This window comes from Nothobranchius furzeri, chromosome 7, assembly GCF_043380555.1.
Source record: "Nothobranchius furzeri strain GRZ-AD chromosome 7, NfurGRZ-RIMD1, whole genome shotgun sequence".
In the NCBI taxonomy this organism is placed as follows: Eukaryota; Metazoa; Chordata; class Actinopteri; order Cyprinodontiformes; family Nothobranchiidae; genus Nothobranchius; species Nothobranchius furzeri.
Window position 1 is genome coordinate 58,707,747 of NC_091747.1, and position 144,179 is coordinate 58,851,925.

The 144,179-nt window shown below is 42.7% G+C and overlaps 5 protein-coding genes across 7 annotated transcripts in view; 2 read left to right on the top strand and 3 right to left on the bottom strand.

Moving 5' to 3' along the window:
• Positions 1–22,721: 22,721 nt before the first annotated feature.
• gpr158a (G protein-coupled receptor 158a) lies at positions 22,722–105,097 on the bottom strand. 2 transcript variants are annotated; one of them, XM_015955461.3, is made up of 12 exons: positions 101,760–105,097; positions 83,259–83,364; positions 58,463–58,565; positions 55,009–55,235; positions 54,563–54,631; positions 36,378–36,487; positions 34,451–34,689; positions 33,247–33,385; positions 31,005–31,110; positions 29,397–29,543; positions 29,212–29,295; positions 22,722–28,754 (listed from the first exon to the last, which is right to left on the bottom strand). In XM_015955461.3, exons 1-12 carry the CDS (start codon positions 102,620–102,622, stop codon positions 26,931–26,933), a joined length of 4,017 nt encoding a protein of 1,338 aa, XP_015810947.3. In that variant the 5' UTR covers positions 102,623–105,097; the 3' UTR covers positions 22,722–26,930. The 2 variants fall into 2 exon arrangements, with proteins under 2 accessions (XP_015810947.3, XP_015810948.3); XM_015955462.3 differs by lacking the exon at positions 29,212–29,295.
• A 147-nt stretch (positions 105,098–105,244) lies between these two features.
• Positions 105,245–109,618, bottom strand: ptchd3a (patched domain containing 3a). The gene is made up of 4 exons (XM_015955463.3): positions 108,764–109,618; positions 108,232–108,353; positions 107,259–107,404; positions 105,245–107,183 (listed from the first exon to the last, which is right to left on the bottom strand). Exons 1-4 carry the CDS (start codon positions 109,472–109,474, stop codon positions 105,607–105,609), a joined length of 2,556 nt encoding a protein of 851 aa, XP_015810949.3. The 5' UTR covers positions 109,475–109,618; the 3' UTR covers positions 105,245–105,606.
• Positions 109,619–125,565: 15,947 nt separating this feature from the next.
• On the bottom strand, positions 125,566–132,821 carry LOC107383051 (threonine synthase-like 1). Its single transcript, XM_015955465.3, is given in 4 exon segments — positions 125,566–126,529; positions 130,629–130,649; positions 130,651–132,033; positions 132,705–132,821. Coding segments are annotated over 3 exon segments (2,181 nt in total). The 5' UTR covers positions 132,007–132,033; positions 132,705–132,821; the 3' UTR covers positions 125,566–125,725.
• A 395-nt stretch (positions 132,822–133,216) lies between these two features.
• Positions 133,217–134,958, top strand: enkur (enkurin, TRPC channel interacting protein). The gene is made up of 5 exons (XM_015955467.3): positions 133,217–133,403; positions 133,839–133,984; positions 134,058–134,287; positions 134,370–134,516; positions 134,609–134,958. Exons 1-5 carry the CDS (start codon positions 133,324–133,326, stop codon positions 134,780–134,782), a joined length of 777 nt encoding a protein of 258 aa, XP_015810953.1. The 5' UTR covers positions 133,217–133,323; the 3' UTR covers positions 134,783–134,958.
• A 256-nt stretch (positions 134,959–135,214) lies between these two features.
• The window catches only part of prtfdc1a (phosphoribosyl transferase domain containing 1a), a 14,388-nt gene continuing 5,423 nt past the window's right edge, over positions 135,215–144,179 (top strand). The window contains exons 1-6 of one of the 2 annotated variants that reach the window (XM_015955468.3): positions 135,215–135,534; positions 135,884–135,990; positions 136,062–136,245; positions 139,380–139,445; positions 143,484–143,501; positions 143,953–144,035. In XM_015955468.3, the coding sequence (XP_015810954.1) occupies positions 135,490–135,534; positions 135,884–135,990; positions 136,062–136,245; positions 139,380–139,445; positions 143,484–143,501; positions 143,953–144,035 (503 nt within the window). In that variant the 5' untranslated portion in view covers positions 135,215–135,489. The remainder of the gene's footprint in view (positions 135,535–135,883; positions 135,991–136,061; positions 136,246–139,379; positions 139,446–143,483; positions 143,502–143,952; positions 144,036–144,179) is intronic. The other variant, XM_054751047.2, reaches the window with a different exon arrangement.

Genomic DNA, 144,179 nt, shown 5'->3' on the forward strand with positions numbered 1-144,179 from the left:
ATTTACATCTTTTATTTTATTTTATTATTATTTTTTATTTAGCGCCAAATCACGACATGAGTCGTCTCAAGGCACTTCATATAATAAATATTCCAATACAGGTCAATTCATTAAGCCAATCAGAAAAACGTGTCCTATATAAGGAACACAGCAAATTGCATTGAGTCACTGACACTAGACGTTGACTTTACAGCAATCCTCATACTAAGCAAGCGTGCAGCGACAGTGGAGAGTAAAACTCCCTTTTAACAGGAAGAAACCTCCAGAGGATCCTGGCTCAGTATAAGCAGCCATCCAATTCGCTGAGGATCAAGAAGACAGAGTGCGCGCACGCACACACACACACACACACACACACACACACACACACACACACACACACACACACACACACACACACACACACACACACACACACACACACACACACACCAAGTAACGTTTCTATTTGGTGAGAGATAAACTTTATTGTATTTATCCTAGTGAATCTATAATTAAACGGGTAAACTAGTAGTAGCACATTCAATGTCAAAGAAAGTAAAGTGTTATCAGGAGAGGGAGAATGATTAAGTGGTTAGCAACAGTGTTCAAGATGATAGCCCCCTCCATGAGGCCACCACAGCTCAGCAGAACATCATTGTAGCTTCTTCTGGGGAGAAAAACACTTAGAGAAAAATAAAGTTAACAGCTGAAATTGCAGGAAATAATACAGTTAAAGAGCAGATAGTAGAAGAAAGCAGTCGAATGTGGAAAGTGGTCAGTATGTCCTCCAGCAGTGTAAGCCTATATCAACATAACTACAGAGATAACTCTGGATAACCTAGCCTGTTAGATGGAGGCATGTTGGAGGCAGGGCAAGGGAGAGTCATCTTTACTGACTGTACACTCCACCTCCCTCTACTCCCCCACTTTTCCAGATCTGGGCTAACATCAGACTTTAACCATAGGCCCTATCAAATAAAAATGTTTTAAGCCTAGTCTTAAAAGTAGACAAGGTGTCTGTCTCATGGACTAAAGCTGGGAGTTGGTTCCACAGGAGAGGAGCCTGATAACTAAAAGATCTGCCTCCCATCCTATTTTTAATTATTCTGGGAACCACCAGTAAACCTGCAGTCTGAGAGCAAAGTGCTCGGTTAGGAGCATACGTATGTAACAATATGTGAGAAGGAGGGTCTTAAAATCTATTCTGAATTTAACAGGCAGCAAATGTAGGGAAGCCAAGACAGGAGAGATATGATCTTTCTTTTTAATTCTCATCAGAACTCTAGTTGCAGAATTTTGGACAAGCTGAAGACTTTTAACTACATTCTGTGGACTTCCTGAGAGTAATGAGTTACAGTAATCTAGTCTTGATGTAATAAATGCATGAACTAGTTTTTCAGCATCACTCCTGGAAAGGATGCTTCTAATCTTAGCAATATTCCGAAGGTGGAAAAAGGAAATCCTACAAACTTGTGAAACCTGGGATTTGAATGACATGCCCTGATCAAAGATAACACCAAGGCTCCTTACTTTGTTCTCGGAGATGAATGTAATGCCATTCAGGTCAGGTGATTGACTAAGCAATTTCCTTTTCTGGATTTCTGGTCCAAAGATGAGAACTTCAATCTTGTCTTGATTTAGTGTCGGGCTGATCAGACTGGATGAAGGAGACGAACAAGGTGAGACGTTTAACAGTTTTATTATTTCTCTGGTCGTATCTCTGTGAGGAAGAAACGATGACTGAGATGAGAAGCTGGTCACGGCGTCTTCCATATATAGCCTTGCTTGGCTGTGACGTGGAGGGACTCCCCGCGAGGAGCACGCTGGGAGCTCCCCACGAGGAGCATGTCGGGAGTTGTGGTCCGAAGGTCAGCCGGGAGATACCTGAGTCCTGACATTTAGAAGCAAAAAGCTTGGAGTCATCCAATTTTTTATGTCTTCAAGACAAGCCTGTAATCTACCCAACTGATTAGGTTAATCAGGATTAATGGATAGATATAACTGAGTATCTTCAGCATAACCGTGGAAGATTATCCCACGCTGTCTAATGATTTTACCAATTGGGAGCACATATATAGTAAAAATAATTGGTCCAAGCACTGAATCCTGTGGTACTCTGCAAGTAACCCTGGAGTATGAAGAAGATTTGTCATGTACATTTACAAAATGAAATCTGTCAGACAGGTAGGATTTAAACTAGCCTAGCGCTGTTCCTTTGATCCCTACAACATGTTCAAGTCTTCCTAAAAGAACATTGTGAACAACTGTGTCAAAGGCAGCACTGAGATCTAACAAGACTAGAACAGACGCAAGATTCTTATCTGAGGCCATGAGAATATCATTTGTAACTCTCACTAATGCAGTTTCAGTGCTGTGATACTCTCTAAAACCAGACTGAAGTTCCTCAAACAGATCATTAGTGTTTAAATGCTCACATACTTGGATGGCCACTATTTTCTCCAGGACTTTGGATAAAAATGGAAGTTTAGATATTGGTCTATAATTCATTGGGTCATCTGAATCCAGAGAAGGCTTCTTAAGTGAAGGTTTGATTACTGCAACCTTAAAATCCTGTGGTACATACCCATTTACTAAGGATAGATTGATTACATCTAGAATGGGGGCAGCAACCAAAGGAAATGCTTCTTTAAGTAATTTGGTTTGGATTGGATCTAAAATGCAAGTTGAAGGTTTAGATGAAGCTAATATTTTTGATAACTCTGAAAGTTCAACTGGATCAAAACGGTTCAAACACAGATGAGGTTCTACAGTTACCTCAGATGCTGCCTCACTTACTGAGGAAGAAGAAATCGCATTAGGGAGGATGCTAAAGATTTTGTTTCTAATAGAATGAACTTTACTTGTGAAAAATCCCATAAAGTCGTTACTGCTGAGGGCTAAGGGAATAGATGGTTCAGAGCCATGATTCTGTGTAAGTTTGGCAACTGTACTGAAAAGAAAATTTGGATTATTCTTATTCTCCTCAATTAGCGATGAAACATAAGCAGTTCTAGCTTGTTGAAGCTTATTTTTATAAAGCACAAGACTATTTTTCCAGGATAGGACTCCTCCCGGTGTGTAGAGCACCATGTTCTCTCCAATCTTCTAGAATTTGGTTTTAAAGTTTGTAAATGAGAATTAAACCAGGGAGCCAACTTCCTGTCCCTAATTACCTTCTTTTAAAGGGGCAACATCATCTAATGCCACATGTAAAGAGGAAGTAACATTATGAACTAAATCGTGAATTTATTGAAGGGCTAGAAATAAAAATATTGCCCTCTGCTACGTTCCTCTGAGATGCTTTTGCAATGTTTTTGGCTGAAGGACAAATTATTTCACTGCCTCCTGCTAGAGAGGGCTCCTTTTAACTTCCAGAAAAATAAATCAATAAGACTGTTTTGCAACGCAGACAGTCGCCTCCACCGGCAGAAAAGAAAGAGCCACGATGATCCTGTTAGTAGAAAAGCCTGGTCACAATAAGTCCTTCCTATCATGCTGCCTCAGATTGCCTTTGAGGACAGCAAACACGGTTCTCTGCTTTAGACTTCAGAAATGTTAATGATCAAAAGTCCAAGAATCCACTAAACTGATCATTTGGCAGCCAATTACTGCTTTTCAATCCTTGGACCACAGTCACTGCAGAACAAAGATGTCCCTAAAGATCTCCAGTAGCTCAGTAATGTACAGGAGTTAAAGCCAACTCTACTGTCTTTATAATTTGCTTCAGAGGATCCAGATTTTCTTGTAATCTTTAAAATCGTTTGGATCAATAGTTTGTCAGACTTGCTGAGGATCTCGAAGTTTCTCTTGTACCTGACCAAGACAGCACTTTGTTGTGTTAAAAAAGACAAGTTTATTCCTAAATTTCATAGATAATCAATCAATCAATCAATCAATCAATCAATCAATCAATCAATCAATCAATCAATCAAAGCTTTATTTATAAAGTGCCTTCAACGAAAGCCGAAGGCGCTGAGCACGGTAAATGAGAAATGTGAAACACGATGAATAAATAGATAATAAAAGCAATTCAAATAGTGCAAAAAAGGTAAAACATTCTAGTAGAAGACAAATGGGTAAAGCAAGGGATAGAGAGACCAATGAAAACAGGGAAATAAAATCAACATAATAGAGAGCCCAACTCAAACACGTTCAGGGAACGCCAAGCGGAGGAGGTGTGTTTTTAGGCAACTCTTAAAGACGGGCAGAGATGGAGACAGCCTAACTGAGGGTGGCAACTGGTTCCAGAGTGACGGTGCTAGGACTGAGAAAGCCCGGTCCCCGCGAGTACGACACCTAGAACGAGGGACAGCGAGCAGGCCTTGGTCAGAGGAGCGCGGGATGGGGAGTGTCTGTTCAGGAGTGTGGCTAGATAGGGGGGAGCACCACCCTGGAAGAACCTGTAAATAAAGACGAGGAGTTTAAAGTGTGAACGATAACAGACCGGAAGCCAGTGCAGGTAGGCCAGAACCGGACTGATGTGGTCCCGTTTCCTGATCCCAGTCAGGAACCTGGCTGCGCTGTTCTGCACAACCTGTAGGCGACGCAGTGATGATTGACCCAGTCCTGCATATAGAGAGTTGCCGTAATCAAGCCTAGAAATTACAAAAGCATGCAGTACCCGCTCCAGGTGGGCTCTCGACAGCATAAGCTCGATTTTTGCAAGGCGTCTCAGGTGAAAGAAACTGGACCAGATCACAGAGTTGATGTGAGCATCAAACTTAAGTCCAGCGTCAATTTTCACCCCCAAACTGGTGACAACTGGTTTTGAGTAGGGAGAAAGAGGGCCAAGATCAACATAACGACCCACAGCCCTCATTCAGATGCAGATAGTTGGCCATTAGCCAAGACTTCACCTCGTTAGGAAAGAACATTCGTATTAAAAATTGTCAAAGTCCTGTTTAATGTTTAATGTCCACACTAAGAAAAATTAGAGGAACTTTTGTAATGTTTGGTGACATAAAGATTTATGTATAAGGTTTGGTAAGAATTCTAATTCCATTTTTATTTTTTTTTTGTCAGAATATTTTGTTTTTAAGTAACTAAACTTGATTTTAATTTAGATGCCATATTCTGACAAAAATAGTGGAGTTAAACAATCCCTGCATAATTATTCTGGCTGGTTTTTGTCACGACGCGCTGGTGAGTGGAGCGGAGGTGAGGATCCAAACGCTGGGGAGGGACCAGGCAGGCAGACAAACTGGAAAACTTAAAAGGTTTTTAATGATCACAGGACATGGAAACAATGAGGCGACAAGAGACACAGAACTGGAGGGGTTTAAATACAGGAGGGCTGGGAGCTTGGGTGATTGGGAAATGAGAGTCAGGTGGGAGCAATTAACAGAACTGGCTGAACCAAATGGGGAGACAGGACAGGGTGTGACAGTTTTCACCACCCGAGTCTGAGGCCTAGTCCACACGTAGCCGGGGTTTTTTACAAACGAATATCCGCCCCTCCAAAAACTTGCATCCACACCACCGCGTTTTAAAAACAAACTCTGTCCACACGTACCCGGATAAATACGTTGTTAAGGACATGCCAGACCTGTAGGCGGCAGTATTTCCCCCGTTCTTAACCTCGTCCTTCGTCTGTGGTCTTCCGCAAGGAGCAGTAATTCCGCTCGCAAAAACAAACAAGCAGAAAGCGCTTGGACAATTGATGGATCGGGTAGTGACAGAGCGCAGCTCTGAAGTTTTCCATGATGTCGGCTAGTGTAAACACAGGTCGCACATGTGATGTCAGCATTTTTTGTCGCGGAAAGTGACGTTGCGGACCTTAAAACTCCGATTTTGTCTGTCCACACGCAGACACCCAAAACGGATAAAACGCAGATCTTCACGTTGGCCGGAGTTTTTAAAAAGATCCGTTTTCGTGTGAAAAAACTCTGTTTTCGTGTGGATGACAGGCCAAAACGTAGAAAAATATCTACGTTTTGGCAGAGCCCCGGCTACGTGTGGACATGGCCTGAGGCCTAGTCCACACGTAGCCTGGGTTTTTTGAAAACGAATATCCGCCCCTCCAAAAACTTGCATCCACACCACCGCGTTTTAAAAACAAACTCTGTCCACACGTACCCGGATAAATACGTTGTTAAGGACATGCCAGACCTGTAGGCGGCAGTACTTCCCCTGTTCTTAACCTCGTCCTTCGTCTGTGGTCTTCCGCAAGGAGCAGTAATTCCGCTTGCAAAAACAAACAAGCAAAAAGCGCTTGGACAATTGATAAAGCAAGGGCAGCTCTGAGGGCATCCATGCTGTCGGCTAGTGTAAACACGGGTCGCACACGTGATGTCAGCATTTTTTGTCGCGGAAAGTGACGTTGCGGACCTTAAAACTCCGGTTTTGTCCGTCCACACGCAGACACCCAAAACGGAGAAAACGCAGATCTTCACTTTGGCCGGAGTTTTTAAAAAGATCCGTTTTCGTGTGAAAAAACTCCGTTTTCGTGTGGATGACAGGCCAAAACGTAGAAACATATCTACATTTTGGCAGATCCCCGGCTACGTGTGGACAGGGCCTGATAAGCTTCCTGCAGATCAACGGAAATTACATTAAATCATTAAAGGTGTAATAAGTAAGAATTTAACAGTGAAATAAACACGAAACAGCCGAATGTTTCACTCATGTTGGAAACAGATTTCCTTCTCAGCCGCTAGGGGGTTCTCAGGAGGTTCTCTGAGGTGGAAGAGGGATGCAGTCATTGGCCCAATCCCAATACTCGCACTGCACCATACGTCCTTCTAGGAAGTGCACTTAGAGGCGGTAAGGTAAGGCTTCGAGTGCGTAGTACACAAGTGGGCTGAATTGACCGCGACGCATGCCGAGATGCCGGTCGCAGTTTGACCTACTTATCAAAAATCTTTATTAACAACTGTCAAACAAACAATGATTAGACTAAATTAAAATTAATTGCTGTCTACATTAAAACTTGCATGAATAAATATCATTAATCACCATAAAATTAGCTTCTTTCATTTGGAAATACATATTTTCAGATAAGGCACTTGAGCCATTGCTCCACCTTCTTCTCAGCCTGTGGCTGTTGTTGTCCCATAACACCACAGGTTAAGGTCAGAGATGAGCATGTCCATTTTCCTTATATAGCTATCTCAGGAATGCTTAACTGTTTCTGACTCCATGTTTAATTTATTTTCTCCTGAGGCCTCTTTTCCTAAGCAGAGTTAATTTAAGACTGATTTTTCCTTCTTATTTCAGCAGTATTGTGAATATGTAACGATACTGGCAGTATGATTCAGATGTTTCCAGCACAAATGACTCTGCCTGAATGACTAAGAGTGTGTGAATGATCTAACATTGGTCCCTGAGAGCAGCCGCCTCGTCGACATCAATCAGCTATCTGCATGCTACCTGGAGGCAGAAACAGCCAAGATAAAGCAGACTTACCTTCTGGAAATTGCTGTAATTGAGTAATTAAGAGCAGTGACGTCAAACGAAAGGCTTTTTTACAAAACTGAAAGAACTTGACATGTTGGTATGGCTGTGACTCACCAGCACCCTGGCCTTGGGCTTTGTGTTTGTCATCTGTGCTGCAGTGGTAACCGCTAAAAGACAAAACAAAGGGTAAAAATGGAAGTTTTCTTTTCCTTTCACACCTGGTGTACACACAAGATTTCATGAGTAAACCTGCCTTTGCCTCTTCAACGCTGGATGCCATCGTCTTTTGCGTAAATGACACTGAGGCGTAGACTGCTGACATCCTCATATTGATTTGTGATGATGAACACTGAAATAACACAACAATATCGAAGTTTATTTGGCCATTTAAAATGTTACATTTAACAAGTGAAAAGAAAAAAAATCCCAAACACACACACACACACACACACACACACACACACACACACACACACACACACACACACACACACACACACAACCCAGATATAATACAGAAACAGATAATAAAATATGGATTGCATGTAAACACCATATCATACCAATTATATTTATAAAGCACATTTTAAAACGGCATGGCAGCCAACCAAAGTGCTGTACATATGAAAAGTAAAACACAACAAAAAACACAGTCAGTTATAATAAATGAAATATTAAAAGGCAATAATGTGAGCTAAGCTTTTTATCAGCTCCTTCTTCACTTTATCCATTCAGTGTTTGGTTTAGGCAGTTTTAGCAGCATGGGAATGTGTGATAAATGATAATGATAAATGACCCACAGGTCCTTCTCAAAAAATGTGCATATTGTGATAAAGTTCATTATTGTCTGTAATGCACTGATAAACATTAGACTTTCATATATTTTAGATTCATTACACACAATTGAAGTAGTTTAAGCCTTTTATTGTTCCTAATATTGATGATTTTGGCGTACAGCTCATGAAAACCCCAAATTCCTATCTAAAAAAATTAGCATATTTCATCTGACCAATAAAAGAAAAGTGTTTTTAATACAAAAAAGTCAACCTTCAAATAATTATGTTCAGTTATGCACTCAATACTTGACCGGGAATCCTTTTGCAGAAATGACTGCTTCAATGCGGCGTGGCATGGAGGCAATCAGCCTGTGGCACTGCTGAGGTGTTATGGAGGCCCAGGATGCTTCGATAGCGGCCTTAAGCTCATCCCGAGTGTTGGGTCTTGCGTCTCTCAAGTTTCTCTTCAATCTTCGTCTCCATAGAGCTTTTCAGCAGATGGAAGCATGAAGTTCTCCAAAATCTCCTGATGGCTAGCTGCATTGACCCTGCCCTTGATAAAACACAGTGGACCAACACCAGCAGCTGACATGGCACCCCAGACCATCACTCACTGTGGGTACTTGACACTGGACTTCAGGCATTTTGGCATTTCCCTCTGCCCAGTCTTCCTCCAGACTCTGGCACCTCTGTTTAGAGTTAATTAGTTGATCAGATGATTAGGTAAATAGCTCGTTTAGAGAACCTTTTCATGATATGTTAATTTTTTTAGATAGGACTTTTGGGTTTTCATGAGCTGTATGCCAAAATCAACAATATTCAATCAATCAATCAAAGCTTTATTTATAAAGCGCCTTCCGCAACCCTGTCAGGAAGCCCAAAGCACTGAACATGGTACAGTTGTAGGTAAATATATTGAATAAATCAACAATAAAAGCAATTCAAATTACAAAATACAAATTACAAGATAGATGAAACATTCTGGTACAGGACAAATGTGTGAAACACATTTGGATTGAGTGGATGGATTGAGTGAACCAATGAAAACTGTGAAATAAATTCAACATAAAAGAGGGCCAAAATTAAACATGTTCTGGAAATTGTTCTGGAATTATATTCTATTCTCGTCGTCGTCGTCTTCCTCCGCTTATCCGGGTCCGGGTCGCGGGGGCAGCATCCTAACTAGGGAGCTCCAGACCGTCCTCTCCCCGGCCTTGTCCACCAGCTCCTCCGGCAGGACCCCAAGGCGTTCCCGGACCAGATTGGAGATGTAACCTCTCCAACGTGTCCTGGGTCGCCCCGGGGGCCTTCTGCCGGCAGGACATGCCCGAAACACCTCCCCGGGGAGGCGTCCAGGAGCCATCCTGACCAGATGCCCAAACCACCTCAACTGGCTCCTTTCGATCCGGAGGAGCAGCGGTTCTACTCCGAGTCCCTCCCGAATGTCCGAGCTCCTCACCCTATCTCTAAGGCTGAGCCCGGCCACCCTACAGAGGAAACTCATTTCGGCCGCTTGTATCCACGATCTCGTTCTTTCGGTCATTACCCAAAGCTCATGACCATAGGTGAGGATTGGGACGTAGATCGACCGGTAGATCGAGAGCCTGGCTTTCTGGCTCAGCTCCCTCTTCCCCACGACAGATCGGCTCAGCGTCCGCATCACTGCAGACGCCGAACCAATCCGCCTGTCGATCTCCCGATCCCTCCTACCCTCACTCGTGAACAAGACCCCGAGATACTTAAACTCCTCCACTTGAGGTAGGACCACTCCCCCGACCCGGAGTTGGCAAGCCACCCTTTCCCGGTCGAGAACCATGGTCTCAGATTTGGAGGTGCTGATCCTCATCCCAGCCGCGAACCTACCCAGCAAGAGCTGAAGGTCGGAGCTGGATGAAGCTAGGAGGACCACATCATCCGCAAAAAGCAGAGACGAGATTCTCCTGCCACCAAACTCGACACACTCCACACCACGGCTGCGTCTAGAAATTCTGTCCATAAAACTGATGAACAGAACCGGTGACAAAGGGCAGCCCTGGCGGAGTCCAACCCTCACTGGGAACAGGTCCGACTTACTACCGGCTATGCGGACCAAACTCACGCTCCTCTGGTAAAGGGACTGAATGGCCCTTAACAGAAAGCCACCCACCCCATACTCCTGGAGCGTCCCCCACAGGGTGCCCCTGGGGACACGGTCATAAGCCTTCTCCAAATCCACAAAGCACATGTGGATTGGTTGGGCAAACTCCCATGCCCCCTCCATCACCCTTGCAAGGGTATAGAGCTGGTCCACAGTTCCACGGCCAGGACGAAAACCACATTGCTCCTCCTCTATCTGAGATTCAACTATCGATCGGACCCTCCTCTCCAGTACCTTGGAGTAGACCTTTCCAGGGAGGCTGAGGAGTGTGATCCCCCTATAGTTGGAACACACCCTCAGGTCACCCTTCTTAAAGATGGGTACCACCACCCCGGTCTGCCACTCCCTAGGAACTGCCCCCGATGACCACGCAATGTTGTAGAGACGTGTCAACCATGACAGCCCTACAACATCCATAGCCTTGAGATACCCAGGACGAACCTCATCCGCCCCCGGGGCTCCGCCGCTGTGTAGTTGTTTGACTACCTCAGCAACTTCTGCCCCCGAGATCGGACAGTCCATCCCCAGGCCTCCCAGCTCTGGTTCCTCCTCGGAATGCGCATTGGTGGGATTGAGGAGCTCCTCAAAATATTCCTTCCACCGTCCGACTATAGCCTCAGTTGACGTCAGCAGCTCCCCATCCCCACTGTAAACAGTGTGAGCGAGTTGCTGCCTTCCTCTCCTGAGGCGCCGGACAGTTTGCCAGAACCTCTTTGGAGCCGATCGATAGTCTTTCTCCATGGCCTCACCAAACTCCTCCCACGCCCGAGATTTTGCCTCGGCAACTGCCACTGCTGCACCCCGCTTGGCTATCCGGTACCTGTCTGCTGCCTCCGGAGACCCACAGACCAGCCACGCCCTGTAGGCCTCCTTCTTCAGCCTGACGGCTCCCCGAACCTCTGATGTCTACCAGCGGGTACGGGGGTTGCCACCACGACTGGCACCGGCCACCTTACGACCACAGCTAGCAACAGCCGCCTCGACAATCGCAGAGTGGAACAAGGCCCACTCGGACTCAATGTCCCCCACTGCTCTCGGGACGTGGTCAAAGCTCTGCCGGAGGTGGGAGTTGAAGACCGTCTTGACAGGTTCTTCTGACAGGCGTTCCCAGCAGACCCTCACTATGCGTTTGGGTCTGCCAGGTCTACGCGGCATGTTCCCTTGCCATCTGATCCAACTCACCACCAGGTGGTGATCAGTTGACAGCTCCGCCCCTCTCTTCACTCGGGTGTCCAAAACATACGGCCGCAGGTCAGATGATACGACTACAAAATCTATCATCGACCTGTGACCTAGGCTGCCCTGGTACCAAGTGTACCGGTGGGCATCCTTATGTTCGAACATGGTGTTCGTTATGGCCAAACTGCGGCTTGCACAGAAGTCCAATAACAAAACACCGCTCGAGTTCAGATTAGGTGGGCCGTTCCTCCCAATCACACCCCTCCAGGTCAAGCTGTCATTGCCCACGTGAGCATTGAAGTCCCCCAGCAGGACAATGGAGTCCCCTGATGGAGCACTATCTAGCACTCGTCCCAGGGACTCCAAAAAGGGTGGGTACTCTGAACTGATATTTGGCCCATAAGCACAAACAACAGTCAGGACCCGTTCCCCGACCCGAAGGCGCAAGGAAGCTACCCTCTTGTCCCCCGGGGTAAACCCCAACACACAGGCAGAGAGTCTCGGGGCTAACAAAATGCCAACCCCAGCCCTCCGCCTCTCACCCGGAGCAACTCCAGCAAAGTAGAGTGTCCAACCCCTCTCCAGGTCTTGGGTTCCAGAGCCAATGCAATGTGTCGAGGTGAGTCTGACTATATCTAGCCGGTACCGCTCAACCTCTGCCACAAGCTCCGGCTCCTTCCCCGCCAGCGAGGTGACGTTCCATGTCCCAAAAACTAGTTTTCTTGTCCGGGGATTGGACCGCCAAGGCTCCCGCCTTGGTCTGCCACCCGATTCGCATTGCACCGGACCCTTCATGTTCCTCCTGCGGGTGGTGGGTCCACAGTTGGACGATCCCATGTATTCGGTTCGGGCTGGGCCCGGCCGGGCCCCAAGGGCGAAAGCCCGGCCACCAGGCGCTCGCTCATGGGCCCCAACCCCAGGCCTGGCTCCAGGGTGGGACCCCGGTAACCCTCCGGGCCGGGTACTTCGACTCTTCGTTTTCACCTCCATGAAAGATCCTTCGAACCGTTCTTTGTCTCACCCTTCACCTAAGACCAATTTGTCATGGGAGACCCTACTAGGGGCACTAAGTGCCCCAGACAACATAGCTCCTAGGATCATTAGGGCACTCAAACTCCTCCACCACGATAAGGTGACGGTTCAAGGAGGAGTAACGGTTCAAGGAGGAGTGACGGTTCTGTTCTGTTCTGTTTATATTAGAAACAATAAAAGGCTTGAACTACTTCAGTTGTGTGTAATGAATGTAATATATATGAAAGTCTAATGTTTATCAGTACATTACAGACAATAATAAACTTTATCACAATATGCTAATTTTTTTTAGAAGGACCTGAATAGTGCCTTTCGGAGGACTCCAAAGAGCTTTACATTACAGAGTACCGTTCATCCATTCACACAACCATGAGTGCATGGGTAATGGAAAGCACTTAGAAAAGCGTTAAATAAATCAAATTCGTTGTTATTATTATTATCATGTTTAAACCCTTCCTATGCAGGGGTTATCTCTGCAGACTGGAAGACCAGAGGCTGTACTCCCAGATACCAGAGCTTCTCAGCTCATAGCAGCCTGACTGGCGATTGGTCATGGCCTATAAGTTACTGCTTGTGTGACAGAGCCCTGAAACTGCTTCAGGTACTGAAAAAGTGAAGAGATAAACTGCTGAAATTGCTTCATGTGGCAGGGATTTTGTGCAAAGAGCACATGTTCTATTATACCTTTTTTTAAGTCATAACATGTCGACTTGAATGGTTTTAGTTGCTGCTTCTGAGCCAAAATAAATAAACTAATAAAAAAAATCTAGAAGCTTGTAGTTTCTGAGGAATTCTAACAAAAGAGGAAGTTTTTTATGATGACCTATGTGAGAAAGAAGAGTCGTGAGCAAAACTTTAAGATGTAGAACAGAACTACTAACAGACTAAAATGAAACACAGCGGCTCACATAACCAACAGAGTGAACGGGAGACTCAGCACAAGTTCAAAGTCATGCTTTAACGGCTGTGGTGTGTTTGTGAGCCAGAAGAGCAGCCTGACAGACGAAACAAGAGAAGCATTTCTCAGAGAAGGGGCTTCCTTAACGCACATCGAACTGAAGATCTCCCCTAATTGGGAGGAAAAAGTGTCATCAGGCCCCAGCAGTTAAGCACAAGAGTGTGAGGAGACACCTGCAGCCAGCCAAGAGTCATCACTTCACCAAACGACACGAGCTTTCACACATCGTGACGAAGAAATTCACAGCTCAAGATTGGTCGCAGACTGATTTCTTGCTATCAGCGGCGACATAATTACAGAGGAATCTGTTCTTTATCTGTGCATCTTCAAACGTGAGCGAGCAGCACAGACCCAATTATACTCATAGATGTCTTATAAACCCCAGCGGAGAAGGAGGAGTTCAGTGATTGACACCTTGGGTTTTCAGTAATATTAATGCGTAATATTTTAATGTTCATCTTTGAAATACCGCATCTCATTTAGGGCCAAATTTGTTATCGCAGTCAGCCAACATCACAGAAGAGCCAGAGAAGGCCTCATCCTGTCAGCCAGGGAGGTAAACTGCCTATCAGCCCTTTGGATTTATGATAATTGTGTGCAATCAATCACAGAGTGAATAGATGACAAACAGAGGCTTGTCTCATTTAAAATGATAAAAGCTTGGATTCACACAGACCGTTTTTGTTCCTAAAACCACAACGTTGTCATGTAGTGCACAAAAACACAACACACGGGCTGAACTGCATTTCCATGGTAACGTGCAACACTCACTGATCATCAAATTAGAACAAAGAGGAAGACTTTTGGTCTGTGTTTTACTACAATACATGCATGCAGGAATTCAGAGGGTCAAAGTTCACGTGACCAACTGCATTTAAAGCCTGTTGGGTGATTTTGAGTGAAAAATAATTGAATATTTTTACTCCTGTTTATTTTTGTCAACATTTTCGAGACAGTGTTAACTAGTTATTTATTGATTTCTTATTCCATTTTCTTTTTTCACAAATTTGTTAAAACTGCAACGCCCATCCATCATCATCCAGGGCCAGGTGATGGTGGGGCTAGGCAGAGAAGCCCAAGCATCCCTCTCCCCAGCCACTTGGCCAGCTCCTCCGGGGGAGTCACAAGGCATTCCCTGACCAGAAGAAGAAGAAGAAGAAGAAGAAGAAGAAGAAGAAGAAGAAGAAGAAGAAGAAGAAGAAGAAAGTATTATTTCTATAGCACCTCTCAAGATAAAAATCACGAGGCGCTTCACAAAAACAAAAAATGTAAAAATATATAAAAGCATTTAGAAAATGTTTAAAAATATATTTTAAATTAGCAAAAATAGACAATTGTGATTCAAAAGAAAAACTGTTAAGAAAGAGAGAGAGTGAAAAGGAAAGAGGGAAATCAGTGGATCCTGAGGAAGGTGGAATAGGTGGGGAGAGCAGAATAAAGAGAGAGAGGTGAAGAAGGTCATACAAAAGCCAGCTTGAACAAGTGAGTCTTCAGCTGCTTTTTGAAGGAGACCACTGAGTCCACTGATCTCAGGCTCAGGGGGAGAGAGTTCCAGAGTCTGGGGGCCACAGCAGCAAATGATCTGTCACCTTTGGTCTTTAGCCTGGTGCTGCACAACCAGTAGGCCTTGATCACTGGACCTCAGGGACCTGCTGGGGGTGTAGGGACTAAGAAGATCACCAATGTAAGATGGTGCTTGTCCATGTAAGGCCCTATAGACCAGAACCAGGATCTTGAAATGAACCCTGAAGTTGACTGGCAGCCAGTGAAGCTGGAGGAGAAGCGGGGTGATGTCGGTGTGTTTGGAGGACTTGGTCAGAAGCCAAGCACAGGCGTTCTGAACCACCTGTAGACGGTTCAGGGAGGTTCTGCTCAGACACGTGAGAGACAATGTCCTCCAGCGCATCCTGGCTCTTTGGGCCTTCTCCCAGTTGGACGTGCCCGGAAAACCTCACCAGGGAGGCGTCCAGGAGGCATCCTGACCAGATGCCCGAGCCACTTCAACTGGCTCCTCTCGGTGTGGAGAAGCAGCGGATCTACTTCGAGCCCCTCCCAGATTATCAACCTTCTCACCCTATCTCTAAGGAAGAGCCCAGCCACCCTGCAGAGAAAACTCATTTTGGAAGCTTGTATTCGTGATCTCGTTCTTTCAGTCACAACCCAAAGCTCATGACCATGGGTGAGGGTAGGAACGAAGATCGAATTGAGAGCTTTGCCCTCTGGATCGGCTCTTTCTTCACCACGACAGAACGGTACAACGCCCCCATCACTGCAGATGCAGCACCAATCCACCTACTGATCTTGCGCTCCATCTTTTCCTTACTTAAACTCCTCCACTTGACCTGAAGAAGACATTCTACCCTTTACCGATTCAAAAATGCTAAATTTCAATGAAATTAATGAAGGAATTTTTTTTTCAAAGCTTCTTGTGTACTATTGTCCCATACACACATTAAACCACAGGTGGAGTGTTAGGGTTAGTGCCTTCATCAAAAACCGCCCATATCCTTTCTCAGCTGCAACCCAGTATTCAGTCAACACTTTCAGATGAACACCGGGTTGGCAGGAGAGATTATGGATTCAAACTTTGACCTGAAATTGACTTTACATCCTACCATAGGCCACTGTACATCCCAGAAATAACGTTTTAGTGTTTAGTTGTCTTTGCTGTTGTGATTTTAACACTTTCAGTGTTTTTTATTACCTTACTGTGTGCTCGTTTGTAGCCTTTTATGACTGCTGACTGCATAAAACCCGCTTTTATCTTCCTGTCAGTTTTGGCTCTGCTCAACAAAGAACTGTTTCAGAAAGTGTTTAGCCTACAGTCTGTCACATTCCTCCTCCTCATTGCGGTTTCAGAGCTATCTTTGCCTTCCTGGTTTTTAGAGCTAAATCATACAGATCAGGAGAAAACTTCAGAACGTGGTCTACACCTGAGTGGAATAACTCTTTGTGTTAGACAGTTGATGTTTGCTGATAGTTTTTATTACCGGATTTATAGATCATAATCTCAACCTGTTTATTTTCCCTTGATATATCTCAAAGTTTACAGCTGAGCCCCTAAGGGGAAATAGACATAAATCAGTTCCTTGCATTCATCAAATAGTATCTTGTGCAAACTTTATAATATATCTTGAGCATCAGATAGTATCTTATGTGTACAGAGTAAAATCTCTTCCAAAGTCAATCACATTTAATGCTAACCAGATAGTTTAGTGCAAACAAAACAGCATCTCATGCAAAACTGATAGAGTTATCTGCAAACAGTGGTGCCCCCAAGGGGTGGCCAGTGGTGGCCCTGGCCACCCCTGGAAACTTGTAATACAGTATATCACCACATGATGGCAATGCTCATCAACACGATATTGAAACACGTAAGTATTATACGCATGACTGAAGATATCTTATGCAAACCCGATACTATCTGGTTCCAACCTGCTACTGTCTTAAGCCTGGTTCATGCTTCTCCGTCAGCTCCGCAAGGGACAGACACGCACGGACTGACGGAAGCGTTTTGCTTTCATACTTCTCCGTCTCCTGGAGAGTGTTGCAAAGCAATTCCCCGGCAGGACAACAGAGGGCGTAGCGCTGTTCTGTGGTATCCTGTCATGTATCGGTCCAAGATCGTGTGTTTATATTGTGTTTTTTGTGTATATAAGAGACTTTTAACACGGACATATTTGTCTCTTTCTCCCACCTCTTCATGCGCTCCCCACCTCTAAACCCACGTTTCCTGTCATTTCCGTCCACAAATAAAACGCTTGCTGTGCATCTTTTCACTTTTCCAGTCACGGGAGAATTAAACGTTCATATTTTTAGAGTTTTGTCGCGAGGTATTCTTCAAGCTTCTCCGTGTCTGCCGCTAGTTAAACTCGGCTCTCTTTGCAATGGCGGCGCTGTAAACAACAGCGGCGTCCTGACCAATCACAAGCTTGCATAATCCGTCTCGTTCGACGGATGTTTAAAAAAGTGGGCTTGACTCCGTACGTACATACATGCCTGCTGGAGCCCTACGCGAGGACGTATAATGGCGTTGCGTGTCTCCGCACTGACGCAGATGGAGAAGCACAAATCAGGCTTTATACGCAGCAGATTCTGTCAAGTGAATTCCTGAAATTAATTTTCAACTCATATTTTTTTTCTTAGTGGTCGAAAAACATGTCACCTTTGTAAGTTGCATTTTATTCTCCCCAGACTGAGTTCATCCAGCATTTACGTCAACACATTTATTTGCAGCAACTTTCAAACCTGTCCTTCAGTCTCATTCGCAGATGGCTTGATTCGTGAGTTCAAATAAAAGTTCAGTTTTGAGTTTTTAAAGCATATTTCTGTGGGCTTTTGGACAACATCAACACTAGCAGAACATCATAAAGAGACAGTCTAGGTTTCGGCAAGCTTTATTATCCAGTTGGCTGACTCATGGATGCATTTAGTGAGTAACCTGTTCATTATTTTACAAATGCACAAGTGAGTGAGCTATTGGAGGGTGAATGGAGAACGTACTGCAGAACTGGAGAACAGGAGAGCTCTGAGTCATGGTTGCTCCCACCAGCAAGGTCTCCTCCAGTCATTAAATCTCCACTGTGGCTGGAAACACCAAATCCAGCAGCTTTTGAGTTTGCACACAGGCTGCTAGGCTTTTATAGAAATGCCAGCTGTGCATAAGTGATAAGTTAAAGAGGTGCTTCACAGAAGTGATGACGGGTCAGAAATGCTGGTGGGGCTGGGGATGTGTGTAGAAAGCTGAGCGAATCCAGGATTTTCACTTGGAACATCACATGCATGCAGTGCGAGTGTTACAAAACATAATAAATAAAGTGCATCCCCTCTCTTTAAAGCTGTGTTAGGAACAGTGATTGGGAAGAAGCTCTAGAAGCTGGGACTAAATGTTCTGTTGCAGTGACTGTTCAGATCTTTGAAGTGGTGCTCTGTGGAAAAGCTTTGGGTCTTGGATGGCTTGTTCAAGGACTCCAGTTTGGGGAAGTAGAGATCAATCCTGTCCTGACTGACGAGCTAACAGTTTAGCGCCACGTCTCAAATATTTTACAGCAAATGCTGTTTAAAATAGATTATCTTTGAAGTCAATTCAGCATCACCAACATTTACATCCCGGTGGCAGACAGCCGCAGCAGACTGGGGTTCCTTCAGCAACAATGATAGCTTCAGGATTTTGGTTTCCAAGCTTTGTTTATGTTTCCTTCTCTTTGGTTCACTTATCCTCATCGATGTACTAGATAGTCAAATTTGCACTTCACAATAAAGGTCCTTTTATTAGCATCACTTTTGCATTATTAAGCATAAATGCCCATTTAAATGTAATGCATTTTATTGTGATGAAAATATATTAAAGAACCATATATGGATGGTATGGTCCAATAGAGTGTCAGAAAAACTATAATCCAATTAATAACCAATTTAACTCTATCCAGATTAACATAGTTTCTTTCAACGACAAGTTCAAATCAAATGGAAACAACGAGGCTATTTTTAAACCACAAGGAACAGAAAGCACAGAGAAATTTGTGAAAATGTGAGGAGTAGAAGTTAAAAGTCAGCTACTAAGTGAAGTATACCAAAATTTCTACTGAAGTAAGGGAACAGAATATTTGTACTCAATTACTTGATGGTGGTTCTATCAGACTATCCAAGGAAATGAACCCCAGTCCTTCTGAAGCAGACCATAATGCTTTGGTGCCCCTAACCCTTCGCCCCAGATCTCAACACGACTCTTTGCCTAAAGCCTGCAGTTTGCTGTGTGCCTGTCAATAGAAGTCCTTGCAAAAGTGGGACTCCAAGTGAAAATTTACACATTCTCTCTCATTTTTGGTTTCTCTAAATAAATACTAACAGTTATGAGTCTCAGAACCAGGGTGAGACATTCTTCAGGAGCCAGCTGAGTTGGTTTAAGTGAGAGTGCCTCTTTTTGGATGCGTCTGCTCTGGGAATGCCCTGTAATTCCCCAGGAGGAGCTGGAGAGTATGTATCTCCCTCCATGTTCAAATCTCAATCAAGCAGAAAAAAGCACGAATAAAACAACAGAATACATTTTATTTTTCTGGATTTGAAGTGAAAACACCCAAAAGCATCACTTTCAGGAACAGTTGACAATAAATAAAACAGCTCTTACTACCCCATTGTGTTTCGACGTGTGCATCCATCACTCACCCCCCCATGGTTCACCACGCACATGCACCCCCATATGAGTCATGAATCAACACTACTGAACATAAGATGTCCTCAAAATCATCCCCCTCCTCCCACATCCCTCCCTCAGCCGTGCACGTACCTGAGGGACGGATGAGTCAGCGTTGGAGCACGCCAGCCTAAGCCAAGCCATCAGCCTCCTCTTATTTCCAGTCCCTCATTTTCAGCTGCTGTCCATCTCCACCCACGCCTCTGTGGCTCAAAAGGCTGTGATTCATGCACCAATCACTGTCTGATGCTTTAAAATAAGTCCTGCAATGCTGGACCCTGTTCCCCGCTGTCCTGCAAAATCAACAAAGAGGCAGCACGGCAGCATCCAGCTGTGATTTTCTCACACACAATGGGAGATCCAGATAGCTCAGTTTGCTGCATAGTGTTGAGTCTTTTTCAGCCAGCACTCTTCATTGTCTTTTATGTTAAACTGTGAGGATATTTCTATAAAAAGCCTGGTAATTTGGTTGTATACATAAAATAAAAGGAAACTGACTTCAGAAGGATGAATCTAACAGAAGCAGGGATAAAGAGAGAGTAGAACTGGAGACTTCAGCTCTCAGTAATCCTGGTTGATAAGCTAACGGCTAGCTCCTAGAGGGGAAAATAGCAAAAGTGGGTTACTGTCATCTTGACTGTTAACTTGTCAGTCTGATCAGAAAGGACATCCATGTCCTTAACCTGAGATCATTAGAAAGGTCATTTTTGTGTTCATTAACTTTCACGGTATGATTTAGTGTTATGGATGCCTATCAGGTACAGATTACCAGACTAATAAGGGTTAGGGGGCCAACGTTCAGGGCCGGTTCTGGGGAGTGGCACTGGCCACCCCTCCAGAAAATACTCTGGTCCCCAACTCTGCCCACATCCAACATTAACTCATTCACTGCCAGCCGTTTCCTGATCACTAACGGCCTTCGCTGCCAGCGTTTCTCACCGTTTTTACTGTTTTTTAAGAGTCACAGAACGTTGCGCGCTAGCATGATGTCGATGCCAAAACAACCAAAACAAAGAGGAGACTCACCTCTTACATCAGGAAGAAGCCGCGTGTTTCGAGCGTTATCCGTTCTTTCATAATCCATTGTCGAATTGTGATCGGCAGGCACTTTTCCGGTTCGCGCCTCACTTTTTTTACAGGAACGTCCCAAAACGATCTCCAAACACATGGATGTGTTGCTTCCTGATCATGTGATCTGAGACGTATGCGGATGAAGATCGGCTTCAGGGCTGAGATGTTTGTTCTCTCAGCGCGGGGGCTCGTTCCGATGCTCAAACAATAAAAAAAATGCACGGTTGGATCTAAAATGACGACTTTAGTCGTCAATGGCAGTGAATGAGTTAACGTCTTAGAAGAGACCCTTGGAAATACGACATCACTCAAATTTGTGCAACTTTCAGCATGGAGAAGTACTTCACCATCAGTGAAGTGTGAATGAGCCTTATGATTTTAATTTTACATATTAGCCAAACTGAGGGAATAAATACTTAATATAGTCTTTCTTTGATTATGGAGGCAATTATAAGAGTGACACATACATTAAAGGTGTGGTTGACAGAAAAAACATTTGTTAATGATTATTTCTGATTATAATTGGTCACTCAGGGCTGCCATCAGAGGTGCAAAACTCATACCTAAAGCTGAAGGTAAAGTAGCTTTCAGGGTCAGGGACAAACATCTGCGAACCTAATGGTGCATTAGAAATAGTTGAGAGTGCAATCATAGGGATCATCAATATCATGTGTCACAGATTATTTATTAGTTTTTGACTCTAATGCATCTCTATTTCTGTCCCCTGCTGCAGCTTATTGATCTTTTATTTTATCAGAGAGGTTTTAAAGTGCTCTGTAAACTTGGATCAATGCTAACATGTTTGCTTCACACAATTCCCTTCATCCCTGCCTCTGCCTATGTTTAGGGAGATTTAACAGCCTGTGACGGCGTAGATGTGATGCCTTAAATTAACGGGGCTGAGTAAGTAATGATTATCCTTTAGGCACAGGAAATAAAAAAGTTCACTTAGGGCCATAATTACGTTGAAATAAGAAAATAACAGTATTTAATATTTCTGCATGAAGTCAGTTTGGTGTCATGTTCCATCGTCTTATTGCTGCGCATCCATTGATCTCAGCACAATGAGCCATAAAAGCCTTTCAGGACAGTCGCCAAGTTGTACATTCTCTAAGGAGGTTATCATGCTCAAGGCTGCTCATGGCAATGCGTTTTCTAAATGAAAAAGATGAAGCACAAATGCATTATGGGAGCATCTTGTATCAGCAGTTTCTGGGATTAAAGACATTGTAGAAGAAACAGAGCAGAGAATGTCCCAAAGAGCACATTTCCTTAGATGCAAATCAGTTTTTATTTTTGTTTTAAAGAGGAGGTTCACAGAAAACTATATTTTTACTCATTTGCTTTAGAAAAACTCTAAATGTCACATGAAAGTTGTCTTCTACCACAAGTGTTAGCCACTGAAAGACAATAGAGGGAGGAAACGCTGGGGTCAGAAAAGGCCACATAGATGTATCATGCTACAAATTAGCATTTATGGCCTCAGTGTTAGCTCGTGTCCAGCTGAGGTGATTTTTGCAGCCCATAGATAGCAGAGCTTGTCTCGGCTACTAGGAGCTAACCGTTAGCATTAACAACTCCTCAACAACAACTCATACAGGGTTGTGTCATTGTTGCAAAGCTGAAAAAGGGGCGCCAGAGAGATCAGCAGTCATTTATAGACTTTATTGCCGTGGCTCGCTTTTGCTCAATGTGTTGCTAAACTTGTAGGAACAAATGCTACAAGCTAAGCCTACTAGCCAACTTGCGGCTAATGTTTACAACGACGTTGACTAAAAACAAGGTTATATATGGAAATCGTGCTAATGTTGATTCATAACATTATATTATAGAAATGACATACCCAGCCATGCAGGTGCAGCTCATGTGGTTGTTTTTGTTTACAATGACCCAGACTTTGTATATGTCGATCTTCTTCGCTTGTCTTTGACTCGTCACAACAAATGTCCTGGGAAAAAGCAAATGCATAACAACAGACAAACACCACTAAACACACGGTCGTTTTTATATAAATATTTATTGCAGAGGAGGTATCTTTTATGTACATGCTGTCACAATATAACACAATATAAATCTACCAAATATTCCCATATATTGATGCTATAAGCTTGTCATAGAGCAATAGTCATAACAAGCACAGGATACAGTGGGTTAGGGACAGTACCACTCACTATACAACTTGTAACAGTCCATAAAATATAAAGTTTTTCCTTTTTAGTTCTATCAAGGGCAGTGAAACATCGGTCCTAGTAATTTCTTGAATTCATGCAGAAGCCACAAGAGCAAGATTTACGACGTTACAGCATTGAGGAGTAGTAGTAGTAGTAGTAATAGTAGTAGCAGTACTAGTAGTTGTATTTGCCATAGTGTGACTTTGTTTGACCACGAAAATAAGAAGTCTGGTTTAAATGAAAAGCAGCTAGCCAACAGAAATGCACCATGGTAAAGATCAGTGGAAAACTACAAGACAACAGCGTTGTTTATGATGGCACAAGGACGACGGTCTGGACTTGTACACCCGAGCTAGGGTTCAAAACTTGCACCGATTCAGTGATGCTGAAGATAAATTACAGTGACGGACACCAGTTATGAATCACAGTTTAATACAGACATCTATGAAATGACTGAAGTCATATGACAATCAGAAAATAAATTACAGTGTGAATTCACCACAATGCAGAATAAGAGGAGAGCTTTAGCTCAATGGTGGGATATTGCACTCATGGCATTTTCTCATTTGCCTTACTTTATATCTGGACGTGTGCAAAAAAATAGCATAATTAATAAAAACTCATTTCATCATCTTTGAAATTGCCATTAAATATTGCTTGTTTTGGTTATTCTTCACGTATGGTTTGACCAAAATCTTAAAGAGCTTCAAATTAGCTAATAGTACGATCGTTTAAAAAATAGTTCCCATTCAGACAAACACATCTACACGTTTCTAGCTTTCTTCAAAAAGCACAACGAAGAGGCACCATGTTACTCATCACGCGGGGCGGTAAATCTGACATGGCAGTGACTCTAAAGTCGAGTCACTGTCGGAAAACGTTTCTGTTGTCCTATCACAATGCTCACTTTTCTCTTCAAACTGATAATGTAGTTCTTAACATTCTCCTTTTAGATTATTACAATCGATCTGTGCACAATCACAATGACACATTTCTCATCAGAGGTTGAATAATCCAAATTTCAGACATGTTCCATGTTTGAATCTATAAAAGCGACATTAGCTATATTTGTTTGGAAGAAACCTGGTTTGGCAAGAGTTGTTGTTTTTGTAGAAACCCTTACAGAGCTGAGCCGTCTTGCTTTGAGGAACCTGAATGCAATCACAGCTACAATCGGTGACAACACTGAATAACTCTCAAAAGAGGAGTATTTTAGATGCTACACTGATACAAAATTGAACATGACTGCAAACATTGTTACAGTTGGGGATTCAACAACACTTTTAAACACGACTTTTTTTAACCTTGGGTTCTAGATTGAAGAATGCATGATGAATATTGAGATATTTTGATACAAAACATGGAACAAGAAACCTTCAACAGGTTTGGTCAGATTCTTGATCGATAAGCACCACGCTAAGTCTACTTTGGGTTTATTTATCTTGATTATTTAATAGCTTGATAGCAATGACCCCCCCCCCAAAAAAAACAAAGTCATAAATCAATTTTATTTTAAAATAAGGTTTAGTTAAAATTATGAACAATGACTATCATACCTGGTAGCTCCTTAAATATCCTCATTTCTGAAAGGTTGATAAGCTAACAGCTAGTCAGAGTGATGCTAACTTCCATTCTCTCTGACTTTCTGTGGCTTCAAGCAAATGCATTAATTCTAATCTTTTGGTAAACTTTGATCGAAATGGTTATTAATAGTAACACTTATCTCTTGTTTCACTTGGACTAGCCGTTAGCTTATCGATCTTTTCAGAATGCAAACACTTGTCTCCAAACAGAGATTGGTCACAAAGCTACATGTCTATAGCAGGTAAGATATAAGGACATCACTGAAGTCTGAATTATCACTTTTAGGCATTCGTACTAAAACCAAAAGCACGGAACTCAGTCTTACGGTACTTTTCGGATAACTGCATCACATCTTTCCTGTAAATTCCTATTTTTGCATCCACAGACACACATTTAGTGCAACACGAAGACCCATGCTGGATTCATAAACAAAGCTGGTGCAAAATCCCTCCTTCTGTATATTTCTTTCCTTAATGTTTACATGCATGAACATACAAGCAATTAAGAGTCGAATTCAGACCGAACCGGCTTCTTTTTCCTTGTTCACGACCTTTAGCTTTAAGGGTTATTAAAAAAAAAGGTAACATAAATATCTAGTACTGAATATATGTTGTCTAGAAACACCAGCGCTGATCTTTGGACAACCAGTAGGGTCCAGCTACTCAATATCTGGCTGCGCATGCCGTTTATGTGGACCACTGTCACAAAATCCCAGTGAGGAAGCCACCTGCTTCCTTTCAAACAAATACAAGACAATTCTAGTTAGTTAGGCACAAATATAGTACATCTCTGCAGAACCGGAAGCATTTTAATCTGTAGAGAACTACAATTAAATAGATCTAAAAACACAAATGACCTTGGTCTGTGTGGGATGGTCCATGAGAGAATATGTTATGAGTTTGAAAATTAAACTAAATGTTCACGAAGGACAGAATCCATCCTTCCATTTAAGTTTATGAAATTAGCTAAAGTGCTCTAGACAGATTTTCCTCTTTTTGTGACCAAAACACAAACTACCGTAAATCCTCTAATACAGGCCGGTATTCAATTAAAGGCCTGTTCTCCAATTATGGCCGGCGTCGGAGTCGGCGGAGGTGAATAAAGGCCGGTCTCTTATTGTTGGCCGAGTGAAATGTGGTAACAAGCTAGTACGGGGGGCGGTTGTGTCATCGTCTCACTTTTGATTTGCCAGTGATAGACCGCGAGGGTAACTTTAACCGTGCAGAAACAAGAGGAGGCTGTGCCAGAGCGTCGGTACTGACACGCGATCGTTCATGTGGGTTCATTTCCTTTAAAGATTTCTGTTTTTTATTTGCGCCTGATGTGTTTCGCTGCATGCTGTGGAGCGGGGCACATCAGCTTGTCCTCCGGTGACGCACCGATCACGCGGCCACCAAGCAGCGAGCACTCCGCTGTTTTTGCGGTCGGTAGATCTTTTAGAACTGCAGTTCAAAGGTAACTCATAAGGTGAATATATATGAACCCAGGTAGCAGTTTCTCTTTAGGACTGAGAGGAGATGCAGGAAGATAATAAACAGGCAGGACAGAAAAATAGTCAAATAAAAACAAGTTAGTTTTTGTACCTGCTGGTTGCAACAAACAGACACCATTGAAGGTAATCAGAAGTGAGGAACAGAAAATGAAATAATTATTTTAATGTTTAGAGCAGCAGGAACTCTGAGAGGCTGCAGGCGCATCAGTGAGTTTGCGGCTGCTGCGCAGGGGGAGGGGGGAGAGGGCTGAAGCAGAAACTACCGTTGTTAAAAGAAATGTGTTTAACTTTGAAAATGTGGGCGCAATTTTAATTGTCAAAAACTCCAGCGAACCATTAGTTCATTTTGCTCAAATAGAAATAGAGACCTGCCTCTAATTCTAGCCCTCCTTCCAATAAAGGCCTGGAGCTTGATGAGCTTCAGTCAAATACAGGCCCGGGCCTGTATTAGAGGATTTACGGTAATTCTTGAACCTACAGGCTGTAGACCGGAGTCCTTCTTTGCCATTGCTCTCTTTTTCTTTGACGTTCACCTTTGCTGTTTTGTTCTTTAAATTTAATGTAAAAGTTGGAGTCATACGCGACGTTACTTCTCTATGTCTTTGCAGTCGTGTCATATCTCAGTCCAATAAAGTACCAGGCAAAAGAAGGCGAGAACAGATTGCCGACGTTGCTCATGAAATGAAAAGGTTGGATAAGAAGTTGCATAATTGGTCTGATTTACTTTCAGGGATTTCCTGTAATAATCTGGAATGTTCTTCTTGACTTTGTTTTGTTTTCTTGTACATATTTCAAAATATGTAAAACAGGAACAAAATCTTGGAAGGGAAGGCAACTTGTGGATCAACTTTGCTTCCAAGTTACCGTACAGGTAGTAAAAGGTAACATTTAACAATTTCCAAGTGGAAAAAATGGTATACACTGATAACTATCATTTCAGTGGTATGGTTAGGTCGAGTGTCATGCCTTCTTGCTTGATGTGCCCTCTTCAAAGTCCCAGGGGCAAACATCTGCCTTCACAGCAGAAACTGAAGCTCCACCTTTAGAATTCGGATTGCTCTGCTTTACTAAAGGGGCACTTTTATCGGTGCCCTTTTTATTGGACGAATCCTCAAAATCCCACGGACAGATGTCTGCCTGCTTGGATTTCGCCGCTCCAACGTTTGCGCTTTTCCTCTTTTCTACCAACGGCACCTCCTGTGGACCCTCTAGATCCCACGGGCAGACCTCGGCCATTTTCTGCAGGCTCATATGTTTCTCAGAAGATTTAGTCTTCTCCTGAACTTTTGTTCTACTTTTCTCATCGAGGTCTTTCTCAGCTGTCCTCGTGAAAGGGGCGCCTTTCTTTTTGGAGGGTGACTCTTTAGTTTTGGGTGCTTGTGTTGGATTAGATGTCCTATCCAGATTTGGGGAAACTGCAGTGTTGTCATAGTCCCAGGGACATATGTCCGCTTTTGATGTTGGTGGTTGAAGTGATGCTCCCACCTTTGGAGCATCTGATACGGTGCTTTTCCCCCTCCCGTCCACTGGAGAGGGGCTCTTTCTCTGCTTTGCTGAATCTGGCGATCGGGCTGATTCTGTTGTCTTCTGTGGCTCGTCGAAGTCCCACGGGCAAACCTCTGGTCGGTTTGCTGTAATCTGCTTGGCCTTAGACTGACTAGATACTTGTAACTTGGATCCTTCCGTTTGGCTGACTTGTGTCTCTCCTTCCTCCCATGGACATATCTCAGCTCGAACAGCTGTTGTCCTCGGACTCTCCTTCGAGTGCCTGCCTCCCGATGGCGACTGATCAGAAGCTTTCTGTTTCTGAGATTTGCTTCCTTTAGTGCTGCCTCCATGAATCGTAGTGGTTTCACTTGGTGCTATCGAAACATGTTTCTGGATCTTGTTCTCGGACGGAGTTGGAAGATCTTCCAGCTCCCAGGGACACACTTCTGAGACGTCATAGAGGTCTTTTCCCTTGATTGGATCAGAAAAGATTGTGGGCTGGCTGCCACTCGTTGGCTGTTTCATAATCCTGCCTTTAGCTGTGCTTTGTTTGTACTCAACCGACTGGCTGATATTCATCTTGAGCTGTAATTCATTTTCTGCCTCTGAATTTGCCTTTGTGTCTTTGCTCTTTGGCTGATTCTTCCTGTTGCTGTCGTCTGTGCTTTGGGTCTTTCCAGTCAAGCCCAAAGTCTTCTCTTTGGCGCTTGCGATGACACTCAGGGACTTCTGTAGCATGGAGGCTCGAGGATGAAGTGGTTTCTTGTCAGCGGTGAGGTTGTGGGCACTGGCTGACTTGCAGACTAAAGGAACTGACTCTGTAGACTCACTGGGGACATTCACATTCTCACTAGACTGCTTCTTGACCAGCTTTTTGCCCATGAGTGTCTCCAACATGGACCCGTCAGGAGTGGTCACCTCCATCTTGTCTGCCGCAGCGCTGTTGGAGTCTTCGTTTTGGTCCCGGACATGGTCGTAGCTACTGTGGGACTTCTTCAGGGAGAAAACCTTGTTCTTTAAAGTCTCTTCCTTTACCGATTTGATTTGATGACTTGTATCTACGGGGTTCTTCCTCAACATGCAGATGCTGTTGCGATTGCTCCCATGGTCCCCTCCCTCTTTGTCTTCGCGGCTGCACTGTCGGTGCACAGACTCTGGAATCTCGGTGATGCGCCTCATCAGCGATCGGCCCAGCCCTTTCTTAGAGCTCCTCTTCTTTTGCAGATGGGGGTTATTTGCCAGCATCTTCTTCCTCTTGTAAATCTCCAGCTGGGAGTAAAGCTTCTTCAACTCCTCCTGAAAAAAGAACAAAAACACAAACGCAAAGTACTGAGTTGTGTTTAGCTGCCTGGAAAGAACATTTGGAAACTGTTACAAGACACTTGTACAAAAAAGCGGGCCGTCTACTTCACAGAGAACATGCAGTACAACTTCATGACAGATGACTACAAACAGCTGTTTAATGACGCACTACTGAAGACCACATGCTTGCTGAAATCAAAACAAAAACAGGACTGTTTTGAACAGTTTCAACTGAGGAAACCACGTGTGTGTTAGTGTTAGGTCTGAAACAGCCTCTGATCCCGGGTCCTGAATTAGTCCCATCTGTTTCTTCATCCGAGACAGAAGATGCTTGCAAGCACCAGGATGTAATCATAAAACAACTTCCTCTGGACAATAGGCGCAAGGCACCCAAATCTTTTGGTAGAGAGACTTCTTCAGCTCTAACAGACAAACAAATATCTCAGCTCACGTTGGTACGTTTTTCCCAATGGCTGTCGCGAGATCTTACGCCACAGCCATTAATAGAACTGTGATGGCCCGTTTCTTCTGGCGTCTGCAATAAAAAACTGCCATGGCTCAGTATTTGTATAGGATGCAAAAGTAACGCCAGGTTATTCAAACGAAAAGGGGAGGTTACACAGAAGCAGCACCTACCCTGATGTCCTCTGGGTCCAGGCTGTGCTCACTCCACGCTGAGGTTATGCTGCTGTTAAGGTACGACCCGGAGCGACCCATGTCCAGCTCATCTTCATAGGCCTCGGACGCTATGTCGTCTCTCATGTGGGTGCCAGCAAACAGGAACTGATTGGGGGATATGGAACGGGTCAAAACTGTTGGTTGTTTTTTTTTAACAACAATGTGATATTAGCTGGTTCCGATTATAGAGCTCCGGACGTCACGTGACTCCCAGAGAGTAGACGCCATGTTGGCAGGCAACAAAGGTAAACAAAATGAACGGGGTCGGCTTGGGTTTTACCCCGTCGGAGTTTACTTCACACTTTAAAACTGAAGAAATCGTTTTATATAGTCAGAAATTAAATAGACTAAACATCTCCGGCCCTTACCGTGCCCCTGGGATACTTTCTAAAAACGCCAGAAGCTGTCGGAGCGGACTTCTTACCGGACCTGGCCGGGGAACGCCATGGGATTCCCCCGGAGGAGCTTACCCAAGTGGCTGGGGAGAGGAAAGTCTGGGCCTCTCGACGCTACTGCCCCCACAACCCGACTCCGGATAAGCGGATGAGAATGGATGGATGGACAAATTACATAGATTTACATGTAAGTAGATTAAATAGTGCTGTTTGAATGTATAAACTGAACTCCAAGAGAAATCACTTGTTAGATTTTTTTCCGTGAATAAAATAAATGTGTCAGGCAGGAACATCTCAGGATCTGTCTGAGATCCGTCTCGGTGAGACAGATAATAGCAATCCAAAGTGCATTTTATGTGTGATCTGACAATTGATCAACCAATGCTTAAAAATGAAATACAGCTTAGCCGGTTAATTGCTGTGATCATAAAACACGTAAACGGCAGCACGCAGAACTCACGAGGTAACGTTTTACGTGATGTTTACTTGCTGCTATGAGTAATAAGACAGAAAAAGCCACGCCAAAATAAGTTTAGGAAGCCCAATAAGAATCGTAATAAAAGCATTTAAAATAAACACTATACACAGTTGAGGAAACGTTGGTTTAAGTACCTGATATGAAGTAGTCGCTGCATAAGCGAAAACCTTTACTCTCGGGATCCCACAGTTTCATTTTAGCCCGGTCACTAGTGCGTTTTATTACAATGATCCAACGTTTGCGGCGCTCCGGATCTTGGGGAATCCTGTAGATGGCTCATTCCTTATGTCTTCCGTGTCTGTTCTGCATCCTGGGGCACAACAGGAATCTACCATATTTCCTGTTTAGTTTTCTGACAATAACAAATAGTCCAGCTGCGGGCTTCTGCCTGCCAAGATGGCGCCGTTTCGATTTGAAATGTCGCATGCCGGGAGAAGTGACGTCAACTCCCGGAGCTCTATTGCATGGAAATAAATATTAGGATGTTTGTGCACATATGTTGGAAGGAGATCCTGATTCATACAATGAACTTGATACAAACGTGGACAAATGTTTTGGCACCTTTCCACACTACTTGTAACAAAAATACCATCATGGTGGGAACTAAACAGCCTTAAATAAAACACCAGTCGGTAAATCAACATCTTGATTTGCTAAATATAGTCGTTAATAACTCACGAGTTTCATGCCTACCTTGGGAATGAGCAGCAGTCCCAAAGCAACGGTGACAGTCAAGTGGGTGTGGGTGAAGAACAGCAGCAGCATCCAGTCTGGATGGAGCTCAGAGGCGAGAGTGAACCTGTGAGAATGTGAAGGTAAGACAAGAAGGAAGAGCAAATAATAAAACAAAAGATTCCAGGAAAGTCCATAAATATGTTCAGACGATCTCTATACCTCCTGCAAATGGCATACACAGAGAAAATATTTCAGCACGTTGGCTTAGCAACACATTTTTTTGCTCATCAAGTTCCAAATGTACAGTTACTGCAGAGAAGTTGAACTAAATTGGTACTTTCATACATAAACGCTGTGTCTGCTATAAAACTTCTTAAAGAGGAGCCGAGCTGTCAGAGTCAACTGTCTCCTTGTCAGTTCCACTGTCTCATAAAATGTTCTGCTTGGGTGAATCTTTGCCAGCAAGGACAGAATATTCCCTTCTGCAAAAACAAGTGTGGGTGACCCTTATCCGGTCACAAGATTTGGTCTATTTTGACGTCAAACAGTGAAAATAATTGTGGCACAGCAGTTGAGAAATGAGATAATTACAGCAGAAAACAGTGGTGTGAGGAGAAACTCGTATTTAACAGGCTTTCAGGACAGTGTGCACTGAGGACATGAAGGCTCGTCCCTCTCTGAAGCTAATTCAAGCTCCGAAGGGCCCCGATGCAAGCAAATGTCATACAGCAGTCTCATTACGGTGTTGAAGTCGACAAATGGCTAATTAATGAACAGTTACTGTGATAATCGCTCTGAGGCATGAATGAAGGTTCAGAATGTCCTAAAGCTTTGAAGTCTTTCCCACTCGTGATGAGTTTCAGAACAGATGAGGATTTAATGACCTTTTCTTCTTGCCCGCAACATCTCACTGAGTCGCCATCGCTCATGCAACAACCCCCACTTCTTCTTTCTTCTGCACCCCGTTTGCACCTGACTGAAACCTGAAGACCATCAGAAACCCACAGTGAAGCTTGAGCACTAACTGGTCACTGTGGGATCAAGCAGTCAGTGCTGCTAGTATCACAAATGGATGTTTCTAACAAGCTGTAGAGTGGACTGCGGCCCCAGATGGCACCCGTCTCATTTATTAGGCATCTCTGTTGGCCATTTTTCTGCGGAGGAAAGCCTCACAGCAAGGCTGAAGAGGACCATTAAAAGTTAGGAAAACATCCAAAATCATCAAAACCGTAAAAAAAAAAAAAATCCTTTGACAAGTTTGTGGTAAAGAATTTTTTAGCAATGGATAGCTGTGCATAAATTACAATCCCATGACAAATAATTAGGACATCGTTGATTAGAAAATTATTTTAATAAGCTTATTTATAAAAAATTATTGATGCAGCCCCTAAAGACCATAGAGGATTCTGTCAGGTTGCATGTTGAAGGCTAAAAAACAGATGGTTTAAAACATAGCATACAATCATACCACTTTTGTTATATCTGGAGATATTAAGACCTTTTCAAAATGTAAATGACAACATTTGAGCTCTGAACATCGTGCACTTTTTATTAGTGATTCTTTTTTTTGGGTACACTAAAAAAGATGTATGTAAAACTCTCAATGTGCCATACCCGGTGGGATATATTTTGGATTCCTGGAAGGAGTGGAAGATCATATGCCTCTCCCAGCTGTCCATTGAGGATATCGAAGGCGTGTGGATATTCGGCCTGATGATCACTGGATTTCTCCTGATTGGAGTGGGAGGATATCTGGTTTTCTGGAAATTTGGGAAGACGGGAGCGATTGGAGGGTGACCCGCACCCACGGAAAGCACCGTCCGTGTGGAGACTTCACAGACTGGGACGTTACTCGAGGTGAATCGTAAGCTGGACAATGTTCTAGCTGCGATACCGGTATTAGTGCGCAAAATGGATGTTATCTCGGAGGACAAGTTTAAAAACCCAAAATTGGCTTCACTGAAGGACTGGAATGATCAGTAAAGACTGAAGGTAGAGAGGAAAATTATCTCAACCTGACCCAAACAAAGTCTTGTTACCCGAATCTGACGCCCTGGTAGCCTTGAGCGGCAACAAACCCCCCACGAAGGAATGTAGACAGATGCTGTGAAAACCCTTGAGAGTAATTTCAACATATAAATAAAAAAAGAAATATATATATATATATATATATATATATATATATACACACACACACACACACACACACACACACACACACACACACACACACACTCAGGAAGCCAGATGTTTGGATTACCTGATGACATGAAATATAGCTGACAGGACAAGCTCATTGTGGACGGCGATGGCCATGTATCGAGGCTCGTGAAACGCTGACGGCACCGTCCTCACGGCATAACAAAGATACACCGACCACAGCAGGAAAAGGAACTCCGCTGGAAAGGAAATCACCATCATTAACTGCACTAATCAACCATTTACTCACATCTCAACATGGATGCATATGTTAGGTGTGCAGAGTCACACTCAGCTCCGTGAACCATTCATAACAGCTGTGGAGGATTCTCATGACAGGAAACAGGTCCCTCGGTGCACCTCCATGGTGAGGTTTCTATCCAGCTCGACAGCGGAAAACAACCTGCCTGAACTCTGCAGCTGAACCAAAAGCTTCACAAACCACCAGCAACAGTCACCAATTACTGAACTTCACTGAGCTTTTTCTGTGAGCAGCCACTGGCTTTTAAAACAAAATTTGTGAAACGTTAGCGGAGTAAATATCAGCCATTACTGTAATGAAACTAATCCTTGATTTACACCATAGAACCAAGAACAAACCAAAAAAGCTAAACCATTATTTGTATCTCAGAGAGAAGTTTGAAATTATTTATGATGCTAAATGCACATTTTCTAAATCAAGCTAGCAGCTTCTGGTTGGTCAGCAGGTTTATTTTATTCCTAATTAATATTATTGTCTTGGTAGATGGGAGGAAATGAACTGTACTGCAGTGGAATTAGAGCGCTCACTGGGAGCCAAAGCAGGTTTATTTTTCAGAATCTGGGAGATTGATTGCATCAATGTGTGTCTAAATTATGGTCTGCATTCACGCAGAGACAGAGCTGACTTGTGTAATCTATTTTTACCTCCTAATGAGCAGAATGAGACTGCATCCTCGATATACGGCCACGCAGCATGGCGGCTCTGCGTGAGTTCCATCTGTTTGCTCAGAAGTCAAAAAGTACTTTTTATCTCTCATCAACAACGCTTGAGCTGGCAGGCATAAAGCAGATAGCAGCGAAAGATGCTTCTCCCCCTCTGAGAATCTTTGCTCTCTCATCTGCTTTCCTCTGATGCCCTTTGGTTATATGAAGAGTCCCAAAAGTTGCATCAGGAAGACAATTGTTGTCAAAATGAATGGTGATCATCAAGCTTCACCAGCACACACACACACACACACACACAAGCACACACAACATCCTGTGCAGACAGACTCGGAGCTCACCGACTGCCATCATGTAGTCCCAGCGATCAAGGAGACACATGCTGAACTGGCTCCCTTCGGGCGTGTAGCCCACATCGATGAGAGCCAACTTCCTGTCCGGGTTCTGACAGACGGCAGATGTCCACGCCACCAGGAACCAGCAGACGATGAGCAAGATGATGGCCAGCAGGCGCAGCACTCGCCAGCTGGTCATATAGGGGATCCTCTGAGCTGTACGGGACAGGAATACCTTCAGCACCCTGTGGAGGGAGAAACTCGCTGTAAGAATCCTGCTTTGTATTTATTCTTTTGTCTCGTTACATTTTTGCAGAGTTCATGCAATTGCTTTGTCACAATCAAGCTGAAGGGGCAATTGTCTGGACCAATTTCAGGAACCAACAGAGTTCCTGAGCTTTGGTAGCTCCTTGGAAAGGCTTGGCAGAGTTGCTGAGCTGAGCTTTTGGTTAACTCACTCTGAGTGGTGATGACAATTGATCACCGTACCAATCTATCTACTACCTATCTAGATATTAGTCAATCGCAGTCATGTCCTTGGACTAAAATAGTTTTGATTTGGCTACGTTTATGTGTCTACAAAGTACGATTCATTATTTAGTTTTTCCCTTGATGATGCCTTTATCAGAGTCGTGTCACTTAACAAGCAACAAAATGCTCTTCAGAACGAATCGCCTCCTAGAACCGAGTACAAAAAGCAGCAAAAGTTCATCCATTTCAGAAACCACGTAGCCTGGCAAGCCAGACTAAATAAATGTATTATTTAGTCTGGCCACGCTCCATTGACGGCTCTCGGTTGTGGGGCAGGTTCTACCGTTGTCTTTCAAATGATCTCCACATTCCACTGGACAATGAATGTGACATACTCTTGTTTCACTCTGTTGCATCATCCCACCCACCAGGCATATAGAGTGCCCTGATTGGCCCACAAAGCGGATAAAGCTCTGTGATTTGTTCACTAAGCAGATAGAGCACTATGATTGGCCCACCATTATGGACCAATCACAGCTCTTTATGTATTTGAAACCCCTTTAGAGAGCTGTGATTGGCTAGCCAGAGTCCTGGTAGGAGCTGCTGAGGTTCCAATGGAGCATGCCTAGACCATTCTTTGCAAAGCAAGAATTTGGTCTAGTTCACTAGGCTAGAAACCACCAGAAAGCCTGAGGATTGTGAGAAAGTGCAAATTCCTAGAAGGAAAATATGAAGAAATACAAAATGACTCGGTATTTTGCATAGTACTTTACTCTAAATTGTACTGCCATCAACTTTAACATTTAGAGTTTTGTAGAGACTACACCTCTGGTCCATACAGAAGAGTTTGCAGCAGCAGAAAAAGCGTAATAAGCATTAAATTCTCCTGAAATACACGAGGAGTTGCTGCTATTCTTGGGTTCTGCCCTTCACGCAGATTGATGAAATTTCCTCTGCGCTCCCAGCTGATGAGCCCCCATGAAAAATTGATCTGTGCACTACATTAATGTCCAGTTCTGAGGCTTCGCTCATCCCCGTCTCCATCAGAGTCCTCACTTTTGACAGACTCACCTGCCAAAAAGGCCCACAGGTTAAAAAACATCACATAAACCAGATTAAACTCAGCTCAGCACCCCGTCATTAACAGATAAACACTGCCGGGTGAAGTCTCCTGCTGCTCAGCCTCACTGCTGACCCGTCATCATTCAGTTGTCTGAAACATGTGGAGGTCAGCTGGGGCCAAACCATTCTGTGTTTACTTAATTACTTCAACTTGGCAGGGAAACAGCTTCTAAACGTGTAAAGCAGTGAAGTCTGGTGATAAAGTAGCTGAGAGACACGGGCTTGACACTCTTGACTTTTACTTTTATAAGGAATTAAAACATAAAATTAAGTGGTTGCATTTAAAAAGCCAACGAGTGCTTCCGGTGATGCAGAGCCCAGTAGGACAGATGCTCAGTACCTGTACAGTTTAAGGGTCAGGGTCCCGTAGACGGTGGCGAAGCCCAGCAGTCGAACCCATCGCAACAAAATACAGCGGAAAACGCTCGGCTGGAAATAGAGAATCCCAACCTGGAAAAAAGAAAAGAATTCGATTTTAAAAAGCTGCAAGAAGAAACCAATGTGAGCAGCCCCGCAGTGAGGTTTTCTTTTCCATCTATGTGATAATGGGAGTGCTATTCTTAGGAAATCAAATTTACAGTCATGGAAAGTTGCTGCCTCAGTAGACGGCTAATGTTTGTTCTGTTCTTATCTAGGCTGGCAGGGTTTGCCGTGTGGCATTAACACTCAATATGCTCTTCCTTTACTTTTGCTTGTTTCATATTTCCCCAGCAATGATCCCTAACACTTCGCATTAACTTTTCCTTTCTCTAATTTGTCAGTGGGAATGTGTTCAACTGTTAGATTTAGCACTGGTGTGCATTTCTGGGGGGCCTATGATGCACTTGTTTCAGGAACTAGCAAAATACCACATCAGAGGGGAGCTTAACACGACAGGGCTTGGCGTCTTATTTCCTAATGTTTAAACATCTCGCCTAAGATTGGATAACAACAACGCAAATCTAACAACGACTCTGTTTGCTCTTCAGAGTTGATGTCTTATCTCGACAAGTAACACGAGCCTGGATGTGTTCTGCTGTGTGGTGGAGTCGCTAATGCTAATGATTAGCTTCTACTAGCAGAGACGTTCTCTGCTGTTTCCCGGAGGCTAAACCAACAACAGCCTTCCCCGTCGTGAGTGAAGATGGGTGAGTCCATGGATGTTAAGTGACAGTTTGATGTAGATCTGTCAGGATTTTCTAATCCTAGAGTTTCACCGTCTGTTTTCTATCAGAAGCTAATGCAGGAGATAGGTGTAGGAGACTATTTTCATGTTCAGCCTGCGTGAAACACTCAGAGTGACCGATTATAATCAGAAATAAAATGTAAAAGATGTTTTTTCAGTGCTCCACACCTTTAAAGAAAAATAAACTGCATGTAACTCTCATAGGATAAAATTTCAATTTAATATTTGTTTACTTACTGTCATGAGCTGGGGTGTGTACTCGTCTCATGTTCTCACTATTTCTGAGTGCTTGGTTTCAGAAGAGGGAGCAACAGCTGTTCCTAATCAGCTGATCAGCGGGCCGGCTTATAAGGAGGAAGGTGGACATGACTCGACGCCGGATGATTACTACTGACTGGTAGTCTCTAGCCTTCGTTTGCTCTCTAGTTTAAGATCTCTCGTGTGTTTTCTCTTGTGACCTCGCTTAATTAGAATTTTTGGATTTACTCATCTCAGGTTGGATTCTCATCAGGATTCACCCAACGCTGTTTTGGATTTTTTCCGGTTCGCCTCCTGGTTCACCATCCTCCTAAGTGCCGACCCGATCTCCTCCACATCTCGCTCCCTCTCCCGAACCACACCGGTCCGGATCCAACTCCACTATTCACCTCTACCGCTCTTCATTCATTCCCTGGACTTTACCCCGGCCCACCCCTCCCACACACTATTCCTCTTCCCAAGCTGTAAGTCCCTCCGTCAGTATTTCCCCCGCCATACTACAACTCCCATACTCACCTCTGCTACTCTTCCCTCTAGACGCTGCTTCCCGTTTCCTCACCCACTGGATTTCCAGTGCGCCTTTAGTTCATCGTTTTAATAAAAGTATTATTTTTTCGTTCAATCCGACTCTGTCGCCTGATTCTACATGTCCTGGGTTAGACTCTTGCCTCAGATCATGACACTTACTAGACTTTTATTTACTTTTTTAAAGAACATGACCTAACCAGTGCTCAAATATTACCTGAATGTGATGATTCAAGTTCCTGGCTTGTTTTCTTGCCTCTCTTCAAACACCGAACCTGGCTTATCTGTTTCTATCCATTTACCACCACCTGTGCTCCCCATGGCTTAAGCTCCCTGCAGCCACAGCTCCAGTGCCAGATCATCCGTAAGTGTGATGCAACCCACAACCTGTTCCAGTCAAGTCAGCTAATTAGGGCCTGGTCCATGTGGAGGATAACTGTGCAAATTTTTGAGACAATTCCCTGTTTTTGGCTATCTTAAGGATGAGCACGATTACCATAATAGTTATAAAGATAATCTTATCAAGATATTTCTGCCATGCAATGTGTTAAAGAGTGCTCTGGTCTGCTTGGAAGGACATCATTCTGATCATAAAATAGGGAGCGTAAACGTTTTGGACCATCTTGGTCCGATTTTCAGGACAAACAAGTGCTGCTTGTTGAATTTGACATGTAGCCAATCAGAATGCAGGGTGACAGAAGCATGCTTCATGCTTCTCCTCCGCCATGTTTGTTTACTCTGAAGTCATTTTGGATTATGCAAGATTTCCTGTCTCACTGGAGAATGCTTGCGTGTGAAATTGGTTTGTGTGTATTGTGTGGTTTTTGCCATGTGGCCAGATAGCACACACACACACACTGGGGCCAAAGCAGGCTTATTCATGATTTCTTTGATCTCCAAGTAATTAAAGTCAAGTTAAATCATTCAAGTCAAGTTAAGTATTCTGTGCTGAGTCAAGCCAGCTTATGCCGAGTCCAGTCATGCAGGCCGATCCATCCTGCTTTTCCTGCTCAATAAATTAACAAATATTCCTTACTCAATTCTGTGTTTTGACTCAGTTTTTGGCACTAAATCTCTTATAACATGACACTGTATCATGATTCCAGCATAGAGTCATAAAAAACTATTCCTTCATTTTTGAGAAAAAAAATCAGAAACTTCAGTCAGAATTAGTCGTGATGTTTTGTAACCATACTTGGCATTCCTCAAACAAACCACAGAAACCTGCCCTTGAGGTACAGAAGAGAGCATCCACCCATGCTTGACTCACTGAAATGCTAAAGCAAAACACGAATGGTCTTCCAATGACATAAAAAAGCCAGAACATGCATGCAAAAAAGAGAACGAGAGAAACAAACATCTGAGGCGACATAATTATCTGTCCATTGCAGACGTGCCGTGATTTCCCCTGTGGGATTGTTAATGGTAATCAGATTAGCTGAGGCATTAATACGCTCCCTCTGGCTGCGGTGAAGACGCAGGCATGTGGATATTAGCGCTCGCCGTGTTTGAGTCAGTCAAGGGATGCAGGAGAACTGAGAGAGGAACGGAAGCCCAGGTCCTCGTCTGCTAGCCAACCAAACAGAAACTTCTGACTCAATCAAACCTCCTCTCTGCTGAGTCAGCTCTTTTACGGGGAATGTAGCGAATAATGAATGCCGAGTTTCTAATCTTAGACGCAGACCAGGTGTTTCACTTTTTTATTTTACTCCATATTTACATTTAGGATCATCGCTGGGGATTAAATCTCACCTGAATAGGTGGATTAAAGTTCAATACTGTGCAGCATAAAGAGCTCGAGAACCGATAAAAAGCTAGCAGAGCAGGGGCAGAGCAACTCGGTGACGCGCATTTAGGTCCACAGGGAAAGAAAAGGTTATAGGAAGTAAAAACGCACCTGTGAGATAAAACACAGAGCCCAGGACTTCTTTTAGATACATACTGGTAAAGTTTTAATGAATATCAGGAATAATCAGTTTCTTCTTTAAATAAAATAAAAAATAAAAAACAATCAAAACTCCACCTAAACATCTGAATAAAAACAAATACTGATGTGAACTTCATGAATACAAAATGCATTAAAGTATCACTAAAATATTTAAACTGTGGTATTAACAGGATTCACTAATACAGGCAGAGAGCCAGGATGATCCAAGGGTTTAATGCATGTATATGGATGTAAACCACCAAGGAACAGATCAGGCAGGAACAACAACAGGAAATTCAGAACAAACTGAAAAACTGTGGACTTGACCATGGATCAGGCGAGTTGATGAGTAGACACATCATAAAGCTGAATATGGGCAACTAGAACTGAGAAAAACTGAGCAAGAAACCCAAGGAAATGACTAGTGTATGATTAACAGGAACTAAATGAAAACCAGGAAAAGTAAACACGTTTACTAAAAGCCACAACCATGACACAAAAGGCAAAAATCCAAATTTCGAGTTCATGCAACCTTGTTCACATGTGGTTGCAATCAGACTCCACAGAGAACTGTCCAAGGTCCTGAAATGAGGGTTTGTGCAACTAGGCAGCTTATTTTGTTGGTTTTGTGCATTTGATCGTCCAGCTTCCTGCCCTCTCCAGTGCAGAACTGTTAAATCTGTCATATTTTGACCATTCAGACTGAGGTTACTTACATATGTTATTGAGGAACACATCTAGAAGAAGCCTCACTTTGTGCTTTTAAATTATAAAAAAAAACACCAGATGTGGGTCTCATATGGGCAAAACAAAAAAGATTAAATAATGACAACAAAAAAGCACAAAACAACTAGAATGTGACACAAAAGGACCACATGCAACACAAGTAATACAAAATAAATTCATAAGTGATTGTTATCAAGCTAAGAAACCACAATGAAAAATGATAAATCATCATAAAGACACTCAGACTGGATAAAAATGATATACCACAAAAGTAAGCAATAATGTATGCCAGAGAAAAATGATCTTGATATGGAAAAGAAAGGCTATGAAATGACCTGAAACCCAAAGAAAGAACAGCGTTTGTAAAAGAAGAAAATATAAAATAGTACAAAATCTGATCTGGTGTCTCTTTGTGTTTGCTGGTCGCTGATGGGACACATTAGGGTCACATGACACATCCTAACCCAGAGGTTTGTTCTATACACCCTAAATGTCATCATGCTTATGTCAGCTCAAGGTTAAAGACCGGAAACCTCTCTTAAAACACACAAGTAGACACACACTTAGGTTTTAGCCATGTGATTTAGTTAGGAAGTTGTGTAAACACCCTGTGTGCTTTGCACAAAATAAAACTTTCCCTAAATGATTGATTTTCATCATTCATTCTTTCTTATTTCATCAAATATAAGAAGGTGTGTTAATCGTTTGTTCAAACCTTTAATGTAAGAGAAGGATTCGTCATCCTTGATCATCACCAATCCTCTGACACCTCTCAAAGCTGCTCAGAAATTCATTACACAATCAGTTCTGGTTCCTCACTTTTCCAGGTTTCCAGGAAGCATCCAGCCCTGATCCACAGACAGGTTTCCCTTAACGTGCATTAAGAGTATGATCAGTTTCTGCTCTCCTTCACTTTTCAAGCCTTCCATTAATAATCAATGCTAAGTGCTGAGAATCAAGGGTTCAGCAGCTGTCGGAAAGCAAAAGGATCAAATGTATTTGCAAGAGTGCATGTGAGAGGTTCTGTACTCACGACTATCGGACATCGATGCTGAGGAGATGATGCTCAGCTGATTCTACACCATCTCTGACCTGTTTGTCTTGATTACAGCTGTTTAAAATTCATGTAGCAGTTCAGGATTTAAATGAATGTCCAGTTTAGATTCCTTTAATGAAGTTGTTTGAATGTAGGTCATGACAGGTGAACGCATCCTAGCCACCAAGATGATAGTTTCATCACCTGATCTGGATCTTTTCAAAGCTCTTGAGACTCCTGACCTCATGCAACCTGCACACCAAACCATACTGCTGCAGATAGAAGCTTCTATAGGTCAGAAAATAACAGAGGAAGGCCGAACACAGGCACTCAATTCAATTCAATTCAATTCAATAATACTTTATTAAACCCAGAGGGAAATTGATTGCTGTAGTAGCTCAGAATAATAATGGGGCAGCAGCATCTCCTGACTTGGTTGAAGACAGATTTATAGAACCAGAAGAGTCCATGACTGTGTTGGAGGACAAAAGAGCTGGTGTGTGACAGGAAAATGTTGGATCAGAGGAGGATGGGATGTCTGATTGGCTGGGGACAGGCGAGGAGGATGCTGGGTTTGTTACTGAACTGGACCTACTGAAGAACTTGTTCAGTTCATTAGCTGTGTCCAGGCTGCCATCTGTGCAATCCTTCCTCTGCTTGAAGCCTGTGATCTTCTTCATCCCTGACCAGACATCTCTGATACTGTCCCTCTGTAGGTTGTTCTCCAGCTTCTTCCTGTATGCCTCCTTGCTGTCTCTGATCTTGATCTTCAGTTGCTTCTGTATACTCCTCAACAATTCCCTGTCTCCTTCCTTGAAGGCTCTTTTTTCTCATTAGGCAGATTCTTCAGTTCACTGGTGATCCAGGGTTTGTTATTAGCGAAGCATCTCACTGTCCTGGTGGGTATGATGTTGTCCACACAGAAGTTTATATAGTCAGTGACACATCCAGTCATGGCATTGATGTCCTCCTCATATCCTTGGCAGAGAGGCATCCAATCTGTGGTCTCAAAACAACCCTGCAGGGCTTCTTCAGCATCCTGTGACCATTTTCTCACAGTTCTTCTTGTCACAGGTTGCCTCTGAACAAGTGGTTTGAATTCTGAGCAGAGAAAAACAAGATTGTGATCTAATTGTCCCAGAGGAGGTCTTGTTTTGGCCATGTATGCATTCTTTACATTTGCATAACAAATCCAATGTCTTGTTTTCTCTGGTGGAGCAGCTGACAAACTGTTGAAATGTTGGAAGTGTAGCAGAGAGCGAGGCATGATTAAAATCACTAGATAAAGCCACAAATGCATTGGGGTGCTGGGTTTGTAGCTTAGCGACAACGGAACTGACGGCATCACATGCATTTTCAGCAATGGCTGAAGGTGGAATATAAACGGTTGCCAAGACAACACTGGTGAACTCCCTTGGCAAATAATATGGGTGACAACTTACTGTCAAGAGTTCAACATCTGGGCTGCAGAGATGACATTTCACTGAAACATGACCTGGATGGCACCATCTGTTGTTGACAAGCACTGCCACTCCACGGTACACGTACAACCAGACACATTTTTATACCTAAGTACACCCATACACACTTTTATACCTACATACTGTCATACACACTTTTATACCTGCATACTGTCATACACACTTTTATACCTACATACTGTCATACACACTTTTATACCTACATACTGTCACACACACTTTTAAACCTACGTACTGTCACACACAATTTTAACCCTACGTACTGTCACACACTTTTATACGTACACACAAACACACTTTTATACGTACACACATACACACTTTTATACGTACACACATACACACTTTTATACGTACACACATATACACTTTTATACGTACACACTTTTATACATACATACTGTCGTACACACTTTTACACATACATAGTGTTGTACACATGTTTACACATACATACTGTCGTACACACGTTTACACATACATACTGTCGTACACACTTTTACACATACATACTGTCATACATACTTTTACACATTCATACTGTCATACATACTTTTACACCTACATACTGCCATATATACTTTTATACATACATACATACTGTCACACATACTTTTACACCTACGTACTGTCATACATAATTTTATACATACATACTGTCGTACACACGTTTACACATACATACTGTCGTACATACTTTTACACATACATACTGTCGTACACACGTTTACACATACATACTGTCGTAAACACTTTTACACATTCATACTGTCATACAAACTTTTACACCTACATACTGTCATACATACTTTTATACATACATACTGTCGTACACACTTTTACACATACATACTGTCATACATACTTTTACACATTCATACTGTCATACACACTTTTACACATTCATACTGTCATATATACTTTTACACCTACATACTGCCATACATACTTTTATACATACATACTGTCACACATACTTTTACACCTACGTACTGTCATACATACTTTTATACATACATAATGTCGTACACACGTTTACACATACATACTGTCGTACACACTTTTACACATACATACTGTCGTACACACGTTTACACATACATACTGTCGTACACACTTTTACACATACATACTGTCGTACACACGTTTACACATGCATACTGTCGTACACACTTTTACACATACATACTGTCGTACACACGTTTACACATTCATACTGTCATACATACTTTTACACCTACATACTGTCATACATACTTTTATACATACATGCTGTCACACATACTTTTATACATACATACTGTCATACATACTTTTATACATACATACATACTGCCACACATACTTTTACACCTACATACTGTCATACATACTTTTACACCTACATACTGTCATACATACTTTTATACATACATACTGTCACACATACTTTTATACATACATGCTGTCACACATACTTTTATACATACATGCTGTCACACATACTTTTATACATACATACTGTCACACATACTTTTATACATACATACTGTCATACATACTTTTATACATACATACTGTCACACATACTTTTATACATACATGCTGTCACACATAATTTTGTACATACATACTGTCATGCATACTTTTATACATACATACTAACATACATACTTTTATACATACATATTGACTTACACACTTCATACCTACATACTGACATTCATACTTTCATCATACATACATATTGACATACATACTTTTATACACACATACTGTCATACATACTTTTATACATACATACTGGCATACATACTTTTATACCTACATACTGACATACATACTTATATACATACAGGAAATGTAAAGACTGGTCCAAACTGATCTTAAACAAGCATAACAAAAGTGCAACCAGAATAAAAAAGATTTAAATATCAGTGATTCAACAGGAAAACACCGAATAACACCAGGATTCAAACAATCGCAATGAATTATTTAGAACTGTGAATGAAGTGTTGATAAAATGAGGAATGATGGGACAAGAGAAAGAGTCGCCCACTTACTCAATCAGCACTCAGTCACCTATAATATGTGGTTATCTTTTTCTTCCTCATCATCGCTCACTTCAGCACCCACCAGCTGGCTCGCTCTCTCTCTCTCTCTCTCTCTCTCTCACACACACACACACACACACACACACACACACACACACACACACACACACACACACACACACACACACACACACACACACACACACACACACACACACACACACACACACACACACACACACACACAGCTGTCGACAATCTGTGAGTTTACTATTGTTTTTGCATTTTTACTCCATCCCCTCATTTTTACATAAATAGAAATAGACAGCAGTTTGTTTTGGCGTGGTTTTATGTGTAGACCACCAATGTAATTATTTAATGGGGAGAACACGCCAACTCCTCACAGAAAAGCTTCAGCCGGGATTCAAACCTGCAACTCTACTGCTGTGAAGAAACTATGCGGCCAACAGGAGCACCATGCAACCCAAACAGGACCTCTCTGATAAGCAAAAATCAACATGATTTCCTGATGAAACCTCAAGCATCAGATAGAGGTTCAAATTTAGGTAAAATAGGATCAGTTGGAATCAACGCTCAGTCCTCGATCTCTATTGTTGACCTACATCCTCTGGTTTGACATCGTACTATTCCAGAATACAGAAGCAAATCTCATTGGGCCTGAGAAACAAAACACTTGGTGAATAGTGTTTCTACTTATTTTTTTTCCAATAGTAAAAGTCAGAGTTTTCTCTAAGTGATGTCTGCCTTGTTGGAAGAATCTGAGAAATTCAGATTTTGTAACTGAAACAAGCTGCTAAATCTGCTTTTTAAAGAACCTTTTACAATAACTTTCTGTTTCCAAGTTGAGCCATTTTGACAAATATATTTTTATTTACTCCGACAGCTTCTATACCAGCAGTTTTCTGCCCACCATCACTTCCATTATAAAAAAAAAAGCCCAGCAGAGGATGAACTTCCTGAGGCAGCTGAAGAAATTCAACCAATCAGTACAGTCGATGAGGCAGTTCTACACCAAAATCATAAGTCCATCCTCACCGCTTCAATCACCGTGTGGTATGCTGGAGCTGCCACCAGGGACATGAAAGACTGCTTCTTCCGGCTCTTAGAGTACAGACGCTTTTTCCCTCCTCTCCTCCCTATCTTATCCCCAAGGCTCTTTGTCTGTCTTTGGGTGTACGGCACTTCTGCATTTTTTCTGGAAACTGGAAATTATTAAAAATGGATCTGGTCAGTTGGTCTCTCAGTGCGACTGACAAAATTTGTTCAACAACGAGAACGGGAGAAGGGGCTCCCGGATGCCCCTCTGGGACAGAGCCAGCTGGGCACATCATGGACTCCTGGAAACAGTGGAACCTGATCTGCCTCTCAACTGTCTGTAGAGGATTCTGAAGACGTCTGGATATTCGTGGTGTTGGTGTCAGGTTTCTAGATTTTTGGCCCGAGTGGTTACCTGGCTAACCGGAAAATTAATGAGCTGTTGAGGAATATTGGCTCAATCCTGGAGCTCAGGGATGGATTACACCGCGCTGTGAACGCACAACTCATATAATTGTCGAGATGAGTCGTAAGCTTGGAACTTTGACTGAGATTCAGACTCTGGCACAGAAGGTTGATGCCATCAAGGATAGAGTTGACGGATCAGCACGGATTGGGATAGATTAATTTACAACATTATTGGATCTAGAGGGGTTGGAGATCAACAGAACTTCAAGACAGAGAGGAAATTATCTCTGTCTGGCCCCAAAACAAGTTCTTATCTGAATCTGGTGCCCTTGAGCCTGTGAGGCTACAACGAATACCCCCCTCAGAAGAAATGTGGAATGCTGCCGTCGCCATGGCAACTCTGTCTCCCTATCCCAGCCTGGGCGGGACTGTGACCAGTGAAGGCCGTTGAATTGTTTCCAGGAGTCACTGTGCTCTCTAAACCCAACTACCTCCCTCCCCTGTCCAAACGGAGGTGATGAGCGCTGCTTATCGCGGCTGCAGGCACAGAATTGTGGAGAGTCCCCAACCCTACCTCCCCACCTAGTGGACATTTATGTTGTGTAATGTCTGAAGTCTGTTGCATTTCTGTCTGAGGTGTTTTTTGCATAGCAAAGCTGCCCTCCCTGTGGAGGGTAACTCTGAAGTGTCTTTTTTTCCTCCACCTGAACCAATCCTCATGTATAAACCCCTCTGATCTCTATTAAGGTAGCGCGACTCGGGTTGCGAATGACCATAGTCACCAATTCTTGTCATGTTTCTATGTCTATGTATGTATGTCTGATCTCAGAATTGTGTGTACTGAAACTCTAATTTCCCTCTGGGATTAATAAAGTATCTTTCAATTTGAAATGAATTTGAAGTGTTATGCTCTCTGCTGAGAAGGTCGTTGGCTGCAAACTCCCTTCCATACCGGAGCTGTACACCTCCAGGACATTGAGGTGTGCAGGTCAGTCACAGCAGACTCGTCTCACCCTGGATAGTCTTTTAGACTCGCTTCCATCAGGCAGGAGGCTCTGATCCATTCAGACTAGATCCTTTCGCCACAAAACACTTTTCCTTCTGCGGTCGCACTCATGAACGACAATCGTAGACCTGCCCACTCCAGCTGCTTTGTTTCAGTCACATGACCCTGTGTTCTATTTGCACCTGAACTGACCTGCTCTGACCAGTACCTACACTGACTTGTATAATGAATCTGCTTCTCTACTTACCGATTCCCTGTAATATTGTTTCACTGTATTTATTTCTTAATTCTAATTTTGCTTATCATATATTTTTTCTTGACCCAAGTATTGCAGATATTTCCTAATGTTGTGATTCTCGTACATATGGCAATAAAACCTAATTCTGATATCCGTGTCATTATTCCCACCTGTGCATTTTATTATCTGTTGGTAATTTGGTAAAAGCAAACAAACATTTTTGTTGAGTTCGACCTTAACTCGAGCATCATTTGCTCCTTGAAGATAGATGGTTAATGCCAAAAACTTAAACACCATCTGAGACTACATGACAGCTATAATCACCAATCACTTAGAGCTAGGACGCTTCAGATAATTAGCTCTTGCTGGAGATAATTAACAAATAACACTTCAAAAAGGAAGTGGGTGGATTCTTTTAGTGGAATAATACAATTAACAGCAGAGAAGACGAGAAGCAGCAGTGTGTCATCAAGCTGTGATGTGCAGACAAAGCTAATGTGTAGCATGACGTGGTTCGGTAACTGATCTCTTTCTCTTGAAGGTCGTGGTCCTGAAGGACATCGAGATGTTGGACCACATTCTCCGCTACATTTAAAGTAGAATCAGTCGTTGCTCGTTTTTAACAGTATAGCTGGTACCAGGTGATGTGGTTGAACTGCACTCCACTGCAGTCGAGTGTCAGCCACACCTCCGGCTTACTTGGCCACTCTCGAAACACGGCTCAGGGCAGTTAGCCTTTTTAAAAAAAACCTTCCTCCTCCCTTTCTTCTGGTGAAGGAGGTGAAGAGAAATCCTCCAGACCATGAAGTGTGCTGCTTTTTCCGTGTGTGTGTGTGTGTGTGTGTGTGTGTTTGAGTGTGCTTTAAAACTGCCTGGCTGATGATATTTAAAGGCACACTTTGCAGTTTTACTGTTAGCACCCCCCAGTGTCGATTAATCACCAAAGCAAACTGTTCAGCTGTGTTCGTGATCTAAAACAGGGGTTGGGAACCTTTCTGACGACGAGTGCCGTTTGAACTGTTGCATTGAGAATAAACATATAATTCCACACGAACTTCCTCCTTTTCATCGCCAGCCCTTACACACAAACACACGTTGCCAAGGCAACCAGCTAAGGAGCGATTCGCCAAGCGAGAGGATGGACAGCTGCATGTTTGAGCTTTGTAAATCATTAAGAGGCTACACATTCCACAAACAAGAACAAAACCAGAATAATTCTGTATATAAAGCAGAAAATTCTGTCTGTTACATTTTTTTAAAACACCTTCTCTGATGAATGCCCTGCATGCCATTAGTTAATCCTTCATGTGCCGACTGTGGCAGGAGTGCCAGAGTTGTGACCCCTGATCTACCATGTCCATCATGTCAACTCCACTCCACAGCTCCCTCCACCAACAGGGACTGGAGCAGCATCTCTGAAGTTGCAAGTGTGATATTCTGGCCGGTGGGGTCGGAGGACCAGTTCAATAAACCAGTAAAGGGTCATTTTAGCACATACTGGCTCAAGAAAATGATTTAACTGTATGAAAAAGTTGCATATCCTTTTAAGAAAATAAAAAATGAATGGTGAATTTACCCACATTGGCAGCAGTAAAGCACTTGTTGAAATGAAAATGCCAAAATAAAACAAATGAGTCATGCAGCTGTGTGCACGCATTCCTCTTTAGGTTTAAAGACGACTAAACCCACTGACCAGTACCAGTCAAAAGAACAAACAGTGCTGCAATTCAGCTTTTTGTCATGACAGCCTCTTTGAAAAGTGCTACCAGCTAAAAGAGGAAGCAACAATGACTCTCAGCCATTTATTGTGCCTGTCTCCATCTGAGAGAAGAATGAGTTGCTGCAGCTCTGGGAATCTTTCTGTCACAACAAAGCTCTCATGCTACTTTTAATGTTTTGACATGAAAACGTCGCAGTCATCCAGTTCGCCTCTTCCTGGCTTTATATGGTCATCTCTCTCTCTCTCTCTCTCTCTCTCTCTCTCTCTCACACACACACACACACACACACACACACACACACACACACACACACACACACACACACACACACACACACACACACACACCTCGTGAGCCAAAAGGAGGATGCCGGTAATGGGGCGCTGTAAGAGCAATGGATCCGTTTTTATATGAAAGCTGACACTCCCTGCCACGTGGGAAGGGCACATTTCTGGAGGGAGGTAATGGTTTCTTCTCCTGCTGTTCCCTGAGGTGGTCCGAGTGTAAATTACATCCAGCTTGGCTTCTGTACAAAACTGGAGGTGCCTCTCACCATTCCCTTCCCTCCTCATCCTGAGAGATGTTTCCATCGTTTCAACCGGAGATGTACCAAAAGCGAGTCCAGTCTACACCGGGCGTTGATATCATTCTTTATCTAGTCTCTTAAACTCTCTCTCTGCTCGTGCTGGAAAATGGAAACCAAAACCTTTAGCTGCTGGAGACTCTGCAGGGTTTTGGAGGAGAAGAAGAAGAGGAGGATGAAAGGATGGCTGAAAATGAACACAACTCCTCGGATTTATTTGAGTGAGATTGAACGTGTCAGAGCAGCTTGGATGGAAGGCAGAGGAACGGTTGACAGGCTGCGTTTCATGGTCTGTCATACGAGGACGTACCATCTTCTGCTTGTACTGTTTCTCATTAGTCCCCTGATGTGCTGTGAAGTCCTGCCTGCCATGCCGTGCACAGCAAGGCCAATAAACTGGCCTAAAGCCAGTATCTGACTCAGATGGAGACACATTGTTTAATTGTTTTTTAATGCGTCTAAGGAGTTTCCAAAATGTCTTGAAAATTTTGCAAAAACTCTCAATTTCCTCTCTCAGCCTCACTATCATGTTGCTTGTATTTAAAAGGCTTTGTTAGATCATGAACACATGACACAATTAGTGATAATCATCAAACAAACAAACTGAACTAATGTTTTGAGATCAAATATTCCTACAAACGTAGCTAAATAAGTACCAAAGGTCCAGAAATGCTAGAAAAAAAATGAAATAATGCTCAAAGCAATATAATGAAGCTGGAATTGAACTCAGAGCAGAAACTTAAGTTAAAAAATGCTCACATTGAACTAAAATGAGCGTTTTTTTCTACAAAGAAAATAAAGTTTATACGTGGTGAAGATGCAGAATATGTTTAGCAACAGATTCAAAAGGGTTAGATTAGTGATAATTATCAAACAAACAAACAAATACTTTATGTTAAACGTACATTTTGAGATCAAGTATTCCTACAAACGTAGCTAAATAATTACCAAATGTCCAGAAAATGCTAGGAAAAAAAGAAATGATGCTCAAAGTAATATAATGAAGCTGGAATTTCACTCAGAGCAGAAACTTAAGTAAAAACATTTAACTAAAATGAGTAAAAAGCACTGAAATAAAAATGAAGGAAAATGAGCGTACGGTATATGTTGATGTTACGGGTCATGGTCATTTGTCTTGATTCAGAACCTTTGAGTAAAACTTTCTGATAATTTCACAGATGAAGCAGCAATTAAAACATTTTCTTCTGCCTTCCTGAATAAAAATCTAAGGCCCTGTCCACACGTAGCCGGGGATCTGCCAAAACGTAGATATTTTTCTACGTTTTGGCCTGTCATCCACACGAAAACAGTTTTTTTCACACAAAAACGAATCTTTTTAAAAACTCCGGCCAAAGTGAAGATCTGTGTTTTCTCCGTTTTGGGTGTCTGCGTGTGGACAGACAAAACCGGAGTTTTAAGGTCCGCAACGTCACTTTCCGCGACAAAAAAATGCTGACATCACGTGTGCGACCTGTGTTTACACTAGCCGACAGCATGGATGCCCTCAGAGCTGCGCTCGCTTCATCAATTGTCCAAGCGCTTTCTGCTTGTTTGTTTTTGCAAGCGGAATTACTGCTCCTTGCGGAAGACCACAGACGAAGGACGAGGTTAAGAACGGGGGAAGTACTGCCGCCTACAGGTCTGGCATGTCCTTAACAACGTATTTATCCGGGTACGTGTGGACAGTTTTTTTTTAAACGAGGTGGTGTGGATGCAAGTTTTTGGAGGGGCGGATATTCGTTTTTAAAAAAAAAACCCGGCTATGTGTGGACTAGACCTAAGAAGCCACACAAGACTAACCAGTCAGTCCAAAGAATGACCTCCTCACTGTAGATTTTTTTTTTCATGCTCTGCTGCAGCTTTGACGGGCAAAACAGACCGCCTGAATAGTTCTGCTTGTTTGAAATGCAGAAAACATATTTCTGTGTTTGGAGCAGATCTTTAGGTGTTCAGGAAACATTCAGGGTGGAGAGACATTTGGATGAAGAGGGGAAAAAATGGAATTACTTGAAGTAAAATGTCAGGAACAGGGTGAGATGTGTGTCCTGCTGCTTAATAATCGTTCAAAACAAAAGCAGCGGCGACAAACAGCAGTGCTGGAACATTTCTGGATCTATATTTAGACTGGAAGCGAATGCGTGTCGCCCCTCGTAGCCTCGCCTGGTGCAGGATCCACAGGGGAGACATGCAAATGCACCAGGGTGGAGATCAGTCACATGCACCGCACCATGCAGGAAGATCTTTTCACACCACTGAGCAAAATGTATCATCCTATCGAACAAGATCAGTCTAGTGACTATCTCTGCAGAACTGGTAAAAAATAAAAATAAAAAATAAATTTCTCCCAGCTCAAAGTGAAACATCTTTCTATTTTTAGCATCCATCACTACACCAGCTGGGTACAGAAATATCATTCATTCAGTGAGCAATAACCCTGCAGGCTCGCTTTCATTCTGCACTTTGCAAACCTTCCAGGTCCTTGTCGCCGCAAATTGCATTGATTAGCCTGCTCTAAATCAGCTGCCTTTAATTACGTTTACTTCATATTGCTTCACTAAGCACACAGCGCCACATGATTGCAACTAAATTGTGATTATCCTATCCCCGAAGCACTAAAGAAGAAGATATAATGGCGGTTCAAGGTAAATCAATAGTTGTGCGGGCGTTGAGTGGAGTCTAATCATCTGAAAACAAATCATGAAGTGGTGAAGAATTTGGCAACAGAACATTTTATTGGTGTGGATTAAATAAATCTATTGTTCAAGACTTTATTGCAGTTTGTGGTTAATCAAGCTTCAGTCTGTAGTAAATGCTGGGCTAAACTGAAAAGTAGCAATAAATAAGAAAAAGTGTGAAGCTGATGTCATGAACCATTTGTTGTCTGATTTGCTGTCGGGACATCCTACAACTACAAAAAATAAACTTTTAAAGTTTTAACAAAATTTGCCATTTGAGCATATGTAATGATTTTCTCACCAATCAAATGCAACACAAAAGACGGTTATTAACCCTTTGATGCATGAATTATGAAATCTTCAACCATGATTTTTTAACAACTTTTTTTTATTGGTCTTTATGTGTGAATGAAACAAATTTCAACAATTTTTTTGTAAAATTTTATAATTTACAAATAATTCATTACATGTCCACCTCAGTGGACAATGTGCATTCTGAACGTGAAATATGGTCGCTTGGCTTACTGAAGTCCAAATGGAGGGGCTCAAATGCAATTAAGTCTTCAACAGCTGTGCTTAATAGCAAAAACAAATATATAACAATTTTGAGTACCTGTCCACTGTAGTGACCATTATGCATCAAAGGGTTAAAATGAATGTTTTGATTCAGTCATCAGTGTCCAAAAGACGGAAATTCAAGAGGAATAAGCTCATAATTTATGCTAAAAAAGCTGGAAATAAAAGATTTTTACATTTTTGTAAATGACTCCTATCAAATAGGGAGTGACTTTTTAAATCTGGGTTTAAAGTTTATTATTAAAACACAAGTTTAGAGTTAATAACTTTCCGAATTGTAGAGAAAATCCATCAAAAGTTGAATTAGTTGAAGTTTTTATTCTGTTTACAGGTCAGAAAGGGAAGCAAATGATGAGAAGTGTATATGAGTTTGAGGAAGTAATATTAGTTCAAAGGACTTTTAACCATTCTGTGTTAAATGAAATGACCCGCGCTTGTACAGCGCCTCCCAGAGTAAGGACTCCAACGCGCTTTACACTACAGTGCATCATTCATCCATTCACACACACATTCACACACTGATGGTGACGATGTAGCTACAGCTGCCCTGGGGCGCACTGACGATGCTGAGCAGGTACAGGTTTTTTCTTCCTGTAAATAACTTTCTGAACAGACTTACTTTGGAGAAAAAGTGTTTTTAACCCGGGACTGATCACAGAGGCTAAAAAGCCCATTTTTAAAAACAAGTTACCTGTCTGTGTCTTTTCTGTTTGTTTAAAATTCAAACTTCTCCCTAGTTTTAACCCAAAAAGTCCAAACATCTGTAATATGTATGTTAATATGTGCATTTTTCTTATGTTCTCCTAAAGTTCTCAATTAGTTTTGGATGAATAAGAAATAATAATTCATTGATATTTTTTTTTTACCGGCTGTTCCTCACTAGGGCTGCAGAGACAGGGGTGGTTCTAGGAGGTGCCCATAGTGGGCAAGTGCCACCCTGTCAGAAAGAAGCAGGAGAACCAGGAAAAAAACCTGTCAACTCCCCTAAAAAAGGAGGCTGCTGGGATTTTAACCTGCAACCTTCCTGCTACGAGTCAACGCTATGCAGCCCGTGACACATTTTCCAAGGGAAAACAGATGTTTATTCAGTGAAGATGATCAGGTTTCTTACCGGGAAGTACAGAAGAAGAGCTCCGCATAGAATCGCCTCCAGCAGAACGAGTCCTGATGCTCTGATACTCTGATACCCAAAAACACAAAAAATAACAACATTAGATTTTGTCAGGCAAATCTCTAAACATGCAGAAAATGAGAAGAACACTGAATTAAATCTATTCAGAGGTCGCAGTTTCACATGAATGAAGTTGTAGGAGAACCGCGTTTCTCCTTTGTTTATTTTTTCATGGACTTTCTGTTCTCCTCTTGCGTTAAATATTGTATTTTTGCAACGTTGCGTTCTCTAATTGACAAGATGGCCGAGGGCCTTTCAGGCAGCAGAACGCAGCTGAGGCTTTCCTTTAAAAATACCGTTTCTCCTCACTATGAATGGATTTTATTTTGTTAAACAGGAAATTAACTCCTAATCTGTATGAAAACAATCATTAATCACTTAAACACCTTAGTCCTGCGGAAGTGGTAGATGAGCACCATGCTGATGAAGACGATCAGCATGCAGAGGCACTGAAAGGAGAGCACGGCCAGACGAAGAGCACCATCCTCCAGCACCACGCAGGGGGAGTCGTCCTTACAGTAGGCGCAGTTCTGATGACACGGCATGCAGTCCATGGAGGAGCTGTCCTCTGAACCTGGACCTCCAGCTGCAGCCTCTCCTTTTCTACTGGTCTCTGTTAAAAAGAAACACACCTCCAATGGTCACCTGAAGCTCTACCTTTCATTCAATATAAAAAAATACTTTTACTTGTCAGGTTTAAATTTGTAACTAACTTTTGCTGCCTCCTGGCCAGGACTCCCTAGAAATTGAGGTTTTTAATCTCAATGGGAACTTCCTGGTTAAACAAACAAGCAAATAAATAAATAAATAAATAAAATAAAAAAATAAAAAATAAATAAATGAATAAATACATACATATGTGAGAATGAAATAATATTATGACCTTTGAAGAGGATTAGACACACTAGAAAGTAAAAATAAGTTGTCCATAAAATTTAAAGTGAGTTTTATTTGAATGTTTAAAAAAAACAGAGTAAGCAACTTTGGAGTCGCTCTATCGCGTTTTCCTTGCTAGAATCGCCCGGGAAAACTCTATTAGCTTCGGGTTAGCATGTAGCTAATGTCCCGCTGATCTCCGGCTGTGGAGCATGAGCTGATGTAAAAGGCCATGACGCCTGGCTACGATCGCAGCAGTCTGAGACTCTGCTTGTAATTTAACAGTTACACATTAGATCTCCACCACCAGCGTGACTTCAGCCTCGCACGGGAGCCAGGCAATCGAGCAGGTGGGCTACTCCGGTCCCCGGAACCCCTTGCTACTTGGGTTAGCTAAGATAGTTAGTAGCTACATTGGCTCATTTGATCCACCCTCAGCTCCAATTCTTTTCCCATTTTTGGATTGTCTGGGCGTGACGAGACATGTGACACAGTCAAAATGGCGTTGATGGGAACCTCCCATTTGGAAGTGAAACCTTATAATTCAAGCCTCTGTGGACATGAATTGTCCAGCGTATATGTCGATGGTCACCACAGGAGAAAAAAATCTATAAGCACGCTGCACCGTCTCCACAGCTGACAACTGCAGCGGCCTAGTAAACCAGGGATAATAATGCACAAACACACTGACGAAAACAGACATGACATCATTCAAGCTGCACTATTTTTGACACCAACACGTGGAATGATCCTGTGATTGCTCAGGAAACAGAGATAAATCCTGACAACACCCAAAAATGTTTTTTGGGACCAAAGACAAACTGAGTGTGTTTTGGTGTGTGCAGAAATCCCATGAGGCTGGATAGCTAACAGCTTTTGGACTTAATGGAGGCTGTGTTTTAAAGGACCTACTGTCGCTGAGAATGACTGGGATTTTTCTTTTCACAAGACACCGGCCCATTTTCCAAAGCTGTACGATTCTGCACATCACTGATCCTCTTCAAAAGGAGACAACTTGTCTCTGTAGCAGCGAGTCGTGTGCAGCTCTCACTGCTGAAGTCGAGGAAAGCTTACAGCAGCAGCAACTTGTGTCTCAGACTTGTGTTGAACTGGGAGGTTCCCATGAAGAGGCTGGTTAGGACCCCATGCAGGCCTCCCTGCAGCTTTCCACTGGCTTTGCCTCATTACTGTCGCATTCACGAGGATCAACTCAGGCTTTTACACATAACTCTTTAACCCTCTCAGGCTCAAAATAAGTTTTGATAAAAGGACGAACAACTAAGTCCTTCAGGGGTACATCTGAGTTCAAAAATGCTCATGAGATACGTACGTGGAGTAACCAGGTAGGTTTTAATGTTGCAAATCTGCAACGCCTGCCTCCAGAGGGTTAAAAACACATCTGAACTATTTTTGTGTGTGAAACGGGAAACGTAACGTCAAATAAGAGTGCATTAATCATGCAAAACTAGACAAAAGGAAGCAAAATAGTTAAGCTGAAAAATCTCTGCACAGAAAACTAACTATTAAAAAAATCTGATGCTTCTTTTTTTTAGACTTAAGTTCTGTCAAAATCCTCCTAATAAACCCAAGTCATCAGCTGTATTTCATTTAAATATAATCTGCTGCAAAGCAATCTTCTAATCTGAGATTAAAGATAGCATCTGGTTGCAATTAAGGATGTTTCTGCAACACCATGTTAGTACAAATTGTACATTTCTGAATGTAAATGTCAAAAATATGAACAATAACTATAAATAAAAAGTTTCAATAACAACATTTGTATCTTCTAGTCCTTTATTGAGATAGGAAATTTAAAAAAAAACAGTTTTTAGTTTAGAAAACTCAAATGTACTTTTTTTTAACTTTCGTCCTACTTTCCTGATATTGCATTTAAAAACAACATTTCCAAACATCTGTGTAGCATTTAGACAGGTCAGAACAGGAAATGCATTTAGTGCGTGAACAGCAACTGGCTGAAAGTGATTTATGGAGCTGTAAGTAAATGAAAGTCGGCTCGGTGTTGATGGATCTGGAAAATTAATACTTGGGATTTGAATTTATGAGCCGATGTAATTAAATTAAATAAAAAGCCTAAATAATGATCTGATTAAAAACGAGGGTGGGAGCCAAATGTATGCATGTTACTGAGCAAGTTAGATTGATATGAAGCAATTAATAATGTCAAATATTCATAAAATTATTAATTCGATTACATTTCCGAGCCCTAAAGTTCTGTTTCTGTGAAATGGTGAATTTGTAAAGTAAGCAGGTAAAGTCAGAGGTGAGTTCAACACAAAGGTGATGAATCCTGGTCCCTCTCACATGCATGTGACACGGCCTCAATATATGACGGTTCGGGATGCCCCAGCGCGTCAGGAGACGATGAGGGACGCACTGATGACGCAGCGTCCCAGAGCGTCGGTATCCGACGCCGGCGCTGACACGGACATTAGAACGACTTGTGAACTACTTAACCTTCCCCTCACCTCAATCCTAACCTTAAGGCCACAGTTACTGACCCTACCGTTAGGATTGTGGTGTGACCGTCCGTGTCCGTGTGACCGCGGGCGTCAAACACTGACGCCAGCGGAGCCGCGTGTCCCTGATCGCCGTCTCCTGGCGCTCTGGGGCGTCACGATTCGTCATATATCGACGCTCGGTCACACGCGTGTGAGAATGTGTTGCCCCTGCTGCGAAGTTTAAACAGCAGGTGATTATTAGGCTGTTGAACAGGTGAGTCAGCCACTGAGTCAGGAGTGTGACTGGAAACCTTAAATTTAATATTTTACCTGATAATTTGTGACTTATTCTAACAAATTTCAACCGGCTTTTTATCAGCACTATTTGCCTTTCGTTGCCACTTCTTCTACGCGGGAGAAAAAAGCTAACTTCTGAGCTCCTAAATATAGTTTATCTTGAAAGGAAGAACATCTAAAGCACAAATCTGGTGTTGCTGTGACTCACGTTTAAAGCCGTTGACGGCCACTCTGCTGGGATGGTAGAATCCGCTTTTGCAGCTGCACCGGTACTTGTCCAACACAAACCCGTGTCCACGGAGCGGCAGACACTGCGAAAGCACATGGAGCACATCAAGCACACAGCAACAGGGATGAGTCAAAAGTAAACCTGAAGAATGAGTTAAATCTATTTATTTTATTAAAAGTTGGACACACTCTAAAAAATTACGTGTAGAATGAAATGTAAGCAAACTTACATTACTTACATTTCAGCAGCTCTGTTTAGAGGAAGCAGCTGACATATGTTATTTAGCTCTTTCCAAGTTTCCATGTGTGCATGTGTGTGACATAAACTCGACATCTTTCTGCTTAAAATGACTGCAACACGACAGCAAAGTCCTGCACCTCGCACGGGAAAATGAACATTTCTGAAACTTCTCTGTGAATGCCACTCATGATCCATCCTCAACAGTCCAAAAACACGAAATAAATGTTTAAGAACGGAGGATTTCTCCTAATTAAAACTAATCAATATCTAAATTCACCTTAAATGTACTGGTTTACTTCCTGGGCTGTTTTAAGATATTGATTTTCATTTGTGTTTCTGAGCAGAGATCATAAGAAGTTATGATTGCCCAGACACGACGCAGGAGTCAGAATACCAACAGTAATTTAGTCGACAGCTGACACAGCATGACGCGTTTGTGACCCGACTAAACGAGCGGCTGGTGTGCCGCTGCTCACAGCGACCGGGACGCTGCACATCTGAAGATGCAGCTATTTCTGACAGTCTGTCAGCTCCTTGGTGACTTCTGAATGAGCCAAGAAGCACAAAGTAATTATCAGGTCACTCCTAAACAAACAAGATCCACCTGAACAAAATACAAACTAAAAACACGTTACATTTCCTTTAAGTAATATTCGTAAGCGCCAATTTAACCAGGGACGCAGGGGACATGTCCCCACTGATATTTCTAAATGACGGTGTTGCATGGACGTAATTTTTTTTTGGGGGGGGGGGGGGGGGGGGGGGGGGGGGGCATGCCCCCCCACTTTTTCCAAAGTCAAGTTTTGACCCCTGCACTTTCTACCATCCAAAAACAATATTACGCTACATTAAATTGACACTAGTTGAGCTCTAGGACCAAGCAGAAAACAACCATTTGTGTTGAAGCCTGTTTCCCATTAGAACATACTGTAAAGATCCCCCCCCCCCGTGTCCCCCCCACTTCTAAAGTGAAAATAACATCCAGTGTTGTCTCCTCTTCTTTCAACAATGTGATCTGTAATTTTTTAAATCAGACATCCAACCCGTACCAGAGCTTTGCTCTGTGGCCGATCCAATTCCTATTGCAACGCCAAGCTTCCACAAGCAACTACCCTGAGATTCACATTTAGCCAGTGAGGAGACATTTGGGGGACAACTGTATATTCTAGTTTCAGAAACCTACCTTAGTTTATGTAAACACAAGCCAGGAGAAACATTACTCTTACAAATAATAAACAGCCTTGCAAACCATCCTACACACACACACTGGCGACGACCCATGGACAGAGCTCAGTAGTACTGGTGAAATCTACGGTTGTCTTTCAAACTGTCTTTGCATGCAACTGGATAGCGCCAGGACCAATCAGAGCAGTGAACAACATGACAAGAATCAGTCAATGGGGCAGTCTGCCACATGTAATAATTTTTCCAAAACAAAAGGACTTGAGTTCCTCTGTCTGTTCATGTCTCAAAGAAAAGCCCAAGTCAGAAAAGTTTATGCCAAAGAAGAATGAGTTGTGTTTCTCTGCCGGTATTCTAATAAAGGAAATAAAGCTCTGCCGTAAGGTCCTGTGGGTTGTGATTGGCTCAGCCTGAACTTAGTCGAGCTAATGGTGCACCTGCTGAGACTACAACGGAGCACGACTAGACTGACCTGCAGAGCGAAATCCTTCACTACTGCTACCGTTTGGCTAACTAATTGGGCCATTTTAACAAACTACAATTTTTAAAAAAAAGTGTAATGTTGACTTTGTTTGATACTTTTTTTTAATTAAAATAAGGTAGAAGTTACTATGTTTAGATATTTTTAAGAAAACCAAAGAGAGATGTAACCGATAAAGCCAATTAATGAGGGAAAAAGTTAGAATTTCACCTGCTGTACATCCTGTTGGCATTAAAGTGGAAGGATTAGTCTTCAAGATGAATAAACCTCCAGAATGGAGTCTTTGATTCTGTTTTTGGCTGCTCAGTTGTGGATTCCTTTGTTAAATTCCACCTGGTGCAGCACACGTCAGGAACTCTGATTTGATCTTTAATTCCCCAGCAGACATCTCTCCAGGACAGCTGGTGCATGCTGCAGCAACTACCTGCCAGAGTTAATATGCCCACCTCATGGAGACATGGGGGAAATGGCCAAAGAGGTGTGTGTGTGTGTGCGTGCGTGCGTGTGTGTGTGTGTACATTTTCAGTGTGTGTGTGTGTGTGTGCGTGCGTGCATGCGTGCGTGCATGTGTGTGTGTGTGTGTGTGTGTGTGTGTGTGTGTGTGTGTGTGTGTGTGTGTGTGTGTGTGTGTGTGTGTGTGTGTGCGTGCGTGCGGTGCGTGCGTGCGTGTGTATGTGTACATTTTCAGTGTGTGTGACAGGCAGAACCAGGAATAGCCCTGGCAGTACATCCCAGTCCTGCCCGCTGCGGTGACAGATGAAGGGCTCGGATGTGAAGTGTGCTGAATGGGAAAGCAGCTCCCGCCTCCCAACCACCTGCCATCGGTCACATGTGAACTCAGCCAGGAGCTGTCGTAAAAACTCGGGCTAGGGACGAGATTTGTGTGTTTCTCCCCCGAAGAAGTGTGGGAAGGAGGAGACTACTGAGACAATCAGGTTGAGCGTGATGTTAATACACATGAAAATCCAACTAATACTGTCTATTTTTATATTATCTGCTAACATTTGTCCAATTTGTTTTATGTCACAATGCATTATGGGGAGTACTGGTGTGGAATAGTGGCAACTGTCCACATTGTATAAAAAACTGGACAGATGTTCTCTTTTTATGCAGAGTTCTGAAATATCTGGCACCACAAAATAATTGAAGGCATCAATAATTATTTGTATTTATTTCAACAACTAATACAAAAACTAGAATAGATTTAATAATAATAATAATAATAATAATAATAATAATAATAATATATTATTATAAAATAGTAATAATAATAACAACAACAACAATAATAATAACAATAATTATAATTATAATATAATAATAATAATAATAATAATAATAATAATAATAATAATAATAACAATAACAACAATAATAATAATAATAATAATAATAATAATAATAACAATAATAATAACAATAACCTAACTTAGTTAGAGATGTTTCCCTACTGACTGAGTGTCTGGCTCATTACACTATAATACCAATGTGTTTTGCTCAAGAAGCTGAAATAACCATTTGAGCAGACAAATCATTTTGATATTTTATTCTTCTTTATATTTCACCGTGCTGAAAAAAATCATATTTAGATTTTAAAAAATCTGAAAATAAAAAATAATTATTTGCAGTAAATAAAAAATAAATGAATGAAAAATGTCACTGTTTATAATGTTATCAATTAAAACAGTTATTTGAAATAAATTGGGTCTTTTAGCAACTTGATAAATTCTAATAATTGGGAATACATTTCTATTTAAATGTATTTAAATTGATCTATTTATTCCTATTTACTAACAAACAGCAATGATTCTGATATATTTCACAACTGAAAATATTATCTGTACTTAGAAAAACGCCTGAGTAACAATGAAAGTATAGACTCACAGCATTTCTTGAACAGATAGTTTGTTTAGAAATACTTTGATGAATAATATGATGAATTTTGTCAAATCTTGAAAAAAAAATTACATGTGCGACCAAACATCAGTTGCTATCAGTTCACATGCAAGGAATACAATTTTGTCTGAACATCTGTAAAGTTATATCCAGCATATTTAAGCCATCTTGAATTTGATTAAACCAGTAAAGTGCATGTGAAAGTTCAGTCAGTAAACTCTGGTGGTTAATGACACCACTCACATCACACATCTGTCCTTAGTCTAGTAAAGAGTTCCTGAACCCTGATTTTAACTTAATCAGAAGTATTTTCACAATAAAACGTTCCATCATAAGAAAAGGGAAAATCACATGAAATTAAAAAAAAAGTGATGATTTAAACACACGCAGGGTCTTGTGAGACATGTATTTGTTTTATTTAGCTGAAAGGGTGTTTGACATAGAAATAAAGTGGCTATGCGGCCATGTTTGTTTCCAGCAGACACAAACAGGTCTGTTCCATCACGTGTCTCAGAAACTAGCGAGAGATTGTTCTGGTCGCCTCCAGCACCCCGCGGCCTCCTGACCAGCTCGGCTCACAGCACTTTGCAACCCAGCTGTGGCAGCTGTCAGTCACACACACTCTGACATGCTAATTGCCATGGAGACGTGTGCGGCTGCAAGTGAGAACCTTTTTATGGACATGCGTCATTCTATCAGAGCAGCACAGTCCATCTGCAGAGCACTCAGGAGCAGACAACACCCCCGAAGGCTCATGCTGACGGGGACAGGGCTGATATTTCCCAGGTACTTTTAGTACTATAGTGAGAACTCATCCAATTATTTATGACATTTATTTCACTTTTTATCCTGTTTGTATTAGTACATGCATCAATGACAGCACTGACATGATGCATCATGGTCATTTACACACTTTTTAGGGTGCAAGTGAATGCAACAGCATCACATGATGTTAAACCTCACTGAGACAAATGCAGTCCAGACAGCTGCCCTGAAGTCTCACAACGTCACACTTTCCATGTTTACACCTCAGACCAGATGAGCTATACCTGGTTAGCATCTGTTTTAATGTGTTTATCATGGTGGACAAAGAAAACATTTATGAATCTAAAAATAAAAAGAACTGCTGATCACAATAGGAGTCAAACAAGAGTGAACACCTGGAGTTTTCTGAATGGCGATAGAGCAGAAGAATCATTTCTGTGTGTTTTAGATCGTTAACTCATTCGCTGCCAATGACGACTTCATTTGCATGTTTTTACTGTGCGGGCGTCGGAACGAGCCCCCGCACCGTGAGAACAAACATCTCAGCTCTAAAGCCGATCTTCATCCGCATACGTCACACGTCACGTGACCGGGAAGCGGAACATCCATGTGTTAGCCCATTATGGGCTCCACACACGGGAGGCGACAAACGACCGCGATCAGCGAAATTTGTCGCCGTCGCTTTTATTACCTGACATACGGGAGGCGATCCGCGGCAGCGGCCAGCGGCAAAACCGTCTACGCGTTCTGTTCCATGGCAAAATCGATACTTCCGTTGTTTTGCTTGGCTGTGTCAGGTTGGAGGGAATTAAGGTTATTTAAGCGGTTCAGAGTTAAAAAAGTGGTAGATATGATGTTTCACAAGGTGCTGCTAGAGTTACGTGAAATCTTACTTCTGATTTTACTTTATAAAATATAATAATAATCAACTTCTCCTCCATGTTTGCTCGGAGATGTGCGGAGCATCCTCTCCGCTCATTGGTCAGTGAATGAAACCTCCGTTGATTGGTCCTCGTCCGAGCGACAGCGATGAAAAGTTGAAAATGTTTCAACTTTCTGGGATTGCGTCGCTGGGTCGCCCGTGCACGACACGTACACGAGCGCCAAATTTCACACGCACGTTTTTCGCGTTTCGCTTGGTAGGAGAGAGACCTGCGATTATCGCTTTGTCGCGCATGTCTCATTGAAAATTAATGGAGGAGAGGCGATGTCGCCTCCCGTGTGTCCAGCCCATTAGGAGATCGTTTTGGGACGCTGCTGTAAAAAAAAAAAAAGTGAGGAACGAACCGGAAAAGCTTCTGCCGATCACAATTCGACAACGGATTATGAAAGAATGGATAACGCTCGAAACACGCGGATTCTTCTTGATGTAAGAGGTGAGTCTCCTCTTTGTTTTGGTTGTTTTGGCGTCGAAATCATCCTAGCGCGCAACGTTCTGTCACTCTTTAAAAAAACTGCAAATACTGTGAGAAACGCTGGCAGCGAAGGGCTTTACCGATCAGGGAACGGCTGGCAGTGAATGAGTTAACACAGCTGGTTTGTTTGATTTAATGACAAACTGCTCCTGTAGAAACTAATAAAGACTGAGGAGACTTTTCAGCAGTCAGATTAAGGTATTAAGGTATTAAAAACATGGGCACACAGCGAGCGGGAGACTTTCTGATTTGTTTTCACGTCGGCACTAGGAGGTGCTGAACGCAAGCCAAAAACTCAGTTTCCCTTTAAGGTGGCGTGTCTAAGCTTATGACACGTTAAACTGGCTGTTCTCAGAGCTAACAGTTTCTCCACGGCCATTACAACATTACTCGATTCAGAATCGAAAGGATTTTATTGCCATATGTGTGAGAAATCACAACATTAGGAAATCGCTGCGGTACTTTTTATTTACATAGCAAAGCAGGTCGGACGGCACTGTTTTTTTTTTGGTGTGTTACACTAAGCTCAGGCCACACTGTGCGTTTTTCGGCGGTCACACAGGACTGTTTTGTGGTACAGTAAGAGGACTCTAGAGGTTTCTCACTGTACAGTCCAAGATTTCAGTGAGAAACTGCACAACATCTTGCTCTAGGAGGACACGCTAACGTCATGAGCATACTTGCCAAAAAGCCTACGTCCTAAAATATACCAACTACCCTAGCCTAGTGAACTAGACCAAATTCTTGCTTTGCAAAGAATGGTCTAGGCATGCTCCATTGGAACCTCAGCAGCTCCTACCAGGACTCTGGCTAGCCAATCACAGCTCTCTAGAGGGGTTTCAAACACATAAAGAGCTGTGATTGGTCCATAATGGTGGGCCAATCATAGTGCTCTATCTGCTTAGTGAACAAATCACAGAGCTCTATCCGCTTTGTGGGCCAATCAGGGCACTCAAAATGCCTGGTGGGTGGGATGATGCAACAGAGTGAAACAAGAGTATGTCACATTCATTGTCCAGTGGAATGCGGAGATCATTTGAAAGACAACGGTAGAACTCGCCCCACAACCAAGAGCCGTCAATGGAGCGTTGCCAGGCTAAATAATACATTTATTTAGTCTGGCTTGCCAGGCTACAACTACCCAAGACAACAGAGAACAAAGCGTCACTGTTATCATTTCTTTTATTAGATTCTGGACCAAACTCCAAAAAGGAGTAGTCCACATGTTCTTGCGTGAAGCTAGTAGCGCTGTTGCTACTGTTGCTACTGCTACGCATCGTGCCCTTGTCACAAGTCTTTCACATCACCCCCTCGGTGTATTTTCATTGGTTGATTACAGACCAAAGTTCTAGGTTTCCTGACACTGCTTGAAGACTGTTGGAGGCTGAATGTGGTCGTGAGATTGTTCAGAAAGCTGTTGTTAGTCACTCACTGAAGGCCACAGACCTGCGAATCGCCCTCACGTTCACCGTTTTTGTCACAACGCTGTTCCCGATGAGAGATTAGTCCAGGATGGCCGAAAGATCCACGGGGTGGTCGGGCTTTAAACACCCCAAGCTGCCAATAATCAACGTCTGCCAGGTAAATGGTTGGACCACATTAATGTGTAACTATCCTTTCTGCTGTTTCACCTTTCTACTTAATGTTTCATACATCTTGCTTTTCTTCATAATGGAATCTTATTTAGGACAATTACATTCGTTAAGTTTTTGTTTGTCCATCCATCCATCCATCCGGGATTGGGTCACGGGGGAAGCAGCCTAAGCAGGGAGGCTCAGAATTCCCCTTTTCCAGCCGCTCGGGCCAGCTCCTTCGGGGAAATTCCAAAGCATTCCCTGGCCAGCTGTGGGACATAGTCCCTCCAGCGTGTCCTGAGTCTGAGGAAAACCTCACCAGGGAGGCATCATAATGCCCGAGCAATCTCAACTGTCTCCTGTCGATGTGGAGGAGCGGCGGGTCTACTCCGAGCCCCTCCCTGACGACCGAGCTTCTCACCTTATCTCTAAGGGAGAGCCCAGAGACCCTGCGGAGAAACACATTTTGACTGCCTGCATCTGCGATCTCAACCTTTCGGCCACTACCCAAAGCTGGTGACCATAGGCAAGGGTAGGAATGTAGAGCTCTGCCTTCCGGCTCGGCTCTCTCTTCACCATGACAGATCGGTAACTCCCGCATCGCCGCAGATGCAGCACCAATCCGCCCGTCGATCTCACGCTCCAGCTTTTTAAAAGTTTTTTTTCTTCCTAAAATTTTAACTTAAAAAAATAATAAAAACAGCTAACTCAGTTTCAGCTTCACAGCTAGTATCTTCAGCAATCGCCATTCAAACAGCCTTTCTCTGTTTGAGTTTACTTGTGATATTGCAGCTTGGTGAGAAAGCACATGGCTAAACCTAACCCTAACCATTAATATCAATAAATGTCATTCATGCATATAGATGCAACAGGAATACAGGTGCTGGCCAGTAAATTAGAATATCATCAAAAGGTTGAAAATATTTCAGTAATTCCATTCAAAACGTGAAACTTGTACATTATATTCATGCAATGCACACAGACCAATGTATTTCCGATGTTTATTACGTTTAATTTTGATATTTATAGGTGACAACCAATGAAAACATCAAATCTGGTATCTCAGAAAATTAGAATATTCTAAAGGCCAATGAAAAAATGTTTGTTTCTCTAATGTTGGCCAACTGAAAAGAATGAACATGAAAAGAATGTGCATGTATAGCACTCAATACTTAGTCGGGGCTCCTTTTGCCTCAATAACTGCAGTAATGCAGCGTGGCATGGACTCGATCAGTCTGTGGCACTGCTCAGGTGTTATGAGAGCCCAGGTTGCTCTGATAGTCGTCTTCAGCTCCTCTGCATTGTTGGGTCTAGCGTATTGCATCCTCCGCTTCACAATACCCCATAGATTTTCTATGGGGTTAAGGTCAGGCGAGTTTGCTGGCCAATCAAGGACAGGGATACCATGGTCCTTGAACCAGGTGCTGGTGGTTTTGGCACTGTGTGCAGGTGCCAAGTCCTGTTGAAAGGTGAAGTCTGCATCCCCATAAAGTTGGTCAGCAGCAGGAAGCATGAAGTGCTCTAAAACTTCCTGGTAGACGGCTGCATTGACCCTGGACCTCAGGAAACAGAGTGGGCCAACACCGGCAGATGACATGGCACCCCACACCATCACTGACGGTGGAAACTTTACACTGGACCTCATGCAACGTGGATTCTGTGCTTCTCCGCTCTTCCTCCAGACTCTGGGTCCTTGATTTCCAAAGGAAATGCAGAACTTGCTTTCATCAGAAAACATAACTTTGGACCACTCAGCATCAGTCCAGTCCTTTTTGTCCTTGGCCCAGGCGAGACGCTTCTTGCGCTGTTTCATGTTCAAGAGTGGCTTGACACACGGAATGCGACACCTGAATCCCATGTCTTTCATGAGTCTCCTCGTGGTGGTTCTTGAAGCGCTGACTCCAGCTGCAGTCCACTCTTTGTGGATCTCCCCCACATTTTTGAATGGGTTTGTCGTCACAATTCTCTGCAGGGTGCGGTTATCCCTAGAGCTTGTACACTTTTTTCTACCACATTTTTTCCGTCCCTTCGCCTGTCTGTTAATGTGCTTGGACACAGAGCTCTGCGAACAGCCAGCTTCTTTAGCAATCACCTTTTGTGTCTTGCCCTCCTTGTGCAAGGTGTCAATGATTGTCTTTTGGACAGCTGTTAAGTCAGAAGTCTTCCCCATGATTGTGGTGCCTTCAAAACAAGACTGAGGGACCTTTTAAAGGCCTTTGCAGGTGTTTTGAGTAAATCAGCTGATTAGAGTGGCAGCAGGTGTCTTCTATATTCAGCCTTTTCAGAATATTCTAATTTTTTGAGATACCAAATTTGGAGTTTTCATTAGTTGTCACTTATGAATATCAAATTTAAATGTAATGAACATTGGAAATACATTGGTCTGTGTGCATTGCATGAATATAATGTACAAGTTTCACGTTTTGAATGGAATTACTGAAATATTTTCAACCTTTTGATGATATTCTAATTTACTGGCCAGCACCTGTAGATTTAAATCTCCGTAGTTCCCCTCCATCAGCTTTATGCGACATGAATCAGGGGGAATAAAGACCAAAACTATTGAAAGCGTAGCGCTTAATTGCTGCAGAAGCCAGGGGTCTCCTACCTGAGCAGGAAACCAGAAACTTGCTTATAATTCCGTCGGCTAATTAGAGCCCGCTGAATACTTGTCCTCTCTTTGAAACGAGCCCACGCTCTTCCGGTCCACCTTACAGTCTAATCAAGCACTAATAGGACTCTGCAGATATTTGTAATGACCCTACAGAGTGCAACATGAAGCCTGAGGAAAGCTTATCGTCAAGTAATTAGAGATAGAACTATATGTGCAGACAGGAAGCGAGAAGGAGGAAAAGGCCGAAGCGTCCTGCTGCAAATTACCAGCCTCAGCACGAGTCGGGCACTAGGGAAATTAAAGGACGGACTCAGGTAAATAAAGGAGTTTCACATCAGCCAAGAGAAATTAAAACATCTGCTTCTTAAAACCAAACAAAATCATGCTAGTGCTGGTTGTGTTCACTCGTGAGAACAAAGAGGCTCATCGTGGATCAGCAAGTGCAAAATGTTCTAAATGCGTGTTTTACTTCATAAAACCCAATAGATTTTGTTTGGATGAATAATGAGTTAATGATGCTAAATTGTGTGTTTGAAGCAGAGTAAATGAGACAGGGAGGGCAAACGGAGAAGTGTTCTGATGTCAGCGTGGGCTTTAGGCTGGGATTGAACCAAATTTACATGTTTGGAGGGGCGTAAACAAACGGCTCTGGCTCTGAGCAGACCAACGCTCGCAGGGAGACACTTCAGAGTTCTGGATGGCTGCAGCTTGGAGGGACGGCCCTCCAGGCCTTTTAAAATAGGTCGACTATCAGAAGTTAGCCCGAGCAGAGCTGTGCGGGTCAGCCGGGCCTTGTTTTGGGTGCCGTCCAAAGGCCAAAAGCCTAAACACCAGAAAGATAAACACACCAGGGCCCAGAGGGAGCTTCACACTCGGCCATCAGGCTGAGGCAGGAAAAAAAGAGTTCATCACAACACACACCAGGCTTTGCTGCCTTCGAAATCATGTTCACAGCTTAAGGAAGTGTCAGAGGGAACTGGCCAGGAAGAGATTTATCCAACAGTCCACATGTACACACTGATAAGCTGAAAGCATGGATACAAGTGGGTTTATTATTACGTTTATAGGTTTTTATCCTTTTCTTCTTGATTTTATGGTTCTAACTGCCTGTTTGGTTTGATTTTTAGTCCTTTCTTTTTCATTGCACTGTCTGTGATTATTCAGCTTGTAGAAGTTGTGTCGCACTTTGGTCAGCTGCAATCGCTGTGTTGAAAGAGCTTAAATAAGATGGTACGGTGAGGTAAAAACACAAAGAGCCTTAGGAATGTTCTGGGTCAGGGTCAGCAGGTTAAAGGGGAACAGATCTCTCCAAGTAACCTGGTTTGTTATGAAGAAAGGGTTTTAAAGTAAGTAAGTACCTCTAGGGCTCTACAACCCCCGAAGGCACTTTACAACACAGCCAGCCATTCACTCACACGCTGGTGGAGATGAGCTACGATGTAGCCACAGCTGCTTTGAGACAGCCTGAGAGGAGCAAGGCTGCCGAGCGCTGGCGCCACCGGCCCCTCTGACCGCACCTGCAGGCACCTTCCCCAAGGACACGACGACTATGACAGACGAGGTTCGAACCAGCAACCCTCCGGTTAACACGCTTACCGAGTGGCGTCATTTCTCACAAAAAGCTGTTGAATTTGTTTGATTTTGGTTGTAAGTTTGGGTTGCTTTAGGTGGGAGAAACGTTAGTAATCTGTAACTCAACGGCCGTTTTCTTCTTCAAACTGAGATCAGTCTGACTGCTATCCGCTGCAGGTAAGATACTGACTGATGCGGCAAATCTTCCTTTTTGAAAGCTCTTGTTTATACATGAAGCAACGTTCTGTAAATCCTTTTGTTTTCTCCAAAAGAGACTTTGTCATCATCAAAAGATGCTTGAATCAAATGTTCAGAACCAAATGACGGGTTTAGATACTCCTTGTTCTAAAAATAGTCTGCCTTTGAGACTTCTGAAAACAGTTTAATACTCAGCAGCGCTTTAGTTGAAGCTTATTTCTTTCCATTGTGGAAAACCCAGATTTTTGTGCCTTTGTGTAGACACCTAACATAGCCTCACTGTTTCCTCGGAGCAGTGTAATCCACGGGCACATGAGGATTTACTAAAATTACAGGGCGAAATTAAATCTGTTTGTGCCGTTTTGTTTCCTTTGTATCGAACACCCTCATCAACTCTGAAGCATAATCACAGCTCTGCTAGCATCGCTGAAGATAATTAGCAATTACCCTATTTAGAAAATCCTGAACATGCTCTTAACAGGCAACATGGCAATGGCGTGCTTAATTAGGAAGCTTCAAGTTGTTTCTCTTCTTCCAAATTTGCTAAGAAGGGACGAGCAGGTTGAGAGAGGGCCTGTTGTGGCACGAGGCTCGAGTCGAGTCCCTCGGTGGGAAACCAGCGCTGCAACAGAGCCGTGTTTCCAACAGCACAGGAAGTCCTGAGACGCTGGAACATCTTCTATTTTTACTTTATAAAACACGTCTGCAGATGAAGCCCGTTTGTTTGGGATGAATGCGTGCAGAGGGAACATTCTGGAGAGAAAACGCTGTTGCAGGTACGAGCAGATGAACGCTGCCGGGGAGCTAACGTCTCTCACAACCACGGGAGGGATCAGGAAGGGGTTTGGGATTACATCTGATAACATAATATTTAAGAATTCAGTAATAATAAGTTGAGCTAGACGTAAACGAGCATCTGCAAAATATAAGTTGGAGATGTTAACGGGCTCCAAATCTCACATGTTGAAGACAATAAATATATTTTTATTTCTAAAGAAGAAATAAAAAATGAGGCTACATTAATATAAGGGCAGATAAGATTATTTAATTTTTATTATAACATTTTTAATATGTTATTGCGTTAACTACCTAATCACTTAATGCCAAAAATATTTAGCTAACTAATATTTTATAGCCTGACAACACATTTTCATTTTATTATTGTTAAGAAAGCTCGTTGCTCGCCGGCTCTGAACGTCCACACGACCCCTGAGTCACAGCAGGGCCGAGATCTTCATCGCTATTGGTTGGCATGAGTGTCGATCTCATGTGTTGAGACGAGACAGGATTAGGTTATTTGAGGCGGGGCTTAGTCTGGTACAGCACTAAACTGAATTTGAATCAAAGAACCGTTGAACGTTACAGATTGTTTACATGCACATTTATTTATTTATTTATTTATTTGTAACTCCTGCCAAGTCAAATTTTCCTGCCACTGGACTTCCAAATATCTCCTAAATGAAAACGCACCAAAGATGGCCAAAAATCACAGACGCAACAAGCTACTCGTAACGGAACCCAAGGAAGAAAAGCCAATGCATGCCCTAACAAAGAGGATCGCTACAGGCTGCACGTGGACCCAGGACCACGAACAGGGATGGAGGAGTGTCCCCGCTGGACCACTCCGGGACGTGGTGATCAACGGAGAAGGGGTGGACACTAGAGGGCGATGGCGACCTCTGCTGCCCGCAGATAAACGAAAGTGACGCCACCAACATCTGTGGTTGCTCTGGCGAAGGTGGCTGTAGCTAGGGCTGCTCAATTAATCGAATTTTAATCACGATTACGATCTGAGTTTTGAACGATTATAAAAACAAAACAAGCCGATTATTTGCTCCTCCCACTTGCGCTGCCCTGAGTTGCAAATGAAGCGCTCCTCACAGTTGCCAACTTAGCGACTTAGACACTATTTCTAGCAGCTTTTCAGACCCCCTTCTTGACTTTTTAAATCTTAAAAGTACCTAGCGAACATCTCAGAAACATCTCTGGTAACCCTTAGCTACTTTCTGGATAACTGTCGCCCACATTTCCTGCAGGTTAGCTAAACACTCCGCCTGCGCTCCGGACCGTTCTTCAGGACATTAGGAAAGGGAATGATGTAGTGATGTGTCGGTCGCTACAGAAACGGCTCTCAGAGCCGGCTCCCTGTTGGAGTAACCAGAGTGAGTGACACACACACCGCACCTGCGGACTCCTGAGCCGCTAAAAACGGCTAAATGTGCGCGTGCGGCGTGCTAAACACACGTGCAGCTTGCCCCGATTGCTGTGAGACCGGGGTGGGGGAGTGGGGGGTGCAGCTGTGGTTGGGACAAATATTACATTAACTGATGGACCTGTAAATAAATAGTTTATAAATAAGGTAGGAATAAGTTCCTCACGCTAATAAATAATGACTAATCTCTCTGAGGACACGGTGCTAGTGCACTCTCCTACAGCACCTTGACATGACTCAATAAATGTTATGCAACATTTTGTGAACATCAATTTATTTGCATTTATTTGTTATAAATAACACTGTATAATTCTTGCTGTCAGTATTTGCAAGATACTGGCATTTGGGTCTGTACTGGTTAGACTTAAATTAGTTAAACCAAGGTCTACAGCCCTTGGGTCATAGACTATGAGCTGTAAGTATATTGGTCTTTTAATACTGGGAATCAGGAGTTATTTTAGTGATCATTTCGTTTCTTATTTTTGTCCTGATTGTGCCCTGAGCAGTTTTATGACTGAATAAAAACAAATAAAATCAACATAAACTGAAAAATCGTCCTATATAATCGTGATCTCAATTTCAGTCACAATAATCGTGATTATTATTTTTGCCATAATCGAGCAGCCCTAGCTGTAGCAGTCAGCAAAGGTTAAAAACAAGCTCTATTCCCTCTGTGTATGAAGAACCACAAAAAATTTAACAGGAAGTATGGTTGTACGCTCCTTTGGTGAATAAAAGCATATCTATCCATCCATCCATCCATCATCTTTGTTTGTGGTGGTCTTGCTTCAGCCCCATTGTTGTCGTTTACCCTTAAATATGTTGTATATATTCATATTTTAGTAACTATTGATGTATTCAACCCTCCCACTGTCCTAATGGGGGTGACCCTGCGAGGAAAGCTGACCATTGAGCAGGATTGATGGTTTATCCCTTGGGTCCACGTTGTAAAGGGGTGGCTCGAGCTGGGCGAGAGTTCGGATGTGGCGTGGCCTTTAACCCAAGCGCGGAGTGACTGACGCCGGGTTGAATGGGCACACTGTTTAATCTGGGAGCCGGGTGCGCAGCTGTATGGTGACACAGCTGAACACGGCGACTCCTGCTCTGAGGCTGGTCTCTAAGAACAGGCAGGATTCTTAGATCTGGCTGGTCTGATCTGAACAGGTTTCATGATCTGAGACAATCTGGTTTGGACTCTAGGTTAGGTTCGGTTCGAACGATGACTGAGTGAGTCGGCGTTGTGCGGCACTTCCTTAAATAGATTTGGCGGGTGACGTGAACCGGAAGCCTGGCGCTGGGGATGTTGGGTAATGGAGTCTGAGCGGCTCTGCGGTGCCTCGCTAGAGGAGGTTGATGGCTGAGAGGGAGGTTGCGTGACACACGTGGCAGGGGTGAGGAGTGAGCACCACCTCACCCCTGCCACGTGGACCTCAACGGATAAACCATCAATCCTGCTCAATGTTCAACTGTCCTCGCGGGGTCACACCCATCAGGACAGTGGGAGGGTTAAGGAGGACCCACTTGAAAACGAGATGATTCCTCTCCAGTGGTTTCTCATCCTTCCAAAACATAAGTGAATAAATAAAAAAACATAATAAAAAAATTTTCATGATCTGCGAGTAATTAGGAGATAACTAAGGAACACATGGGATAAATCACAATAAAAGTCTTTTTTTTTAATGACAGTCCTTATAATATTTATCTCAAATTGGGAATGATACCAAGAGTCTCACAGGTGACGTTTGATTAGATTTGGTAAGATCTACAGAAATTCCCTTTAAAGTAAAATTTTACTGGTCCATAAAAATGTTCTTTTAACCTTTTTAAATCAGAAATGAGACTGATTTAGTCAAAGCCCGTCTTATCTTGTGTGTTTGGTCATTTGTGCAGCCTGTAAGTCCGACTCTTGGTCTACATGTAGACAAAGACGTTATCACAGCGGCCCACATGGCTCAAGGCCATTGTGTCATTTGTTTGACTCCTTTAAGTTATAGGCAGGCTGCAGGTAAAGATTACAGGACAATGCAATCTGGTGCAGACCACAGGCAGCATAGTGTGAATTATTTTAGGTTAGAAAATTAGAAATATCAAAGCATGTGTGGTAATTATCTGTGGGTGGGGGTAGGGGGGTGGGGGGTTCTGACTCTGGGATCTTGCTCGTTTCATTCAACACTCGTTTTTCTGCTGGCTGCAGCGATTATTTAGGTTAAGTGTCACTGCCTTTCACCGACTACGCTTCCCCAGGGTCCCACAACTTGTTCGGAGCTACAAGCTAATTGACTGAAACATTCGTCATCACCTTCCACAGCCACGTTCTGGTATGAGTGATGGGAGAATGTCCTACAGAATGACAAAATGCACTAATGGACATGCCGTTAGTGAGAGATGAAGGAAACCGGTCTCCACGAACAGCCCGTTCACGCTTCTCCAACAGGAAGTGATGTCGTAGCTGATCGTCTAGTCATGTAGGATTTCCGTTGCGGTTGAAATGAGGCACACAGAGTTAATCAAGGACATAGTTGTGTTTGCACCAAGCTAAAAAAAAAATGCTGTAGTTGATGGACGTCCGGAGTTTAAAACTAATACACAGAACTTTGTCTCAACACCTTGCAGGAAAATTGATCACAGCGTAAGGATTGTTGGTTTGTTTCAGTTTGACGATGAAAATAATGACACCCATCAGGGACGATTCCTTTTAGCATCCCTAAAGCGCATAAACATCTCATTAAAGAGCAAATTGCAGGTTAGAGACTCCCATGAACCGATGTTTAGAGAAGCATAATAGAAACTCGTTTTAAAAAGTTGTTTTACACAAACATAAATTATTCAGGCTTTTAGTCTTTTTTGCGAGAAAGTTTTTTTTTTATTTATCAAACCAAGTGACGTCAGCTGAGGGAGTCCTGTTGGCTTAATCCAGAGAAAAACATGGATTCTAAAGCGGCGCTGACACAGAGGAAACTTTAAATGTTTATAATTCTACTTCTGATGGACCAAAACCGTAAAGTTATGAGTTTGCTGCTCGCCCCAGAGAGCAGAGACAAACCAGAGGGAGAAACCATTGGCCAAAGCAGAGAGATTGGGGGGGGGGGGGGGGGCAGCAGGTGTCTGGTGAGTTAGCCATGTTAGCTTAAACTCGTGTGTTGTATGAAGTATTGTACTGATTACTATCGTGTACCTGTCACGTGCTGAACTCAGAAGACCCGTAATGACGCCAAACACAGTCAAAGTACACCAAAAAGTCCTTTATTTTTGGTGGAGTTACCAGATGGGCGAGGCAGGAGACGGAGTCGGAGGGCAGGCGTGAGTCAAAACCAGATCGGCACAAGCAGGTACAGGGAGCAGGCTGGAGACGTGGTAGAAGACAGGCGAGGGTCGTGATGGCAGGCAGAGTTCAAGGCAGGGGTCAGGAGAAAAAACAAGGTCCGGAGGCAGAGATCAGGCGGGGTGGATGGCTGGAGAATTTACTGGCAAATGTTTTCAATAATCTGGCAGAGACTGGATAGCAGGATGGATCTTTTACAGCAGGGGAAGCAGGTGTGTGAGATGAGCTGAGGAGTCAGGAGCAGGTGAAGTGGATGAAGCTGATTACAGGAACAGGTGAGATGAATGGAGTTGATGGTGGCTGCCAGGGAAACAGGGCTTGTCAGGAGCTTGGTGAGGGGACCAGGTGAGCTGAATGAAGGCTGAAAAATGAGAGTCATGACAGTACCAGACAGTTAAAATAGTATCGGTCAGTTAATATAATATTAATACTAATGAGCGTCTGTCAGCGGTCTCATACTCGCTAACGTAACGTAGTTTAGTGCTCAGAGAGAGGGAGAGCTTCCGGTTCTGGAGCTCATGCAGGCTTCTGTGAGCTAGATCCGACCCAAACACCAGCAAGCCAGTCCAGTTGGTATTTTTAAAAGCCGCGCATCCTCTCCTGGTGGTCCAGGCGGCGGTTCTGATCCGGTTCCGGCCCGGAAACCAACTGGCCCGCTGAGCCGTGCATCTCTTCCAGTGGTCGGTTCTGACCTGGTTCTGATGGTGATCTGAGCTCCAGAAATCCGCATTTAATTTTTTAAACCCCACCACGGGTCTCCGGAGCCCAGCGCAGACCTCCCTGTCCCGGTACCGACCGATGTGGGCCACAGAAGTCCGTCTTTCAGCTGCAGAAACGCCCTCAGGCACGGAGATGGAGGCGTTGCTTCTCTTATCTGGAAACCCGTGGACTCGATGTCCAGACAGGCTGGAGTTGGTACAGCCTTCACACACTCTAGTTTATCAACATGAACACAATCAACACCAGGAAACACGCACACTGACTGGGTCACATGACCTCTCTACCCTAAAACTAGCCACTCTCCACAGAGCTGAGGCAGCGCCGAGCTTCTGACTCCCGTTGGTTACGTCAGAGGTTCACATTTAGAAAAAAGAGCCTTTTTAGAAGCTTTGCTGAGAACTTTTTACTAGAAAAACTGCTGTTATGTATTTTAAAATTAAATATCCAAAATGAACATTTCAAACAGGATTTTTTTGGACAGCATTTTATATGAATTAGAAAAAAAATTTACCAGCAATTTGCTCTTTAAGCTCTTTGTAAAAACCTTACTTTAGCTTTTTTTGACAGGAAATAAAAGCGAACAGCTGATTCTAGCAGGCTAAAAACTATCACTGTTGTCCTAAGCTGCAATGTACAAACACAGCTTCTATACACGATGACATACTCGAAACTGGGCGTTTTGGCGTTCACTTTGCTTGTTAGCTTGTTTATCCAACCAGAGCTAAACTATTTGTCAACATAAGCTTGTTTAAAACTCTATAAGCACATTGTTTACTCACAGATTTTACACAAAAACCCTCCTCAAAGGATCCGGGCAATCATTTTCACATACATGTCTGATTCAGTGTAAAGCCAGGAGATTTTGTCTTTCATCTACGTTTCTACAAGCTCATGTTGTTCAGAGAGTTATTCACAACAAATTGTTTATCTTCCTTGAGAAACTCATGTTCGGTTGAGGATGTGGTTGCTCTGCTCCAAAGACAAATAACAAAACTTCAACCAAATCAGATCCTGAGTAAATCGCCTGTAGTGCCTTAGAGCCAATCAGATCACACGAAACGTGGACAACCATTTTTTTGAAAAACAACAATGAGCAATTATTATTTTATTTATTTTTACCAGTCAGAGACGACAGTATCGTTTAACAGTTTCCTGCTCCTCCACCCTACTGGTTGAAAGTGGAATTACAACAGTCGTAAACAACTCTGCTGTGGCCTGCTGTAGCTAGTAGTGCTAACAACAAGCTAACATTAACATGAGCCAGCTAATACTGAAACAAACCACGAAGTATAAAGATCCACACTGTTGGACAAAATTTTTATATACAAGTCCAGTAGCAACAAAGCCAGGCCATCATCAGTCTGTTATTTTGTAGCCTCCTTTAGCTCCCTCAAACTAGCACCCAGTGTTCACTCTGGTCCCCTCTGCTTCGCCTCCAAAGACTTTACTCTCTTGGGTTAAACTCCAGGCTCCACCATGATGCTGTCATGAACTCTTCATCCTCCTGACCTCCTCTGCGGGCCGGGCTGACGGGGCACTCCATTTGCCAGCATTCTCGTCACCGACGCTCTCTGTGACATCACCACGCGGAAGCTATACAAGGAACTGTCACCGCTGAGCTGTCATTCAGTCATCATCTCATGACAGACGCCAAACCGAACCGATCCAAATCTAACCCAAAACCAATCCATGAAAGTGATCTTCCCACGCTGTCTAACCTCCACCACGACAGCACCCTACCAAACGGAACCGCAGTACAGCCTCATTATCTCATGTGCGCCGTACTGCCGTCCTTAGAGCAAGCTGCGTGTTCTGTTCGGACCAAACGCCAGCCTCTCCGCGTCTGGGTCACACAGCCACGTTACATTACCTCTGCTACACTCCAGTTCGGCACACCAAACCTGACAGATGCCACACAGAAAAGCAAACTTCTTATTTTTCTTCGTGCGTTTTGTAGACGAACTACTCAAAATGATCAGCAAACTGAAAATACTTACTGGTAGTAATACAGCTAACAGCCAACACCCCGCCTATCCACTCCACAAAACCATCAAATGCAGTGTTTGGTCATCAGAGGCAGAGTGGTGTCAGATATGAAACTAGACAATGTTCTAACTCAACAACCACTGAGATCAACGTTAAAGATCTAGCTTAAAGGGACATTGCACCAAAAATTGTTTTATCCCACTTATCTAACGCTGAGAAATGTCAGACAAATTTTCTATTTTGGGTGGAATATCCCTTTAAAGTTTAAAAAAGCTGATACTTTAAATTCCACTCACTGCCTAAAAGCCCCATTTTGGACCGTGCTGTCTTTCTCTTTCCCATGACTGGCCTGAGCCTTGTTGAATGTTGCCTTTGTTTGCTCTGACGACGGTTCAGTCATCCACAGCATCTGCCTCTGTCTGAGTCTGGGCCGCCTGCATGCTTGGCTGCTCAAATAGCAGCTTGTGCAGCAGAGGGGAGGCCTGAAAGCCAGCCTGCTGGAAACAGCAGCGTTTTGTCGAATTCGACTGCAGGAACGGCAGCACTCTAACCATTTATAGTGTAAAAAGGAACAATAATGGACGCGATGAAAGGAAGTCGCAGATGATGATGGAACTTTGATGGGGAAGCAAACTGAACAATGTGGGTATTCTGGCCAAAACTGCACCAAAGAATTCTGTCAAGTGAATCGTTCTGCTGGAGAAAGCATAAAATACTTAAAAAATGTTTTTGTATATTTACTATGGAAACATTAAACAATACATACATTATTTAAAACATTATTATTATTATTATTATTATTATTATTATTATTATTAAATGTAAACATTTCTACTCATATTTTACATTTTCCATTTTTTTTCAACTGAACTTTGGACATTTTATATAGCCACTAGATTAAAAAGGCACATTTTAAATGGAAATGTGGGTAAATTATAAAATAATTAGATAAACACAGAAAAATAGACAGAGTTTTTGTTTTAATTACAGAAATAAAACCAAGCATTCTCTCCATGAGGCCTTGTATCTGTAACTTTTATCTTGTTGATCTCTAAATACAGTTTATTTCATAAGCTGTACAAAAACAAAGATACTTTAATTGTTGAGGCATGAAAATTAATTACTTAATCAAGTTTATGTTTCTTATAAATCTACAGAGCACAATATACTTCACTGTCAAACATTGGAGCTTCTTTGATCCACAAGCAAACAAACACAAGCATTTATATTTTCCTTTACTGTAATCAAACTTGATAAAAAGGATTTGTTGTTAGTAAAAGTTCATCCTCCATAATTAGACGTCAGATTTAGACCTTTGCATTTGAACTGTTGAGAACCCCTGACTCACAGTAACTTACAGCAACATGTGTAGTTTATTACCTATTTAAAAATGATCTCAGTAGAGATAAAGAGGTGGTGCGTCCTCGTGTTTTCCTCTGTTGTTAACGGACATGATAATAAAGAGCTCGCCGGTGTTATAAACCTGTCATAAGATTAATCATATCCTGCAGCGGGTTATGACTTTTATCATTAGAGCAAACCGACGGGACACAGAGATCAGCAACAATTAAGGCCATTAGCTTTGTGTCTTCATCTTAGAAAGTCTCTCTCTCTCTCTCACTCACACACACACACACACACACACACACACACACACGGCCAAAAGTCGCTTGCATTGACCATCCAGGCAGAGGTGGAAGTACTCAGACAAAGAGAGTGATTAATTATTAAAAGAGGCTCACTGAAACACATTACATCACATGCATTATGAAGCAGTTTGATCTACAGCATGTCGTTAAAATCCATCGTTCCTAAAGAAGCTGACACAGGAGGAAAAGCAGAATCGGTTTACCTCAACCGGAAGCAGCTTGGAAATAAAAAAAAACAGTGACCTATTTCTGGAATGTTAAAGGGGTTAGTTTTAGGGAATTTTCTTACCACATAAATAATAAAATGTCTATTTTGAGGTGTTAAATATTCAACTAATGTTATTAAGCAGGAAATAACATTTAGCACATTTATATATATATATATATATATATATATATATATATATATATATATATATATATATATATATATATATATAAATGTGCTAAATGTTATTTTCTGCAGCCTTTAATTTCACCAATATTCCATCCCAGCATCAATCGTGAACAAAATCTGCCCTTACTAGATCTACGTTCTCCACCAGAGGGCAGCAGACATGTGTCGTGCAGAATATGGCAGCTTTTTGATGAAGGCACAAATCCTAATCCTCATCTGGATGCTTTAAACCCAAAATTAGGACCAAGCAAACTTGTAGCAACCTCTTTTACATTTTTATAGAATGAAAATGGCTGTGTCGTCACAATTGACATACGTAAGCTTATAAATTCATTATAAACAGCTTAAAAATTACCATTGTACTTTTTTGGTCCATGTTTTAATCAAAACGTTTAGAAGTCTGTTAATTTGTGTGTCAGGTTTGGTTAAGATGACCGTTTGAGTTATAAGGACAAACAAAAAAAAAAGTAAATGGGCGTGTACTCTCACAAGAGGCTATTACGCTGTAAGAAATAAAATGTTGAATTTACATAATTAATATTAAACGAGGTTCTTTTTGTTTCGGATGTGAAGGTGTTTCGAGTCACCTTGACATGTTTCGACCGTCGTCTGCGATCTTCATCAGTAGTATCACAGGTGTTTGTGTGACGCGTCTTTATCAGCTGTTCTTCTGGTGGGCGCGACCAACCCGGATCTGTCAGATCCGCCGGGTCGGTCACGCCCACCTCCACTGGCTGGTCTTTGGAGGAGGGAACCACAGGTGAGAGACAGCTGATAAGCCCCCTCGTCTCTGTTCATGTTCCAATGCTCACGTTTCCTTATTTCCATTGCCTCCCTGACCCAACGCTTGAACCGGTTGTTCTCCGTGTTGATCATGTTTCCTTGATCCCGGTCCATGATGTGATTATTTCGTTTGCAATGATCTGAGATGGCTGACTTGAGGGTTTGCTCCTGTACTTTTTTCTTTGTTGTCCTTGTGAGTCTCTTGTTTCCTTCTCACATTCCTTCTGGTGCTCTTTTCTTCTGATGTCATGTGTTCTGCCGGTTTCCCCTATGCATGTTCTATTGCACGACATGCAGGGTATTTCGTAGATTACATTGCATTTCTTGTCTGGTTCTATTTTGTCCTTGGGGTGTACTGGTAGCTGTCTGAGTTTCATGTGAGGTTTGACGGTTGTGTTGATTAGTTGTTTTGTCGTGGCCATTTGTATACGTTCTGTGACTCCCCGGAAATATGGAAGTGTGATGGTGTCCGTGTGCGTGTGGTCTGGTCTTTGTTTTTGTTTTCTTTTTTTGGTCTCTCTGTTTTTTTGATTTTCTTTAACTTGTTGTTTCCTTTTTGTATGGCCCATGAACGGAGAACAACCGGTTCAAGCGTTGGGTCAGGGAGGCAATAGAAATAAGGAAACGTGAGCATTGGAACATGAACAGAGACGAGGGGGCCTATCAGCTGTCTCTCACCTGTGGTTCCCTTCTCCAAAGACCAGACAGTGGAGGTGGGCGTGACCGACCCGGCGGATCTGACAGATCCGAGTTGGTCGCGCCCACCAGAAGAACAGCTGATAAAGACGCGTCACACAAACACCTGTGATACTACTGATGAAGACCGCAGACGATGGTCGAAACATGACAAGGTAACTCGAAACACCTTCATGTTCGAAACGAAAAGAACCTCGTTTAATATTTAAAAAAGAGGACGTAATGAACATTGCAAAGGATTTACGTGACCTGGTTCTACTAAACCTGGTAAGCGTAAATGTAAAAGGCAACAAACGTCGTTATAGGTGATGTTAAAAGTACATTTAATTAGTCTTTACATTTAAGAACTGTGTTTATTGGAATCAGTGGGCATAACTTGGTTAAGTAAACTCAACATTTCATTTCTCAGAATTGTGAAGTTTCACGCCAAGATGAGTAAAAGCATATTAACATGTTATAACCTATTATTTGTATTCAGAAGAAAAAGTACTGGTTATTTCCCCCACCAGATTATATTCCCTCTAACCTTCCATCTTAATTTATAACTAAAATCAGCTTCTTGACCCTGGAAACGCCCCTCTGTGACTCAAGAGTCTGCACTGTCTACCTCTGTCTGTTTCCTAATGAGGACAACATTCCCTGGCCCCATCTGTCAACTCGAGTTTCACGCAAAGCGAAGCATTCAGTGTCGACAGACAAACATCATACTTCATGACCAAGCAGCCTTGGTAGAGGTAATAACTGTGACGAGGTGCAGCTGCCTTCACGTGGGACCAAAGCATTCTTCTTTGCTCTAACTCTTTAGTTTTGAAGGACTCTGTTATTAGAACCGTCATATTTTTGCAGCAAGGTTGCAATAAAGTTTAAAAATTTGGAAGACAAGCGCAGTGTTTGTGTTCTGCTGCTCTGAGATGAGATTCAGACCCGTTTTGTCACAAGTCACCCAGTCTTACCGCTTCGCCTTTCAGCTGGAGGCAGCAAAGAGAGGTGGTGTGACTGAACGGGTGTCCATTACTGTTCGCTTTTTCAGAAAAGATCTATCTCTGTCTGAGTCACATGTCCGGCGCACTCACCTCCATGGTGGTCAGGTTGCATCGATGGGTTCCTGCAAACCAGCCATCGGTGGAGCACTGGTCGATATCAACATCCTGCAGATTAACATCAACTCGCACCACGCCCCTGCAAGACAGGAGGGCACCGTCAACACACGACTGCAGGTGAATAAGGAGGGGAAAGAAATGAGTTAAATGAGTTGAACCTGAACAAAAAAAACTTTATACTGTTTAAAAAGAAGCTGTGATGGATCTTTAACGATAGATGGAATGGAAATTCAAAGAGTAAAAGAAACCAAATTTCTTGGGAGTCATTTTTGGTGAGAGTCTCACTTGGAAATCACATAGAAGTTATATAAAAGGGAAAGTTGCCAAAGCCATAGCGGTGTTATATAGAGTCATGTTTCTACTAAGCTGATCTGGGTTATTAAAGTTGTATCACTCCCTGATTGAACCACATTTAATTTATTGTTAAGAAATTTGGGGAGCCGCATGCAAAACTTTTTCTCCACCTTTGTTAATTTTACAAAAAAAAGAGCATTGAGGATCATTAATAACAGTAACTATAGAGATCACTGTAATGCATTATTCTGGTCTCTACACACCAATCTTAGAGCTGCGGAACGGAAATGGTGCAAAACAAAAGATCCTGGTGATCAATTGAAATTTCTTTAATTACTGTCCTCATTCTCTGCCAGCATCACTGATGCAAAGAAAGCTTTCTACACTGACATAATTCTCAGCTCTACTGACTCTCAGAAACTATTTTCGACATTCAAAACTCTGCTCAACCCTCCGTCTCCATCTCCTACCAACAATCTATCAGCTGACACCTTTGCCTCATTCTTCACTGACAAAAAAGACAAGCAAACAGTTTACTCAACTGGCCACTCCTGAACATTCGCTACCACAAACTGCTTCTAGCCCAACCATCTCAAGCCCTACTGCTTCATTTTCCTCTTTTTCCCCTGTCACTGAGAACTGTGTCCAAACTTCTCACGTGCAGCCGCCCTACTACATGCCCACTTGACCCCATTCTGACTAAGCTGCTCCAAGCTATTGCTCCTACAGTAGCCGCAGCAGTCACACGTGATCAACGCTTCACTGACATCCGGTACATTTCCCACCTCTCTCAAGCATGCTCAGGTTAAACCGCTGCTAAAAAAACATCTCTTCCTCCAAATCATGTGGAGAACTACCGACCTATCTCTCTCCTCCCTTTTCTGTCCAAAATCATTGAAAAGGTGGCTTTCAAGCAGATCACAGCATACCTCTCACAAAATTGTCTGCTTGACCTTTACCAATGTGGGTTCAAAAAGGGCCACTCCACTGAAACAGCTCTGTTAGCAGTGACTGAATCCTTATAAGAAGCTAGAGCGACAGGCAAATCCTCAGTGCTTATCCTGCTCGACTTATCAGCTGCGTTTGACACTGTCAACCATGGCTTCCTTTTGTCCACACTCTCTAGCATGGGCATCACATAGAAAGCACACGCCTTGTTTGAATCGTACCTCACAGGACGATCATTCAGTGTATCTTGGCTTGGACATCCTCTACCTTGCACCATCTTGCCACAGGAGTCCTCCAGGGCTCTGTACTAGAACCTCTTCTCTTTGCCATATACACCACCTCACTGGGTGAGATCATTCAATCACATGGCGTCTCCTACCACTGCTATGCAGACGACACCCAGCTCTATCTGTCATTTCCACCGGATGACCACACTGTCTCTGCACGAATATCAAACTGTCTCTCTGACATATCAAAATGGATCAAATCCCACCATCTCCAACTCAACCTCTCTAAAACTGAACTACTTGTCATCCCAGCAAAACCATCGATACAGCACAATATCTCAATCCAAAATGACTTCCTATCTCTGGCTCCTTCAAAGGCAGTTCGAAATCTGGGTGTTGTGATTGATGAACACCTGACCTTTAAAGATCATGTTGCCTCTGTTGCTCGTTCATGCAACTTTGCGCTGCATAGAGCTCCGGACCCCACGTGACTCTCAGTTAGTAGACGCCATTTTGGCAGGAAAAAAAAGGTAAACAAACACGGATGTAACCATGAACGTGAACGGGATCCGCTTGGATTTAACTTCGTCGGAGTTTACTTCACACTTTACAACCGAAGAAATCGTTTTATATAGTCAGAAATTAAATAGACTAAACATCTCCGACCCTTACCGTGCCCCTGGGATACTTTTTAAAAATGCCAGAAGCTGTCGGAGCGGACTTCTTACCGGACCTGGCCAGGGAACCCCTTGGGATTCCCCCGGCCGGAGGAGCTGCGGAGAGGTCTGGGACTCTCGATGCTACTGGCCACTCCGACACCAGAAGCTGTCGGAGCGGACTTCTTACTGGACCTGGCCGGGGAACCCCTTGGGATTTACCCGGAGGAGCTGGCTCCGGCGGCTGGGGAGAGGGAAGTCAGGGCTTCTCGACGCTACATGCCCCCGCAACCCGACTCCGGATACACGAATGAAAATGGATGGATGGATGGACAAATAACAGATTTACACGTAAGTAGTTTAAATAGAGTGCTGTGCTGTTTGAATGTATAAACTGAACGCCAAGAGAAATCACTAGTTTGATTTTTTCCGTGAATAAAATAAATGTGTCAGGCAGGAGCGTCTCAGGATCTGTCTGAGATCTGTCTCGGTGAGACAGATAATAGCAATCCAAAGTGCTTTTTATGTGTGATCTGACAATTGATCAACCATTGCTTAAAAATGAAATACAGCTTAGCCGGTTAATTGCTGTCATCATAAAACACGTAAACGGCAGCACGCAGAACTCACGAGGCAACGTTTTACGTGATGTTTACTTGTTGCTATGAGTAATAAGACAGAAAAAGCCCCGCCAAAATAAGTTTAGGAAGCCCACTAAGAATCGTAATAAAAGCATTTAAAATAAATACCATACACAGGTGAGGAAACGTTGGTTTAAGTACCTGATATGAAGCGGTCGCTGCATAAGCGAAAACCTTTACTCTCGGGATCCCACAGCTTCATTTTAGCCCGGTCACTAACGCCTTTTATTACAATGATCCAACGTTTGCGGCGCTCCGGATCTTGGGGAATCCCGTAGATGGCTCATTGCTTATGTCGTCCGCGTCTGTTCTGCATCCTGGGGCACAACAGGAATCTACCATATTTCCCGTTTAGTTTTCTGACAATAACAAACAGTCCAGCTGCCGGCTTCTGCCTGCCTAATGGCGCCGTTTCGATTTGAACTGTTGCATGCCGGGAAACGTGACGTCAACTCCCGGAGCTCTATAACATATGAAAGATCAGACCATACCTAACACAACATGCCACCCAGCTCCTGGTGCAATCTACTGTAATCTCCCGCCTCGACTACTGCAACACCCTTCTAACTGGTCTTCCAGCCTGTACTGTGATACCTCTTCAAATGGTCCAGAATGCAGCGGTGCGTCTGGTCTTCAATCAGACAAAAAGAGCACACGTCACCCCTCTGTCTGTTGAGCTCCACTGGCTACCGCTGGCAGCACGCATCAAATTCAAATAGCTAACAGTAGCATACAAAGTCCGAGACGGTACGGCTCCCATCTACCTGAATCTTCTTGCAAAGTCTTACGTCTCGGCCCAGCCGCTCCGGTCATCACAGGATCGTCGGCTAGCAGTGCCTACACCACGCTCAGGACAATCCAGACTCTTCTCATGCATCGTTCCACAAATGTGGAATGACCTCCCAAGCACTACCAGAACAGGGGCTTCCTTTTCAATTTTCAAGAGACTCCTGAAGACCCTGCTCTTCAGAGAGCATCTTCTAAACTAGCACCCTCCCTGCACCCGTCCCCCCTCTCTACTGTCCACTCCTTGTTCCCTCCTCTCCGTGATTGATGTCAAGTTTTTGTTGTTATTGTTGTTGTTAGCCTCAAGGGCAACATGCCGATTATCACTTGTAAGTCGCTTTGGACAAAAGTGTCTGCTAAATACATAAACATAAACATCGACATGCATATAAAATACTGAAATTTCCTGACTTGGACGAGTGGAAAATATTGCAAATAATGTACGGAGCGAATACGAGTAATTTACCAACTAATATTCAGAAAAAGTTTCAAAAGAGAGTAAGTGTGTACATGTTAAAAGGGACTGATGTCTTTAAAAAAAAACTAAATTCAGAACCAAAATGAAGGAATGTAATATTTCTGTAAATGGTGTCAGATTGTGGAACGCCCTTAACAGAGAAATTAAAGAGTCAAACTCACTTGCTATATTTAAAAGATGCATAAAATCAAATGTTTTAAGTAATTATGAAAAGGTAAATGAAAAATTCAATGATTATATATAAAAATTAGAAAGGGACTGAGGTTATATCGTGTACGTTTTACAGATAATTTTCTTTTGTGAAAAGGGGCAGAAATAAGAATTTTCTTCTATCTGCTCCTTTTCATTGAAATGTTTTTGTTTTCAGTATGTTTATTTATTGTATTTGCTTGTGTTTATTTTATAAATTTTGAATGAAATAAAAAGAGGCAAAAAAATAGGTCAACGTGTGATTCTGAGGGTCCGCCTCTTATTCTGACAAATCTTTCCCCTGTGTGGCATGTATCTAGGTACCTACGGCAAGCAATCACTTCACATACCTGTAATCTTATAAAAAAATTGATCTTGTAATTTTTTTTAAGACATGAGCAAACGATCTCGGCCCACACAAAGATAGGCGATGCTTAGAAAAACATGATGGAAACCTTAATATTAAGATACTGTGCAATATATTCTCACATGCCATATTTCAAATCGGTGGATCATTTCTGATAAATGAGTGACTAATTAAGATTCCTTTTAACCTGAAATTACACAAAATGCCAAATGTCTTCATGAAATCCAGGAAGAGAGAACCCCGGTGCCACAGATTCTCTGGGATTTCATGCAAAAACCTCGTCCCGTCTGCTGCTGCTATTTGAGAACAGGCACGGTTTGGTTTCCATGGCAACGCCTGAGTCGAACCATCTCTGGTGGTAACTTGGCCAAACAACACATGAAAAACAGAGGATGCTGTCAGTGTGGGTGTGTCACATGGAGGACGAATAAGATGTGCTGGTTTTTAGAATGAGAACAACGAAGCCAGAAAGAATGGATTGAGTGAATGAAAGTAGATGCTTTTTTTTCTATTCCATGTGATCGTTTTAGGCTTTTTGATGTTTGACGTCTAAACTTAAAACTGAGCAGCGTTTTCCTCTGAATGAACTCTTAAAATAGCCTATTTGCTCTCTCACATCGCTGCGCTGATTCCGTATTTTATTCATCTTTCCCAAAAGACATCACACACATTTCCTTCGCGAATCATGTGACACGCATGATGACTCAGCAGTAACATGTTAAGACTTATTTTTCGACTATAAAGTAGATCAACCCAGCACATGTGGGGTGTGAACATCTGATGACTCACCGCACGTCCTCTCTCCAGGTAAGAGCTTGTTATTAAATACGAGGCTGTGTCAACAAAACAGCTCTACTAAATTTCCCCGGCTGCTTTGATCCTCTATGAAGCAAAACGGGACGCCTGATTGGTCAGAAAATCGTATAATACAGGAAGTCAACTCAGCAGAGCTGCCCGTGTCTAACCCAAGTCCTGAACGTTAATTTAGTGTTTGTGCTTATCAGGAGGTCTTCCAGAATGGAAACAGAATTCACCTGTTTTTGACTGCCTGCTACTTCTGGTCTGGTCCACAGGGGTAGCATCCCCACCAGACTCTCTCTAGCAACCTCCACCAGCCTTAGGTGTTCCTTTATAATCCGTTGACCCAGGGGACTCGTTCCAACAGAACATGCTCGAAACACCTCCTCTTGAATGTGTCCAAGAGGACCAAATCATCTCAGCTGGTCCTTCTCAACATGGAGGAGCAGCAGCTCTACTCCTAGTCTCTCCCTGATGTCCGAGCCCTGTCTCCCAGCTGGCCAGGGAACACCTTGGGATTCCCCAAGAGAAGCTGGCCCAAGTGGCTAGGGAGAGAGAAGTCAGGGCCTCCCTGCTTAGGCTACTGTCCTCATGCCCCAACCTTGGATAAGTGTGTGTGTGTGTGTGGGGGGGGGGGGGGGCTTCACACTTGGCCAAAAGGACCATCATCCACAAAAAGCAGGGAGGAGATCCTCCTGCAATTCAATTCAACGCTCCCCAGTTCATCATATTGTTGGGCAATAATGTTTTTGTTAGCGAAATATCTAATGAACCACAGGATGACTTTATTACAACCTTCAGAGTCTGATCACAGGATAGACGTCTGAGATGGATTCACTTTTTGAGTTGATCAAGACCCGAGAAAGCAGCTGTAGCTACTTATCAGTAGCAAACACTAAAATGGCAACAACCCTTTGAGTTTTACAGTTGTGGACCTTCAATGTGGCGTCAAAGTAGCATCAACCCCATTCGTTAAAGATTGGGCAACATCTTGGATTAGAGTCTTGACGTTAAGAGGCAACCCTCTTTGTCTGATGGCCAAATATTTTATCAGCCACTGAATAACTTCAAGCTCTCCTTCTGTCATTATTTCAACACATTTGCTTTGGTCTTTAGTGCAAATGAATGTCTTGTGAGTCATTCTCTATGGCAGTGGTCCTCAATAGGCGGCCCGCGGGCCCCCTCTTTGTGGCCCCCGAACCCCGCGCGCCCCATAACCCATACCCCATGGGAAGGGGGGCCCACGTTTCTTCTTCGGGCTGTGCCCGGCCGGGCTCCATGGGTGAAAGCCCGGCCACCAGGCGCTCGCCAACGTGCCCCACCTCCAGGGCTGGCTCCAGAGGGGGGCCCTGGTGACCCACGTCTGGGCGAGGGAACACGATTTCCGTTTATATAATTCATCATAAGAGGTCTTCGGGCTGCTCTTTGTCTAATCCCTCACCTAGGACCTGTTTGCCATGGGTGACCCTACCAGAGGCAGAAAGCCTCAGACAACTTTGCTCCTAGGATCATTGAAACACTCAGACCCCTCCACCACGGTAAGGTAGCAGCCACTGATTAAAACCAGGTGTGTTAAAGCAGCAAAACCTCTACATTTCAAAGGTTTCTCTGATGCCCAACATGTGAAACAGACTTAATTGTGCTTGCAGTGAGTTGGCATCTCCACAAGGAAACATGACTTTCCAATAAACATTAAAACCAAGTGAGGTTTCTGAGTTTCTCCATGACTCTTTCTCTCAGCACAAAATGTGTTGAAATGATCACGAAGCAATATTAATACAAAGTCAGTTAGTGGTTTTGTCATGATGGAGAGAGCCCCTTGAGTATTTCAGACAATGTAAAGGATAATTAGCAGGGATGTGTTAGTGTTCTTGTAAAAGTGAGTGTCAGACAGGCCAAGCTGATCAAAAACAACCAAAAATGTCCAAACATGCCGTTGAAACTGAGGCAATTTCCTTCACATCTCCAATATGTTTCAACTTATTGTGCTAATATCCTCAAAATTAAGTACAATGAGCATTGGTTAAATTAATATTTTATATGTATTGTTATGTTAAAAAAAACCATTAACAACACAACAAAAATCCCTGACAGGTTTAGCTTTTTTCTGCTTGTGCACACACAAACACTAACAACCAGAAACATTGCTGCTTTGGCACGTTCTCCAGGTGCTGCAGCCGGTTTACTACTCCCAGCTCCCGGAGGACGCAGCAGGCGAGCGCAAGTCTCTCTTTGCTTGTATTTCTGTTATTAATAACTGCTGCTTTGGTCCTTGCTTGGGGCAAAACTGACCTTGGTGTTTTCTGCTGCACTGTTTAGTATAGAAATGACTTCCAGTTCCCAGTTATGTAACAGGAAACTGGAATGGGGCCGTTTGTTTGGGATGTGGGATTTATCTAAATGTCTGTTTCTGCACAGCTCAAGGATTAACACCTTCTCAGGGTTTGCAGTTTAAATCTACAGCATAAACAAAGAAGAAAATGGTCTGTTTTCTCTTTATTTTTCCCATCAAATCACCTCCTCTTCTTTGCTTCTGCTTCCAACTCCCCAGGTGGTCTTTAGCATCCCAGCCAAAGTAGACATGTGGTGTATAAAATAGCTGGGAATAGCAGGAATGGAAAAGGGAGCGTCTGCTGGGTACGACACAGAGAAGATGGCTGAGAGTAAATTTGAAAGTGGCGACGAGGAGCATGAGCAGAGGCATCGTGGTGGCCATCGATGGCCAACCCTCACCCCACCCCACACCCCTGGGGCACAAAGACAGGATTATCACAGAGAGTAGGAGATAGTGAAGCCCCAGGAAACAGAGCACTCAGTCCTTTCATCCACCATTCTTTGTGAGTTTAAAGGCCAGCCTGGGGAAGGGGGAAGGGGGAAGGGGGGATGTCTCCTTTCTTTCTTTCCTAAAGTTAGCTCCAACATAGTGGAGCTACCAGTATGCATGATGGTATACAGGCTACAGAAGGATATGCATCATTCCTCCCATACTTTGACGTTCCTTGAGTGACATTGCTCCAGATACCTAAACTAAACGGAGTGTTTTAAATGTTAGTCGCTAACTCGTTTCCACGCAAAATAAAGTCAAATGCAAAATGAACATGAAGGTTTAAGGAGGCGGCCAACCAAACCCCACGATCTTATAATGTTGTTTACTTAGATTATGAGTTAGGGAGTAAAGCTGCTGAGATATTTTATCTTACACAGTTTCTTTGCACCATGGTGGATGAAAATGACATAAGAACAACTGGATAAATAGTATTACTCATTTTAGATTATTAAAAAGCCTCAAAGAACCTTCATTAAGTCACAGTTATAAACTTTTATGAATGCAAAACTAAACAACTAGAAAATAATTTAAATAAAACTAAATTTTCCAATTAGCCCTTTTTTCCTTTTTATAAGCTGAAAAAAAGAGAAATTATCATTAACACACATAATTATTACATTTATGGAAACATTCTAGCTTTACCGTATTAAGGGGGGGGGGGGGGCAAATAAAGTCTGCTGCTTCCATTTTGGATCTTAACCCTTGAATTCTGGGTTTTGGTTTGATGTTGAATCATTTTAATCTAAAATATCCTGAATGTGAACAACAACATGGCATTAACCCAGCCTATAGCACTGAAGCTGAGAGTTATCCCCAACAGATAAGCAGTAAAACATTGCATAATGCCTTGCCACATTGCACAAAATCACAAACAGCCCCACCATCTGTCTAAATAGGTAGCCTGACAAATCGCTCATTTTTCTTGTTGCTCTCCAACTTTTATGGATTTTTCAGAGCATTCTTGCCACAAAATTCTCACCGATTGCTGCCAAATAATCTGGATCCGTGTCTGGAAGGCTCAAAGCCAGAGTGGTTCTATTTCCTGTATGGCTGACATTTACAAGCACAGAGCATCAAGTCAACGGGCCACCTGACTGAGCAGAGGAGCCCCACTGACGTCAGAAGGAGCACCTCGGGGACCTTTCACCTCCACTTGGTCCAAGGTTACACTCATTTGTTCTCCCTTTATCATTTCACCATGCTCACGTCTTCATGTTACAAAGCCAGATGGCACATTGTCACCACATTTCCCCTTGAAATCCTTATTTATTTGTTTGTTTGTTTATTTATCTTACACCTACTCTATTTCAGCTCAGTTCAGCATAAGACATTTTTGCATTTAGCCTCAGGAACTGTAGGGTTTTCTTCCTATTTGTTTGTTTGAAAGTGTTATTTTACCAAACCAACCGGCTCATTTCTTTTAGGAATATAAAGGACATCAATATGGACACCCTCTCCTCCTGCATTGACATCCTGCCTTGTTCCAGTTCCAAAAAAAAAACTCGCCCATCAGTCAATGACGACTACAGACCGGTTGCCCTGACATCCCACATCATGAAGGTCCTGGAGAGACTCCTGTTGGTCCACCTGAATAAGCAAACTAGAACATATCAGGACCCGCTGCAGTTTGCTTGTCGCCATGGAGTTGGAGTTGAAGATGCCATCATCCAGCTGCTTCAACCAACCCACTGTCATCTGGACAAAGCAGGCAGCACTGTGAGGTTCATGTTCTTTGATTTCTCCAGTGCATTTAACACAATCCAGCCTGATGTACTTTGCCAGAAACTCCAGAAGACACAGGTGGGGGCCTCAACTATCACCTGGATTAAAGATTACCTGACAAACAGACCACAGTTTGTGAGGCTGAAGAACTGCACATCCAACCGGGCAATCAGTAACATTGGAGCACCACAGGGGACTGTACTCTCACCATTCCTTTTCACCCTGTACACCTCAGACTTCCAGTACAAATCAGAGACCTGTCATCTACAGAAATACTCAGATGACTCTGCAGTTGTCGGGTGTATCAGAGATGGACAGGAAGCTGAGTACAGAGAGCTGGTGGAGCGTTTTGTGGCATGGTGTGGAAACAATCATCTGACCTTGAACGTGAACAAAACAAAGGAGATGATTTTAGACTTCAGAAGAAACAGGGTGGAGTCAAACACTGTTTCCATCATGGGAGAAGATGTGGAGGTGGTTGAGGAATACAAATACCTTGGAGTTCACCTGGACAACAGACTGGACTGGAGAAAGAACAGCGAAGCCGTTTACAAGAAGGGACACAGCTAGGAATGGGTACCTTTGACATTTGAATCGATCCGGTACTTAACGGTACCAATTTTCGATACTTTTGAGTGTTTATTATTTTAAATCTCTTTTATAATTAAATATATATTTTTCTCAATATATAACAATATTTGATAAATATCACGATAAATAACATTCAACTGTTTGTATTTTAACATCGTCCTTGTAGTTTTATAAGCTGATAATTAAACTGAAGCAAACATCTTTACTGTGAACTAAATTTACTGTGTATCTTCATTCCCTTTGCCGTTCTTTTTTCATTTGATTTTTTCCAACTGGGAAGTTAGAATTTCCGAGGAGAAAGCGAACGCACCATTAGCTGATAACAACGGTGGCAATGGAAGCTAACATATCAAGCTAACGTTATCTTTAACAGTTTATTTAACTGCTGGAGCAGATTAAAACGATGATGCCTCACACTTAGATTGTTGTCGCTGGTTTCATCTTCACCCAATCACCCGTCGCATTTAGTAAAGTGAAGCCAAACTTTAGAGCGCGTTCAGTCGGAAATTCGGAGTTCCGAGGAGAAAGCGAACGCACCATTAGCGAAACGGAAGCTAACATATCAAGGTAACGTTATCTTAAACATTTTATTTACCTACCGGAGCAGATTAAGATGAGGATGTCTCACTTAGATCGTTCTGTCGCTGGTTTCATCAAGCGTTAGCCTGCGTTCTTTCTACCATGCTGCTCTGTTTACAACTGGCTCGCAGGGGCCGACGACATAACGCTCTTGCGCATGCGCAGCTGTCTTGGCAAGTTCTCGTTATGAAGGACGGGTACCGAAACGAGGCACCGTTTGAAACGACGTGAATCGGTGCTCGGTCGGTACTATGGAATTCGGTCAGTACCTTAAAAAGTACCGAATTCGGTACCCATCCCTAGACACAGCAGACTGCACTTCTTGAGGACGCTTAGGTCCTTCAATGTCTGTAGCAAGATGCTGCAGATCTTCTACAAGTCTGTTGTTGAGAGTGTAATCTCTTCAGCCATCATCTGTTGGGGTAGCAGCATCAGAAACAGGGACCTGAAAAGGCTCAACAGCCTAATAACAAAGGCTGGTTCTGTTCTGGGGACGACTGTGGAACCACTGGAGGAGATGATGCAAAGAAGGATTCTCCAGAGAATCAAGAAAATGATGGACAACCCTGAGCATTCTCTTCACAAGACTGTCCGACAACGGAAGAGTGTCTTCAGTCAGAGGCTTCTTCAGTTTGGCTGCAACACTGACCGCTACTGGAGATCCTTCCTGCCAACAGCCATTGTAATATACAACAACTCTTTGATGACTTGATTATTATTATTATTCTGAGCTACTACAGCAATCAGTTTCCCTCTGGGATTAATAAAGTATTTTTGAATTGAATTGAATTGATAATATTCGGCTAAAGGACAATCCCTCCTCTCCTGATGACCTGGCTGCTCTCTACAATGATCAGTTAGCTCACACTTTAAACTCCCCTGCTCCAGTTAAAACTGGTTCTGTTTCATTCTGTCAGTCTGCTCCCTGGTTTTCCCCTCAACTCCGGATGCTGAAAACCAAATCCAGGCAGCTTGAGTGCCTCTACAGGAAAACTGGTCTCACCATTCACAAAGAACTGTATAAAAATCATATGACTCAGTATAATGACTTTAATACACTAACCAAACTACAGTATTACTCCTGTCTAATCAACCCCAATCGAGGCAACACTAAGTCACTCTACTCCATTATCAATAAAATTCACCGGCCATCCGACTCTCTCCCCCACACATGTGCTCTACTGGTACTTGTAACGCCCTTCTTCTGTTCTTTAATGAAAAAAATAATCAACATTCACCGTGCAATCAACCAAAGCATCCCCCTTACCTCCCCATATGATCCTCCCGAACCAGCACAGTTATTTTCCATTTTCCAACTCCCCAGTCCTTCTAAAACATCAAATATTATCCACAAGTCAAAGCCTTCTACCTGCCTTCTTGACCCCCTTCCTTTGGCCTTGGTTAAATCCTGCCTCCCCTCCCTGCTCCCTCTCATTGCCGCTCTCATACACGCATCCCTTTCTTCTGGTACTGTTCCATCTTCAAAACTGCTCCAGTTACTCCAATACTTAAAAAAACTGGTTCAGATCCTAACATTTTTACTAATCTCCACCCCATCTCCAACCTACCCTTTGTCTCCAAAATCTTAGAAAAAATAGTCGCCGCCCAGCTCCACACCCATCTGACACTAAACTCCTTCTATGAACCCTTCCAGTCCGGTTTCCGTCCACTTCACAGCACAGAAACAGCCCTCCTCAAAATAACAAACAATCTCCTCTTTGCTGCTGATGCCGGTCTACTACCCATCCTGGTCCTCCTTGATCTGAGTGCAGCCTTTGACACAATATCTCATTCCATTCTCCTCCATAGGTTATCCTCCATCGGCACTGCTAACATCCCTCTTCAGTGGTTACAGTCTTACTTATCAGGTCGCACTCAGTTCATCACTCTCAAATCCCCCCCGCTTACAGCCCTCTCCTGTCTCTTCTGGTGTGCCCCAGGGCTCTGTCCTGGGGCCCCTCCTTTTCATTATATACATCCTACCCCTTTGCAATATTTTCTGCAGATTCAATATTCATTTTCACTGCTTCGCGGATGACACCCAGCTCTATTTGTCCAGTAAGCCAAATTCTACACTTCCTCCCTCCTCCCTCATCACCTGCCTTCAAGAAATAAAATCCTGGTTCAGTTCAAACTTCCTAAAATTGAATACAGACAAAACAGAACTTCTTTTGGTTGGTATCAAGAACACCCTCTCAAAATTTGACAGTTTCTCTCTCAATATTGATAATACCTCAGTTTCCCCCTCTCCCCAGGTCCAGAGTCTGGGTGTCATCCTCGACAGCACACTATCTTTCCAATCTCATAACAATAGCATCACACGGTCAGCTTATTTCCATCTTCGTAACATTAATCGTCTTCGCCCCTCCCTTACAGTCCACTCTGCCTCTATCCTTGTCCATAGTCTGGTTGCATCACGAATCAATTACTGCAACTCTCTTCTCTCAGGCCTCCCTCAGAAAACCCTCCGTAAGCTCCAGTTGGTTCAGAATGCAGCAGCACGTATCACCACTAAAACTCCCATCTCTCATCACATCACCCCCATCCTCAAACAACTCCATTGGCTTCCAGTAAACACGAGGATTGACTTCAAGATTCTCCTTCTCACCTTCAAGGCCATCCATAACCTCGCCCCTCACTACCTCACAGATCTCGTTCACATCGTCACCTCGTCCCGTTCCCTCAGGTCCTCCTCCTCCATTCATCTCTCTGTGCCCTCCTTCCGTCTCAGCACCATGGGGAGTAGAACCTTCAGCTGCACCGCTCCCAAACTCTGGAACTCCCTTCCCCCTCTCATCAAGAACATTAACTCATTCACAGAATTCAAAAAAACAACTCAAAACTCACCTCTTCATAACCACGTATCAACCTTGAATTTTAGAGTGCCTTGTTTGTTATCTTTGTTTATTTGTTCTGCTTATGTTGTACTTATGTTTTATTTATTGAATGGTTTGTGTTTTTATTCTGTACAGTGTCCTTGAGTGACCAGAAAGGTGCTATTTTAAAAAAATAAAATGTATTATTATTATTATTATTATTATTATTGTTGTTGTTGTTGTTGTTGTTCTGGAAGAGGTCCAGAACAACGGAGCAGATGCTGCCAGCTCCTCCTGGAGCTCCAGGCCTCCCACTCTGCTCCCATCATTGTCCAGCATTTCAGCTGCTTGTACAGCAAATCTGGAGGCAAAGCACTAATAAAGAGAAATTTGCATGTTTGATTACAACTTATTTGGTCTTTGGAGAAATATGCAGAAAATCATTTGATTGTTTGGCTTTGCTTTTGATTTTGTTTGAATGAATTTGCCTTTAATGCTCCTGCTTCTGCCTGAGCTTCAACCCAAAGGCAATTGAAGCTTGAGCTGTGAAAAGTGAGTCTGAAGTGTTCACTGAATGCAGACACCATCCACAGCCTTATTTTCTCTTCTGTGTATTCCCACTGCATCAGAGTTGAGAGTGATCTGCCAATTAGGACAGCACAGGATCATCCTAAGAAATGTCTGAAACTCCCACAAAGCCTTGCACAGTTGTCTAAAACAGAGGGTGTTTATGCCAATCTGTGGCTGTGCTGCTAAAGGGACTGGTGGGAAGAGAGGAGATGAAGAGAGAGGTGTGATTTCTTCCACCTTCGCAGAAATAACAGGTCGGTCCATTAAAAATGCATGTCTGCTGAAATTGCACAGCAAAATAACAACTCCTTTGAAATCCTATTTCCCAGCAGATTGTTAAAGCGTGTTCCAACAAGTCTCATTAGTTAGCACGGAGTGTATTTCACCATTCTGCACTCCCAATTTAATCCATGTAAATGTCACAATGGCTGTCAGTAGCTTCTTCTTTCGTTTAGTGGGAATTTGCGCTGAATGATTTTATGCCAACCGGCTCTATATAGTAACAATTACTTTTCTGAAGCTACACAGCAGTTTTGACAAATTCCCACCTGGTTTTAGTAAAAAGTATTCAACAGAAACGGGGATTTTACAGTCTTGGTGTTGTTGGATTTTTTTTTTTTTTTGCAGCTTTTGACACTGTTGATCATAACACCTTAATAAAGAGTATTGTGACTCAGTGCGAATCGCTGGAATGGTTCTGGATTGGTTCCGATCATGTCCAATTTGGTTCTGTGGGGTACCACAAGGCTCTGTTTTGGGTCCACTCTTGTTTTTACTATATATGAAGCCTCATGGGCAGAACATTTATTGTTTTTGGAATGTTTCCTATCACCTATATGCAGAAGACATTCAGCATTTTTTCAAATATTATTTTAGCACCAACAAGATGCTGTTCAAATACCTATTAGCTGGATAATTTGGCATTAGTTGGATTTGTCCTGTTTCAGGTTTGTGACATAACATCTGTTAATGACGTGACTTTAAGATACTCCTAAATAGTTCTTTTAGAAGAGACACCTTTTGATTTGTCCAGTGCTTGTCCACCTTCCCCATTTACTGCATAAGCGTACATCCATCACCATGCTGGCATGTTCACATACAAAATCTGAACAGAAATTTGGTAAAGAAAATAATTGAAGTCCAAAAAAAGGCTTTGAAAGACCTTCGTGTAACTTGGAAAAATCTAGACCACTTAAGGACTGCAAGACAGTCTTGCAGCTTGGAAGAAAATTCCCAGTTCTTTATTTATGAATCATGGAAGAATAAAGGTCAGAAGAAGTCACCTTGTGTTCTCGCAAGATCATCATCTCAAACAGGAAGTATACACATCACTCGCGCAGAGCTGTTGTTCGACATCATTCATTATGAATTCATCCTATTGATTGTGTCTTTATCTGAGGAAGATATAGGTTATATTATCCAGCCGTTCCTCTCCGTGGTTCCCTTTCAAAGGTGGATGTCAACTAAGGGGAGAAATTAGATTTGACTGAAAGGGCACAAGAATGTCCAGAAGGCGGTCTTTGTGGCTTCTAAGAGAGGACCTGTTTGAAGACATGATTTGAATTTTAAAGCTAAGTATGGTTAAACAAAGCTGTGACCATTTTCAGTGACTTGGATGACAATCCTCTAAAGAATGGCAGGAAATACATGCTTTGTATCTAAATGTATTAAGATCAGCTTAAAAATGAGTTTATTATTTTAAACTTTGGGTTAATTTTAGATCGCATCAAATCAGCTTTTAGACTTATACAAGAAATCCATTCCAGCTGGCATCAATCTGCTTCCTTCTTTTTTCTGACTGAAACCAAAGCAGGATGATAATTAGGTAAAACATATGTGATATGTATGTCGATGGGTAAGACCCACTAGGACACAGTTCATGAGACTTAACAGAGGAGTGGAGCCCTGGCACAAGACGCGCCTGTTAAACTCTGGTGTGAATCCAGACCTCAAAGCCAGCACTCGTCTGGGGAAAGCATCTCATGAGTTCTGATTCGGACAAATCCATAACTGAGAAATGATTTCCAAGTGAGCGGAAACAAATGGTGACCCAACCGTCTCATAAAGCTGTGGTCGGTGATGTGATGTCAGCATGGAGAGAAGATTTTGAAAACTGAATAGTTATAGCTCCCACCCTGCTGGAAGTAGCTGAAAGCCACGCTCCATGCAGCGCGCACACACGCACGCATGCACACACACACACACACACACACACACACACACACACAGGCGGAGTTTGTCCCTTTGGGAAAGGCTAGCTATACTTGATATCACAGAACAGGGTCAGAAAGTCACATTTAAGCATTTTATTTGTCATTTAAAATTTTTTACTACGTACCCCAGCTTGAAGTTTGGTTCCACTCGCCCAGTATAACCATCACAAATGGTGTTCAGAAAGGATTTTCAGCCAAAACTTTGAAAGGATCCAATTTCATCGACTCAAAGCGCTAGGTTTAGCTATGCCAAATTGTAGTTCAATAGATTGCTTTATAGACACGTTTCTGTGCAGAGATAAGCTGGTAGCCATCGTGAATGTCTCCAAAAGTTAATGACTTAACTGTAGATGATTACCAATGATTACTTATTGGCAGATTGATTCAAATCAATCCACAGATTCACTTCCTGGAAACTAATTTAGGACTTTTTCTGACAGATTTTTCAAAAAAAGGTGGATCTGTGGCTGAATCTTAAACAGCAACAAGCAGCTCTCTTTATTTTTAAATGAGTAAACCTAAAACACGTCTCTGACACATAATCCTTGATTTAAAATGTGAAGATGATGGCAGACCCATGCAGCACATCGCAGTAAGATTCAAAACCCACAACTGCCCATCATTATCTGACTTTATCACACTCTAACATCTTCACGTGTTAATTATGACCTTATCTATGTGACTGTGGGCAATTACGTGGGACTTTGCTGTGATTCGAGATTTCTTTTCTCCATCAACATTTTACAAACTGCAGATAAAAATTAACCTGCGAGGATTAATTAAGGTGCATTTTGCATTTAATCCAAGTCATAATTTCCACCTCTATAGGTTGAAAACTAAAGAAAAACTTCCAGTTTTGCAACTCCTGTTAAAATACTGCAAGATGTGGCCTCTTCCATAAAATGTAATGGTTTCCTCACATTTTTTATTTATTTCTTATTATTTGACAACTCTTGTGTGCAAGCTTTATTTACTGATGCACTTGCAAGTGGAGAATTTGCACGGCTGTTTCACAAGAAGACAAAATTATTGAATAAGTGTTGTTTTCCTGTGTGATTCATGTTTTATTGTTGGAATTAGTTTGAGTGTTCAACACAATTCCTTCAGATAAATATATAAACAAATGAATGTATGTATGGAAATTAATCACTAGGAGTGTTTTAGGCTTTAAGGCTGCATGATACCTGCAGCAGCCGATAGCCTATTCCAGAATAATCACTGCAGGTTTTGAGTCATTTGTAATCCCTGCTTGTGTGCCAGCAACTTGAGTGTATCAATTAAAGATTAACTGAAGGCAGTACACATACAACTATAGCAATCTGCATTAAATATTCATTGGTCAGGACCCTGTGGAGCCTTAGCTCTTGATTATTACGGGGCATATCACCAGTTCATGTGATTACTGGATTAAAATCCAGCATGGCATTTCCTGCGTCTAAAATCTGAAATAGGGCCTGTTGCCAGCGGTTTCCACTGCAGCTACATCCAGTAACATCAAGGTTATTTTTAGCATCTCTCCACCTTGTCAGACTGGAGGAGAGGAGAACCCCCTCCTGTAACAAGGGGGGTGTCGGTGAGAGGCTACCCTACATCTGGAGGGGAGAGGGAGCGAACGGGAAGAACCCTGTGAAGGTTTGGAGATACGGTTGTGTACAAAAGCTGAAGTCTTCTTCGGGATGACATCACTGAGAGCTCTTTTGCCCTTACTTATAAGGCTGCATAAATAATCTTGGGGGGGTTGTTTTGGAAAACGTTATTCCCACTCTTCCTACCTGAATTCAGGTGCCAGGTTGGATTTCAAGCCATAGAAAGCAGCTGATAGAGTCAGAAGCCAACGGGGAACAAAATTCCCATTTTCACACTCCAAGTAAGGAGCAGACCAGTTGACGTGCGTTCTGTCCGGGATGAAGCTCTCTGTTCTTTTGGAAGATCTGTCCGCAGATCTCAGATCTTGGCTCAGAACCCTTTTGTGAAAACTGGGGTTCTTCCTGTCTTTCATCTCGTGGTACCACTCCGTGTCTGCGGTGCGGCTGTGCAGATGGCGGTGCGCCACGCTGGAGAGGTCTTGGAGCACAATCTCTCCACCGGCCCTGGTGGCTTGGAGAAGCATCGATGGCCCCGCAAACGACGAGTCCCCGCCAAAAGTCACCACCGCCCGGTGGATCTTGGTGTCTCCCTCCAGGATACTCCGCACCAAGGCGTGGTACCACTCGATGTCTCCCCGGAGATTGTGCTCCCTGGACCTGTTGGCTTGGAGGATCGTGTTGAGGAAGTTTGTCGCGTGCAGCACCGTGTCCAGCACGCTGCTCATGGAGTAATGCGGGGTTGTGTGTGACCTTCCCCGCAGAGAGGAGAGCTCGTACTTCCGCGAGCAGTTGGCGTGCTTTAAGGTGGTCGAGTCCCCCGTGTGCAGGAAAGCTGTGACCACTCTGGGGAGATGCTCCTCTATCTTTTGCGGCAGCCCCGCTGTCTCCTGCGCACTGAGATGCGCCAGCTGCCGGCGGTGCGTCTGAGCGCCGGGGATCGCCTCCTGTGCTCTGATGTCTCCCCCGTGATCCGACCACAGCGAGGAGATGTGGTTTGATCCGAGCAAAATTCCCACTTGCAGCAGCAAAGACAGCCGGGAAACAGCCATCTCCCCCACAGAAAGCGTTCACAGATGTTTAGGAGGGATTTAAGCGTCGTCGGGCGGACGTGATGGGGAAAATCTACCAAACTGCTCCGCTAAACCATTGCATCGCCACTTGTGGGATATTTCCTGAAGCCTCCACGCCTCTGTTGTTGAAAGCAGCAGCCAGGAAACCCTTCCAACGGCCTCTCCAAAGCCTTTCCCCTTCCTCACAGATGCAGCTTGTTGATGCTGAAGATCCGCTTGCAGCTGTCCCCCCACCCCACCCCCCTCTCCTCTTACGCTCCCAGTCTTGTTCGCTGTGCGGCGGATGTTCTCCTTCTGCGTGTGGGCTACATAGACTGAATCAAAAAGGAGAACGGAGGGAGGGACGGAAGGAAGGAGGGGTAAAGGGGCAGGTTGTTGTTATTATATTTATATATTTTAGGAGTCAGGAGCTTCTCGCTTGGATGGCACACGCACTCCGCCCTTTTCCGACCACAACAAGCACAGAGGAGGATCTAGAAGCCCAGGAGAGACTCCAGGACCCGTGCGCGTTCGCAGCCCGTCTTCTCCATCACCTCATGGGGCTCCAGGAGCGGCATCCATCTCCGTTTGGCCGCTTCTGTGAGACACGGAGCAGCGTTTGGTGGAGCTGTCCACGGTCCTGAAACCCAGGAAGGAGCTTCCCGGGTTCTGAAACGGAAGACAGAGCTGTCCAGAGCTGACACAGATAAAAGCTCTACAAGCTGTTTGGTGCTGAAACAGATCAGAAGCAGCTTAGGCATCATTTGACTTAGATCAACTCAAAATCAAAAAAGGAATGAACTCTGAAGTGTGTAAATCCCAAACATTTTAATTAAAAAGCTTATTTTACTTGAATATTTGTGTTGTTGCAGGAAAAACTATTTAGAAAAATAAAGGAAAGCATAATTTATGTTTACTCATTGTTTAAGACTAAAATTACTGATTCTTCAAAATAAAACATCCTCTAGTGGTGGGAGGTGACCAATATTCAACGTGATTGGTTTAATCAGTGATCTGCTATTCTGAAACTCAAAAATCCTTCAGTCAATGAACACACCCCTGCCTTGCAGCAAAGAGAAGGCTGTATCATTCCAGGTCCATGAACTCACCATTACTAAATGCTGATTCACATGAGCTAAAAAGTTGTGGACACACTTCCATTTCTGCTTAAATCTTTAGTTACTTTTAGATGTTTGAGACAAACTGGAGTCAGTCCAACCAACAGATCAGAGCTGCGCAATAACACGGACCATCAGAACCTGAATGCATCCCTTTATGATGGTGAAATACTCACCATTAACAGATGACATGAGTAACATTTATAATGGCTGTGCTGACTTCTGAGTGTGGGACAGGTGAATTCTTACAATGAGCAAAATACCTAAATGTAAATATATAAATATAATTTCAAATGCTCTGATTGTATGAAAAGCTTCATTGTTTTAACAAAACAGTGCATTTACATTTCCAAAAGCTTTAAAGAAGACGTGCGTGTTGGAAGGGATCTGTCAACGACTTCCAGCTCTGATATTTTCTGTTTTCCTGCTGGAAGTTGGGCATGTCATGTGACACTGTGGGGGTCAGAGGCATCTCGCTGGGCCTGGGAGAAGGCAGGTGTGACGGAGAATGACAGAGCTGACCTGGGTGCCACATCAGAATCGTAACTTAAATGCAGCTGCAGCCACATTTTTACCCCTTTTTAAAATAATTTATTTTGATTAATGCTGACACTGCATCATCGCTGCAAAATTATTCCTCTAAGCGTACACCATGTAGACAAATGATGAAAAACTCTGTTTCTGTCTTTTTTGTCACATTTAAATGTTTCAGATTTAAAAAAATTATTTCAGGAAAAAAAAGAGTAAATGCAAAACTTAGATTTTTAAAGGATTTTATTTATTTTAAAAAACAGTCATCCAAACCATCCCAGCCCCGTGTAGTAAACCTAATAACTGGTACCGCCCAAGAACTTTAATGAAGAGCTACTGAGTCTCTCGTCTCTGTGGAGGACCTTCGTCCCAATATTCTTTAAGTAACTGACTGAATTCAGCATGACGCATTACCATGTTAAAGGTTAAAGGTCACATTTTCTCCTGCAGGGTTTTCTGCTACCGAGCTAAATTCATAGTTCCATCATTTACAGACCATAATACTACCACCATGGCTGAATGTTTCTACTTTTCTGAAATACTTTATTAATTTTACACCGGCTGCAACAGGATAGTCCCCTTCCAAAAATCCACAGGATATTTCCACAAATATCCTGGAAGTCATCACTCACTTCCCTTTTTTAGCAAATGGAAAATAGATCTTTGTTTATTTTTTGGCTAACAGATATTTTGGCCTTCGATCTTTGCTAGGGATGACATTTCTTAACCTATCGTTCAATATTGATCGCGACCTCAACTGAGAGGCCTTTAGATGTTCTGGGTTGTTTTGTTCTGAACAGAGAACAGGTCTTTTAGAATATTTCATGTTGTCAGACAGCGTTCTGAAGATCTGGCTGCTAAACATTTAGATAGCATCTTGCTAGCGTGTGACTTTTGCTTTTGCAGTGTTGCCAAATTTTATTCATTTTTTAACCATTTTTTTAGTTGAACTTATAAAATTCCAAAGAACAAATCAGACGGACGATACTTTAATATTTTAGTCCCAACAGGCTGATAACAAATTTCAATACAACATGGTGAGAAGAAACTATAATGACAAAAAAAGTTAAAATGTATTTAAAACTGAACTTGTTGTCAAGAGAAATACATTTAATTTTGAGTTATATGCATTAATTATTATTCACAGTAAATAAAATACAAATATGAATATAAAATATAACTTACAATATATTTATATTACATTACAAACATGATTTATTTTAAATAAATTTAAACACATCAATAGAAAAATCTTTTAACAGTTTATACTGACTAAAAAGAAACTTGGTAACTGGAATATTGAACTAGATTGTTTTTGTCTAAAATGTCCAGTGGTCAAAGTTTACTTGATTTTATTTCCTTCTCATTATATTCTTCTTCTTCTTCTTCTGAGCTGCAAGTGCATGTCGTTAGCACCACCGGGATGAAAACCAGGCCGTGAACCATTCCAATAAACACGACAAGGAAAAAGATCTGGAAAAAAGTTCTGAAGGTGTTGAATTCAGACGAAGCTAACACGGACACCCCTAAAATTGTCGACAATGTCCCTTGCAGAATGGGATACCCCAGACTGGACAGGGCGTCCACAGCCTTGTCGTCAGGGCGGGGCTTCTTGCTGGAGACGAAGGCATAAGCCATGTGAGCTGAGAAGTCCACCGTAAAGCCGATGCAAACGGTGAAAATGATCATCGATATGGAGTCCAGACTGATGTCCCAAAGCGCCATGAACCCAGTCACCCCGATGGTCACCGAACCGATGGAACAGGTCACCCACAGCGAGCAGATTGGGTTGGGAATCAGCAGCAGAGAGACGACCAGCATCACAGCTGTGATCACGCTGACGTTTTTAATAGTGCTACTCACCACAACGTTGTACTGGTCAAAGTAGATGAACTCGTGGTTATAAACCGATAGAGACGCCACTGAGCATTTTCCTGCGATGGCGTTGAGGCCTTTAAGCATTTCTATTTCCTTGCTGGCATTGGCAATACCAATGGTTTGTATGAAGAATCGGGATGCATGGATGACATCTCCAGTAAGGGTCACATCTTGCATGAAAAATGGTGACAAATCAAATAACTGTGGCAGATTTGAGAGAAAAACCTCCTTGTCATTCAGATTAAGGTGTTTATCTTTTCCGTAGGATAAATAAGAATCTAGCCAGGATGTAAAAATGTCCCTGTCCACAAACTGGGGTTCTTTAAAGTCTTCTAAGCATGCTTGAAGTTGGCACCTTTTGGTCTCATCCCAGTATGGAAATTCATTTTTCACAATGACCATAACAGACAGACCATAATCCGAGAAATGCTGCCTGTCCTTCCTGATGAATTTCGTAACGTGGGAGTTATCAGCTGCCAGATCGTAAAGCTCGATCCCCTGCTGAATATGGAAACACCCAAAAATACTAGAGGCCAAATACAGGAAGTAAATGAACATCACCATGACTTTAACCCATGGCTTGGTCAGAAACGGACCATAGTACTCCATAAAGAAATTACTCGCCCGCTGTTTTTTCTCTGCTCCAGTGCTCTGGTCGTACTGGCCTCCCACACAGCAGAGTTTGTACATCACAGTCTGGGTACTCGTTTTGACTGATGGTACCTTCATGCAGGTCAGCCAGTGCCTGTTGCCCTCCTCTCGCCTGCCGTTCAAAGCCATAAAAGCTCCCAAGAAGGTGATTGTGTAGACGTAACAGAAAGCGATGGAGGTGGCGGTGTACAGGCAGAAGGACTGCACCGACGGGAAGTCGGACATGACGCCAATAAAGAACTTCAGGACATCCGTCAGGGCTGTGATGGTGATGGACATGACAGCTTCTTTGTAAGTGTGAGCCATTCGTTTTGGTACCGGGTCGTTCACATGAGTGTGTTGGAAGTCAGAGACCAGGATGAACATGTTGTTTAGACCAATTCCTGAACGAAAAAGATGAGAAAATGGGAAATTGTTGCAGGAAACAAAACAAAAACATAAGGTGCTTATTTCCTCACCAAGGATCAGGAAAGGAGAGTTTGCTACAGTTATGACGAACGGCACTCCGATGTAAAGCAACAGGCCAAAAGAGGAGACGACTGCCAGCCCAGAGGTGACAACGCCAAAGACAGCCACACACATCTTGTTCCTGACATTGTCTGATCTGCCGAGGAGACAAAAACTCTGCTTAGTGTGTTCGTGTTGAGCTCCTAGACATAAAATACACAGAAATAACGACCATTATCGTAAAACAGAAGCTGACCTAATTTCATTTTGTTTTCAATTCAGGATTGTCAACTTAGCACCTTTGTTGTTGTTGTTAGTGGAAGAGTCTCTTTTTTTTGTTTTTGTAGTTCTAAACATATTTATGATGTTTTTACTCACTTTCAGGCCAGGAAATACCTAATCAATCTTTCTTTCTTTCTTTCTTTCTTTCTTTCTTTCTTTCTTTTTCTTTCTTTTTCTTTCTTTTTCTTTCTTTTTCTTTCTTTCTTTCTTTCTTTCTTTCTTTCTTTCTTTCTTTCTTTCTTTCTTTCTTTCCAGCAGGTGATGATGTAATTTTGTTACTTTTAGGGCAGTTGATAGCTACTTTCCTTCCTGAGGACTTCCCAACACCAAAGCTAGCCGTTAGCTTATCAATCCAGTCAGAATTAACCTTTCCCTCTCCAAACAAAGATCAATCCCGGTCTTATCTACTGCAGGAAACTGCTTTTCCACACAAATGCACTTTGGACTATTCCTAACCGTTTAAATCAGAAAAACTCTGTTAAATATCGTTTTTCTGACTGTTTTATTTTGTGTTCCTCTCTTTGTAAACCCCGTGAATGTTGCTCTACCCGGACATACTGAAATTGTATTTGCAGAAGCATGTCCCTGTGCCTTTACTCTCCACATTATCTCCGTGCATCTTTGCATCGCTCAAACTGATAAACAACAGCTATCCAGCAGTGAGGACTGCTCAACGTGCGACAGTCACTGATGACTTCTTACCTCAGGCAGGATATCACCGAGAAGGTGATGGCACAGGCGTAAGTGATGATGAATAAGGGGAAGCCATCTGTGGTGTGGCTGTCGATCTCCTCCTGCTTGGATTTGGAGGTGTAGTAGGAGACCTGTGGGGAGTGTAGAGGAAAGGTGTCAGAAAACAGAGTTTGGGTAGTTGTCTGCTGTGGTGCAGATGGATTTCCCCCAAACGAATGCATGTTAGAGAAATAAGTAAGAAAACTCAACCCCTTTGAACCCAGGTAACTCAGGTGGGCTTTGCACCATAAAAATTAATCGTAGTTTAAATGAGTCACAGAAAGTCACCACGAGGACCCTAATGAACCACTGGCAGCAACTTTAACATTTATTTTTAATATTACAACTCACATACACTATAGCTTTGCTTTGTTGTGCTATAGTTTCTTAAGTCAAGTGATAATTTAACATAGTAAGCATGTTGTATGTAGTATGTGTGTGTTTAAGGTGAATTACGTCTCAGCTAAATTAAGAAAGAAAGATGGAACGACGTCATACGTACATCGATTTGTTTCCTGTCCATCTCATCCGACAGCAGCGCTTTAAAACCTCTCAGCCATAATTTGGATGCTTCTTCTAAATCTTCATCGTTGTCTAAATAGTAGAGAAGCTTTACAGCCTGAGAGCTTGTCACCGTGCTGTTGGCGTCTGTTACAACTCCTCCGAGCGCAGAACCCAGAAAGACCAAACTGGATCCATGCTGATGTTCCGGGTAGGTGATGCTGGTTTCATCGTCAAGAAGGATTTCCAGGATGACGTTGGAGACGCATCTTCCGTTCGCTTTGGCACACAAGTCATTGAATCCCAGCCGTCCGTTTTCCACGGTGATGTTGATGATCTTTTCGTTGAGTCTGAGGATTTCATCCAAGGCAGGACTTTCTAGTACGTTGTCGCTGTTCTTCGATACAGCAATGAGGGACGCAAAATTACCCTTTTCATACAGCCTGTCTTCAGAAAACATGGATTTGTTGTACGGAAAGTTTTCTCTTACGAACGCTCGTGTTGCCTTTGAGGGTCCTTTTTTGGGGGTGAACTGCATCTCAAGATCATTGTCTTCTCTGTCCTTGAGAAAAAAGAAGCCTCCCCCGAGCACTGCCGAGACCACGATAGGAATAACAAAAAAGAATAAAGGACAGGAGCCTACTGTTGAGCCCAGCTTTTCAAACAGGTTCGACAGAGGCCTTGAGAAGCAGTCTGTTCGTCTGCAGCCCATCTTCAGTCCGGACGGGAATTTGGCACAGACAGGAAGGCGTCGCCTCCTTATAAAGGCGGTTGCACGGACAATACATCACTTATAATACGTCTAAGAATTTATTACACCAAAGCAGTCTGAAGAAAACTTGATTATTAGCCTCACCAGGAAGAATAATTCCGTTAATGACGCCTCTTACCGTAAAAACGATAAGCAGATCCATTAAAAGGATTAGAGAGAAGATAGGCAACAAGAAATCTAAGACAAAAGCGACTTTGTTATGGCACGTCGTAAAACACCTCATTCCCCTTCATTGCTTTACGATGAAGCTGCTTCCAGGTGCGCCTTCATTAAGCAAACACACGAAGACGTCTTTTTGCGTGATCTTTTAACCTTTGAAGTTTTTAAAGGTCCTGATGATGGCAGTGAGTCGATTCTGACATGAAAATATGGTCGTAAAGCGTTGCGAAAACCCGCACAGTCCCTAAATCTGTGATTAAAGGTCACCCGGTCGGAAAGGGCTGCAGCAGTAAAACCGTTTTACGTGCGTCTCCTTCACGGTATAATCCAGGGATTCTTGGAATTAGGATTTATGGGAAAATTTAGACAACGACCATTTACACAACTTGTCTGGATTACTTTGTTGCTGCTGACAAGCTCAGTTTGGTCAAACTGGGTTATGATGAGCTGCTGGATGTTTTATACGCAGTATTTAAGATGACTTAACCCTTTATTTTCCTGCCGTCAAGACGCTCAAACAAAGCGACTTCCTTCAGATAAAAGACTGAGTGTCTGATTATTGCTGCGACGAATATGGATTCTCTCACCAGGCAACAAACTGGTCGTTAAATTCAGCCGTCAGCCCAACCTGAGGAATTTAGGTGTTTTTGATCGGTAAAAGTTTCTTGAAGTTTGTTCAAAACAACCATTTTCCTTAATTGAGAAACTGGATTATTTAAAAGAAACTTTTCACGTGTTTCACCAACAAAGCCCCCGATTGCCTCCAGTTGATGCAGAACTCTGCAGGAGGCTTCCGACTGGAGCAAACGGAGGACCTCGCATGGTTAACCGTTAACTATAACGCTGTAAAGTGCAGGTTTTTACTTTCAGGATTCTGCGTGGTCAAACTGCCGTTTTAAATGACACAAGCCTGAGCCCTCAGTAGGCCCAGAGATGTATGAAAAACTGTTATAGCTCTAAATTATTTACTTCACATTTTAATTTTGATAAACCAAAATGACTGATGTGCAAGTATAGATCATATTTTAGCATAAACTGTTTTGCTCTTAATGCACCTCACTGCTCCTCACCCTAACCTCGCTTGGATACCTCCTGTCCTCTCTAACCTTTTTATTGTAGTTATTGATGCCATTGACTTTGCTCTGATATACGTTGTAATATTTACACCCTCACTGTAAAACAACTGTCTGTGTTATTACTATGCTTTTATTACCTGTGCAGCAACAGGCCACCTGAATTCCCCTGGCAGGATAATAAAGTTTACCTTGACCTAGAAATATCTGAATTCTCCGTTAGCTCATCAGTCATGTGGAACATTAACTCTGTTAATTTTTCCACGCTACAGCCATTCAAGAAGGTATTCATTAGGTATAAAATACTATTTATTCATAATTGTGTCACATAGAAACAATTCAAACCAACCAAAACCTTATTAACATGTCCTGATTTGCATAATAAGCTTGACATGGCCCCTATCTGCAGTAAAACTGGCCTGGAGGTAATTAACTATAGATAAATAATCATCTAATAAACAATGGTGCAAACATTTATTAGAGCGTTTAGATTGGCATTGCTAGGACCAGCTATCGGCTTCCTTATAATCTGGACTAATCAGTCATTTCTACTGCAGATTACACATTAACCATCAATGACTATTCTACCCAAAGATCCTTCCGACGTCGCCTGGGTTTGTCACACAAACAACCGCAGCATCATCGGGGATAAAACATTTTAGCCCCAAAACACATATTTACTCTTCAGAGAGGAGATCAGACGGTGGCGAAAGAGTTAAGTGCTCGCCCCGTAATCGGAAGGTTGCAGGTTCAAGCCCCACTCAGTCGGTCGCTGTCGTTGTGTCCTTGGGCAAGACACTCGACCCACCTTGCCTGCTGGTGGTGGTCGGAGGGACATGAAAACATTTTCAGTTATAATCTTATCTTATAATTATCAGGGTCTGATAATTAACTAAGGCCTAGTCCACACGTAGCCAGGTTTTTTGAAAACGGATATCCGCCCCTCCAAAAACTTGCATCCACACCACCTCGTTTTAAAAAAAACTCTGTCCACACGTACCCGGATAAATACGTTGTTAAGGACATGCCAGACCTGTAGGAGGCAGTACTTCCCCCGTTCTTAACCTCGTCCTTCGTCTGTGGTCTTCCGCAAGGATCAGTAATTCCGCTCGCAAAAACAAACAAGCAAAAAGCACTTGGACAATTGATAAAGCGAGCGCAGCTCTGAGGGCATCCATGCTGTCGGTTAGTGTAAACACAGGTCGCACACGTGATGTCAGCATTTTTGGTCGCGGAAAGTGACGTTGCGGAGCTTAAAACTCCGGTTTTGTCTGTCCACACGCAGACACCCAAAACGGAGAAAACGCAGATCTTCACTTTGGCCGGAGTTTTTAAAAAGATCCGTTTTTGTGTTAAAAAACTCCGTTTTCGTGTGGATGACAGGCCAAAACGTAGAAAAATATCTACGTTTTGGCAGATCCTGGCCCGGTCCACATGTGGACAGGGCCTAAGAAGCCTTAAGATTTGCTCCCTAATCATTCTACACTTGATCATGGAGAAGGAAAATCTTCACTATGAGATAAATTACTGATAATGTGGGGAAAAGCTTATAAAGTGAATATATATTCACTAATCATATTGTTATATTATTATAAATCCACAGTCAACTATAACAACTTTTAATAATCACATAAGTAGTGCACTCACATTGTAAACACCCAGATAAATAAATACAGTGGGTACAGAAAGTATTCAGACCCACATCGATGTTTCACTCTGTTATATTGCAGCTAAAATCAATTAAATTAATTTTTAATAATTTTACATTTTGCATCCTATATTGACATAAAAACACAGAATTTTAGAAATTCCTGCACATTTATTTAAAAGGACAAACAGAAATTTTTAACAGGGGAAGAGGAGAGGAAACCGGATCTGATGGTAGCAGAAGGGTAATGATGACTGGGAGCCGACAGAGTAGATATGGAAGAGGTGACTTGGTGTCCCGGGGGTGTGGAGTCGGAGGCATGCACAGGAGATGAACCAGGGCCAAAGGTCTCCTGCAGACGCCTGGCAAAGTCCGAGAAGGACACCGATCTGGATGGACATATAGCAAGATAGTCAAGGGCCCACACCAGGGCGCTACCACCCAAATTAGACACCATGAAGGAGACTTTTTCATGCTCCGAGGAAGCCAGGTCCATGTAACGAGTGCAGGCTTCGATGTAGGTACGGCAAGTCTCTGGGTCTCCACAGTACCTGTAGTGGAGTGTTCTTAGTGGAGTCCAGGTTTCTGCAGGGTACAGGTGTGGTCGGTCCATTCTGTCACGATGACTAGCAGGAGGTTTGGACCCAAGATGCAGAGCGACTTCTGGAACCACCACTGAACGTAGATGCGGCGCAACCTCCGGGACCACCGCTGGACGAGGATGTGGCACGACCTCCGGGACCACCGTCGGACGAGGATGCGGTGCGACCGCTGGGACCACCGCTGGACGAGGATGCGGTGCGACCCCTGGGACCACTGCTTGACCTGGACAGACGGAGCCTCCCGGACATACAAGGTGGAACCCCCGCTGGACATGGATGTGGTGCGGCCCCTGGGACCACCGCTGGACATGGATGCGGTGCGACCTCGGGAACTACCGCTGGACCTGGGCAGGCGGAGTCTCTTGGAAAGACGAAGGTGGAATCTCTGCTGGACGTGGATGTGGTGTGGTCTCTGGGACCACCGCTGGACGTGGATGCGATGCGCCCCCTGGGACCACCACTGGACGTGGATGCGATGCGCCCTCTGAGACCACCGCTGGACGTGGATGTGGTGTGGCCCCTGGGACCACCGCTGGACATGGATGTGGTGTGGCCCCTGGGACCACCGCTGGACATGGATGTGGTGCAACCCTGGGAACTACCGCTGGACCTGGACAGGCAGAGTCTCTTGAAAAGACGAAGGTGGAATCTCTGCTGGACGTGGATGTGGTGTGGCCTCTGGGACCACTGCTGGACGTGGAGGCGATGCGCCCCCTGGGACCACTGCTGGACGTGGATGCGATGTGCCCCCTGGGACCACCGCTGGAGGTGGATGCGATGTGCCCCCTGGGACCACCGCTGGACGTGGATGCGATGTGCCCCCTGGGACCACCGCTGGAGGTGGATGCGATGTGCCCCCTGGGACCACCGCTGGAGGTGGATGCGATGTGCCCCCTGGGACCACCGCTGGAGGTGGATGCGATGCGCCCTCTGGGACCACCGCTGGACGTGGAGGCGATGCGCCCCCTGGGACCACCGCTGGACGTGGATGCGATGCACCCCCTGGGACCACCGCTGGACGTGGACGCGATGCGCCCCCTGGGACCACTGCTGGACGTGGATACGGTGCAACCCCTGGGACCACCGTTGGACCTGGACAGGCGGAGCCTCTTGGAAAGGCGAAAGTAGGAACCCCGCTGGACGTGGACACAGTGCGACCCCTGGGACCACCGCTGGACGTGGACGCGATGCGCCCCCTGGGACCACTGCTGGACGTGGATACGGTGCAACCCCTGGGACCACCGTTGGACCTGGACAGGCAAAGCCTCTTGGAAAGGCGAAAGTAGGAACCCCGCTGGACGTGGACACAGTGCGACCCCTGGGACCACCGCTGGACGTGGACGCGGTGTGTTGAAAAGCACTGGCGCCCAATTGGCCACACCAGAGACCAATGTTCTTTAGTAAATTCTATTAATGTTCTCTCCTAGATATACCACACAGACCAATCTGGTGTGCCACACCCAAAATGTTCCCTAGCGCCATCTGGCAGCCCTTGTGAAAACTATCTGGGGGTGCCACTGCTGAAAAGCCGACATGTCAGGAATTTGGTTGGATATACAGAAATAAATTGATCGGGTGAACATTATTCTGAGATAACCCTTGTTCTGCAGATTTTTTTGCCATGCAGACACGCCAAATCTGACATTGTACACTTACAGCCTTCAAACTACTTGGGGCTGGAATACAAGAACCAAATCAGTACTCCATCTTTCAGTTCTTTTTAAAACACAGAAAAGGTTTAATTACCTGCAACGTTTCATTTGCGGCTGCAAACATCATCAGGCTGACGCCGATGGTGGCGTAACTTCCTTCGTTTATCCGCGGGCAGCAGAGAAGAAGAAGAAGAAGAAAATATCATTTCTATAGCGCCTCTCAAGATAAAAATCACGAGGCGCTTCACAAAGACAAAATAAAAAAAATGTAAAAATATAAAAAAGCATTAAGAAAATGTTTAAAAATATATTTAAAATGAGCAAAAATAAGCAATTGCGATTTAAAAGAAAAAATGTTAGGAAAGAGAGAGAGTGAATAGGAAAGAGGAAAATCAGTGGATCCTGAGGAAGGTGGAATAGGTGGGGAGAGCAGAATAAAGAGAGAGTGGTGAAGAAAGTCATACAAAAGCCAGCTTGAACAAGTGAGTCTTCAGCTGCTGTTTGAAGGAGTTCACTGCGGACGTTGTCGCCCTCTGCTGCCCGCTCTCCCCTCTCCAATGATGCAGTCCCATGTGTGATCCAACGAGTAAACTCCATCGTCCCTGTTCATGGTCCCACATGGGGAGGGAGGGGAGAGCGGGCAGCAGAGGGCGACAACGTCCTCTGCTGCCCGCGGATAAACGAAGGAAGTGACGCAACCATCGGCGTCAGCCTGATGATGTTTGCAGCCGCAAACGAAACGTCGCAGGTAATTTAACCTTTTCTGTGTTTTAAAAAGAACTGAAAGATGGAATTTGAAACTAAACACAGCAAGAACACACCAAAGATGTTCAAATCGGTACTGCTGGTTCACCAACACATCTAACGTCTTTGTTTTTTAGACTACTTAATGAGATACATTACCTACACTTTGGTAAGTCCTTTGAAAATGTTCTGATGCTTTGATTTCAGATTTAAGTCTCCACCTATTTCCTCTTGGTTCTCTGTGGGAGACAAACACTCCTCTGACTGGAGAAATTCTTGATGCTCTTCTCTCTGCTGTAAGATCTCATTTTCTCCAGGCAGCTAATTTTCTCATGAGCAGGGCTCGATTTACTGGGGAGCCTGGCTCCCCCAAAAGGGTGTATGATGCTTGTTCAGTTCTGTTACCTTTTTTCAAGTTATGGGCCTACTTATTAATGTGTGGTGTAATTCTGTCAGTAGAATAACTAGATAAATGAGCTTTCTGGCACAAATGCAGTTTAAAAGCTGATTACTGAAGAGCTGAGCAGATCAATCGGGGTATAACGTGTCAGGGATTTAGAAATTTGGGTGGGGGGTGAACTGGAGCACCCAGAGAAAACCCCCCATGCAGCACAAAGAGAGAAATAAATTGATCGGGTGATCTTTTTCCTGAGAGATAATCCTTCTGCTGCATTTTTTTTATACTCCATGGTGGACGGAGTAGATCCTAGATAGAAACACCTCCACACACAATGCAGACGTTGCTCTTTCCGTCACACGTCACCCCACACCTGACTGCATGTGTGACCCCAACAGGTTTTGCGTTACCACCCATCCCCACGTGCTTCTGGCAGCTCGTCCACACCCGGTGTCTTAGCTTATACAGACTTCTTAATGAGAGAGCTACATTTCTTTTTAAGGGTTTGGAAATGTTTCTTCTCCTGACGCTTGGGTTTCACATTTAAGTCTTTCTTCTCTTGGTTCTCTGACTGAGACAAACACTCCTGTGCCTGGACTAACTTTTCAGATTCTGTGTGTTTAGCTTTTAGATACAGGACTTGTTCGTGAAGGACTTGATTTAGGACCTGGTTTGTTGTAAGTTTCTCTGTTAATTGCTCAACATTCTCCTCCAAAAGTTCGCTATCCTCCATCAGAGCGCTAGTAACTTCTATAAACTTCTCAGTTTGGCATTCAAGGCTGCTAATTTTCTCACAGGCATCATGGTAGTCCAAAACGCTTTGATCTAAAGCCATTTTCTGAACTTCCACGTTCTCTTGACTCTTCTCTAGGTCCAAGGTAGTGTGCTTGAGTTTCTCTTCCAATTCTTTGTTTTTTTCAGAGAGGGAGGTGTTTACATCGCGCAGGAACCTGCACTCATATTCAGAACCGTCGAGTAGAAAACGTGTAGCTTGGAGCTCCAGCGTCTGTCCTTCTAATTTCTCCTCTAGTTCTCTAACTTTCTCAGTTTTCTGATTTAACTTGTTGTTGCTAAAGGCAAGTTTTCTCTTCAGATCGCCAACTTGGTCACGAAGTAACTTACTGTCTTCCCTTTCCTTCTCAAAGTCCACTTTAACGTTCTGGAGTTTCAGACTTTGTTCTTCCATGACTTCGTGTTGTTTTTTCAGATGTTCCAGTTGGTTGTTGAATTTTTCCTTAAAAGTGAGAACCTGTTGATTCAATTTCTGATTTTCCTCTTGCAGTGAAGTGATTTTTTTACATAGAAGGTGATTTTCTTCTAAAAGCTCCACTTTTTCTTTTTGGATCTGTTTAGACTTCCTATTTCCAAACGTTTCTATAGTTTGACGAAGGTCTTCCACAATTTTACGGAGCTCTTCGTTGTCTTGTCGAAGGCTAGCATTCTCTTGGCTCAGAGACTCAGTGCCAGTTTGGTCTTGAAGACCCATATCTCTCGTTCTTCTTGCTATTTGGAACAGTTTCATTGTTCTGATTTAGTAGGTCAAAACAAAAACGTGCTCTAACAGGGTAAGTGCTCACAGCGGTGCGTCTAGCGATGCGATCTGCAGGTGTGATCTGTAGAACTGGTGAGATGAGCACTACTACGTGCACATAGAGATTAAAGGGAGGAAGATGATGATGATGATGATGTCACAAAGAGCATTCTAGAACTTCCTTTATGTCCTTTGAGTTCAGGAGCTTCATGATAACAACAACAACCAAACCAACTAATAACTGCTCGGCATGCAGAATACATCAAAATACAAATTTTGATCATTTGATGACTTCATCATTGTGACAATATAAACGCACATACATGCGTGTGTACAAATACACATTATTTTACTAGGGTTGGGAGTGGAGTAAAAAAAATTTAGTCTAATTAATAAAAAGTTTTGTAATTAAATATTCTAAATAATCGCATTTTTATCATTCGGGCAAATGTGCGCTCAAAGCAATTTTTTAAATTAAAAATAATGAGGCAGAGAATCAAACACTAGACATGGATATTATTACTGGAAACGCAAGCTCTTTTCATTTCATTTCAAAAAATGCATTTTTTTTTTCAAATGCCACTTTGTGATATGAAACAAGACACAACTCAACATAGTTAGCTATGAAGATGCTCGTAATGCTACATGGAATATAACTCACTGGTGGAGAATCCGACATTGTGGGGAAAAAATAATTTGCTAGAGTCAACTGGTGATGCAAAGCCGGCAGTTGCTTGGAAACGGAGCGTAAACGAGCACGCGCCACGGACTGGTAGAGGGGTGTGCATGCGCATTTTAAAGAACGTTGAGAGGGCGGTTCGATTGCTACACCTTTAATTATTGCAAATAGAAAACACCTGAAGCTGGTTCCTGGCCCTTTAAATATTCTCTGTGTTGAATTACTGAGATAAACGGACTTTTGCTCCATATTCAAATGTTTTCAGTTTCACTTGTTTGTATAATTGGGTGTTTTATTTAGCATTTCTATGTCTCATAATGTAGTAAAAGCATATCTAGAAATAAAAATCCTTATAAATGAGACAAGAACAGGCACAAATATGATCGAGGACTTGTAACTTTTAACACCAGAGTGTTACAGCGGGACTAAAGAGATGGTCAGGAACACCAACTGGTTCCAGTTGGATGACTGGAGGATGACAGGAAGATAAAAGGTCATGAAGAGGAATTAATGTTGCAAAAATGTAAAAGAGTTAGCTTACCTCGACTTTTGTAAAGCTCTCTGTACCGCCCAGCAGCAGCAGCAGAGATCAGAGATGATGTCTGAAAAATGTCTGTCATGAACTCCAGGGTTTTCAGGACGTTTGTTTTTATTTAACAAGTTATTTTTCCCAATTACTGCAGCAGTCCAAGCAAGCCAATTCCTACTAATTATTCCATTTTAGTAGCAGTTAGCGGAGCACTGCATTGTTGTGTGCGTCAATGATATTCGGTCTACCAGGAAATCATGCATTGACAAAGGTTCCGCAGTGAAAAATTTTAACACGTCATTTTATCTAATTAACTTCAGAGATGAACAGTGCCTGGTTTACTTCACACAAACTGCTTAGAGTTAAAGCAAAATGTTCTATCTTGGTCTCTGACCTGATGATCTTATTTCTCGGTTTCTAAATTTAACATATGAGCGTCACAGTAAAGGGTCTGAATACTCAAGACCATGTGATTTTTCACTTTGTTTTTTAAAAGAAATCTGCAGAAATTTCTAAAAATTTGTGTATTCTGTCAATACGGGGTGCTGTGTGTACATTAATGAGGAAAAATTAATTTAACTGATTTTAGAAAATGGCTGCAACATAACAAAGTGTGAAAAATGTTACTGAGGTCAATATTTTCCATAGGCCATAATAAATACCTACCCAGTGTGTTACATTGTTATTACAGTCACTGTCCGTAGCCAGTATGGTGTTTAAAGCTGCAAGGAAAACTAAATTGCTCCAAACATTTTTCATTGACAAAGTTCTAACATAGCAGAGCTATAAAGATACTGTGGAGATGACGAAAAAGAATAAAGTGGTTTTCTTGAATTTGTCTGAATACCTCCGCCAATAAAACGTTTCAGACTGCAACCAACTGTTGGACCATCTGGTTGTCGGTCTCGCCGAACCGCCACACTTCCCTTTGTTCTCCACTTATTACACAACAGAGATTTCTGCTCAGTAATATCAGAGAAGGAGCTGGCTGCTACCACTTCAATTTTAGGGCAAACTACCAAAGTCCCAACGAAAGATGTTTGAACCTAGAAAAGGGCCACGGGTGTTAAGCACCTTCTCGTTTCTTCTGGCAACGCTGGCATTCAGTTCCGGCAGAAGATACCTGAGGGGAAGAGTGAGTCTTTGTTTTCAAAGCCTAGCTTGTTCTGTAGATTTGCTGTAGCATCTTTAAGACAACCATGAAGAAAATAGTTTGTGAATAAGAGCTGGAGTGACCACCAAGCCAAAGGGCTGTTTATTGTAATATTGTTGGTGAAAACTATGTAATTACAAATGACTTTTAAATGTAATTAGATTATTAACGTCAAGTCCCTTAGTTGATGTTTCTTAACCCACAATGTGGGGTTCTGGCTCAAAGAGAAATTACTCATGAATCATCCTATTACACATTTGTTTAAACCTTTGATAAATGGAAGCTACTGTACCTCATCATTGTCCCCTCGAGGGCAAAATAACCTTGATGGTGGGCTTCAGCAGGAGGAAAAACATTTAGTTTTAGAATTTTAAAGGGCAAAAACAAATCAGTCGGCTCCGGATCTCCCGTCAAAGCACCTTGGGTGCATTAACTTCCTCCTCTCTCTCTTCTACTTCCCTCCTCTCTGAAAGAGCAGGTTCCATCATGCCACAAGTTCACATTAAGAAGATGGGGAAAGGCTGGTACCTGCAATTATCCCTGCTCAACCAGCCGTGGGTCACTAGGTGCTGTGCAACAGCTGGTTCCCTCTTTACCCACACCGCCCACACACACACGTACACACACACGTACACACACACACACACACACACACACACACACATCCATGCACCTGCTCACCCTCCTCTTCTTCTAACCTAAGCACCACACATTCACCTGCCAAGCAGCTTGATTAACAAGACCAATATTCACAGCATCCAGAGAGGAAAGGAAGGGGGAAACTAGTGCTGAGAGCAGGTTGAAGGGAGCCAACAGTACATGACCGTGTACTGTGTAATGTATTCATGCACAGTAACAAGTGGTGGGTCATTGTACAAGTATGGAGGCGTGAGTACACCCAGGGGCAGCCAGAGGAGTCACAATGTCACTGAGGCACTAAATCGGATGGCAAGAATAATGTCTGGAATCAAAACAGTTTGAAGAAGCGCAAATATTCATGTTAATATTGCTAATAGAAGATTTATGTGATTTAAAGAGCAAGTCACCCCCTACCAGATTCTTACTTAACTCCCACTTCCTGTTTGAAAATGCAACAAATGCTGTAGCCAAGCAGACCGAGAGGACGGAGCCGCTAACAAATACACACAAAGGCTCACAAAGACGTTGGCTGTGTCTCAATTCAGGGTCTGCATCCTACGTCGGACGGATTCGTCGTCCGGTTACGTCACAGCGCCGCGACTAGGCCTGTCCCAATTCGAAGACTCCTTCAAATGCGGTCGACGAAGCCGGTCTTCTTTTCGCCTGTATGAAGGATGGGTCCGGTGTATCCTTGAATGGTTTACATTTCCCAAGATGCCTTGCGGGCCGGATGGCAGAACCTTTAAAAACAATGGCGGACAGTGAAGCGGGAGCTGTCGGAGAGGATTGCGCATATAAATGTCAGTATAAACTTGACAACTGTTAGGTTAAGGGCTTTTTGTGATACAGGAACGTTATTTTAGTTTGAAATGTTACAGTTAAAGTGCTTGTATTGCGGTCTCGGCTCGTATGTTCGGCCGCTCGGTGTCGTACTTCTCCCGCTACCTTTTCCCCCTGATTTTAACAGAAGTTTGTATTTTAGGGACATAAGAGAAAACCACGGACTTTATTAAGCTAGGGGCGGAGATGGACCACATGATCACTGGAGCAAAGTATTTGGCGGCTGTGGCATGGAGGAAAAATTAATTTAACTGATTTTAGAAAATGGCTGCCATATAATAAAGTGTGAAAAATGTTACTGGGGTCAATATTTTCCGTAGCCCATAATAAATACCTACCCAGTGTGTTACATTGTTATTACAATCACTGTCAGTAGCCAACATGGTGTTTAAAGCTGCAATGGAAAACTAAATTGCTCCAAACATTTTTCATTGACAAAGTTCTAACGTAGTAGCCTGTGCTCGGCAGCCTCGCCTCGGTCAGTGCGCCCCAGGGCAGCTGTGGCTACATCGTAGCTCATCCCCACCCGTGTATGAATGTCTGTGTGAATGGATGAATGATACACTGTAGTGTAAAGCGCTTTGGAGTCCTTAATCTGAGAGGCGCTATACAAGTGTAGGTCATTTATCATTTAGTAGAGCTATAAAGATATTGTGGAGATGACGAAAAAGAATAAAGTGGTTTTCTTGAATTTGTCTGAATACCTCCGCCAATAAAACGTTTCGGACTGCAACCAACTGTTGGACCATCTGGTTGTCGGTCTCGCCGAACCGCCACACTTCCCTTTGTTCTCCACTTATTACACAACAGAGATTTCTGCTCAGTAATCTGACATCTCGTATTTTAAGTTTAGTTTTTTTGCTGCGAAAACATGAAAGGAATAACCCGTTGTCCTCTTTTCTCTTCCTGTTTTATTTCTTACATGTTTGTCAAGACTATTCTGGAGAAAATGGGCATCCAGGGGAAGGTGACAGCGATGACCAGCTTCTGGAGCTGAATTCCCAAGAATTTTCCTCCCTCGACTTCCAACGACTGCTGAGGCAGCACTTGCGTTTTAACGACTGGACCCACTTAGACAGGATTCATTTAGTTTTAGATGGTGTGGTGCTGGAGATGCAAAATTACCATCAGAAAACTGAACTTCATATGAAGTGGCTACCACACAGCCTGAATAATTTCACATCGATCTTGTTCTGCTGCGCCCTTTTCTCAGACGGAAAATGAAAAGTTGACATTTATGTGTGAGTAGATGGAAAAACTTTTTTTAAATAGTGGGGAAAAAATAACTGGAATTACTTTTCTTGCAAAAAGAGCTAAAAATCTGACTTTAATAAGGTAATAACTTCATTTACTCCCTGCAATGGCAATTATTTGGCCTGAGCAGACACTTTCTGGTGCTCCCTTGGAAGTAAGGTTAGATGTCACACCTGCGTACGTGCAAAAGGCACTATCAACAGGATTGCTTTCTAGGAAAACTCTAAAATATTTCATTGGTCCCATGAAAAGACGCGTCGTTTGTTTAAACATTTGTTGTTAAAGAAATAAAAGCGCGCTTTGCTGTGCTCTGATTGGACAGCACCAATACCGTCTGCAGAGAAAGGTTTCTCGTGCCAAATTCTGTAGACAACCCTGAATGAATGGATGATTCATGAATGTTTTTCCAAGTAAGCTTTAAAGAAAATGACATAATAAAGTCAATAATCAATAAAAGTCCCGTAAAGGATCAGCGAGAGTACAGCTTATCTTTTTATTTCCTAAAAATTCCAAGCCTGTACACATTGTGTTTTGTTGAAATTTGGTGCTCCGGAAAACGTTGAGTCATCAACATTTTTACGGGTTTCATAAAATGATTAACTGAAGCACCAATAAAAAATGACTATAATGATTTTGTGACTCAATATTGTGGCAAATTATTCTTTAAAGGTGCGTAAAGATTAACAAGACAGATAACGAAGTCGTGTACAGCAAGTTGATGAGTAGATAAAAATATTTCACTGAAATAACAAGATGTTGGTAACTGAAAAAGCAGGTTGAGACATTCATAGAGCCGACTTCTCATTCACTGTTAGCATTGACAGCTCAACGTTAGCCTCTAGCCTTCTTTACCCGATGTTAGATGGCCTGTGTTTCATATAGCACCTTCTAGAGTCTAGAACCCCCCAAGGCTCTTTACACATTCAGTCGTTCACATATTCACACCCTGTTGTTAGCGTAAAACTAAAAAGGGCTCCTTCGATGGCGCCCCCCAAAATTGCTGGCTACCCCAGCAACAGCCAGTGTTAATAAATCATATTAATGTTCACTCAAACCATAAATTGATCTTATTTATTTGAGACATAATTGTAAAACAAAAAGAAAATAATACAATAAACTAAAAAATACATTTTAAAATAAAATTTGAAATAACATTTTAAATAACAAATATAGTTTTCTCAAGTGTTTGTTTGTAAAATTTAAGGTAAATGTTTTGGATACAAAGTGTTTTTTTAAATAAAAATGAATAAAGGAGCAATATAATACATCGCCACAGGCTAAACTCTCCCAGAGTTACCACAAGGGCCAATTTGGAGCGCCACCCCAAAAAACTGTTTGGCCCCATCTCACCATCCCTATCAAAATGTTCTGGAGGCACCCCGCACTCCTTTTACTGGATAACATTCTGTCCACAATGCTGCTGCATTTTGCTTTTCGAATTACAAATGGCAGTGCAGCAGTGTTTGCCAGCACAGACTTGGCAACCCTACAGGCTCAAATGTGATTGGCTCTGGAACCAGGAAGTATGGAGGCGAGACGGGTTGATTTCGGTACAGTTCCATTACCCATGGTACAGCCTAACGTCCTCTAAGTAGTGCACTTGGTAGAAGTGCGTGGAAGAGTAAAAGTGGGGGTAAACAAGTGTGCAAATAATAGCTGATATGGAAGGGTGAGCATTGCATCATCGACCTATGCCACTGCGTTGTAACTCTGCGACTTCCTAAAAGAGGATGCTGGTCGCTGTTTGAGCTAATTTGCTGCTCCAAATGACATTTAAACTGAACGATATTAAAACAAGTAAATAAACTGCTTGCAAACTGTCTAAAAATGCATCCTGGTACTTTCCGATACCTGTTTATAGACTTGTAACGCATCTCTCCCACAGAGAAACATTCGACTATAATACATAGTTTCAAAAAGGGCCCTTAAGCCATTTCTCCGCCTTCTCAAAATTCTCACACAGCAATGGATTGTGGGTAATACCCTTCCAAAGTGCGGATCAAGGGTGCAAAAGCAGTGGGGCCAAAGCCCACACTTGAGAATCGCACTTGCACCACAGGATGGGAACGTGCAATTGAGGTGCAAGCGTGGAAGATCGAGCCAGCCGATCAAAAACCTTCCACTTCTGTCTCCTGATTACGTCTTAGGCTGAAATATTTGTGTTTTATTGGGTCTTTAAAGAGCAAGTCACCCCCTACCAGAGTCTAACTCCACTCCCACTTTATGTTTGACAAATGCAACAAATGCTGTTGCCTGGCAGACCGAGAGGGCGGAGCCGCTAACAAACACACACTCAGGCTCACGACAGCATTGTGACATCATAATGTACCAGTTTACATCATAGCATACTTCTTAGCCAATAGCGGTGGCAGATTTAAATTAAAATACAGTGCAGAGTTTTTACCTGACAACAGCACAACACTGCCAGTTTTAGGCAGAATATTTAAATTTTAACTAAGATGCACTGAAGTGCCAAATTATTGACGACACGTGTCTGCAGCACGATTAGACACTCGTTTGTTTAGTTTATCAGCACAAAAAAAAGTTTATTTGGGGGTGACTTGCTCTTTAAAGAAAATCCTGCCGGCTTTGTGTACTCTGTATTCTACAAATGAGTTTTCATTCAAATCAGATGAGATCTTACACATTTTTACACGTAAACACCCCCACCCCTCATTCAACAATAAAAACTGAGACCTTTATGCTTTAATCTTCCGAGTTATTAGCTGGTATTTTATTACCACAGAGAAGGTCACACTGTTAGCCCTTCAGCTTGCCTCGCCTCAGCCGGGAAAACGATATTGTTTTAAAATTAAAAAGTGATTTTCCAGTCAATCTCTATTAGTGTTGATGTGTGTCGAGGACACGACAGACCTACAGAGAAATGAAGAAAATAAAACTTGCGCTGAGCAGCTCGTTGCCTGAGCATACACCTTAACCTGAGGTAATTACCTCCATAACTTAGGACATTGATTTTACTTCACACTATGTTGTATATTTGACCTTCGCTCTACAGGATTACTCATATACTGTAGTTATCACGCTTGACTGAGGCCCAGAGGGATATCTCCATCTAGTGGGCCAACAACTCCACAATATAATGTAAATAAACAGCTTCACAGACACCAAAATGAGGAATAAAACCACCTGACGTTTTATTAAAGCTGCAATTATTCAACAATAAGCACTTACATTTCTCACAATGATTCTTCATTAACAAAACCAAAACATTTAAAATAAGCTCTGAAGTTAATGTGTGTAAGGCTAATGTTTATAAAAGCAGGAATGATTTTACACGACTTTGAGAAATGAGTCCTGAATCATGCTCTCCACCTCTTCCACCAGCACGCTGTAATCTGCCTGGCACACTGAGTGCCCCCTCCTGCCTCCATCCCTCAGGCACTTCTCCATCTCTGCATGCACTCCGGGTCTGGATGCACTGATTTCCAGCTTCTTCAGTTGCTCCACTGGATCCTGGGGAATATCTCGGATTTGTAAAGCTTTGAACACCGCAGGAGCAAACTTCCCGTAATGAGCAGTGGAACAAAGCACCATGGGGCAGGAGCCGTCTAGCAGCCGATCGGCCACGACTTTAGCCACGGCGGTGTGTGTATCCATGAGGTAGCCTGTCTGTGTGCAAACGTCATGAATGGCGGCCAAGCAGTCCCCCTCAGAACACCAGCCAGCCTGCACTTCCTGTCGCATTCTGCCAAGGAGATGCTTAGGAAGCTGAAAATGCTTCTGTGTGTCTAAGAACGTGAAAAGCTCTTTGACGAGACGGCTGCTTCCGTCGGAGACATGGTGGATAAACCTCTCAAGGTTGGAGGACCTCAGGATATCTATCGCCGGCGAGTGCGACGGCAGCAGAGGCCGTCCACGCAGATCGTACTCGCCTGTGGTGAGAAAATCTGAGATGATCCGGTTGTGATTGGACGCGGAGATGACTCTTCTTATCGGGACGCCCATTTGCTTGGCGTACACAGCTGACATGGAGTTACCGAAGTTACCTGCAGGAATACAAACGTCAACAGGCTCTCCGAACCCGATCACGCCATCTCTACACAGGTCCAGATAGGCAGAGGCATGATAAACGACCTGCAAGAGGAGAAAATGAAATCACACCTCATTAAGACTTTTATGTAACCGACACCACATCACATCTCATTTGAGCATGACTTTATAAAGATGACAGTACTGGCAGGCTGTAGATACTGTAATATACTATAAGTCTGATCTGACATTTGCAGTAATTGTAGAACTAGGCGGGAATTTAAACGCACAGATACTAAAACCGGGGCTGTCTACCGACGTGTGCTTCGTCTGCAGACTAATAGGTTTCTCACAATTCGTATGAGTTTGTTTTTCAGTGATGTTATTACATATTTTGTATTTTATATGTGTATTTTATATCTCTTATTTTATTGTTTACTTTATTCATTGGTTAAATATGTATATACGCACTATACACACACTCACATGCACACACGTAGAAAAATAAAAAATAAAATACTTAGCACACACATTTAGGAATGTATATACCTTACATACTATATATATTATTACTTAGATTAGCCATTTTTATATTTTGCTTGTTTTTACATTATTGTATTTTGCACAACTGTTGCTGTGAAGCTCGCACACAAGAATTTCACTCACATGTACTGTACCAGTGCACCTGCACATGTGACGTGACAATAAAAGCGATTTGATTTGATATTTCTCAGAATGTATCCCTCCCACTGTCCTAATGGGTGTGACCCTGCAAGGAAAGTTGACCATTGAGCAGAGTTGATGGTTTATCCCTTGGGTCCATGTGGCAGGGGTGAGGTGGTGCTCACTCCTCATCCCTGTCACGTGGACCTCAAGGGATAAACCATCAATCCTGCTCAATGGTCAACTTTCCTCATGGGGTCACCCCTAAAGACAGTGGGAGGGTTAATATGTATGGAAATGAACAGAAACATTTGTGGGGTTGCAGAGGTATTCTCTATCGGTTTGGTGGGAAGAGTTAGTACTAGCGCTGCAACGGAGTGAAACTACAAAAATGGCAGTGCCGTGTTAGAAACGGCTTTGGCATCAACTTTGGACAATTTAGAGTCAAGAGCAGATGGAGGAACTCAAGTCCTTTATTTAGAAAAATGGATGCATTTGCTACTTTTTGACAGTGTACGGCGGTGAGTACGTCACGTTGCTCGTTGTCCAATAGCATGTGGAAGACATGTGAAAGACAACCATAGATTCTGAGTTACAACCAATCAGCATGAGTTAACCAAAGGTTTCGCTCAGCAACTCCACCGGGTATTCCGAGCACCTACCCCTGATCAGGTACTCAGAAAGTTCCTGAAAATGGCCCGGAATACAGTCGTTCGGCCGGCCCGGTCAGGTGGAGACGTGCATACCAGGAGTTCCTGTAAATTTACCCTGAAGTTGCGACAGTGGAAACGCACCCATAACATAGGATAGCTGGCCAGGCGACCAATCTGCTGCTTTTCAGACTAAATTATTGGCCTGACTCCAAATCCAATAGATTAGCTTTTAAAGTTTTGCCCAAAGGCCGATTCATGCGCGAGGTATTCTTCAAGCTTCTCCGTGTCTGCCGCTAGTTATCCTCGGCTCTGTTTATGTTGTTGAGGGCGCAATGGCGGCGGTGTAGACGACAGCAGTGCCCTGACCAATCACAACCTTGCGTGCTCCGTCTCGTTGGAATATTTTAAAAAGTGGGCTCGACTTCGTACGTACTTGCGTGCCTGCCGGGGCCCTACGCAAGGACGCAGACGGAGAAGCATGACTCAGGCTTTAACTCAATGTGACTTCCAACATATTTTCATATATGTTGTCTTCAAAAACTCTTCCTACTTGGTTCTGGTTGGTTTAACACTTTATCTCATTCAAAATAAAAACAAATAAAACATAAACAAAGAGATATACATAACAACAAAAAATCAAATTTGAACGAAAAGGAGCAGAATGAAGAAAAACATCTTATTTTTTTTTTATAATTTCTGCCCCCTTTTCCAGAAGAAATAATGGCAACACTTTAGGGAACATAAATTAACCATAAATTAGCTGCCAATTAATATGCATATTAGTGGACTACTAAGTCTTAATTAGTCATTATTATGCTATTATTAGGTGCTTATTACCAATGCTGTAATTCTAACATTAACAGGCCATAAATTGAGAGTTTTATCATAATAAGCCATTCATAATGGTTTTTTAACTGAAAATAAATGGTTTGTTGCTGATTAACGCACATATTAATTAGCCCAAATTAATATGTGGCTTTTAAAGAAGTAATTCAAGGGGAATAGTTATTCTGCATTAATAACCAAAAATATTAAGTTCCGGTATTATTTAAACAAACACCAAACTCCACATGTTAATAGAGCCTAAACAACAATCAATTAACCACTTGTAAGCAAGAATCCATCCATCCATCCATTTTCTGAACCTGCTTGTCCATGTGGGGTCACGGGGGGGGGCTGGTGCCTATCTCCAGCGGGCAACGGGCAATCAGGCGGAGTACACCCTGGACAGAGAGCCAGTCCATCACAGGGCAACACAGAGACACACAGGAGAAACAATCACACACACACACACACACACACACACACACACACCTAGGCACAATTTAGACAGGCCAGTTAACCTAACAGTCATGTTTTTGGACTGTGGGAGGAAGCCGGAGTACCCGGAGAAAACCCACGCATGCACAGGGAGAACATGCAAACTCCATGCAGAAAGATCCCAGGCTGGGAAGCGAACCCAGGACCTTCTTGCTGCAAGGCTACAGCTCTAACCACTGCGCCACTGCGCAGCCCGCAAGCAAGACAACGTTCCCTATTCTAAAGTCAGATTTTGTTCATACCTAATTACCTTTAGTATAGTATTAATTAACCATATAAAGGCAATAATAGGTTCCCCTTGAATTACATCTTTAAAAGCCACATATTAATATGAGCTAATTAGTATGTGCGTTAATCAGCAACAAACCGTTTACTTACAGTTAACAAATCATAATAAATGGCTTATTTAGATAAAATTCTTAATTTATGGCCTGTTAATGTTAGAATTACAGCATTGCTAATAAGCACCTAATAATAGTGTCATAATGACTAATTAAGACTTAGTAGTCCACTAAAATGCATATTAATTGGAAGCTAATTATGGTTAATTTGTGTTCCCTAAACTAAAGTGTTACCGAAATAATCTATTTATATACAATACAATATACAATTTCCATTTGTCAGACAAACATACAGATTCATTTAAAACTTTCTCCCATTCTTAATTCCAGAGCAATCATGATCATTGATTTAATTAACGTTTTCATAATTATTTAGTACACTCAATTTGGTACATTTTTTAAATATATTAAATGAGTTTTTTAAATTTCCTTTTTAAGGTTATTCCATAATTTAACACATTTACAGATAAATTCCACTCCTTAATTTTAGTTCTAAATCTGGGTTTTGTGAACACATCAGTTTCTTTCAGCGTGTAATTACTAGTTCTCTTTTCAAATATCCCCTGAATGTTTGTTGGCAGAGTACCTAAATTGGCTTTATACATGGTTTGTAAGATTTTCCAGCCTTTTAAATCATGAAATTTCAGTAATTTATATTTAATAAACAATGGGTTCAATGGATCTCTACAGCCACTATAACTGATGATTCTCAGAGCTCTTTTCTGTAAAATAAATAAGGGTTGTGTATAGTTTTTGTATGTTGCTCCCCAGATTTCTACACAATAAGTCAAGTATGGAACAATCAGTGAATTGTACAATACCAACAAACCAGAATTAGTCAGTAAAAACTTGACTCTATGTAATACTCCTCAGGATTTGGCTGTTTCACCTTTTATGTAACTAATACGGGATTTCCATGTCAAGTCTTCATCAATAAGAACTCCGAGAAATTTAGTTTCTTTTACTATTTGAATTTCATTCCCATCTATTTTATCAGAATTGTTAATATTGTTTAAAATATTACTAAAATGATAAATATTTAGTCAAACGATCAGTCTAAATTAGATTATTTACTTTCTTTAATTATTTGAACATTTTATTAAAAAATGAAAAGCAGTTCACGCAAAAATACAGTCTGATCCTCGTCTGCTCTGCCCTCAGTGAGGCTTTACGTGTCTACAGCAATGACAGAGCTCTTTAAACATGAATAGGTAATAGTCGACCCACCTGTGGTAATAGCCGAGCCCATGCAGTTGATGGAGTTGGCGGTGCTGAGGACAGTCCCGTACTCCACAGCAAGACTTCCGGTTAGCCCCGATTCTCCAAACATTCTCTTAATGGCCTTCTGACAGAAATCAAAGTCTGACAGCACCCCAACTACCTTGGCGTTCCCTGCCTTGTGGCTCATCATCTGCAGCTTCTGGATCTCACTGACTCCGTCTTCTGGGAAAAACACCAACACGCCGGTCCGGTGTCTATCGGCGCCAGTAAGTTGACAGAAGCCGCTCAGCACAGCACTGCCGGTGTCTCCTGACGTGGCAACCAGTGTGAGGAAGTTGCACAATGGTGGGAGGCAGTGAGCAAAGATTTGAGGCATTAACTGTAAGGCCAAGTCCTTGAATGAGGCAGTAGGGCCGTGAAAAAGCTCCAGAACATACTGATTGTGGATGAGATGTTTGACAGGCGCAACTCTCTCACTAGAAAAGTTAGACCCGTACGCTTTAAGTATCATTGTTCTGAGATCAGAAGCAGAGATGTCCAACGGGTGGATGCACTTTTCTAGTAAAACTAAAGCTCGCTCTGGATATGTCATTGAAACCAATCTGAGCCATTCCTTTTTACTAATCTTGGGAAAGCCTTTTTTAGGAACATACAGGCCACCATCAGCAGCCAGGCCTTCCACCACCACATTAGTGAAATATGTTTTGTGTCCGTCCAGCTCTGCGCCATCACACCTAGTAGACACGTACGTTTCCTCATCCCGTTTCTGATATCGCTCCACAGCCAGCAGCACCTTCTCCACCACTTCCTCCACCGTGTCTCCTCTTCCACAAAACACCCGCAAGTCAAGCCACTTTTCATAAAACTGCTTCCTGTAAAGCAAAATGTCTCTAATGGACACTCCTGCTGCTTGACCCACAATCCTGTTCACCTTCATCCTGTCGAGTCTCTGAATTATATCGTCACTGTCCACGTCAAGGTAAATGACGAGTCCGCTCTGTGTGACATGCTGCATTGCCTCAGTGTGGAGAGGGTTAGAACCCGTCAGTGACACAACACACCCGGATGCTGAGAAGCCACACAAAGCCTGACCTTCTTCCTCTAAAAAACGCTGTCCACCTACTGTTGCTAGTTTAGCTGCAACGGGCATCTTCCACGTCGTCTCCAAGACGTCGATGTCAATGTCAATGACAGGAATTCCCAGTTTATGAGCCACTATCTTTGCAACCGTGGTCTTTCCTGCTCCAGGCGGGCCCATGAGGAGGATGTTTGTGTCCCCCAGTGGGCTAGCTTTGGTGGAAAGCCATGATTTTGATGTTGAAAGTGGACACAGGTAACATCTGGCAGCTCTTAGTGCAAGCAGACCTGCGTGTAGTAAAGCCATTCAGGAAAAGGAAAGCAGCTGTTGACCCTGGGTAAGTGAAACATATCAGTTAATTTTATTAATGCACAAATTTGCACGTTATGAAAAAAAATAATAAAAACATGTTGAAACACTATACTTGAAATATTATGATTTTAGACTCATAGTTTGATCACACCAGAATCAGTGACATCAAATTTTACATTTGGGCCCATTATGGAACTATAAACTTTTGTTACTAACAAAACAATTCCGTCTTTATTTCAGAAGCAAAAACCAGGAGTTTCTGACCAGGTACAGTGGGCATTTTTATGGTTTATGATGGTGTAACCCACTTTTATGGGACTTTTATTTTGAAGGTGCTGCTGACAGGATGTGATGTTTGAAAAGAGAAAAACAACAGAAGTTGGAGCGGAGTTGTTAATGGTGTTATTTAAAATATAGCGACCCTGAGAGTTCACGGTTATCAACCTTTTCTTGAGCAACCACAATCCTATATCTTCTACCGTGTCTTTATGGAAGGCTCGGTTACAATGGTATACTTTCCATCATAACAAATGAACAAAACTGGTAATTGGAGACGTTTAGCTAAAACTAAAGGCACTCTCAAACGAGGACACCGTAATTTATCTTGTAGTTGCGCCCGTAAAAACCGAAGGAGGTCTGGCTTACTTACGGTTAGCTAGCTAGCATAAAGTATCTACAATACAAACACTCACGTGACAACGATTTCTATTTTCGCTCCGGCTTTAGCATGCCTCCAATGACTGCTACAGCAAGCATACTGGGACAAAATTGTCAAATTCGCAAATAACTTTTGTAAAAATATATTTGACGGCATAAATTGGCATGTATCTTTAGGATCATGAATAAGTACTGTTACGTAAAGTTACAGCATAAGAGCGAGTTCGAAAACGCATAATTTCGACCCCCCCCCCCCCCACACACACACACACACACACACACACACACAATTTAACACATGAAAAATAGGGTGTTGCATTCCAAACCGAATAGGAAGCTCGGAATTTAGTGTTTTCCATTCCAAAGCATCGACTGTTTGACTGAAGTTTGACGAATTTCAGAATTAGAGTTATTTCATCTTATCTTAGAAGTACGTTCACAATCAACCGCCTCTTTTAATTGTTTTAGAGACTTTAAGTGTTTGTTTGACAACGCGATGTGCAAGCACGGTTTGAATATTTCCAAACTGTCCTGGAATGCCGCGTTTGGAGGAACCGGTTACCTAGCAACAAGGCAGTCGTTCATTTTTTCGGTTGCTGAACTCCAGTGTCAAATTAAACCTTTTTACTATCGTGCTTTTATTAAATTGTCAACATGTCGGACTCTCAACAGCCACCAGAAAGCGTCTACAACCATTTGTCAAAGGAAGAGAGCAAAGTTCAAAAAGCGCCGAGGTTAGTATTCTTACATTGGGTCGTCAAAGTGTTAAATAGTTTAAACGTCTTTACTTTTGTATTACTTTTTGCTGCCTAAATAAATAAATTAACACCCTACAAATGACTTATTTTACATAAAGAAAAGCACAATGACATAAAAAATTGTTTTATAGTTTAGCATTCAAACCCCTAATTTATGTAATTCGGTTACAATAATGAAATCTGTAGCCTGGCAGGAAAAGTTCATCGTAGAAATTGTAAAGCTGTTCTAACCTGTAAAATAAATTTACCGAAACAAAATCAAAGTCATAAACACCAGTAGGTATTCTATAAAATCATAAGAGTGTAGTCAAAGATACATTCCAGGTTATAACCTGACTGCATTTATTATCATGACATGTACTCTGTTTTAACCCAACTTATTTTTTCTAATGTTCTGAAATGTTCCTAAAGGTATGTATCCAAGTTCAGACAAGCTGTCATTCTTGAGAACAAGGCAACCAAAGATTCGATGAAGACGATGGGACCAGCGAACGTGGAAATGCCATCTCCAGACAAGTTCCTTAAGAAGCATTCAAAGGAGCCCAAACTGCCTGAAGGTGAGTTCTTGTAATGAACCATTTTTAGATTGGTCTTTTAGTCATGCCTGACATGTTTTTTGCGATCCCTCAGTGACAGAGTGCTCCAAAAAGTGCCTCAGAACTTGCACTTGCACTGTGAGAAAGCCACCAGTACCTAAAAGGACGGACATCCCACCGATGGAGATTCACACCAAGAAGGATTTTTCACAAACAACTGTTGCAGTGCCGGTGAAGCCTACGCCCGCTTCTGTAGACAGTAGGAAAGGAGATAAGCAGCTCCTAGAACAGTCTGGACTTGTCCCCAAATACGTCTTGAAACAGGTATTATTTACCACAACGAAAACACAAAACTGAATGGTAAATTTAGCGTCAGATCCAAGGCAAACCAAAGGTTTCCCTGCAGGATTATGGCGAAGTACCTGCATACCTGCAGAAGCGCAGAGAAGAAGAGACTAAGACTCAGGAGGAGTATGAACGCTTCATAGCGGAGCAGAAGGAGCAGGAAGCTAAGAAGCGCCTGTCAGAAGAGGAGCGACAGTCCATACTGAAGGTGCTCAAACCAAGCCAAACCTCTTAAACTGTGGCCATGAGAGATCATACCCAACCATCATGTCTTGTTTCCTCTTCATGTATCTCCTCCAGGGGCTGAAGAAGAGATGGGATCATTTTCATCGTGAGTACCAGTGCCTTCCTCTCATCATCGACACCTTCTCGAAGAAAGCCCACAAGAAAAGGCTGGAAGAGGCGATGAGTCAGCTGGAGAAGGACATCAGCTACTTTGAGACGTACACAATCATCTACAAACCCAAAGATTAGTCTCAGACAGCACTGACTGTTGGAAACTCTAATATCATCTATTTAATTTCCTTTAATTGATAATTATTCCACACGTTGGTGTTTTATTTTGAAATAACGTCCTTTTTAAACTCTGGATTGTTTTAGATGGCCAACATTATCTGGAGGAAATGAATAAAACCTTATCAAGGATGGCATATGTTGCTCCGAATCTTGTTGAAAAGTTTCTGAAGGGGAACTGAATTAACGAGGAAGGTGGAGGAGCTTCTGGATCAGTGATGAGTTCAGTGAGCAGCTTTTAGAATGACGCTTCTGAGTGAATTGGGCATAACTGAAGCGAATTTCTGCAGTTTGTTTCATTTCCATCCCCCTCCGTCTGCGTCCGGTCGGCCAGCGTAGCATCACATGCGTCTGATTATCCATTTAAAGTCTCCTTGACCCAAACAAAGCCTTTCTTTTACCAAAACGACTCAAGTGTGATAGCACGGCCCACGTGAAAGGACACGACTTCCCTAGACATTTCTCCTTTTTCCCTCTTTGCTTCGCCAGCTGCTGCTACAGGAGCACAACAGCGAGAGGATTTATTAATCAGCTCTTTTCAGATGGATATGTACCTTCTCCACTTTTGTTCTTAACTTTCTTCATTTAAAGTATAAATTCACTGGGCTAGAGCTGCTTCTGTGATCCCCTTAAAGGTGAATAAACCTGCAGTGCAGACGGTCTTCATCATGTCAGCACAAGTGAAAGATGGAGACATGAAAAGAGGAATTGTGGTAAGTTAAACAAAAAGTCTGATTTATTTATTTGTTTATTTATTTAGATTTTGTAATGATTTTTATGCATAAGAACATTTTTAAAAATCCCCTATTTTTCCTCTCTGTAGATATAAAAATGTTTTTTGTATTATTTGAGCAGCTCTCTGAGAGCGCTGTACCCGCTGATGTTCTCACAGTTTGGTTGAACACATTTTAGTACCAACATCTCATTAAACCTAAAATTTAACAAAGCTTTAAAAAAAAATCAACAAAATAATGCTTTATTAAAAAGTTCAATGTGCTTCCAAACAGCATCAGCTGCTGTAGGACCTGCAGAGCTCTGCCCTTAGTATTTTGTTTCCTTCAGATTAAAGACGACTGGCCCGGCTACAGTCTGGACCTGTTCACCTACCCAGAACACTACCACCATGACATTGAGAACGTTTACATCCCTCATGGCATCATCATGGACAGGTAGGAGCCCGCATGAGCTGGTTGATTTCTTGGAAATCCCATCCCTGGTGTGATTTTGATTCCTCCTCCAGGATTGAGCGCCTGGCCCGATACGTTATGGACGACTTTGAGGACAGTAAGATCGTGGTTCTGTGCGTCCTGAAGGGAGGCTACAAGTTCTGCTCAGATCTGGTGGAGTTCATTAAGATTCTTGGTCGCAGCTCCAACCGGTACCTGGAGACGAGGGTGGAGTTCATCCGTCTGAAGAGCTACCTGGTTGGTAAATTAGTTCTCGCAAGTTCTGCTCACTTGCATGACACATTTTAGGACAATGTTTGCCCTTTAATGAGAAAGATGTTCAATGATTTATTTGATTTCAGACTCATTTGCGTGTGTGTTTGGAAATCAAGCTGCTCAAACATTCCTGGAACATTAGTATTTGAGGAAATTCTAATTATTCCACATTTCATTGAGGAAAACTTGCCAAACTATAAGAAATCCTCCCTTGTTAGATGCCTGAATGCATGCACACACCTGTAGAGAACGCTGTGACCACTAGAGGGCAATGTTGTTCAGGGAGTATCGAGTCCACCTCAAGGACGATTAATTTTTTATTTTATTTATTTTTTATTTAACAAGCTTTATTTGTTTTTGTCACAAATACAGAATCAAACTAACAAACATACATCAAATATACACACAAACAGACATCAGCTCATTAACAGACGAGACACATAACAGGTAATACAGCCTTCCAAAAGGCACGTTGTTGGTTTTTTTTTTCGTTATTTGTTTTTTTGTTTTTGTTTTTGTTATACAGGGTCAATCAGAAATAAACATTGAAGGTTCATTAAAGTGAGTTCTGCCTTCTTATTTACAATTAACTTTATGGTGTTTACATATGAGTGGAAGTCATTTAAGAAAATGCAAAAGTTAGGGCGAGATTTGGAGACCCTCGCTTTATGTACATGAAATTTCCCTAAAAGAAGCATTAGATTAATTATTAAACTTAACATTTTATCATTACATTCAAACTTGACAATAACATCCTTAGATCTGATTTGGACAGTGTGTTTGGACTTAATCTTAATAAAATTTTCCATATCTTTCCAAAATCCAGATGAGAGAGGACAATTCTAAAATAAGTGTATAATAGTCTGAACCAGTATGACAAAAGGTACATTTTTCATCCAGATCTTTGAACAATGATAATTTTTTTATTACATGGATAAATATTGTGTAAAATTTTGAAATTGAGTTCCCTTGTCTTGTTTACAGTATCGAAAGTGAACCATGCATGCTTTTTTCCAATTTATAACAAACTGTGTGTTCCAGAAACATTTTCCTTTGGGTGTCACCGTATTAGAGCAACATAAAACCTTCCTTTATATGTTGATTTGAACATTTCTTGTCTAATAAATCAATACCCCCAACTTTTAGAGAAGGTATCTGCAAACTAAATCTCTGATAAACAGAGTTTGCTCTCATTAACTCAACTATGACTGAAGAAATGGCTCTCATGACCGAGGCAAATTCTGTGTACTTCACTGGAAAATCCTTAGCTTTCAAATAGTTTTCGTAGCTATACAGGCTTCCGTTATCATCTAATTAATCTGCAGCAAAAATAATCGTCGTCTTCCTCCGTTTATCCGGGTCCGGGTCGCGGGGGCAGCATCTCAACTAGGGAGCTCCAGACCGTCCTCTCCCCGGCCACCTCCACCAGCTCCTCCGGCAGGACCCCAAGGCGTTCCCGGACCAGATTGGAGATGTAACCTCTCCAACGTGTCCTGGGTCGACCCGGGGGCCTCCTGCCGGCAGGACATGCCCGAAACACCTCCCCAGGGAGGCGTCCAGGAGGCATCCTGACCAGATGCCCAAACCACCTCAACTGACTCCTTTCGATCCGGAGGAGCAGCGGTTCTACTCCGAGTCCCTCCCGAATGTCCAAGCTCCTCACCCTATCTCTAAGGCTGAGCCCGGCCACCCTACGGAGGAAACTCATTTCGGCCGCTTGTATCCACGATCTCGTTCTTTCGGTCAATACCCAAAGCTCATGACCATAGGTGAGGGTAGGAACGTAGATCGACCGGTAAATCGAGAGCTTCGCCTTCTGACTCAGCTCTCTCTTCACCACGACAGACCGGTACAACGCCCGCATCACTGCAGATGCAGCACCAATCCACCTATTGATCTCACGCTCCAGTTTTCCCTCACTTGTAAACAAGACCCTGAGATACTTAAACTCCTCCACTTGGGGCAGGACCTCATCCCTGACCCGGAGACGGCATTCTAAGAAGAAGAAAAGAAAATATAATTTCTATAGCGCCTCTCAAGATCAAAATCACGAGGCGCTTCTACTCTTTTCCGAATCAAGACCATGGTCTCAGATTTAGAGGAGCTGGTTCTCATCCCAGCTGCTTCACACTCGGTTGTGAACCGCTCCAGCAAAAGCTGAAGATCACGTTCTGATTTAGCCAACAGGACCACATCATCTGCAAAAAGCAGAGACCTGATCCTCAGGCCAACAAAACAGATGCCCTCCACACCTTGGCTGCGCCGAGAAATGTTATGAACAGAATCGGTGACAAAGGGCAGCCTTGGCGGAGTCCAACTCTCACTGGGAACGAGCCCGACTTACTGCCAGCAATGCGGACCAAGCTCTGACATGATCATATAGGGACGTAACAGCCCGAATCAGAGGGCCTGGTACCCCATACTCCCGGAGTACCTCCCCGAGGGACGCGGTCAAACGTCTTCTCCAAATCCACGAAACACATGTAGACTGGTTAGGAAAATTCCCACGCACCCTCCAGGATCCCCTTAAGGTGGAGCTGGTCCAGTGTTCCACGGCCAGGACGAAAACCACATTGCTCCTCCTGAATCTGAGGTTCAACAATCCGACAGACCCTTCTCTCCAGAACCCCTGAATAGACCTTACCAGGAAGGCTCAGGAGTGTGATCCCCCTGTAGTTGGAACACACCCTGCGGTCCCCCTTTTTAAATAAGGGAACCCCCACCCCGGTCTGCCAGTCCCTCTTAGACCATGGTGATGTAAAACTGGCTTCTCTGTGGACAGAAACACTGGTGTTCACCAGGTTTTCGATTCATCATAGACTTGAGCCTCTGGGACAGGAGCTCTGAGCGATGGTTCTGTTAGTCATGCCTAAATGATGCATTTGGAGTGAGGTAATTTCAACTTAAGCGTCTCTACAGCTTTGGATTGAGTATCCTCAAGGGACAAAAAAATCCTAAAATGAGTATTTTTCTTATTCGTCAGAAAATTTCCCTTCAAAATGAATGTGAAACGTGTTAACCTCTGATGCCAGTTAAAGACGTTTGTAACATCTTTGTGGCTGCGGCTAACTGATAAGACGTGTTTTATGTTTAGTTATTTCTGGTTTCTTCCCCAGAATGATCAGTCCACAGAAGACCTGCACATCATTGGAAGCAGCGATCTGTCTTTTCTGCGTGGAAAGGTGTGTGATTGCAAATATTTCATCAGGTTTAGAATGAAGCCTCTATGATCAGCGCTACCGCCGCCTGAAGAGGGAGCTGTCAATCTGTGTGAAGGTTTCAAACTTATATATGTACAATTTTTATGTTCATGACGTTACTCTTGAACAAGAACAAACTCTAATATACAAGTAGAAGTATTAGTTTTGTGCATCACTTTTTAATAAAATCTTTTGTCCCTCATTCCATTTTTGGTTCTTTTTGAAACACAGGAAAGGTTTCTCTTTACCTTGCTGACGGTTTCGTTTGCGGCTGCAAACATCCTCAGAGCTGACGCTGATGGTGACGTCACTTCCTACTCCGTTTATCCGCGGGCAGCAGAGGACGTTTTCGCCCTCTGCTGCCCGCTCTCCCCTCTCCGATGATGCAGTCCCGTGCACGATCCAGTGTGTAGACCCCATTGTAAACAAGAGGACAAACACGTACACCTGCGGATGCCCGACATGGGCGATAAACAAAGGAAAACAACAAACAACAACAGAAAGAAAATAACAACCAAAGCAAAGAACCAGAAACCCAGAAAGACAAGAACCACAACCAGTGGTAACCCTACCATACATCAAAGGCATAACAGAAAAAATAAGAGCAACAATGAAAAAACACAACATAAACACACCAACAAAACCATACACAACAGTTAGAAACAGACTAGTGCACCCAAAAGACAAGATACCAGCTGGACTTAAATGTGGAGTCGTTTAGGAAATCCCATGCAAACTCTGCAATAAAACATACATAGGAGAAACCGGACGCCAACTCAACACACGAACAATAGAACAGAGAAAGGAGTGCGAGAAAGAAACAAGTCGAAAACACACAAGAGCAGCTAAAGAAGTAGCAGAAAGTACAATAAAGAAGTCAGCCGTAACAGATCACTGCACAAGAGAAAACCACATAATGGACCTGGACAACACACGGATCATAAACACCGAACAACAGAAATACAAAAGATAATAATAATAATAATAATAATAATAATAATAATGCATTTAACTTATATAGTGCTTTTCTAGACACCCAAAGACGCTTTCACACACTCTCACATTCACACACTGCCAGTGATGGTAAGCTACTTGTAGCCACAGCCGCCCTGGGGAGGTCTGACAGAGGCGAGGCTGCCATTTGGTGCCGTCGGCCCCTCTGACCACCACTAACACAGGCAAGTTGGGTGAAGTGTCTTGCCCAAGGACACAACAGCAGGATACCCCTGGCGGAAGCTGGAATCGAACCCATGACCCTCCAATCATGAGGCAACCTGCTCTACCACCTGAGCTACTGTTGCTAAAGATGGCTAAAGGAAGCTATAGAGATATGGAGACGTGGATGTGGGACCATGAACAGAGACGATGGAGTTTACTCGTTGGATCGTGCATGGGACTGCATCACCAGAGAGGAGAGAGCGGGCAGCAGAGGGCGACCACGTCCTCTGCTGCCCGCGGATAAACGGAGTAGGAAGTGACGCCTCCATCAGCGTCAGCTCTGAGGATGTTTGCAGCCGCAAACGAAACCGTCAGCAAGGTAAATAAAAAACCTTATCTGTGTTTTAAAAAGAACCAACAATGGAATTAGAAACTGGACACAATAAGGACATACCCTTTGTCCCTCACCAGACTAGTCATGAATCAGACATGTCAGGCAAGCAAACATCCCCGTAAGATGGATTTACTGACTGTTTGATCTCTAAGAGCTGTCAGGACGCATCATGAGGAATCACCCCTCCAGTCAAGGCATCGCTTACTCATAAATGTCACAAACTCAGCTAAATGTGAGCCCAACTAGACTCACAACGAGTCCAAATGTTGTCAAATTAACTGTTTTTGTGGTAGGTAAGATGATTTTAAAAGCTAAAAATAGACAGGTTTGAATTATTCGTTTTGACAAAAGTTGTTTATTTGATCAAGAAACAAACAATCTTCAAACCTGAAAGGAGAAATGTGTGTGACACCGTGAAGAGACCATAGGATGCTGTTTAAAACAGCACTTTAACCTGTTAATCTGCTATTTGTGGAGTGAGCAGATTCTTTGGTTTCCCTGAGCGGAATGAAGCTGTTGTTCCGAGTTCCGGCCGCTCCGCAGAGTCGGGCCTCCTCTCCGATGCAACATTTGAGTAAAGTTTTACCTCTCAGTTAAAGGGGGTCAGATTCTGCAAGGTGAGTGGGGAGTTTAGCATCACACTAACTAGCTGTGTTAAATTTCACTCCACTTTCTTTAACTTAAAGTTTTCAAACTTTAAATATTCTAGTAAAATAATCTCTTTCTTCTTTAAATACCATAAATATAAATTTAAATGATTACTTGTCAAAAAAAGAGTAAAGTTACACGATATATATTTATAATGTGGTCAGGAGATGGATTAGAGGTGTGTTGATCAGTGCTTTGGTCAATGAGAATTGTGTAAATGCGCTATAGAAATAAAGTTGAGTTGAGCTGATAAGTACCAGGCAAAAGGTGTGGTAGAGAACAATTTCAGGCTTAAAATTAATAAAATGCTGAAAGAAAAATAAATTAATGTGAAAGGATTCATTTACATTTTCTTGGCTGTGTTTCCACAGCATTAAAGGTGCATTATGTAGAAATAATGTAATGACATAAAAGTGACGTCCTGTAGTAAAATTTGGTTACTGCAGCCACTTTAAACAACTCTGGAGCTTTTGGCCGGCCAATGTCAAATTACGTTTTTGGGCGCTGCAGTATTAGCTCTCAGGAGACACGGCACCCCCCACACACACTGATGGTAAAAAGTTACGTCCCTCCTTCCTTTGTTTAAAGGAGACAAACTGACAATCCCTGCAGCCAGCTGGATATGAAATATGTTTCAGTTTAACCTTCCTTCCAAAATGACTGAAACATTAGACTCTTGGGATTTTCTCACAGTAAAATTCTCACTACATTCTTACATACTGCACCTTTAAAGTTTTGTTGCCTGTATGTCCTCAAACGCTCGTGCACACTCTGTGACTGACTTGTATGTAAGCGAGTGTCTACATTTAGCGGCGCTCAATTCAAACTGCATGGGGCTCTATGAGATGGGGGCGAGCTTAACAAAAACAGTTGACATATTGTTTACATTGTATCACAGAACAGGGAACTACCTTCTTTAAGGATTTCTAATAAATCATACATAATTCCTCAAAAGTCACAGAAATCCCAAAACTTCTGAGGATTATTAGATTATTTTGTTTTTATATACATTTTGATTGAACTCTGTTTAATTCGGTTTTAAAACCTCAAACAAAATCATCCAAAAGTACCTGAACACAAGACTAAAGCAAAACTAGTTTTGGACTGAGTCTGAGTCTGGTTTTTGCATCTTTGTGACCCCGCTGCCAAAAGGTAAAAGATGCGCATCAGTACTTTCGTAACTGTGACTTCAACTCATCATGGTCACTGCAGTCAGGAGACCTTAGCAAAACTCATCCTATAAAGTTGCCAAAACCTTAAAAGCTCTACCTAATAATTGATCTTTTTCTTTTTCTTTGGAGCTGAGTCACAGAAACACCTGTGACTACAAACCACAAATAAGGACTCCTTTCTCATAAAAATTAATTCTGGTGCACATTTGTTGACTAGCTGGCTGTGCTGTCTGTTTTTGTTTGAGTTTTCCTTGTTTACTTGTCCCAATCAGCTCATTGTTATGCAATAGTGTTCAAGTGTGGACCGAGAACATTGGCCGGTCGCTTGCATTCTCTCGTATGTCTCCCCCTGAACCAGACACTCTCACAAAGAGTCCTCACAGCCCAAAAAGAGTTCGTTTGAGTCCCGGCAGCGGGGCAGAGCGAGCAGCAGCCCGAACACTCTGGTGACTTTAGCTCAAACAGATGTTCACTAGTGAGAAGAGCAGAATGAGCTGTCTGTTTTTATTAAGGCGGTGAGAATGCTGCCAACATGGTTTCTATGGAAACCATCTCTAATAAATGCAACAAACGAGCCTCATCTTTATTTTCACTATGCTTGAAAGTGTTAGTCATTTATATTTCCTTTTTCTTTTACATGTACCCAAGAGTGTGCTCGTTGTTGAGGTGAGTCTGTGTTTGCATTTGATAAATCACCATCTTCAGATTCCTTTATTTAGTCTTAAAAAGTTGATTTTGTTTTGCACAAATGACAGAATTTGGTTTTTCGTTTGAAGTTTTAGGATTCTAATCAAAAACGTAAAACCACAAAGAACATTTACACCCAGAAGATGCTAGCATTCAAATGCAAATCAAACATAAAACTTTCACCTGTTTCTTTCTGTTATCAGTGAAAATCTCCTTCTGACTTGATGCAACTAGTGTTTACACTCACTGTACAAACTAGTAATCTCCTCTGTTCATGCACCCGTGACTTGAGATTTGAGACTACATATATAGAAGTCAGAATTTTTCCATGTAACAGAAAGTCTGCTGTCTTTGTATCTTTATATCAGTCTGCTCTCAGATGTCCTCCCTCCTCATGGCTCCTACTTCCTTTGCTCTTCCCTTCCCTCAGGCCATAGTCGACACAGGAAAGACCATGATGGCCCTTTTGAAGCATGTGGAGACCTTTGGACCCAAAATGGTCAAGGTTGCAGGGTGAGCCCGTTTCTAGCTGTTCCAGTTTTTCCACTGTAAGGGAAATGCCAGGCGCATGATGGGCAGAAGTAAAATGTATCACTTGTCCACAGTCACTATCGTGTGTCTGTGGACTGTTTCCTAGCAATTCCAAAGATCCAAGAG

Excerpts from the sequence above, each read along its gene's own strand:
- enkur (XM_015955467.3), top strand. The coding sequence starts at position 133,324 with ATGTCGGACTCTCAACAGCCACCAGAAAGCGTCTACAACCATTTGTCA. Across the intron at positions 133,404-133,838 it reads AAAGTTCAAAAAGCGCCGAG|GTATGTATCCAAGTTCAGAC; the intron begins GTTAGTATTCTT and ends ATGTTCCTAAAG. Across the intron at positions 134,288-134,369 it reads CCAAATACGTCTTGAAACAG|GATTATGGCGAAGTACCTGC; the intron begins GTATTATTTACC and ends GTTTCCCTGCAG.
- ptchd3a (XM_015955463.3), bottom strand. The coding sequence starts at position 109,474 with ATGGGCTGCAGACGAACAGACTGCTTCTCAAGGCCTCTGTCGAACCTG. Across the intron at positions 107,405-108,231 it reads TCGGTGATATCCTGCCTGAG|ATCAGACAATGTCAGGAACA; the intron begins GTAAGAAGTCAT and ends TCTCCTCGGCAG. Across the intron at positions 107,184-107,258 it reads CTCTCCTTTCCTGATCCTTG|GAATTGGTCTAAACAACATG; the intron begins GTGAGGAAATAA and ends TTTTTCGTTCAG.
- gpr158a (XM_015955461.3), bottom strand. The coding sequence starts at position 102,622 with ATGGCTGTTTCCCGGCTGTCTTTGCTGCTGCAAGTGGGAATTTTGCTC. Across the intron at positions 83,365-101,759 it reads AACCTGGCACCTGAATTCAG|GGGCGTGGTGCGAGTTGATG; the intron begins GTAGGAAGAGTG and ends CCTGTCTTGCAG. Across the intron at positions 28,755-29,211 it reads ATTGGGAAAAACGTACCAAC|GAGGAGTTGAAGAAGCTTTA; the intron begins GTGAGCTGAGAT and ends TTCTTTTTTCAG.